Below are 144179 nucleotides of genomic sequence, written 5' to 3' on the forward strand. Positions count from 1 at the left end.
ATAAGAAGCCATCACAAACCCAGCCATTAAGATGCAACCAAAGCTACCTTCCAGCAAGGCTATCATCCCATTCTTCCTGCAAGCTTGTGGGAGTGGAAGAGGATGATCATTAAATGGTATGTTGAACAAGACTACAAGGCCAGATCAGTCTGCCAAAACCAGTCCTCTAGCAAAGGGAGCATGATAGAGACCCAAAGCATTAAAATTGCATGTGTTCCTGGGATTCTCTCTTCATTGATCTGTATTATTGCCTTGGAAGGAAAGGATCAATCATTTCATACAATGAAACCCTGTGCTGTTGCTGTGGCCTTTCTGTGAGGCCCATTACAAGTATACTCTTTGTTCCTCTTTATGGCCCATTATGCACGGCCGCCGAAACGGCGATTTCGGGTCACATGGAAAACGCGGAGGGGGAAGACGCGAAGCACACCGGTTATGCACGGGACGGGGCGCAACGGCGGCAAAACCCAGAGTATCTGATTATGCACGCGGCGATCCCGGCGCCGCTTCTGGTTGCGCCCCGGTCACCCGGAAGCTGCGATTTCTTCCGCGTTTCGCTAATGCGGCTTTTTTGGCGGCATGCACTGAAGCTGCGGACGGTTGCAGCCGGCACCGTGCGTTATCAGTGATTTTGGTCGCCGCCATTCCACCCCAAATGTGCGTTAATCCCCCCCGTGCATAATGGGTCTATGTGAGCATTCCTCAGAACCGGTTATGTTTCTGTCCATTTCACTGGTTGTCACACTACTGTTAAAAAAAGAAAAGGCCTGTATAGTGTGCATGTCAACAACATCTCCTTTTACTTAGAAAAAATAAAGAGGCACAGAATAATCAGCATAGCAGATGCTCTTAAAATGCACTGCTCCTTTGCAATGTAATCTATGATACATCTAAGATTCATAGCTCTGTTGTAGCAGTAAATCTCATTACAGATTTTCTTCTCAGCAGCAACAACTATGTTTAACTCTTATCATTCGAAAGCCCTTCAAAGACTGGCTCCCACAGCTCTCTCCCAGTATGCTGCTCCTCTGGTTAAAATCTACTTCTGGTGCCATCATGTGGGTCAGTCAAGACAGATTCTGCTCAGGCCAGACACCGGGGGGGGGGGTGGAGAGAAACTTTCAGGCTGTGGGATGGCCTTCATAACTGCTGTCAGGAAGGCTCCCATTTTGTTGTTATTCCAGAAAGTATGTAAAACAAAACTATTTAGTTTGGCCTTTCCAGAAGCTGGCTAATGATTTGAAGCCTGGAGTATGAGGTTTACTGAGATTATCCAGGTTTGGGCTTCTAATGTTTTGATGGTATTTATTTGTTATTCCATAAATTGATTTTAATTGTTGTCTATATAAAAAAGAAAGTTGTCCAAAAGTGCCATAAATAAATATATAATCTGTTTTGCAAACCATGAGACACCACCTAGGAAACTTCTTTATAGAATAAGATTTTAATTCAGTTAAGACTTTGATGTCTATCCTATTTCTATCCTGCTTTTCAGATTTACCTCTCCCAAAGCAGCTGACATTAATAAAGGGAGACAGGCCCTGCTCACAGAACTGCAAACAAAAATGAAAAAGAACAGTAATGAAGGGAAAAGGTAAGGGAGGGTGATCAACCTGACAGAATATATATCCATTTTGGGCCAGACTGATCTTCCGCTGAAGACATTAGTGGACTCTCCCTCTGCCCTGATTCCTCTGGCTGGTGACAGAAGCCTGTCTGTCTGTTTCTCCTCTTTATTCCAGTACATGGGGCAATTGGCCATTGGAGACTGGCAACAGTTGCCATGTTGGAGTGCCCTCCCTCTCCTCCCACTGCTTCTTCACTGGCCTCCAACTGGGGCCAGGCTGACTGGTCCTTTCCTTGTCATAGTGTTCTTCCTGAGAGGAACCTTTCAGTTGTCCTTGGTCTTCTGGTTGGTGACAGATCTCAGAATCTCCTTTCTGTAACCTCGGGGTAATCGATGGTGTATCTTCATCCAGTCTTGAACTAGATCCATGACCATTTCTTCATCCAAGGGTAGTTTGAAAAGGGAGGGATCTAACAAACTCTTATGTTCCCATTCAATAAATGGTGGTTCTCATGATTTCATGGATGACCTAAGCCAGTAGATTCCCTCTATATCTCCAGGCTTAGTACAGACTGAGCCTTAGAGATGAGTCTTTGCTCAGATGAAAGAGAATGTAATATGACCCACCATCCTCAATCCATTCTCAATAGATGAAGATGAAATCATAGGCGGTATGCAAAGATACATCGTAGATACCAACAAGATGGAGCAAGCTGCAGCAATGGCAAAAGTGTAGGTAGGGTAATAAGCCGTTTAAATGAGTTCTTCCCATGTGAGTCAGCCAGCAAAGTGTGTGGCAAATGGTAATGCAGATTGTGGGAGGAAACATATCCCAGTTAGCCAATCTTATTTAGGGCTATTAGTCATATTGTAGGACTGTTTACTTATACCCCACCCCTGAAAAAAAAACATTCTAGTCCTGCAGCTCATTATGTACACAGGTATTGCAATGAAAACATGGAGCTCCAGACCACTCAGGTCTAATTTTCTAGGACATTTCAGTACCAGGCAAATATCCCATCATCAGGAGCCTAGCAACTGGAAGGAAGGGGGAAAGGGAAAAGATATGCCTGCTTGGATACTGCCACATGCCTTGCTGGAGAGGAAAAAGATATGCCTGTTGGTGTATTGATACAAAGTGCATAGATCTCTCAAAAGAATATATGAATTCCCTTGTCTCATACTGGAAGCCTGCCCAAATTATTCTGTGAATATGACTGTACCATTTGTGCACTGGAGTTCCATTTGTGCATTGGAGCATCTGCAAATAAAATAAACTGCGGGACTAGAGTGATGGCTATCAATAGGAAATGCAAATGGCCAATCCAAACTTGTTTGTTTGTTTAGTGCATTTTTATCTCTCCCTTTCCCCACATTGCTCAGGGTGGGTCTCCCTTCCCCAACAACTCAGTGGGATAGGCAGAGAGAAAAGGTCACTCAGTAAGTTTCATGGCAACTGGAGCTGCCAGCTCCAGGTTGGAAAATTCCTGGAGTTTTTGTGATGATGTCTGAGGAGGAGAGAGTTTAGGGAGAGGAGGGGGAGGCCTCAAGTGAATATTATGTCATAGAATATTATGCCCTTCAAAGCAGTCATCTTCTCAGGGAGGGGCAGATTTCTGTCACCTGCAGTTCAGTTGTAATTCTGAGATGCCTCCAGGTCCCACCTGGATGTTGGCAACCCTAATCACAGCTGATAAATTGAATCCTGGTTTCACCAGTCCTAGTCCAATGCTCTATTACACCACACTGTATACGGAGGGATGTAAATAGCTAAGTGGAATCTCTAGTGATACTAATGTTTGTTGACGTGATTCTTGAAATCTTAATAAAGCTAACTGATCTGATTAAGGGTCCCAGAGAGCTGGGAAACTTACATACTGCTGTGTGTTTTAGATTTTTCTGTGAAACAATGTGGCTGCCTTCTGCCTCTACCTGAAACATGGCGGAATGAATGGAGAATGAATTACTCATGCCCAATATTTGATCAGTTATTCCCTTCGTAATTACCCATAGATTACTCTTTTCTAGATCCATGCATCCCGGAGCTCCCTAATATCTTCAACCCCTATTCAGTCAAAAGTCCTGAGAGACACCATGTAATCAGACATGTGTAGTCGAAGTCCACCTCTTGAGCAACCTGCCAGCTCCCTGTGACAAAGTGTCACCTGCTGCAATCCAGGTTTTATTCTGCATCTCTTGGGGGTGGTAGAAGAAGAAGAAGAAGAGTTGGTTCTTATATGCCGCTTTTTTCTACCTGAAGGAGTCTCAAAGCGGCTTACAGTCACCTTCCCTTTCCTCTCCCCACAACAGACACCCTGTGAGGTGGGTGAGGCTGAGAGAGCCCTGATATCACTGCTCGTTCAGAACAGCTTTATCAGTGCTGTGGCGAGGCCAAGGTCACCCAGCTGGTTGCATGTGGGGGAGTACAGACCCGCACTCCTAATCATTACACCGCACTGGCTGTCATGTACCCAGACCCAAATGGATAACTGTAACCATAACTGTAGATTCCACGTAAGAGACTGCATCACAAAGCAGCTCCATCCAGTAACCCAACCAAGCTTTTCTTTGGGAAGGTTCACATTATAGGATCAAACAACGTATGAATCTAGCAACATATGAATCTTTCCCACCTGCCTCTCTTGACCTCTCTCTGCAAATCCCTGCCACCCTCTGCCTCTCCTCTCCAGCTTTTCTCACCAGATTTTGATTTCCTGAGTCCTCTATTTAACCTCTCTGCCTCCCTTGGAGCTCCGCTCAGCAGAACTCCAGTTCCATGCTTTGCCATCCTATTCTAGACCAACAACCTCCCTCTGTTCCAGCTGGGGTCATCTTAGAACTCATGGAGAGGATCCATTTCCAGAATAGCCATGGAAGACCACATCTAGTTTAATGGGGTGGCTTCCACTAGAATTGTGTGGTTTCCATCTGTGTGGTGTATTAGTATTAGAATATTCCCCAGTCTCAGTATATTTTATTGCATTGCCTTTCATCTGTTCTCTTTCATTGCTTTTTAAATTGGCTGTGCATTTTCAATAAAGATCAAATCTAGTTCAACCCAAGAGTCCTGTCTTCCTCTCTGTATCCTCCTCACATTGCACCTTAAATAACATACCCCAGATTATATCTGTGTATATACAGAATTTTATCCCTTGCCATAAATATAGAGGTATGTGCACAAAGTTCATATATGTCCCTATGTAACATTATGCCCTAAGCATTTGAGCATTTCTGGTTTACATAAATATTTAGGACATGACAATGGGCAACCACCAAGAGAACTCATCTTTCCCTACTTGCATGTGACCTTCAGATGACTGTCAAAAGCCAGTCTTTTTTGATGGACTTTTGGCTTAAATTAAGACGATTGTTATAAAGATGCTAAATTGATGCTGGTTTTCGGTTTCTAGAAACCTGCTGGTAATTTAGCTGTTTTCTTCTTTATCTCTTACCAGTTGGTTATATTTGATCACTTTAATTGTGTGAACTGTTGTTTACAGACACAATGCAATGTGTGTGTGTGCATGTTAATTTTGTACATGGTTATTTCTTCTAGGGCAGACCAGCACCCCTCCAGATGCAAGCTGTCGCAACTACCATTTCCATATACAAGAGACATTCTTGTATATGCTCCTTGTTGTCAAGAATGTTCCACACATTTCATCTTGCCTGACCTGCACCAGATCCCGTTCCTATATCTAGGTTTCGCTGGTAATTTTCAAACCACAGCATGTCAACATGTGCTTTCCATCAGCACCATCTCTTTCCTAATGCCTCATGACTCTTGTAATTTCCACAGCTAATATATAAATGCCTATTGTTCAACCTTGTTCTAACCTCACTTCCTGTTTACCCCTTTCTCCAAGTGAGGACTGTTATTTTGCACTGATAGTCTCTGTTCCTGCAGAACACTGATTGGGCTCACCCTTTCTGATTTGCAGCTGTTTTCTTACCACATTCTAAGAGAAGCTCTAGAAAGGCAGTTCAAAACTGACAAGCAAGAGGCAAAAATATTGTTTGGATTAATTGCAATAGTGATGCCGATACATTTTTGAGAGAAATAAAATTCTACCCCCAAATGCATGGTTCTGAATGATGCTTCATTTGGTATTATAGCTTTCCACCAATCTGCACACTGATAAAAATTGCACTGCATAAATCTCTAGGAAGATAAACTACCGATCTGGCAACTCATTTAACGCGTCAATGCTTGATCAGCTATGCTACATTCCTCCAGTTTTAGCACCCACCGTCCAAATATTGGTGACACTGAAATCTGGAAGGTTGCTTCGACTTTGTTTAATTTTCATGAAGGCAATGGGAAGAGGGACAATGTATTCATGAGGGCTCTTATTACACCATGGTGTATGAACACAAATGCAATTTAACGTCTTGGCTGTAGAACACAGCACAGTGAAGCATAAATAGGGCAGATTGCATGATAGGGAGTGGAGGCAGCTGGTCAACATGGTGAAAGCAGAGTCACTAACAGGGCATGATTGTATAGGGATAACAGAACACTGACAGTCGCAAAATAATGCATACGATGCCAAGGTAAACTCTGAGAAAATATTCCCTGTTCTCCGCAGGTGAAATCAATCCGACTGATAAAATACTGCACATGACCAGATATAGTTATATCGCCTAACAAATATTTAACAATTTAAAAAAATATATTAATAATTAATGAACTTCACCCGTTCAGGAAACCCTCACAGGGCTGTCAAGAAACTCCCAGGTTTCATGAAACCCCAGTTGAGAAAGCCTGCCCTAGTTGGTGCTATTTCTTGATGCCCTCCTCTGCCTTTACTATTCTTGGCCTCTTTGGCTCACACTGCCATACATCCAATTGCAATGATGACCAGTGTGATTTTGTTTACAGGCCTCCATAACATCCCTGCATCTGCATCCACACAATCACATTGAACATCACATAATTTACACATTCTCCCCATACTGTCAAGAGCCGTTGGCCGTTTGTATACGATTACAAAGGAGGTTTAAAACAAGCTGTTGGATAGTGATCCATCGCATTAAGAAAATTGACTAACTGGAGGACTTCCCACTGAGGAAAGTTGTTTTCCATTGAAAATGGATATTACCAGGATGCTGTTCTGGTAGAAGTCCAGACAAATAAAGAACAAGCAAAGAAGGAATACACAAGAAGAGACTGCTCTCATTTTTGATTGCATAAGCTTTATGGTTTGCCTTAGGATAGGTTTCTTGTTTCGTTCTAGTATTCACTTTGAAACTGTCCTGTTTTGCTCTTTTTATATTTTCCCTGTTTGGGAAATGATTGCTAAGAAAATTCTAGTTTCCTTAAACAGAAGTTAGGAAATTTGTGTTGGAATAGTACTATCTGTGTTCCTATCTACTTCCCCACTGCTCAACCTGTATATTGTACGCTGTTTGTTACGAAAAGGACTATGAACCTCTAGTACTCTTTCTTCATAAAGGGACTGACGTTGTAAATTATTATACCCTGTAAATTCCGACTGCTTGGTGAACAATGCATATTCTATCTACGAAGGCTAATATCACTGTAGTAGTTACTCAGCTCAGGCATCTCTGAAAATGCTTTGTCCCATCTTTTGTTATCCAGTCCAATACTGTGGGAAGTACACCTGGCACATATCCTGATGAAAGCAGCATGGGCAATAAGTACGGGCACATTTTGAAGTCCTGGGTAGCACATGGTGTGCCTTTCAGTGAAGTGAGCACCATCTTAAAACCTCTCTTTTCAGCTGTGACACACCACACCAAATCTGGGATATTTTACATTGATTCCCACAGTGTTATTTCTGCCCCCCCCCAGGATGTTTCAAAGGCATAATAAAGCTCAAAGTTTCAACAAAAAGGTGTTATTGCAGGAATGTGGTCAGTGCCCATGCACTCCTTGCTGTTACTTGTGATATATTTGTACACTTGGTAAATAAATATACAATCCTAAACAGACTTCAAGAGCCAGATTGGTATAGTGGTTAAGAATGGTGGTCTCTAATCTGCTAAAGTGGATTTGATTCCTCCACACATGCAGCCAACTGGGTGACCTTGGGCTAGTCACAGTTCTGTTAGGGCTGTTCTCACAGAGCAGTTCTGTCAGAGTTCTCTCAGCTTCACCTACCTCACAAGGTGTCTGCTTTGGGGAGAGGAAGAGAAAGGTGTTTGTAAGCCACTTTGGGATTCGCTCAGATAGTGAAAAGTGGGGTATAAAAAGACAGCTGTTGTTGTTGTCCAGAAGTATGCAAGTTTGGTCTGGTTTGCTCCACCAATGAATTGTTACAAAAATAAGGCTCCAGGGAACCAGTTCAGTCTGTCCTGGAAAGTCCCACTGTTCACAGAAGTGAGGGGTGCATATAATGTGGAAGACTAATACTGGTTTGGATCCAGATTTTTTCATTCATAATTCTCCTGCTTATTCCATCCCACACCCACATAACTTTTGTCCATGTTCCTCGGCTGAGCCATCTTGGTAGGTTGGACCCATCCTCTGGGGAGAGGAATGGGAAGGCGACTGTAAGCTGCTTTGAGCCTCCTTCGGGTAGAGAAAAGCGTCATATAAGAACCAACTCTTCTTCTTCTTCTTCTCTTTTTCACCAGTAGGAAAATGGGTGGATCTGACCTGCTTTTTTGCTTATGTTACCAAAACTCTAAAGAACATAACTAAGGTATAATTTCACTAAGGGTTTGAAGACCAAGTCGTATGAAGAAAAGTTGAGGGAGCCTGGTCTGTTTAGCCCGGAGAGGAGTCAACTAAGAGGTGATATGATAGCCATCTTCAAGTATTTAAAAGGCTGCCATGTAGAGCAGTAGTCCCCAATCCCCAGTCCCGGGACCCCAACGCCCGGTCTGTGGATCAGTCGGTACCGGGCTGCGGCTCCTCCTTGTCCTCCTCCCCGGCTGCTGCCTCGGGGACTGCCCTGCCACTCTACTGCTGGCTCACCTTGGGTGCTCTCCAGTGGCTGCCATGGCTGGGGCTCCCCCTCGGCGTGGCATCGTGCAGCTGCTGCTGGCAGCGCCCCCCAGTGGGTGGAAGGAAGTCAGGGGTGCCGGCAGGAAAGTAAGTAGAGCAGGGGCTCAGGCGGCAACGTCCCTCCCCCTGGCCTCAGTAAAATTGTCAACCGTTGACTGGTCCCCAGTGATAAAAAGGTTGGGGACCACTGATATAGAGGATGGAGCAATGTTGTTTTTTGTTGACTCAGAGGGTCGGACTAGAAACAATGGGTAGAAATTAATTCAGAAGAAGTTTTGGTTAAACATCTGGAAGACGTTCCAAGTGGTTCCTCAGTGGAACAGGCTTCCTCGGGATGTGGTGGGTTCTCCTTCCTTGGAGGTTTTTAAGCAGAGGCTAAATAGCCATATGACAGAAATGCTGATTCTGTGAACTTAGGCAGTGGCTGGGTAGAAGAGATTGTGTCCATGTTTGGCTCTTGTGGCCCTTTCTTGCATGCCCAGGGAATTTTCCTCCAGACCAGACAGATCAGGGATTCAGGGGGGAGGGGACTTGGGGGGCATCATCAGGGCATGAAATTGGAATTACTATGGGTGGGCAGATAGTTGTGAGTTCTTGTATTGTGCAGGGGGTTGGACTAGATAACCCCGGAGGTCCTGTCCAACTGTATGATTCTATGATTTTAAAGCCATATTAGAGGTGTTATCAAGGAGTCAAGAATGACTTATTGGAGCCAAATGGCAAAGGCTGCAAAGACTTTGAACTAAGAAAGCACAGGCTACTTTGTACTGAATTAGCCCCTGGCCCATCAAGGTCAGTATTGTTGACTCAGACTGGCAGCTGCTGGCAGCTCTCAGGCAGCGGTCTTTCATATTACCTACTACCTAGTCCTGTCATATGGATATGCTGTGGATTAAACCTGGGACTCTGTGCATGTCAAGCGGATGCTCTAGCACTGAGCCACAGTCCTACCTCATCCTCTAGGTAAAAGCCACTCTCAATGATGATGCTTTGCTAATTAAAACTCTATTATTTAAAAGTTAATGGGGTTCTAGTTTTTAGACTTTACAGGCAACCAGACGTAATGTGCTTTATGCTCATTCTACCTGAATGTCACCCACATTTTTTATAGCTTTTTCCTAAACACTCTTGATTTGTATGCATTTCATGGCCGGAGTACAGCAATCAACATTCAGTGCCATTTTCCTGAAATTGGTTTTCTTAATGTCAGCAATATTTTTCTTGTTGATTCCATCGGTGCATTCCTTCTCAAGCACTTGAAATCTCCTACTATTCCAATCACTAGAACAGTGATGCTTTCCAGACGTATACCCACATTCATGCTGCAGCCGTCTGTTCATTACTATTTTTTACTATATTTTCCCCAGATTAGTTGGGTGGAATGCCACTTGACTGGCCTGCACAGTTTTAACAGGAAGATTGCCAGTCAGATGCACTTTATTTCAAACAAATCAACCCCAGTGGAAAAGCTGAGGGTATTGCTAAAATGGAAAGCCTGAGAGCATATTCCCCATGTTCCTTAGCTGATGAGTTTAATAATCTCTGACTCATTCTTATTTTTTTCACCTTTCTTTGGTTCAAAAGGAACATTCAAATAAATGTATTTGATGTCAGTAACTGCTAACAGCCCACTTTCTCAGATATTACCCATAATCCAGAAGACACATAGACAATTTTTTTCAAAATAACCTTCATTACGATGTATTTACCTTACATTTATCTGTGCTATCCTATTTATCAAATTATTTCTATAACAAACTATGCTTTCATTGAAATGGTTGCTAAGCTATCAGGAACATACAAGTCTGCTTTACATCAAGTTAGTAATTTAGTCCATCTAACTCAGCTTGGTGTAGTGGTAAAGAGCAGTGGCCTCTCATCTGGAGAACTGGGATTGATTCCCTCCTCCTCCTCCTCCACATGTAGGCAGCTGTATGACCTTGGGCTAGTCACAGACCTGTTGCAGCTATTCTCACAGAGCAGTTCTCTTAGGGCTCCCTCAGCTCCACCTACCTCACAGGGTATTTGTTGTGGGGACAGGAAGGGAAGGCAATTGTAAGCCACTTTGAGACTTCTTCAGGTAATTAAAAGTTGGTTATAAAAACCAATTCTTATTCAATATGGTCAATTGTGACTGGAGAAAACTTTCTAGTGCTTTCTAAGCAACTGTTACTTTCAAACTTTTAAATGAACCTTTGGGGAGGGTGGTATATAAGTGTGTAAAAGTAAAAGTAAAATGAATAGTTGAAAACTGACCTAGAAAGAATCTGGGACTATTGGTATGCAAAGCATATATTCCGTAACTGAAGACATGTCTTATACTGAAGTGAAACCTCAAGTTCAATATTGTTTACTATGACTGGTAGTGGCTCTCTAGGGCAGGGGTGGTCAAACTGTGGCCCTCCAGATATCCATGGAATACAATTACCATGAGCCCCTGCCATTTTAGTCCATGGACATCTGGAGGGCCACAGTTTGACCACCCCTGCTCTAGGATCTCAGGTTTTTTACACCACTTACTACCCAATGCTTTTTAAACTGGAGGTGCTGTGAGATGAAACTTGGAACTTCTGCATGCAAATCACATGCTCGGCCCTGAGCTAAAGCCCCTCCCCTGAGACTTCCTCTGTTAAAGTGCTTTCTTCACCAGCTTTTAGAACAAGGACATTTGTCTTGAAGACACGCAATGTAGACCAATAAATGATGAGGACTGTACTGATTGAGGCCTGCAAAGATAGATCATTGTAGACCCTCACATCTGCTGGAACCCTAACTGGTAATCTGGACTTTTAAGGTAAAGGTAAAGGTATCCCCTGTGCAAGCACCGAGTCATGTCTGACCCTTGGGGTGACGCCCTCTAGCGTTTTCATGGCAGACTCAATACGGGGTGGTTTGCCAGTGCCTTCCCCAGTCATGACCGTTTACCCCCCAGCAAGCTGGGTACTCATTTTACCGACCTCGGAAGGATGGAAGGCTGAGTCAACCTTGAGCCGGCTGCTGGGATTGAACTCCCAGCCTTATGGGCAAAGCTTTCAGACGGCTGCCTTACCACTCTGCGCCACAAGAGGCTCTTAATCTGGACTTTTAGATATATTTAAAAGAAGAGTTGGTTTTTTTTATATGCTTTTCTTAACCCCAAGGAGTCTCAAAGAGGCTTGGCTACTAGTGCCAGCTACAATGATCCATGCAATAGCCACCTCCATAACTGATTTCTGGAACACGCTCTACGCGGGCCTGCCCTTGACCTTGACCCAGAAATTACAGCTGGTACAGAATGCAGCTGCTAGGGTCCTCACAGGAACATCTTGGAGGGTTCATATCCAGCCTGTGCTGAGACAGCTGCATTGGTTGCCAGTTGTGGTCCGGATTAGGTTCAAGATCTTGGTGTTGACTTTCAAGGCCCTTCACAGTCTGGGACCCACATATGTGAGGAACTGTCTTCTGCCCTATGCCCCTTGCAAGGCCTTGAGCTCTGCAGGCACCAACTTGTTGATTGTTCCTGGCCTCAGGGATGTTTGCCTGGCCTCAACCAGGGCCAGGGCCTTTTTGGTCCTGGCCCCCACCTGGTGGAATGAGCTCCTGGAGGAACTGCAGGCCCTCCGAGAGCTTTCCGCCTTCTATAGGGCTTGCAAAATGGAGCTCTTCCGCCAGGTCTATGGTCGGGGCCTGTGCTAGAGCAGATAGTATTGGTCCCCCTTGGCATTGGCACCTGAACATGTTGGTGTTGAACATCTTGGTTCCCTCTCGTACTGCCCTTATAAGGGCCTTCATGTTTTAAGGAGGTCAATGGCTTTTCTTGCTATCTGTTGGGATTTTTGTCACATTGTATAAATCTGGAGTTTAATGGGTTTTATTGTCTGGATTGTTTTGTGCATTACAATACAATCATAGAATAATAGAATAACAGAGTTGGAAGGGACCTCATGGGTCATCTAGTCCAACCCCCAGCACTGTGCAGGACACTCACATCCCTATCGCTCATCCACTGTAACCTGCCACCCCTTGAACCTTCGCAGAATCAGCATGTCAGATGGCTATCTAGCCTCTGTTTAAAAATTTCCAAAGATGGAGAACCTACCACCTCCTGAGGAAGCCTGTTCCACTGAGAAACATCTCTGTCAGGAACTTCTTCCAGATATCTAGATGGATTTCTTTTTCATTAATTTCATCCCATTGGTTTTGGTCCATCCCTTTGGGGCAAAAGAGAACAACTCTGCTCCATCTTCTATATGGCTGCCTTTTAAATACTTGAAGATTGTTGAAGACGATTACAATACAATACAATACAATACAATACAATACAATACAAAAGCAAGCCAGCCAGCTACTGGTCATCCCATGGGATGTGTAGTCTAATCATGTACTAGGAACTCCAGCAGTGCACTGGGTTGCTGTGTTACTTTTCTGACAGTGGGATATTTTGGCTGTTATTTTCCTTGACTGTGCAATATATTTTTGTATGAATATCTTAAATAATGAAGCAAGATCTAACCAATCTGCAACTGGTAGGGACAAAATATGAATACACCAAACAAACAAATGAAATTCAAAGAAAATGGAAATAATATTGTGTACTGGGAAATAAGCCTGTGAAAACAACCAGGCTCTACTGAATTGTTTAAATAAAATGGGAGCCTTATGCCATAAGGCTTCTGGTTGTTTTTGCGGCAACAAACTGACATGGCTCTTCCTCCTTTAGAGACAAAGACTACACATAGATGTACCAGAGCGCAAAAACAGTGATAAGTTTGCCTTAAACAAGGTGAGCTCTGCTTCTCCCTGTCTTTCCTACTCATACCAATGACCAAAAGATGTTAATTGATTCCAAGCAGCATAAGTAGCATCCACTTGTGTGTTTCTTTGTTAAACTGATTTATGAGTTATTTCTTTTTCCAAAAAATGTATAGCCCTTAAATGCTTTCATTGCATATCAGTTGTACTTCCTTTTGTAGATTCCTAGTGTTGAATGATGATGCATCTCGCTGCTAGGGGGGAGGGGGCCTCCTTAGAGATTTACAAACACAGACAGACAACAGGGAGGGTCCAGGTTTTGTAAACAATGGGAATTCTCAAAGAAAAGCATCCATGGGTGAGGGGTTATATCCCCCTTCATCCGTGAGATCCTCAATAATTGATGGAGAGGTCTGTTTTTAAAACCATTGCATAAAGTCAAAGGGAACCAAACCCAGCACGCTTCCCATTGTCTTACCTCACTCCAGCCTTCTGGTATCAGAGCCAAGTTGGAAAAAAATGCTAAAATCAGTGAATTATAGGAAGGTAAGATGTGGTAAGCATATATACTACTTTAAAAATAGCATCACACAAGCTTGAGGAGGCAGGACATGGGCATGATCCCTAGTCCAGAAAAATTCTAGCTGGCAGTACAATAGTAGGGAAATAGTTCAGTGCAGAAATCCAGTACACTCCACCTCAGAAACTGTCTTGGTAAACCCAGAACTATCAACACAGTGAACATTAAAAAAAAACAAATGCTTGTACAGTGCACACATTAATGATATTGTATCATGCTATCACCATATGGTTCACTGTCTATAAAAACAAAGTGTTATGTTTTTGTCCTCTCCTACTTTCAAATGCAGTATATATTTGCTGACCACCCATCTATTTTTATTTTCAGAAAGCCCCTGCAAGAGCATGAATGGCTTAAGGTCATTCCAAAATGGGAATGGTCATGTGAATCTGGGTCTTGCCATCTAAGACCAATGTTGCCATGGCTGTCTTGCTGTGTCCTTTTACTTGGCATGCCTAACAATTCATTACGGGTCAATCCAGTCCTGCCATATTCACATCCTTGGTTGGGAACTGAAATAGATTCTGAAAGGGGAAGCTCTAGAGAAGGCTTTCTCAACCAGGATTTTGTGAAACCTTGGGGTTTCTTGATGGCTCTGGAAGGATTTCCCAAATGGATGGGAGTTAATTAATTTTTATATTTTTAAAAAATGTGTTAAACATTTATTGGGTGATATGAAAGCAGGGACTATGAATATGTTATATTGGATCCTATAAGTTTTCAAGAGCTTAAGCAGATTGATTTTGCCTTCCCTCTTTTTTTTTCCTATTCTCAAAACATCATGCTTCCTAGGCATACTCAGTCCTTATTAAATCCAAATCCTTATCAGCCCCACCTACCTCACAAGGTGTCTTTTGTGGGAAAAGGAAGGTTAGCCACTGTGAGACTTCTTAGGGTAGGGGAAAATGGGATATAGAAAACAACTCTTCAAATACTTACTAGTTTTTATTTGTGATTAATTTGTCACATTATTTTCTGCTTACATGAGGAAGGTCCCTAGTGTGTAGAAACTCTATTTTGTCTGTGGGTAGTTGAAGGTTACCTCTCTATATACTGAGGTAAATTACCCCCCTACACTGAGGTAAATTTTCCCTCCAAAATGAAGCTCACTGTCCCTCCCAATCACTGTTTGAGCTCTTTGGCCTTATTCAACCCTGGGAGCTTCCTTATACAACCCCTTCATCAGAATGACACTGAGGCATTTTTATTAATAAATAAAAGATTTTATTTTCAAAGAGGGAAAGGGGGGTTTGAAGAAGGAATCAAGTTTCTTTATACAAATCAGTAGTTTACAGCTTCAAGTTCTTAGTTATTGGTTTTTCAGTTGTTCATAGCCTTTTCTGACAGATGTTAAGGTTTCGTTTATACTGAGGGGTTTCTTTACTGTATTTATCTCAAACATGTTTATTTTTCTTGTCTCTTTGTCATTTGGAGTTCACCTGAACCCACCGGTTCTTAGAAAGTGAACGCTTTCTACCTTCCTGAATGAACCAGTAGTCTACCACCTTTTGAAGTGACTAGAACTCTACCTCACAGACATGTATCTTAGGAAATATACCCCTGATTTCCCCTTACAACTAGCAGGGTGCTCCATCTCTTCCTTCAAAGGATTCTCCTGTGGTTTAATTTGAATAAACACTTGACTACCCAAATTCTATCTGCCAAATTACTGTCCTAGCTAACCAGACACTGTGTGGATTAGCTCTCAAGAGAAAACTGTACTCTCGCACTAGAGTGTTTTCTCAGAGGAGTTTATCAGCTAAGAATCAGAATCAGACTGCTCTCTGAGCAGTCTCTGACTGAACTCTCAATCAGACTGACTTCCCTCCAGCCCTGAAGCCAGTATATCAACTCCCACCTAGCTATTGCTGGCCAGTCACAGGACTTGGAGCAGCCTTTAGCCCTCCCTTTTTTTTTTCTTTTCTTTTTTTTTTTGCCTATTGAGGATTTTTAACCCTTCACTAACCATAATCTAGAGCCTCTTGTGGCGCAGAGTGGTAAGGCAGCCACCTGTAAGCTTTGCCCACGAGGTTGGGAGTTCGATCCCAGCAGCCGGCTCAAGGTTGACTATGCAGGACACTCACAACCCTATCGCTCATCCATTGTAACCTGCCACCCCCTTAAGCCTTCACAGAATCAGACTCTCCGTCAGATGGCTCTCCAGCCTCTGTTTAAAAATTTCCAAAGATGGAAAACCCACCACTTCCCGAGGAAGCTTGTTCCACTGAGAAACTGCTCTACCTGTCTGGAACTTCTTCTGGATGTTGAGACAGAATTTCTTTTGAATTAATTTCATCCCATTGGTTCTGATCCGTCCCTCTGGGGCAAGAGAGAACAACTCTGCTCCATCCTTTATATGGCACCCTTTTAAATACTTGAAGATGGTTATGAGATCCCCTCTCATTCGTCTCCTCTCCAGGCTAAACAGATCAAGCTCCCCCAACCTTTCTTCATACATCTTGGTCTCCAAACCCCTCACCATCTTTGTTGATCTTCTCTGGACACATTCCAGTTTGTCTACATCACTCTTCAACTGGGGTGCCCAAAACTGAACACAGTACTCCAAGTGAGGCCGAACCAGAGCAAAGTGGTACCATCACCTCCCATGATCTGGACACGTTTGATACAGCCCAAAATCCCATTCGCCTTTTTATCCACCGAGTCACACTGCTGACTCATGTTCAATGTGTAATCTACTAAGACTCCTAGATCCTTTTCACACTTGCTACTGCCAAGACAAGTCTCCCCCATCCTATATTGGTGTATTTGGTTTTTCCTACCTAAATGCAGAAGTTTACATTTGTCCCTATTGAATTGTATTCAGTTTAGCCCACTTCTCGAGCCTATCAAGATCATCCTGTATTCTGATTCTGTCTTCGGTTGTGTTTGCTACCCCTCCCAGTTTAGTATCGTCTGCAAATTTAATAAGTACCCCCTCTAATCGCTCATCCAAATCATTTATAAATATGTTGAACAACACATGCCCCAGGACAGCTCCTTTGGGTACTCCACTTGTCACTCTTCTCCAAGAGGATGCTGAACCATTAACAAGTACCCTTTGGTTACAATCTGTCAACCAGTTATCGATCTACCTGACAGAATAAGGATCCATATCGCATTTTACCAACTTGTCAACAAAAATATTATGTGGAACCTTATCAAAAGCTTTACTGAAATCCAGATAAACTATGTCCACAGCATTCGCCTGATCCAGCAAAGTAGTCACTTTCTCGAAAAAAGAGATGATGATGATGATTATTATTATTATTTATTTCCCGCCACTCCCAAATGGCTCGTGGCGGGTTACAGTGTCTTAAAGCCCCATTAAAACTCCCATTAAAAGACTTTAAAATGTCACAGCATGGCGGCACAATAATAAGATCCCCTTCCTACCCCCTTCCTAAAAAAAGGTTGGTCTGACATGATTTGTTCTTGCGAAACCCGTGCTGAGTCTTAGAAATCACAGCTCTCTGTTCCAGCTGCTCGAGGACTGACTGTTTGATGATTTGTTCCAAAATTTTGCGAGCTACAGATGTCAAACTGACAGGTAACTATCAACTGGAGAAGTTGATAGTTACCTGGATCCTCTTTTTTCCCTTTCTTGAAGATGGGGATAACTTTTGCCCACCTCCAATCATCTGGCACCTCTTGTTCTCCAAGAAGTGTCAAAAAAACTGAAAGAGGTTCAGAGATTACATCTGCAAGTTCTTTTAGTACTCTTGGATGCAATCCATCTGTCCCAGAAGACTTTGTTACATTTAAAGCAACTAGGTGTTTGTGGCCTGCCCCAACAGTGATCCTAGGGCACCATTCACGTCTCCCCTATTGTGTTACGTTTTCCCCCCCACATTGAGCGCTATTTCCCTCACAAGATAAGACTGAGGAGAAATAGGAATTAAGCAGTTCAGCCCTCTCTTCATCATCTATTATAATTTCGCTTTCTTTTTCTTGCAGTGATCCTATGGTGTCCCTATTCTTTTTCTTACTTGAAATATAACTAAAGAAGCCTTTTTGTTATGTTTAGCACTTCTTGCTAGCCTAAGCTCATATTGAGCTTTAGCTTTTCTAACCCTGTCCCTACAATTATTGGTTATTTGTTTATATATATATTGTCCTTGGTATTAAGGCCTTCCTTCCATTTCCTAAATGACTCTTTTTTATTCCTCAAATCATTTGACAGCTGTTTATGGAGCCACCTTGGCTTCCTTAGGCTTTTCCCATCTTTCCTTCCAAGGGAATTGTTTGTGATTGGGACATCAGTATTTCACTTTTAAGAAACTCCCAGCCCTCTTGGACTCCCATCTCTTTAAGTCATTCTGACCATGGGATTCTACCCAACATACCTTTAAGTTTGTTAAAATTTGCTTTCCTGAAGTCCAGTCTATACGTCCAACTATGTAAAGGTTTTCTCTTTCCCACAACTGAAAATTCCAAAAGCACATGATCACTACTACCAAGTGTGCCCACTACTTCCACCTCATCTACCAGTTCTTCCCTATTGATGAGAATCAAGTCTAAAATAGCAGAGCCCCTGGTTCCTCTCTCTACTTTCTGGGAAATGAAGCTGTTGGAAAGACAAGTTAAGATTTTAACGGAGTTTTTATTTTTAGCAGAGTTGGTTGTCTAACAGATATCTGGATAATTGAAGTCAACCATGACCACTGTTTCCCTCCTCTTTGAAAATTGTGTAATTTGGTCTAGCAGTATCTCATTCAAGTCCTCTGACTGGCTTGGTGGTCTATAGCAGACCCCCACAATAATACCATTCTCATTTCCTACTCCTTTTACATTTACCTAAATACACTGAACTTTAAGTTACCTGTATTTCTTCACAAGTATAAAGATTCTTAACATATATTGCTACACCTCCCCCCTTCTTTTCTTGTCTGTCCCTTCTGAATAGATTGTACTCCTTGATTCTAGTATTCCAGTTGCGAGTATTATCCCACCAAGTTTCTGTGATTCCTATTAGGTCATAGCCCCCTTCCTCTATTAGGACTACTAGTTCCTCCTGCTTGTTTCCCATACTCTGTGCATTGGTATAGAGCAGGGGTAGTCAAACTGCAGCCTTCCAGATGTACATGGACTACAATTCCCACAAGCCCCTGCAAATGCTGGCTCATGGGAATTGTACTAAACCAAAAAAGGAACAAAACCTAACCTTAACAGGTAGGAACTCAAAAGTTAAGCTGAACAATAAAAATAATGTAAAACTTGTTAATTATTTATTGCACAATTAAAAACAGAATAAAAACTTCTTAAAAACTATACCGAACTAACAGCACATAGAACCAAGGTCCAAACGCGTTTCGACCCTTCCAGGTCTTCCTCAGTGGTCAAGATTATGATAATACACTCTATATAGAAATATACCTATATAGAACTCTCTATAATGTGTAGCTGAATGGTTCAGTGGGATCTGTAATGTGTAAATTTTATCCTTTTTGGAGACCAATTCCTATGTTATGTCCCTAAAGTCACCACTCTTCGCTATCATTAAGTTCTGTACTCAGAGTGTAATCTCATGTGCGTCAGAAAAAGCTTTTATCCGAAAAGGATAAAATTTACACATTACAGATCCCACTGAACCATTCAGCTACACATTATTTTTAGTGTTCAGCTCAACTTTTGAGTTCCTCCCTCATGGGAATTGTACTCCATGGACATCTGGAGGGCCGCAGTTCAACTATCCCTGGTATAGAGCCATCGTAATCCATTTCTTGTGTGCCCTATGATTTTGGTTTTTGAACTTCTTTGCAAGTTGGTAGTTCCCTGCTTATGTGCCATTCCCTGTAGATTTGCACTCTTCTCATCTTGAGTTAGAGCCTCTTGTGGCGCAGAGTGGTAAGGCAGCCGCCTGAAAGCTTTGCCCACGAGGCTGGGAGTTCAATCCCAGCAGCCAGCTCAAGGTTGACTCAGCCTTCCATCCTTCCGAGGTCGGTAAAATGAGTACCCAGCTTGCTGGGGGGTAAACAGTAATGACTGGGGAAGGCACTGGCAAACCACCCCGTATTGAGTCTGCCATGAAAACGCTAGAGGGCATCACCCCAAGGGTCAGACACGACTCGGTGCTTGCACAGGGGATACCTTTTTACATCTTGAGTTCTTACCAAAACACCAAGTTAAGAATTTACGTCTTGCTCCCCTTTTGGATCTAGCTTAAAGCCCTCTTCACCAAGTTTGCAATGGTTCTCCCAAAAATACTTTTTCCATCCCTTGATAGGTGCACACCATCTCCTGATAGTAGCCCCTCATACTGATATCTTAGACCATGAAGGCAAATATAAAGGCAAAAGTGGCCGTGGTCCTTGGGATGCAACTCCTTCATCTGTGACCTCGTTTTGGATACTAACTGTTGAAAACCAGTAAATGCACTACGCGTCTTCAGTAAGTCACAGGTAAGTGTCCCCTACTGATGCAGCCTTCTCCACTGATTCCCCCACCCCGAATTAAAACAAATAGCTGTCTCTAGATACATAATAAATTTCTTCTGTCTCAGAAACCAGGTCAAGCCCTTCTGGAAACGAGTTCCAAAAAACCAGCACAATGCCAGCTTTCTATAAAAATATTCCGCCCTCCCCGGTTCATTCAGATTAAATCTAGTTTAATATTTTAAACCCTTTTTTTAAAAAATCAAATCTTCCCCAGGTCCCCCTTGGAGTCAATTAAGAAGGCTGCATGAAATACCAAGGAATCAGGTATCACTTGTGAGAAAGCAGCTAGGGATGTGGGATTCCATTACATGGGATGCATTTGTACCATTTTAGCTTGCACAGATGGAAATATAGTTCAATGTTTCAACATCATTTGACTTTCACATGTTAAAATATTGATAAGTGCTGCGCAGGATAATGCCCCTATGGTTTGAAGTAGTAACTGGAGCATGATGTTTATTGAAGTGAGATACAGCAAAAGCCTTTAACGAGCATTTAAAAACACTGGGAATGTCGCAAGGCTGGCTTAGCCTTGTTTTTCTGACTGTCCTAAGCGATGCTGTTTTTCTGAATTGAGGGGAGGGGGGAGAGGCAGTCATCAAAATGGATATTGGGTGACTTATTAACTTTGGGATCTGAGAAGCCAATAAGGGGGAGGAAGTTTTGCATAAAATCTGTAACCACTGCGGCAGAAATGTTGAATAGGTAAGCTCAACAGAGGGGAAACAGTGAGATAAGCATGAATAGGCTATATGAAAGCCACCTTACTAAATATTTATGGGGTTCTTATGCTGAAACAGGAGCACTTGGAAACTTACGGGGGGGGGGGGAACCTTCATCACCTAGATTGTTCAAAGCAATCTGGTTTTGCATACTGCCCAATGCCCTTGCTTCGTTTTTGGTGAAGAATGAAGCCTTATATGCTATTTCGATTCCTCGGGAAAAGATAATCTGAAACATGAAGTCTTTTAAAAAGAAGAAATATTGTTTGGCTTGCATATTTCAAAGAGAGAGAATACTGGAAACATTGTCCAAAAATTTATACAGGAACGTTAAGACTAGCACTGATTCAGAATTCATCACTCTAATTGGAAGCCTCCAGTTTTAAGACAGATGCAATCTGATGCCACTGAAATTGCAACTTCCTTTTATCATTTCTTTGGTATGTTTTTCTTCAGGTGGCATGTGCTTTGAAATACCAAGATGAGGGGGCTGGATTGCAGGAATATTTGCAGGAGGATGTTTTGGAGAACCGCAGAAACAGAGGGAAATATCAGGGAACCAAGCAGACTTAGAAGATGCTACAAATATACTTTGTTTGTCTCCCCATTTTTCCGAGCACACAGCCTCCCAGCTAACATAACAGACAATGTACCAACTAGGGATGTGTAGTTTGGATTCAGAAATTTTCAGAAGCTCCAAAAAATTCCAAAACAATTTTGTACTTCTGGATGTTCAGAATAGTTTCTGATATTTGGAGTCCCATAGAGTAGCGATCCCCAACTTGTGGGCCGCCGACCACATGAGGTCCTTCGACTAATTGGAGGTGGGCCCCAAAGGATGCCTTCTCCCCCCCCCCAGACCTTTACTTCATCCCCCCCCCAGCCCTTTACAACACACTTCATTGTTGTGGCGTGTCTGTATCTTATTTTGAAGGGATGTTTAAACATTACCATAGCAATCAGAGAGCATTAGGGCCATGGTTGAGAGTAGAGGAGTAAACTACCCCCCCACCAGGCCTCAGTAAAAGGCGTTGAGTGGTCCCCGGTGATAAGGTTGGGGACCACTGCCATAGAGAAAACAGGTTGGCCTGCTTGCAAGTGTAGAAAAAGCCAAACCTATTCCTCAGAAAACTTGGTCTGATTTCTTGCAAAAAGATGCAAAAACAGTCCCCAGACAGCCTGGTCCCATGGGGGGGGGGGGGAAAGGGAGCTCAGTGCACCCTGACTAGTGTTACCACACTCTTGCCAAGGGAGGAACAAAAGGGGTGAGGGCAGATCTTGTGAGTGGTATCTTGCTGTACCTATGAAACTCTGAATCAGGCACAGATACCAGAAGATACTTTCAAACTGGTCCTTTCCAACTAAAAAGTGGGCATAGCTGTTTATATAAGGCCCCTTGTGCTGCCATCCCTTTGCATATCAAAAAAGTCATCTCTGTGTCTCTACATTTGAGTCCCTTGTTACCCTTCAGTGTGTATTAAGAATAAAATTGGTTGATTAGATTGTAGATTAATAGGGAAATGGTATGTTAAATTCTGGGACCTTTGGAATATGTCAAGCATAAGTTAGATAGGTATGCAGGTAGGTAGCTGGGTAGGTAGGCAAGCAGGCAAGCAGACAGACAGGCAGACAAATTATGATGAGTGGATGTACTACTGTAGCAAAGTCAGATATTGTTGTGTTTTTGGGGTACAGTCTGCCAGGAATCTGAATGACAAAGGCCATGGCCTTTTCAATCCTGGACCCTGCCTTGTGGAATGAGCTTCCGGAAGAGCTGTGGGCCCAGTCAGAGCTGACTCCATTCTGCAGGGCCCACAAAAGAGCTCTTCTACCAGGCATTTGGTTGGGTCCAATGAACCCCTGCAACAATAACATCTAGAACATTACCTGGTCTCCCCTCTTGAAACCTGAAGTTTGACATTCAAACTCTAAAACTGAAATTAGGACTACACCGACAGTACTGTAGACCAACATAGGCCATCAGTTGTTTTGATTGTCTTAATAGGTTTTAATGCTAAGTTTAATGTTGAAGTTGTTTTCCATTTAAAATGAATTAACTGTTGTTTATAATGGAAAGTTGGAAACTGCCCTGAGTCGGCCAAGCTAGGAGGATGGTAGATAAACTGCACAAATAAACATAAATAAATAAACTGATAGGAAGGATCCCAGACAGTAACACAGAAAGTATGGCAGCCAGTTAGCTTGAAGAAAAGTAGCACAAACAATGATGGGGAGAGGGGTGCAGTCTGCCCTGGGCAGTCTTCCCCTGCTTGAGGAAGGCTCTTGAAGGGGGATCTTCAAGCCAGTGTCATGCTATGTCCAGCCCAAAATACAGCTCTGGCTGTAGCCACTAGGGGTGCAAGGGAGTCCCAGCACAGCAGAAAGCACTCTAGGATCAGCTAGATTTCCCTATCTCCAAGACTGAAGCAAACTTCCTTATCAACAACTGAGCCAACATGCCGATTGTTGCTGCAGTAATTGCCAGCCTGCAGGACATTTTCTTTAATATTATCATCCCTATCCTGTTTGGTGACAGAATGTATTTAAGAGTAGTACAGTGTCAAACCTTTGTTAATATTATGAAAAGAAGGAACTGGGTTTGCTGGGCACTGCCCACTGCACTAGTTCTACTGGGCTTCCACCCCCTCTTCCTTAGACTGTGATTATGTGCTTGACATCCAGTGGCATTGCCACTATGGAACTGGGTTTGCTGGGCACTGGTTGTGGTGGGCTTCCAAACCACCACCAGCAGCACCCTTGTTTTGACTGTGATTCTGCGCTTGCCATTAGCTGGCATTACCACAATGGCATTGGGTTTTCTGGGCACTCTGTAACACCACTGGTACTGTGAGGTACTGTATATATTGTGCTAGTTCTTCTGGTCCTGCAAAAATGCCCCCAAGTTCAGTTTCTGCTGCAGAGATTATCTGGTTTGACTTTGGAAATTATGGGGGATGGGGACACCTTCTGAGCAGGGGGGTGCCTGCTCAGAATAGGAGAGGGGTGATGGATTTTTAGGGGGGTTTTCTGCCATCAAGTCACAGCTGACCCTGTAAGGTGGTCCTGTACGGTTTTCAAAGCAAGAGACATTCAGTGCTGCTTTGCTATTGCCTGCCTCAACACTGGCCTTGCTTTGCTTCTGAAACCTGATGAGATGAGGGTCTACCCTGGGTCTACCCAGGTCAGGGCTCGGTATGTGACTGACCCAAAATCAGCCAGCAAGCTTCCATAACACAAATGGGGACTTGAACCTGGATTTCCCAGATCCTAGTCCAGCACGTTAAGCACTGCCCCATGCTGGATCTTGTGATGGGACAGTGTGTTGGGATTTGCTTTTCTTTTTACTGCCATGATTATATAAATGAAGTTAAATGAAATAATTTTTCACTGTCTGCATTTCTTTTCTAAACATTGAAACAAAAAGTGGTCCAGTGAACCAAACCTTGTTCTGCTGTTTCAGACCAACATGGTTACTCGCTTGAATCTATATTATGGCCATTATTATTCATAATATTTCATGATTTTTACTGGAAATAATTGTGTCATATAAAGGAGAGACCCTGATCTAGATAGCCACAGCCTAGCATCTTGTCTGATCTCAGAAGCTAAGCAGGGTCAATGCAAAGAAGAAGAAGAAGAAGAGTTGGTTCTTATATGCCGCTTTTCCCTACCCGAAGGAGGCTCAAAGCGGCTTACAGTCGCCTTCCCATTCCTCTCCCCACAACAGACACCCTGTGGGGTGGGTGAGGCTGAGAGAGCCCTGATATCACTGCTTGGTCAGAACAGTTTTATCAGTGCCCTGGAGAGCCCAAGGTCACCCAGCTGGTTGCATGTGGGGGAGTGCAGAATCGAACCTGGCATGCCATATTAGAAGTCCGCACTCCTAACCACTACACCAAACTGGCTCTCAGGCAGGCAATGGCAAAACACCTCCAAAAATCTCTTGCCTTGAAAACCCAATGAGGTTACCATAAGTCAGCTATGCTTTGACAGCAAAAAAAAAAAAATTAAGGAGAAATATTTTTTTAATCCACCCAAGCACCAAATAGGCTAGGTTTGCCACTGAGCACAAGGAACAGGCAGATTGACAAGGCAACAGTACTTGGCGGTTTAAGGAGGGCAAGGCATCTGGGTGGCCAGGATGTAGCAGAATTTGCCTGGAAAATAAGTTTTGAAGAGCAACAGGCACGCAGGAGAGTGTTGTTGTTGTTGTTATTATTTGCATAGGGCAGGCACTGGGAGAAGAGAGAAAGGCCATATCCCACCCCATATCCTAGAATGCTTCACACATGTATCTAATCATAGCTGATACTGTTTTCAGGCAGTCAAGAAAGCCCAGAGCCTGTCTCCCCCATCCCTCTGAAAAACACTGTGCCTCTTTTAGGAAAATGTAATCTGCTTGATAAAAGTGAAACCAACAGAAGCAGAGACTGCAATAACAAAAGGGGAAAAATTAAAGAAAATAATGGGGCTTTAATCAGCTGTTTAGATTAGGAATGTATATTATTGTCATACTAATTACAATCATTATAAAGCAACCAGTTGTAGTTATTGTAATTCATACCAAAAGAAATGCAAAGGTATAGTTCCCAACGGGAGAGAAGGTGAAATGGAGCTATGGAGGTCTACCTCCCCGGGGCTTTGTCAAAGAAGAGGGAATTAAAAGAACAATGAGAGGCTGCAGGGTGCTGAGAGAGGGGGAGGCAGGTCCTGGTGCTGTAACCAGAGTGACAATACCCAGTTCCTTGCAGAACAGCCATGTTTTCCTGCAACAAATAGCTTTGGGGCAACTGATATGTTCACCTAGGTCTGGCAAGATCTTCATTTATCAGGAACGAGAGAAAGAAGGACGGCAAGAAGGTCCACCCCATTTCTTTTCTTAAACGGACTTTAGTGTTATAATGAAGCCAACATGGTAAAACATGGGGACTTTGTATAATAAATCGCCTGACCTTGTCGCCTTTTTGTTTTGTGATATATTGCTGGGTGCAGCCCACTTTTGTTATTTATCCTTTTGATACCATCAGCCACATCATTCTTCTGGATTACCTTTTGGATTTGGGGGTGGGAGGCTGTATTCTGCAGTGGTTTTCATCCTGCCTCCAAGATAGGTTTTAGGGTATGGCCCTGGAGGACTGCTGCCTGGTCTCTTGACCTCTGGCCACAAACTTTCACAAATAGTTTCTCCATGCTTTTCAACATCTACATCAAGCTGCTGGGAGACTCCATCTGGAGAAATGGACTGAGTGGTCACCGATATGCAAGTGATCTTCAGTTCTATTGTGCACTTCCAGGGAGGCTTTTTAGGGAAGGATAACGGGCTAACAAGCTGGTGAGGGGAAGGCTGACTCAGGCACTGGGATATCTCCTGTTCTGGATGGGATTGCACTCCTGCTAAAGGAGCAGCTTCCAAGGTGAGGGTGCTGCTGGACTTGGGCCTCCTGTTGAATTAATACATGACAGAGGTGGTGTGGGGCTTTTCCTGGCCCCTCCGCGAGGTTCACCCTTCTCAGCCGTGGCGTCCCCTCTTCTTCCGACCAAGAACCACAAAGTCTGCTGGATTTTCCAAACACCGTCTTTTATTCTCTCCTCCCCGTGCACTCGCAACGACCTTTTCTCTCATCCACACCAACCACCACCCCGGTGTATTCCCCACCTTATATTTCCCGCCTTGGACCCCGCCCCCCTACATAACCCGTCTTGCCGCCGCCGCCCTTCCGTCCTAGTCGCTCGTCGGCGTCCGGAAGTTACTTTCGACTTTCAGGTAAGCGTTTCTTTCTAGGTTCCAGCGCCGGCGACTTCTCGGGCGGGCCCTTCCTCCGGGTGAGCGAGTAGGGAGGTGCCACTGATCACAACTCCCTTTTCCCCCGCCCCCTTCCCAGGCTGGCCGGGCACTCAACGCGAGGACCGGTTTGGCTGCTATAAGTCCCTGGCGCTTAGCATCCTCATTCCAGGTTTGAAGTCCGGGCGCCTCTCTACAGCCTCCCTCCCCGCGTTCGTATCCGTTGGTCCCTAACTCTCCATCCTCGCCCGGACATACTTCCCCCCTTAAGTCCATCCTCGTCTCTGGGGGCTCTTCGAATAATCGAGACAAAAAATCAGCATTGGTCCCCAAGCGGCCTGGGCGATGGACTACCTGAAAGGAAAAAGGGGAGAGGGCCATATACCACCTCAAGACCCGCGTGTTATTGTCTTTGGCCTTATCCATCCACTTGAGGGGTTCGTGATCCGTCACCAGGATAAAGGGATGATCTGTCAGATAGAACTTCAATGACCCAACGGCCCAGAATATCGCTAAAGCCTCTCTCTCAATGGTAGAGTATCGGGCTTCCGCAGGGGTGAGCTTACGGCTTAGAAACCATATAGGTTTCTCTACCCCATCCTGTTCTTGAGCCAGCACAGCCCCTATACCTGAGCCGGATGCATCCGTTTGCACGACAAACGGCTTGTGAAAATCGGGATTGTGGAGTACTGGACCTTTTGATAAACATCCACACAAATCTCGGAAAGCCCGTTCTCGGTCTGTATTCCACACGACCCTATTAGGTTGAGTCTTAGCCAGGGTATCTGTCAAGGGTGCCGCTCTACTAGAGAACCGGGGAATAAACCTCTGATAATACCCCACAAACCCTAGAAATTGTCGCATCTGTCGTTTGGTTTTTGGCTGTTCATACTGTTCTAACCTGGCTATTTTCTCCGGTAGGGGTTTTACCTGCCCATTCCCGACTATAAAACCTAAATACTTGAGCTGTCTGAAGCCAAGCTTGCTTTTACTTGGATTTACTACCAGTCCCGCCTGACTCAATGCTTGAAAAACGGCTTCCAAATGTTTTATATGACTTGCCCAATCAACACTACATATTATTATATCATCTATGTACGCAAAAGCAAACGCAGCACACTCTCTTAAAGCTACATCTACCAATCTCTGAAACGTGGCAGCCGCTCCGTGTAAACCAAAAGGCATTACGGTGAATTGATATAATCCCCGGGGAGTGGCAAATGCCGTTTTTTCTCTATCCTCCCGGCGGAGAGGCACCTGCCAGTAACCCTTAGTCAGGTCGAGTGCCGATATAATCCGGGCCCCTCCCAATTGATTTACTAAATGCTCAGCACGGGGCATGGGATAAGCGTCAAACTGCGCTTTTAAATTAACGGCCCTGAAGTCCACGCAGAAGCGGGTCGACCCATCCGGTTTTGGGACTAACACAATAGGACTCCTCCAGGCACTACTAGAAGGCTCTATCACCCCGAGAGATAACATTTCCTCAACTTCTTTCTGAACTGTGGGCCACTTTTTGAAAGGAATAGGCCTCCACAAAGTCCATTCCAATCCTTTCGAATGGGGTGTCAATGACGGGCAAGGGTTGTAAGGGAGCCTTTGAGGGTCCCCGTCCTGTCGTGCGTTGACAGGCTTCACAAGATTTACAGTATTCTAATACATCCTGGGCCACATTAGGCCAGAAAAACTTCCTCAAAATTCGGGTTAGGGTAGCTTTACTTCCCTGGTGCCCCGCCCACGGGTGATCATGTGCAGTTTCCAGTACCTCTCTACGATAACCGGATGGTACCAACACCTGCTTTATGATAACCCCCTTATCCTTCTGACACCTGAACCAAACCCCGCCTTCTTTAACCACCTGTGGCCATCGCCCTGGTTTGGTGCTCCACCGGCCATTTACCAAACTGTGCGAAATCCATGGGGTTAGCTTCAGGCTTTCTCTCCATCACGGACCCGGTGGACGACGCGTCGGAGCTCTCGTCCTCTGAGCTGCTCGGCGCTCCGGTCAGTGGGATAGTTTTCTCGGTGCGATACCTCTCGGGGGGGTTCCACCCCGCAGGGATTGGGAGCGTCGGAAGGGGTTTCGTATGGGTCCGGGCAGTGCCCGCATTCTCCACCACTGTGGGGCTTTTCCTGGCCCCTCCGCGAGGTTCACCCTTCTCAGCCGTGGCGTCCCCTCTTCTTCCGACCAAGAACCACAAAGTCTGCTGGATTTTCCAAACACCGTCTTTTATTCTCTCCTCCCCGTGCACTCGCAACGACCTTTTCTCTCATCCACACCAACCACCACCCCGGTGTATTCCCCACCTTATATTTCCCGCCTTGGACCCCGCCCCCCTACATAACCCGTCTTGCCGCCGCCGCCCTTCCGTCCTAGTCGCTCGTCGGCGTCCGGAAGTTACTTTCGACTTTCAGGTAAGCGTTTCTTTCTAGGTTCCAGCGCCGGCGACTTCTCGGGCGGGCCCTTCCTCCGGGTGAGCGAGTAGGGAGGTGCCACTGATCACAACTCCCTTTTCCCCCGCCCCCTTCCCAGGCTGGCCGGGCACTCAACGCGAGGACCGGTTTGGCTGCTATAAGTCCCTGGCGCTTAGCATCCTCATTCCAGGTTTGAAGTCCGGGCGCCTCTCTACAGCCTCCCTCCCCGCGTTCGTATCCGTTGGTCCCTAACTCTCCATCCTCGCCCGGACAGGTGGCCAGATGTGCCTTGGATTGGCTTTAGCCGGTGAGCCAGCTGTGACCCTTGTGGGTCAGAAAGATCATGCCACTGCAGTGCGTTCCTTGATCACATCTAGGTTAGCTGACTGCAGGGTGCTACATGTGGATCTGCCCTTGTAAGTCATCTGGTACAGAACGCTGAGACCAGAATGTTGGTACAGAATGCTGAGACCAGAATGTTGATTGGAGTGGGTCATAGGGACCATATCATTCAAGTCTTGCTCCATCTACACTAGTTGCTCTGCGCGACTGCCGGGGGCTCCCTTGGGCGGCGGCCTGATGCGTCGGAGGCGCTTTGCGCCTCCGACGCGCCAGGCCAGCAGCAAAGGGAGCAACTGCGAGCCACGCTGCGCGCGGCTCGCAGTTGCTGGGGCTGCGCACCTGCCTATTGGTCCCTCCGATTGTCTGTCCGGAGGAAGGGTCCAATCCAGACCCTTCCTCATCACGGACACATCCCGCCTTAGAACCCGTTAGCCTTTTATTTAGTCCGTGGCGCCCGCGGCGCCACGGGTGGTTTAAAGATATTGTTTTCATGTTGGAATGTTAGAACGTTTTGATGGCTGCCACCTTGGGAACTAAATCTGACTGGGAACATGGCATAGAAAATATTTCAATAAATGAATTCATTAAATATTAGTGAGAGATCACCAGCTTGGGATGGGAGATTTCTGCCTAACAAAGGGAAGGGTCTCCCTCCCTCAGCATCATGGCTCAGATTTAGGAGTCTTTAGGAGAACGCACTATGGATCTCCTGTGTCTCATCTCATGCCCTCAAGTGGCCTGTTGCTATCTATAAGCCATTGTCACAATTCACCTTTACCTGCATCAGAGACACTATGGTTTAGTAGATCATGAGACTGCAACATATCTCTGCTTCAGGTGAGAACCAGTGTGATGTGGTGGTTAAAGAGCAGTGAACTCTAATCTGGAGAACTGGATTTGATTCCTCAGTCCTCCACATGCAGCCAGCTGGGTGACCTTGGGCTGGTCACAGTTCCCTTAGAGCTGTTCTTACATAGCAGCTCTTAGAGCTCTCTCAGCCCCACCTACCTCATGGGGTGTCTGTTGTGGGGAAAGGAAGGGAAAGGTGTTTCTAAGGCACTTTGGGACTCCTTTGGGTAGTGAAAAGTCTTCTCCTCACTCCACAGATTCCAAGAAAAGGACGCCCCATGCTGTGACCCCGGAGAAGGCAGATGGAAATGTCATCTTTGGCAACTTCCCCATTGTGGATGTAATGTATAGTTCTACTCATATCTAAGGCCAGAGAAGTGGAAATACTGAAAGTGAAAGCAAGAGCCTTTTTCTTCTAAGCCATTTGAAATGCTTGAAATCCTTTGTACACCTATGTCAGACATACCAGCAAAAAGCTGACTTTGAGCTCCCCAGACTGTAGTGTCCTACATCAACCAGATGGAAAGTTACCCCCCCCCCCCAAAAAAAACCCAACACAACAATTACCTGGCTTCAGATGAGCTGAGCTGGTTGTCTTTTGCTACGTCCTGAACACCTGTTCCAAAGAGATGTCAGCGGTTTTACTCTGGGACAAGTGTCTTGTTGAAGACTGCATGCTTTGCAACTTAAGTTTGTTTTCAAGGCGACCAGAAACTAGGCTTGTATTTCAAAGGCACATCTCCATTTTTTTTAAAAAAGTAAGAATAAGCAAGTAATTTCTGGATGGGTAGCACACACCACCCAGCTATCTATTCAGCCCATGAGCAACAGGGAATTAATTAAAAGCACCCTGCAAAAATAATCTGTTCATGGGTTCGTGTTTTTGGAAAGCACAAGTAAATGCAGCAGTCAGGAGGCACTCAGAATGGCCATGTGTCCCAGCAGGCTTCCGTAGGTCATGTTCATAAAGCACCAAATAAATCCTATTGATTGGGCAGGGAGAGATGTTCAACTCACCTTCTGTATAATATTCTCTGTGTAGCCACCCTTTGGTAGAGCCAGAGGATGCCTGACACTGGGATTCAACAGCTAACCGCACAAGCCAAGGGGCCAGTGCCTGGTGAAATGGGACTGCTTCTGCTCACAGGATTTCCTCGGCCCCACTTCTTGGACACTTCTGATGGAGAACCAGATTACAAGGAACTCCCCTCCAGGCTTCTGCTTTGCAGCAGCATCCAGTCATTGCTGCCCGCCTACTGCAAATGCAAAAACAAAAAGGGATCCAAAACCCAACCTAAACAGAAGTCAGGAACCCAAAAGTTGAGCTGCAAAACAATATTAAAAAATCATAAAAAGTATATATTAAACAAAGTGCACCAATAATATATTAAAAACAAAGTAAAAATAACACATCTAACAGCACATGACAGAACAAACCACAGGGGTATTCTTCAGTGGTCAATATATTGTTTGAAATGTATAAGAACAAAATCTAAAGGCTTGCTGGGTGGCAAGGAAAAATCCTGAAAAAATGAATGTTTAAGACATGTTAGGATGAGCATGTAATTTTAAGGAAAGTCTAATTTAATATATTTAGTCTCAAGTGGGTAGCCATGTTGGTTTGAAGCAGCAAAACAAAACCAGAGTCCAGTAGCTCCTTTAAGACCAACAAAGATATATTCAAGGTGTGAGATTTCGAGTGCAAGCACTCTTCCTCAGAGATACTCTGATGAAGAATGCTTGCACTTGAAAGCTCACGCCTTGAATAAATCTTTGCTAGTCTTAAATGTGCCACTGGACTCTGTTTTTGTTTTGTTTTAATATATTTATTTATTTTATATATTTGATTTTCGTAAACATGGTGGTAACTTACTGTTTGGTGTAGATCCAACTAGTGTTTCTAAAGTAACTGGTTTGGAGCCCACCTTCTAAAATATGTATTATCTGAGGCCACCACTCTGTAAAGAAAATGGAAATAGAATTATACAATACAAAAATTAAAAATGCCCATATTTCAAACAGAATATCTCCATACATACCTCAGCTTTTGCTCATGTAGGTAGAGACATCTGGTGCTAAATGCAACATTACATTAAGAGATGGTTTTCAAGTAGGAGAGGGACTGATAACGTCTTGCTATTGATATATATCCCAAGTGGGGTCTCTACAAGGACTTAAGGGCACCTCTCCTTTCCCCCTCCCTATTCCCTCTTTCCTTTCCCTGAAAGCTCCATGGCCTCTCTCCTTTCCTTCCTTCCTTCCTTCCTTCCTTCCTTCCTTCCTTCCTTCCTTCCTTCCTTCCTTCCTTCCTTCCTTCCTTCCTTCCTTCCCTCCACCAGCCAGCCTACCTAAACCCTCCCCTGCCCCTGGGACAATTATATCCCAGTTATGCAATGCCAGCCACCTGGCTTTGCCAGAGACTGGGATTTCAGGAGCAGATTACTGAAGGAGTCATGCATGCAATGCCTTGCTGTACCTGTGGTTGCCCATTCACTTCAGGTGTGGAGCTGATCTACTCATGGAACTCACTTCAACTGGTGGAACATTTCAGCATGGAATACTGGGTTTCCATAATCTCCACATTCGGGGGTGACATAGAACATGTTGGGTGTTCTAAGAACCTGCCCACATGTGATCTTTGAGCAACCATTGGTCACTATTATTTGCCTTATGATGACTCGTTCGCACCTGCAAGTCGCTTTCAGAGGCTGTCCCTGTCCAGCAATGGACATGCTTGCATGAACCAGCAGGAGACCTATCCAAGCCCTGAAGAGAGCCTCTTTTTTATTCATAATGGGGAGGAAAGAATGGAAGAGCCCATCATGTTGGCCTCAAAGCCAATAGAGAACATGCATTATAAAAACACAGATTTTAATAAGGACAAAATAGGAACTCCTTTGAAGTGCTGGTTGATCGCTTGGGCATTTGGTTCAGGATCCCTGTCTTGTATCCAACCAGTTTCCTTTATTTCTACTGCCCAGACTTGGTGACATCCACCCTCCCGCATCAAGTAAATTTCTCATTTCAAATAATAATGAAGAGAAGAAGAAGAAGAGTTGGTTCTTATATGATGCTTTTCCCTACCCGAAGGAGGCTCAAAGCGGCTTACAGTCGCCTTCCCTTTCCCCTCCCCACAACAGACACCCTGTGGGGTGGGTGAGGCTGAGAGAGCCCTGATATCACTGCTCGGTCAGAACAGTTTTATTAGTGCCGTGACGAGCCCAAGGTCACCCAGCTGGTTGCATGTGGAGGAGCGCAGACTCTAACCCAGCGTGCCAGATTAGAAGTCCGCACTCCTAACCACTACACCAAACTGGCTCTCTGGTCAAAACTCAAATGATAGCCTTCTATACAGCATGCTTGGAACTGGAATTCTGGCATGCTTTGTCAGGGTTTTAAGTCAAGCTATGGAGGGTGCTCTTGCCACAAGAAATGTCCCATGCCTATTATGTTTGTGTTTTCTTGGCTTGCAACCAACCACTTCCTCTGCCCTGCATCTGACCAAGGAGAAGTAGCCCTGGAGTGAATGAGTGACTTGTGTCTTAAAGTTGCTACTGGACTCTGATTTTATTGTGCTACTTCAGACCATCACGGCTACCCATTTGAATCATGCTATTTAGGGTATCTTGGGACACTGAGTAGGTGAGCTGCCACAAACCTCCACATGAACCAGAGGCACCAGTGTGGTGGGGAGTTTCAGAAACACCAAATTCAGACTGCTTATTGTTTGACCAGTAGATGGCAGCAAAAACACGCAGAACGCGGTTTCCGGGACCACGGTTTGCAAAGCGAGAAAGGGCGCTGCATTCCCTAGATCCAATATTTACTCTTCCCTGTTTGGAGAAGGGAAAGTATAGATGGCAATTAGAAGGTAATGCAATCGCGCAGGATAAACAAAGGGTCGGGATAACTGTGGAACTGCCGGATGACCCTGGACGGTTATAATATGTTAGCATCTTAAATAGTTTTAGCAACAGCGGACTGACTTTTCCGTTAAAGGAGGGAACCGAAGGAGGGAAGGGGCCAAGGCATCGCTCTTCCGGAGACATTTGTTGACGCTCATTTTTGTGCCGCATGCAAACATGAAACTCTTCCCCTGATCCTTGACAACGAAAAGGAAGCCACTCCCCTTTGAATCAAAGGAGCCCCATAGCGGCTTGACTTGGAATGTGAACGATACCAAACTCCCTTCCAAACTTGCGCCCTGCAAACCATTCCGCAGGGGGGGGGGAGTATGCCCACTATAGGTAGAGCGGCGAGAACAAGTCTCAAATGGCAGAAGCTGCAGTCCTCCGCCCCCTCCTCTGGGAGAAGTCCCACGGAGAGCGGTAGGAGTTTAACTCCCAGCACAGGAGACCACTACTAACCATGCGAGAAGATTATTAGCAGTGGAACAACAACTCTGGAAATTTCAAAACTCTTTCTTGGGGGGGGGGAGGGGTTCCTTTCCCCCCAAAGTCTGGCAGTCCTGTCCCAAGGACAGGGGCTAGGGCATGTTAGCGGGCAAAACATGCTAGAGATGATCCTCACACACACACGCCCCTCCCAAGCTCCGGTGTTTCCGGGGATTTCGCCTCTTCGGGTCATTCAGCCGCTTCCACGATGGTGACGCCAAGAGGCGCGACCTCCATCTTACTGAATGGACCAAACGGACCCCTTGGTGGGTGACTGGCTGCGGCTGGCCCTCGGGGACTGCTCTGGGGAAAGTGGGGCTGTTGAGGGCAGGGGGCGGGTGGTGTGGCCTGGCGCATTCGCCCCTGCAAACCCTCCTCTAGCACAGAGCCGGTCCGCGGAGGAGGCTGCCGGTGCGACATTCCCCCGTCCAATCTGACAGCTCTGTCTGCCGAGAGACGGGCGGCAGAGCCTCTTTCCGCGGTGGCGGCGGCACTTCTTTTGGACTCTTATTGACATATAAATATAAATATTTTGCCAAGCCGGGTCCGGCTGGGGAGCTCTGGTAGAAACGACCTTGGCATAATCCCTCCGTGGCGTTTCTCTGCGCGGCCACAAGGAAGGAAGGAAGGAAGGAAGGAAGGAAGGAAGGAAGGAAGGAAGGAAGGAAGGAAGGAAGGAAGGAAGGAAGGAAGGAAGGAAATTGTCCATTATACTCAAGTAACCATTGTAAATGGATATTCTCTGTAGCTATGATGACAGTTCTAGTCTAGGATGTGCTCTCCGTGGCTGCATTCCTGATCCCTGCCTTCCTGCCTGCCTGCCTGCCTGCCTGGCGGGACAGAGAAAGCTCCGGAACGTGCTTTGGGCATGAGAGCGCTAGACCCAGTGTCTCCAACGCCTTTCATTCACACAGGACACGCGAGGACAGCGTGCAGGAACGTTTGGAGGAGGAAAGTGAAGGGGCGGCAGAAAGAAGCAACTCTTCAGAGCCAGTTGGATGGAGTGGCGAAAGAGCGGCAGACTCTAATCTGGAGAACTGGGTTTGATCCCCCGTTCCTCCACAGGCAGGTAGTTGGGTGACCTTGGGCTAGTCACAGTCCTGTACGAAGCTGTGCTTGCAGCTCTCTCGGCCCGGGGTCCCTCTTAAGGGAGGTGCTTGTCAGTTGCCTGAGTATAAAAAACCCGCCCTTCCTCTTGTTGATCTTCTCTTTCCAGTCCATTGGTTCCCAGAGGAGCGAGCTGATCTCACTGCCTGCCTTGGGAGGGAGGGGGTGTCCTGAGGACCAGAGGAGCAGTGGACATGCCCCCCCAGCTGCCTTCTGGAGGGTCAGAGGTTCCGAACAATGACCCATCATGGAAGGTCAGCATTGCCTCCTCGGACTGGCAGCGGTTTTCCAGGGTCTCCAGCTGCGCTCTTTCCTCCCCCTGGCTAGCGATTTTTTAAAACAAAACCGGGGGTACCGGGGTCTAAACCTGGGGGTTTTCTGAACCCCGCACAGATGCTCCAGCACACTCCGCCTCGGCCCTCCCCCACAAGCAGGCGCAGATCAGTAGGGAGGGGGTGTCGTTCACAAAAGACAAAAGATCGAAACCATGCAAACCCCTAGCAGGCTCCTTTCCTTTTGTCCTGTTCCCCATCCATCTTGAGGAAGAAAAGGGAGGGAAACCATCACCGGCCGGCCTTTGAGAGCCTGCCCTTCCGGAGAGCCTGGTCTCTCTCTGCAGCTGGAGGGGAGATGGGTCGCTATTATTCAGGGTTGGTTAGTTGGCGCCCTCTTTTTAATTTAGCTGTGATCCCCAAGCTACTTAATCCGTGGAGCTCATTCGTGTTCTTTAGAACGGTGTCGTTTCCCAGCACCTCGAGTTCCCCCGGGCCTCCGTAGGCTTCGCCCCATCCCAGTCATCCATGCAGCACAGTCTCGGATCGAGACCTCCAGACTGGCACAGGCTAGAAGCCAGGGAGTCTGCAGGGCAGCGCGTCCATCCCCCCCCAAGCCCCCACCCGCCGAGACAAACTTTCGTGGCCAACTGAGAAAGAACGGGCTCAGAGATCGAGAGCAAATCTCTGAGCTGGGGCGGGACAGAACTCTAACCGGAGAATAAGGATGGATTGGCTAGTTCCCGAACACTGACCCGAACAATGCGCCATCTATCCAGTTTCTGCTCTCTAGTTTCTACCCGGAGCAGAAATCTACCCGGAGCAGAAACTCGGACTTGGGTGGGAATCGCCTCTCTGCCCTCCATCCAGCCGAGAACGACAAACTGGGTGCCTTCTTGCTTTCTGGAAAGACTAAAAGAGCCGTCTACAATGGGGTGAGGGTCTTGCCTTGAGGCTTCGGAGACGCCCCTCGGGGCTTGCTCCAATGGGGGCCCTTAACGCTGAATCCAGCATCCAAAAGCCCCCGGGGCACTGCCAGGAGTTGGCGATTCGCCCCTTCACCTTGCCTGCACCTTGCCTTCAGCTCCTTCTCTAAGGAGTCAGTGCTGCAGGTGTTGGGGGAGGGAGGGTTGGGCGACTGTCGCCATTGGGCAAGAAGATCCACTGCCGCTCAGAACAATGGACTTCCAAAACTTGTTCACACGTTCGTTTTTTGCTTCGCCCCTCCCTGCAGTTCCCAGCGGAGCCACAACTGGTAGCTTGAGTGTCGGGGCGGCTCTCTGATGCCCAACGAGCTCCTCCATGGGGCAGTCCGCCAGCCACCCAGGCGCGCGGTTGAGTTTAAGAGCGGCCGTCAATTCGCTTCGGGTCAGGGAGAGGGTAGTTACGCCGGAGTCAGTCCAGAGACTTCAGAAGGAGCCTCAGTCCCTGAGCCGGATCCTCAACTATTGTACTGCTCGGTCAAGTACTCTTTCGATGGCCCTTGCCATGTGCTGCATTTTGGAGGTGACCGTACCAGCGTGTCGCCTCCTCTGCCTGACCAGCTCACGATTCCCAAACTGACCCCCCCTTTTTTTCATATTCTTGTGAGAAATGAAGAGTCACACCAGCCAACAACGGGATGACCCCAAAAGCTACAGATCGAGATGGGGAGTCGGTCCGGTTAGGCTGCCTGGAGCAGCAGAAAAGAGCCAAGAGTCCGGCAGGTGCCTGCAAGACCTTCGTGGCCGGAGACTCCCCAAAGAGCCGCTCCTGCCACAAATGTGGTGAGTCTTGCAGGGGCTGCCGGACTGCCGCTCTTGTCTCCTGCCAATGCAACCAAAGGCTACAGGAAACCTCTGGCCACCCTTGAGCTGTCTCTCTTTCGCAGAGCATGTGGAGAGAGGGGGGGGGAACAAACAGCCAAAAACCCGGGGATCCATGATCACCGAAACGAACAATGAATAAATGTCCTCTTTCTTTTCCGGTCTTTTGCTTCGGTCCTAAGTCAGTTTCCCAGAAACCCACCAGGCTTGGGAGCCAGGTGCCTGTGGAAGAAAGGAAAGCAGATCGGAGGGGTTAAACGTCTGTGCGTCCCTCCTGTTTGAATAAAAAGCAGACCGGCAGAGGCTCATGATTGAGGTCCATACTGTTATCTCCTCCGCCGCCGCCGCCGCCTCCTCCTCCCTCCCTCTCCCTCCCTCCCTCTCTGTATCCCTCTAGCTCTCAAGTCTCCAGAAGTTGGTGCCCTGGAAAGAAACGGAGGGAGCGAAGGGAAGGGATCAAGTCTATTTCTTTCTAAAATTGTTTGCGAAAGCTCAGGAAGGGAAAGTGAACTGAATCATGTAATCGATAGCAGACAAGAACGGGACCGGATTCCTTTCCCGGTGCCTGCAGCCCTAAACTCCCGAACTGGGGAAGCAGTCCTAAAGACTTCCAAAACAATAGGGCTGGGGGGCTCCCTGGTGCCTTTCTCTTCAGGCGTCATTCGACAGCGGGCTTTCGTCTCCACACGTCTCCCGAAGCAAACCTGGACGAGAGTGCTTGGCAGACGGTGGCTTCCTCGGCAGAGCCTCTGAGGAGGCGCCACCCTGCTCCCTGCTCCGGAGTCAGACCCCGGCGTCGCTCCAGCCATGCTGCTCTTTCTTGGCTCCAGGGGAGGGGGGCGTGGCTGTCTCCCCGCTGCTCGCTCAGCCTCAGCCCCCTCCTCCCAATGGCCTCCCGGCAGCCTGACATCTGCCGCCTCCGCCGTCCGCACTTGGCTGGCAAACTGGCAGCATCCGCTCCCTCCCGGCGCCTTTTGTTCCGCCAGCAAGGGAGCGGGTGGGAAGACTCCGGATTGGGGGGAGGGGAGGGTCACTGGAGGGGGGCCTCCAGGAGAAAGGCAGGATCTGGAGAGCCAAGCCTAAGGGCGGATTCGAAGGGGGGTGGACGGAGAAGGCTGCAGGGAATTGGGACCGTGAAGATGCGGGGAGGGACTTTTGGGGTGGTCCAGTACAACTCTTCCTCTGCCCGGACATGCCCTGCCCCATGCGCGCGCGCACACACACCATACACACATAGTCATTAATAATATTTGGCATTTATACCATGCTTTGGAGAGCTCTAAGCACTTCAGAAATATTATTTTGTGCTTGATATCTTGGGGAAGGCGAGATTTGCACCAGGGTCTGTTCCGAAGGCTGAAAAGAGCTCTGGCCGTGAGGCCAAGATAATGAAGAAGCAGGGAAGCTTGGGTGTGAGTACTGGAGAAAAGACACTCTGCACGTGCTCCGAGGCCTTTTGTCCCTGGGCTCTGGCATGACGAGTCTTGGCTCTTGCTGATGTCCGCCCCGGAAGCTCTATGGTGTGCAAACAATGGAGGAAAAACGCGGGTGGGGGGCTGCTTTCGCTCAGGAGACAATGGGCGCTTCCTGGGGAGAGAAGGGGCAGGGAGGCGAGTGGGACATCTGCTCCAAGGGCTCCTTGCGAGCAGAGGCTCCGCTCCGAGGCTTTCCTGCCTGGGCAGGGTGCAGGAAGCAGGGGACGGAGAGCGATGCTTGCTTTCCTGCTTGCTGGAAGGGGAGTTGCCGGGGCTGGAGCTTGCGAAGCACCGTGAGACCCTCCCTCCAAGCCCCAACTGGCCCTGACGGGAAGAGAAAAGCATTCGGGCCTCCTCGGAAGACCTGTCACCAAGATTCCACGCGGGGCCACGGCTCTGGGAACGAATTCCCGACCTTAACTCTGTGTGAGCAAGAAGAAGAGAGCTGGGTTTTTTGTACCGTGCTTTTCTCTACCCGAAGCGGCTTACAATCGACTTCCCTTCCTCTCCCCACTCTAGTAGGTAGGTGGGATTGGAAGCGTTCTAACAGAACTGCTTTGGTTGCTGTGAGAACAGTCCTAAGATAACTGTGACTAGCTCAAGCTCACCCAGCTGGCTGCATGTGGAGAAGCGGGGAGTCAAACCTGGTCCTCCTAGTATCTCCTGCAGACTCTGAAACCGTCCCTTGGACCGAGTGTTAAGTAAGTTCTGCTTTTGCTCCCACGCTAGACCGGACGCGCCTTCTTCTTGATGATCCCCGCCCAGAAGAAACTCAGTGGTCCCCTCTTCTCAAGAGGGCTCTTTTGCAGCCTGCAGCAGGGCTCGGGGCTCGAGGTGGGGCGGAGGTTTTCCTGTCTTTCGAGGGGGGGGGAGGGTGCTGCTCATTCTCGTGGGAACGCGCTTGGGGGCCGGCTTCCCTCTGGCGAAATGGAAACCCCTTGGCTATTCCCGGGTCGGGGACAAGGGGGTGGGGAGGCAGTGCAACTTCCGCGAGCGCGACCCGAAGGAACCCCTCCAAACATCGGCCAGCAGGGGTCGGTGCAGAAGGCAAAGTGGATTGACAGGATGAGCCGTGAAAGGGAGGGGGGGATGGATGGCAGAGCATCCTGTTTTGCTTCCTTCCCGCACCTTCCAGGTCCTTCCTGCCAAACTTCTCCCCGTTTGGAAAGATCTAGCTGTTCAGGCTCCAGGGCGTGAATGAAACTGCGGTCTTCATACCGACGAGCAAAAGCCGCTGAGCTTTGAAGTGCGCAGGAAACCCTGACGGGAACTCACCAGCCGGGGGTCTTCTGCCTGCTTCCTCCCTGCAGAAGGCTGCCCAGAGGGCCTGGATCGCTGTTAGGCCCGCATCTTGCCCGGAGACCACCAGTGCTCACCGGCTTGGCTTCCGAAAACCGCTCTCGGGGTGCTCTGTAGTTCACTGGCTGTTCGGAGGCCCCTTTCTCTTGGGAAGGGAACCCATGTGGTCAGGGGGAGGGGGAGGGGGAGGGGGAGGGGGGAGGGTCACGGTTCCACCTGGGGTGGACTCGATGTCAGTGCTCTCCTCGGGGAGGAGGAAATCTGAGGCCCTCCTGACGCTCCTGGAAGCAAATCCACCCTGAAATACCTTTGCATTCCAAGAGCATCCTTTAACCTGGTGTGTGTTCCCCACCAGTCAAGGATCCCTGAAGTCGATGGCGTTAAGCACCCCTAAATAGGGAAAGCCAACCCGATGAGGTGTTAATGTGGATTAAAACGTGCTAGTAACACTGCCTAGGTGAAAGTTCCTCTTGGAGATCTTGACCTTAACCCCGTGTAAATGAGAAGAAACCAGAGCCTTGCCTCAGCCTCTCACCCAAACCAGAAGACAAATTTAAGAGTTTCCCCCTCTGGCCCTCAGTTAAATCCGGTTTCTTGTATGTGTTTCTGTTGGGACTGTGTGTGCAAGCAAATTCAGAACTCAGCAGGTGTGTGTAAGTTGGTTTGCAAGTTGGTTACCTTGTCATGTGACAGAACGATAGAAATGGAACAAGGGGCGGATGGCGGAGGTCCTTGCTCCAGATCTACTGATGTGGAGTTAATCGCAGATGGGTTAATCTGAGTTCCAGATTTGCTAATCCGAAGCAGTAAAAATGGAACCAGAGTCCAGAGGCATTTTAAAGGCTAGCTAAATCAGGTTTTGTTAATAGTCATTTAAATTGTGTTTCGTTCCTTACAGTCGTGAACTGTTCTACTAAACCAAGGAAAAGAAAGAAATTGATCTAGTCTCAAGGAAGGGGGGGATGGGTGGACTCCGTCCTGAGTTCAGGAGATGACCTAGGTCAAATCGCTCTCTCTCTCAGCCTCAGCTCTCAGTTGCAATGCAGGGATTGGTTTTAGAGGAGTTCAAAATGTGTGGAGAGGATGTCTGTGAAGAACTCTGGCATCTATAGATGAGTGTGGTTTTTCTTCCTCTTCTGTTGCCATAATATGCATTCAGGTAGATGAGTGCATTTGTCTGAAACAATAGGACGCACCCCACTCGTGGCCTTTGCTTTGAAGTCCAGCTAATAGAAAAGCCTTCTCCTCCCAGATATTGTGTTAAAGGCCCCTTGCCTTCCCCCCCCCCCCAATCAGGCATCAGTGGGGCTCCTTCCACCCCAACTCCCTTATGTCTACTGGGAACTAGATATATCCTTGCTCCACAGCTGGTTGATGTGAGGTAGTGGCCTCAGAATAGAACCAGAATAGGCTGAGAGCTCTGATGAGCACAGTTGTTTTCTACCTTTCCTCCTTCTGGTATGGCTCACTTCCTTGAGCCACCTGCATCAATTTGTTCTGCCACCCACCCCACCTCTGGCCACCGCTGTGGTAAAATTGGGTTTCTCTGTTGTGAGCTGGTATAAAAGAGATCCTAAATCAAGGGGCTTAGACTAGATGGCCTTGAGATGCCTTCTCAGTCCTCCTTGCTAGGCACATCGCCTACAGCTGGCCTACAACTATAGGCCTCTTCCCCGTAGGAGCTCCCTCCAGCTGCTGGAGCCCCTCCCCGCTCCAGGACTACCTCCGACGTCATCACGTAGGGCCAGCGGCAGGACGCCGCACTGCGCCCCCAGGTCTTCTTCGGAGCCACTGTCAGAGCCGGCCTCTCTCCGCAGCTCCAGGACCTCCGGGCGGGGGTCACTCAGCCGCAGCACCCCCACCACTCGAAAGAGACGCCAAGCCACAATGGCAGGCACCTCAGAGCCCGCGAAGAACCCCTCTTGGGCGGCCGCCCCTGCTGCCTTCTGCCCTTCACTCTGACCTTCCCAGAGGCAGGGGCCGGATCCTGGCACTGCCCCCCCCCCCACCGTGGCCGGGCGCTCGTCCTGGCTCGGCGCGGCCGGTGTTTTCTTCCTGGCGCGAGGAGAGCGGGGAGGGGTGGCAAGCCCCAGGGCATCCACTACGCTTTACTGCAGCCTCTCGCCTCTCGCCCTCTGCTCAGGGTCTCTGAGAAAGTCTTCCGGACACCATCTCCAGACGGGAGCCAGAGCCCTTCCGGAAGCTGGGAGAGCCAAGCGGTCACATGAAGTGGCAGCTCCCCTTCCCTCCCACCCTCCCAGTATGGATGGAACCATTTTAGGGGGGGCAGAAGCCAAGAACCCACCCGGAGCTACCCAGTAGTCACCAAAAGACGCTCTCCTGGGCGGAAACCCTACGGAGCAGACCCCAGTACGACCCTGGTCTTGCTCTACACGTGATGTTTTTCTGAGTTCAACATGTCATGCTCGGACTGCAGCAGAGTGTTGAATCCCACAGAGCTCCTGGGGAACTTGGGTCAGTCACCCTCTATCTGCAACTACCTCATGGAGTTGTTGTGAAAAGAAAACGGAGGAGGGACTAGAGCCCTGTAGGCCTCCTTTCTGGGGGGACCCCATCTACCCAACATATTAAAAACGGGAGAGAGGCACAAAGGCCACCTCCAGAATGTCTGATGATGCAGAGGGAATCGGTCTAAGGTTGAAATCGCGATCACTGAAGCTGAGCATATTCAAAGGCAGCGTACCTTCGTGTTGCCAGTTCTAGACAATGGACAGCTCTGCTCCCAGCATCCAAAAGTAACAGACAGGTCCCAAACTTGAAAATAAAAAGCTGGGATATTCTGATCAAGCGGGAACGTCCTTACCCACTTATTTGTAAACTGCTATGGCGGTGGGGAATTTCCATATCCTGAAGAAGGAGGACCATTTTTAATAACCCTTCTTTCCCCTACTTGAAGAAGTCCCAAAGGGGCTTACAAATACCTTTCCCTTCCTCTCCCCTGTGAGGGAGATGGGGCTGAGAGAGCTCTGCGAGAACTGTGACTGGCCTAAGGTCACTAGCTAACGACATGTGGAGGAGGAGTGCAGCGTCAAACCTGGTTCTCGAGATGAGAGGCCACCACTCTGAACCGCTCCTCCTCCTCAAGCCACGGGACAGTTCACAGACAAAGGTGGGTGAATGCCATGCTGAAGGTCCAGAAGAACAAGCGTCAGTAAGACGCTCCAAGATATCGCGCGTGGACACAGCGGAAGGTGCCGGACGCCGTAGAGCTTCAGCTCAGCAGGCCCGGGACTGGCCAGGGCATCGTGGGAACCCTGCGCCTCCGAAGGAAGAAGGATGGGCAGGAGGGCAAGGAGAACACACGACTCCCCTGCGTCCCAGTGGCCTCATGCCTCGGAGGAGTGCAATGGAAGGGCGGAAGCAAAGATGCCTCTACGAAGGGCAGCATGCTCCGCGAGAGGGGGCAGTACATTGTCCAAGCATTTATTATGTTTAATAAGCGGTTAATATACTTGATAATGGCCATGTGATCAGAGCTTTCTTTTCTTGTTTAAGGCGAATGTGTTCGTGCTTTCGGGAAGCGAATGGGAAAAACCCAGACTTTCCTTGCGCTCACCTGAACTCTTCTGGCGTCCAGGCAGGATGCCCTAACACACCCGGGCACTTGCAGCTCTCCCCCACACAGGATCCCCGGGGCCATTCCGCAACGGGATCCATGTAGCAAATTGTTTGCTGAACGAAAAATCGCCATTTTAAATAGTGGAATTTGTCGTTATGCATACCTGCCTTTATAGTGGAATCCAGTTGCGTCCGCTTTTCCTGCTCCGGATGGTCATAACCCCACCCCACAACTCTGGGAGGGAGGGAGGGAGGGAGGTTAGCCACCAAAGGATTCCCGCAGGATTCATGGCAGGCTTTGCCATAGTCCACTGAATAATGTGTACTACTCACATCATGGTGTGCTCTCACCCACAGGTGGGCAGACACCTCTGTGATACTAAATCGGGAGAGCCCGTGGTCACCTTTGGAATTCCAGTGGGCATATGGCGAGCACAATCCCCAAATGCCTGCCCCAACTAACCCACAGTCGCCCACTGAAGAGGTTTTTCCCGCGGCGGCAGCTGCTGCAAAATCCACACAGACCATCCAAGGTTGGAGGCTCGCTAGAAGCCTTGCGGGGCAAAAGACCCACCCGGACCTGCCAGCCTTTAAAAGAAAGGGCACCACCTCTAGTCCATGCTGCCTACGTGGACAGCCTGCCCGGTCCCTCATGGGGAAGCCCCGCCTTAGCCAGGGAAGCTGCCTGATGACCGACCAACCATCCCTTCTGCCTGCCAGGGCACTGGCACTAGCAAGCCGCTCCCCCCACTCAGCCCGCGGGTCAGGCACCCCGCTCTGATGGCCTGGGTGGGTGCCGTCGGGGCCGCTCTCCAATTGCTTTCCTGTGGGGAGGAGAAAACATACGGTAAGTTATGAGATCCCAGCCCTCTGGGCGCAGCGTCATAGGGGCACTTTTGAACTATTGCAGGGCCAGGCACCCTCGACGGCTCTGACCCGGGAAGGCATTCCTGATCCTGACCGGCTCTTCCTTTCTCGCCCCTCAAATGCTCGACGTTGGCATGGCCCAGCTGAACTGGGGACCTGTCCCGCCTTGGAAGCGCCCGTGACGTCACGGCAGGAGAGTCCCACCTGCGACTCCTTGACCCCGGGGACGCTGATTCACACGGGCCAGTCACACCGTCACGTGTCCTCCTCCTCCACCACCACTCCTCCGCGTGTGGTCAGTGCCGGAGATCCTGCCGGCCGAGAGGACGAGAGACCCGGGAGCTGGAGAGGAGGCCAGAGGGGGCGCATGACGCCCTCTCCCAGGTGGCCCCGCATGCGCTGGAGTTTGTGTGAACTTAGCAGTCCGTCGCCGCCGAGAAGGGCTGGAAGAGCGTGAGGGAAACATCCCCGCCTGGCTGCGGTTCTGCCGCTCTCTCCCCCCCCCCTCCCGGCTGGTAATCCAGCGTTTGCATGCAGAGCGCAGCGCCATCCCTCTAGGCCGCCTCGCCAAGGCCGCGCGTCAACGCTCTAATTAGCGACGTGTTCCATCATTAAGGAGCCCTGCTGAGAATTTCTATTTAATAATGGGCGGAAATTAGTTATGAAGGTAAATACTCGTCGGCAAATCCAACATCGCAACGCGGCAATGCTCTGGAAGGCCTCCAGCCGGCCGGCAGCCGCTCCTGGAGGAACCCGCCCGCGGCTCCCACCCCAAGCGGAGCAGTTGGAGTGGAGACGCAGCACTTCGCCCCCCAGGCCCAGGCCCGGGCCCAGATCCAAACAACTCCAGCTGCCCGGAGGGACAAGGGCAGCGGGGATGGGTGCGTGGGATTGGGCAAGCCCTGAAAGGGGCTGCTGTGGCAAATATTTAATAATCAACTCGCCGGGAGGTGGGGAGTTTCAAGGTCATGCAGGCAATGAAAGCGAGCTGGTGAAGGTGGGAGGCCAGGAGTGTGTGTGTGTGTGGGGGGGGCTCCTAGCCTTGCGAGCAGGAGAGGCTGGGATCCTATCTCTTCCAATCCAAACTCCCTGGGCTCAAGCCCTAGAATCGGTTCCATTCCTTGGGCATACGCAGAGTACAATCCATCGAAGGGAAACAGAAGGACTGCTCAAGAGGCAGGCCACACCATCTGGCCCAGGGAAGATACACTGAGCAGTCCGGCCCCAGAGCATTCATTACCCACGCCCCACATGTGCGTTTCTCCGATGCTCCAGCTTCACAGCTTCGTCACTCTTGTGGCACTGAGAGGCCCCTGGTGATCGGAGACCCTGGGCTGCACAGGTGATGCCACTTGCGTACAAATCAGACTCGGCTCACAACCGCAACTGCATTGTGAAATGGGGGGAAAGATGCCCTTGTTGGGCTTCGGAGTCCCTGACCTGGTCAGCCTGGAGTCTGGCGTGTGCCACTGTCACCTGCGGGTGGAGGCTGACTGAATGGCATCCTGCATCATCCCAATGGGAAATGCCATCCATGTAGAAAACTAGCATTTCAAGGAGATGAGTAGGCCAATACAGTCCCCCGGGCACTTCATCATCTGGGTGATACAGCCAGGGGACAAGCTGATTCAATAGGACCTAGCACCAAATGTCCCCCTCCTAATTTCACAGGCTTGGGGAGAGATTTCCAACCTTGAGGTATCTGAAAGAAAGGAGGGTACAGATGTAATAGGGAAAAATACAACTGACCCCAGGTGAGATGCATGTCAACACATTCGGGGACAAGTGAATGACTATAGTCAACCAGGAAAAGATCAAGGCAGGAGGACAATCAAAATCCAAAGGGCATGACCCTTAAATTATTGGGACAGACCTTGATCTCAAGGCAGGCAAGAGAGCTATTTGCTTATCTGATTTACCTCACAGGACTGTTGTTAAGGCTCAGTGGAGGTGAAGAGAGCCAGACACACCCGAGGCTCTGAGTTCCTTGGCAGCAACCTAACAAGAAGTTTGGAGAGGTGGGCCAACACGAAATTAGGGGGGCAATGATATCATCCACCAGCTGCCCCTCGGCAAGAATGCCTTGTGATTCTGACTCCCCCCACCCCCATTGGTTCCCTTGGATTTCTACCAGTGTGGAATGCGAAGAAGAGCTGGGGTTTTGTATCCCTCTTACCTACTTGGAGTCTCACAGTGGCTTACAATCGCCTTCCCTTTCTCTCCCCACAAATGGCACCCTGGGAAGTACATGAGGCTGAGAGAGTCCTAACAGAACTGATATGTAAGAACAGCTCGAAGGCAATGGTTACTGGCTCAAGGTCACCCAGCTGGCTGCATGTGGAGGAGTGGGGAATCAAAACTGGTTCTCCAGATTAGAGGCCACTACCCCCAAGCATTACTAAGAACATGGCAAGCACCTGGCTGGATTAAGATTCCCGCAGAGTTGCTTCCGGGGGTTCACCGGAAGTCATTCCCTAGCTCATAATATTAGGTGGTGCATTGCCTCTGAGCATGCAGGTTCTATATCTCTCTCCCTCATAGCAAATGGGGCTTGTGAGACTGGCCCGACCAGCCTGCTTCCGTCTGAGCTGGCTCAGGGTCCTGAACTCCCTTCCAGTGTCTTGTTGGAGGGCGAGCGGCCAGCGGGATCTCAGTGGCAGAGCGCCGGCTTTTCTCCTCTACCACTTCGGGATCACGCCCCGGCAGGGCCAGGTGCAAAGTCTCCCGCTCTGCTTCCCCGCACACTGTGGAAATTGGGCTCCTTCCCCCGACCTTCAGCCCTTCCCTTCGAGCAAGGGGCTGCTGCGTGAAAGGCGAAGAGAGGAAAAACCGACCAGCCCGCGGTTGGGAAAGGGAGCTGGTCACCTCCTCCGAAGCCCTTCGCCGAGGATATTCAAAATAACAGCTGAGAAGCAGCAAACGAGACAGTTGAGGGGGGGGCTGATGAGGTAGGGGTGGGGAGGGGGCAACTTTCTGCAGCATCTCCCTAAACGTCTAAGCGCTTCTCTTTCTCCTGCACCAACCTTTCATGTTTAATGAATGAATCTGCATTGCAGCTTCTCTTGCTCTCTCGCTCCCCCCCCCCCTTTCTCAGGCCGGCGAGTTTTAAATCTGCAGGCATCATAGAAAGAGGCCGTGATCCCATCTGCCTCCGATTCCAAATTAAAGTTCAAACGGCCGGCTTACATGCTGCTGATCCTGTATCATAGCCTCTCGCGACCCTTCAATTACTATTTAATAGAATTACTGTTTTAAATCCCAATAGTCTTAAAGAATGTGCGTGCGTGTGTGTGTGTGTGTTTATCACGCAGGCTGGAGAGAGGCACCTTCCAGGCTATTGAGCCGTCGTAGTGTTGACCCAGTTTTGATTCTCAAAAGCACCTTTGGAGTTCAAACAAGATGCGAGTCCAGAGAGACCTTTTAAAATCTGAAGAGGAGGAGGCCCGAGAGGGACAGGTGCGGGTGACGGTCACGGCCCACTTCTGGGGGGGGTGTCCCTGATGTGCCAGAAAGAGGCAGTTGGTTTGCAGCCCTTCACCCCACCCCCCACGCCTGCTTGCTGCCCAGATGAACCACCCATGTCCGGAAGGTGGCAGTCAAGCCAGCCGGCCGGCCAAGCCAAAAAGCTGGTGGAGGCACGGCTTTCAACGGAATTCCAGTCGGCCGAAACACAAAAAGAGTCGCCCGCAGCCCTCTCTGGGTCTTGCGAACGGGAGCTCGTCTTCCCTGCTCGGAACCTCCCCAGGCCCATTTCCCTGCAAAGGCCTGGGCTAGGGAGAGGAAGGGGAGAGGGCTCCTCTGTAAGACCCTTTTTATGGAAGGAATTGCTAAAGAACATCTTGCAGAGGTTGTTCGGTGGCAGGTGAGACGTGGGGGGTGGGGGTGGGGGGCGCAGGAAGTATTCATGTGTATGTTGAGTCGGAAGTCTCACGGTCTTCTTCTGCCTTTGAAAGAGGATGTATGTTCGCAGCCGAGTGGCATTTCTGACTATTCTTCAGGAAAGAGATCTGAAATGACAAGCCGGAATCACTTCCCTCCCTCTTCCAGAGCGATGAGGCTTCCTTGCCGCATCCCGGCCTCCTTCCCATCTGCTGCTGAGACCCTGGCAGGGCCTGGGGTACCACCGGCAAGCCCCCTTTCTCCCAAGTACCCGAGATGCCGCCTCTCCTAAATACATCCGGGCTCTCAATGTAATGCCCTTGACAGCTCGGTCTGGGAGTTCATATCCTGCCCTCCCATTTCTGCCTCTCTATTAGAACAGCTATCTGGGACGCCTGTGCCTGTTCTCGATGGATCCTGCCTTCTCCCTGGCTCTCCTAGAGCCGCCAACTTTCCTAGCTGGCCTTCCTGCAAAACTAGTGTGTCTGTGTGTGGGGGGGGGGGGGGGGGAGCCAGGCTTTGTTCCTCCGGTGCGACTCTGTGTGCCTAGATGTGAGCCTCACTGTTTGCATGTGCATGGCCAGGCCGAGTGGCGGTGTCAGAAGTTCAGAGGTTTGTGTGGTGTGTTTCTGTGCAGCTTGAGGGTCTGCGTTTAATCGGTTTGGAACTTCAGTATCATGTGTGTGCGATGGGCCTGTGGGGGCAGGGGGGTAATGGGGGTGCTGGATGTGCTGGTGGAACAAGGGGGAGGAGAGAAGAGCGATCCCGCCTTGGGAGCTCGTGCCCGTGCGCGCTCCCCAGCACTGGCGGCAGCCGTGGCCTGTCCTTCCCCGCGCTCTGAATCCGGGCCAGTGCAGCGCTGTGTGTGGAGCTCAATGAGTCCCTGCATGACTAAACACGAATAGAAAAGTTGTGCTCAGCTAACCGAGGAAATGAGAGCTCTGCCAGGGCACCAACGTCCCCGCTTCTTTTCACCACCGGCCGGGGCTCTAACCTCCTCGAGTGATGCTGAAGTCAGACGGGGCCAAGCGGCCAAGAGAGGCGCCCCTTTCGCAAAAGCCAGCTGTAATTGATCACGCCGCAGAAGTCAGGGAGGATCGAAAACTGATCCCGACCAGGAAAAGCCCCCCTCCCCAGTCAGTGGCGCACAAAGGACAGCAGCGTCGCTGAGCAGAACGAAAGGGGGAAGGAGGGGCTTCCAGGTGACTTTCTCGCCGGCCAGACAAAGGGCCTTGTGCGCAGCCCTGGAGGGCTGGGGCGGGAGGGGGGATGCGCCTGTGTGCACAAGGACATCTCCACACACCTGGCCTGATCTCCCGGCACAAACATCCGGCTCTCCAGAGGCACACACTTATAGCCCACTGAAATCCGAGGTAAAGCTCCTATTGGCTTGAGTGAGCATGTATTCCAGCCACAGGCCGAGAAAAAGGAGCAGGCGAGCGAGGGGGGGGCGAGGGTCGGTGGCCCCGGAAGGAATTCCTCTCCTGCACGCAGTCTGTACTTGCTTGATGACCCTATCTTCTCTGCCATTGCCTCCCATCTGTCTCTGGTCTATTTTTAAGCACCCAATGTAGCCTTGTGGGCACAGGGTGAAACGCTTAGTCCAAATCGATGTTTCGGTTTGGATTGTAATAACGAAAGAGACCCGCTTCGTCATAACGTGCCACCCCACCCCACGGGAGCACTCGAGAGCAAAAGTTGAAGAATGCAACCCATTGCCTCACCCACTCCTCTTGGGGAGCCCCCGTCGGCTCCAGTCCAGTGCATTAGAGCCCAGTGGCGAGGGACTCACAAGCAGCATGATCGGAAGCAGTGCGAACTGTTAGATTCCTCCGTTTAAATTCAAATACAGCTGTTTTCAGGAAGAAAGTGCAGGCAGCCTCGTTGAGTCGGGCCTAAAGTTTAAACCTTTACCCGAAACCTTCGCGCCTAAACAACTGACTTGACCTCCACCGGCTAAGGCTTGTCCGCCTTGGCTCTCTTCCGGCCCCGAGCAGAATTACAAGCGGCAGGGCACGGATTGTCCCCATTTCAAGGAGCCCCCTATAGGATCCTTCCCATTTAGCGCCCCCTGTTGCCCCCTCCAGGTCTTGTCAGCTGCGCGCCTTGTCTGCCATCTGGCCTCCCGGGTCCCAGTGCTTTTCTTTTTGCCTATTGATCAACGCACTTCAGCTTCCGAGTAATTTCATCTTAATCAACAGGACAGCTTGTCCCGGATAATAAACTAATACAAGAGAAGGGGAATTGTCGATAGCGATCAGTCAAAGCAAGGGAAAGAGGTAGCCCACCCCCTCCCCAATTTCAGTTTGGCCATTTTCGATAGGCCCTATCTTCACAGGGCAGATGGCTGTGGGGTGGGAGGAGGGAAGAAGGCTTAAATGCAGATTTTCATAGATTTACACCTCAATCAACCATTCAGGTTTCTAATGCAAATCCTAAAGCAAGTTCGAGTGGGGAGGGGTCAGCAATGGCCAGAGAAAAATCCGGAGCTTTAGCTTTGTTACTTGAGCTTTTTAAACAAAACCAAACAACCCAAATGTTTCAGCCAGCTATAGTGGTGCAACTCGGGAGCAAATGTCTCGAGGGCTGGGTCTGCGGACTAGCGGCTTTGCCACCCAAACAAACTGCCTAGCAACCCATGGCTAAATGCATTTACCTGGAAGTAAATCCCATTGATTTTGAGAGCAGTCGCATTCATGCATGGCAGCAAACTACCCCTGATAACACAGGAATAAAGTCAGGGGTGGCTTGCAATAATCCTGTCTTGGATCGCGGACCCTAAAAGACCAATATAGAGTTGGGCCCTGGGGCTGATCGTCAAGACCAAAGCCAACCAGTCCAACCAACAAGGGAGAAGTCCTCCTCTGAAGCCTCCTGAAAAGTGGTGGGTATGTTTTAGCGCTGGTTAAAACCTGTGTGCCGCAGGATTTGGTTTTAATTATTATTTTCAAGCCAGGCCGTTTACACCGGGAAAGGAAAGCGTTGCTAACTAGGGCAGGAACTCCTGGCTGTAATGGAACTGGTTTCTGCTTGCCCTGCCCACAACACCAAGGGAAGTCCAAAGACCCGGCAGCTGCTCCGTAAAGTTACGATAAAGTTATGCTCAACACATCTGGTTAGAAGAGTTCTTGGCTGCGGAGGCCAGAGGGCAGAATGCAAACGGGTTTCATTCCCCTTGACCTCGACAGACCCTGAGTCAAAACGCATCCAGGCTTTGGGGGGGGAGATTTTTAGGGCCAGCTTGCAGATATTGTCCGGATCGCAGAAGGCACCTTCAGGCTCCACAGTCTGAGTCGGAGCAGCAAATGAACTCTTCCGCACCGGAAAATGACGGCAAGGTCCTAAAATCTCCTGCAAGCAACCAGTGGACAAAGGAAACGCTCACAATAAATTTAAAAAGAACTGCCTAAACTGGATAAAACACACCCCTCTTTCTCCCCAAAGGACTCTCAGCCCCCAGGAGGAGTGGTCTTTCTGTTTGTTTGTTTTTTGCAAGTACTGGAAATCCAGTATCTGCTGGTAGGATCTTGGCCTCATCCTGAAAATGACCCCCCCCCCCAGTGCTGAGATGCCAAAATTAGCGACTGGGCTTTACTTTTGGGAAAGAAAAAGGTGCGGGGGGGGGGGATAATCTGTAACCTATTTGAATGATTCTTTTTCCAGCTAACACATTTCATAGGGACTACGTTGGGGGGGGGGAGCACAACTGCTTTATACCGCAGTGGATCTAATTCGAAGCTGAACGAAGCAGAAGTCACTTGTGAATCGCCCCCTGCCCGGTAATACCGAATAGAGTTTTCTTTCATCTGGAGCCGACATCACTTGCGCCCCGGCCCAAATCTCAGGTAAAGGAAAGCCATGCCGCTTCTGCCTCAGGGCCCTGAATGGGGCTGCCACTCCGGGCACGCTTGTCTGCGGGGAGAGGACGCGCACAGTCTGCTGCTGCAGATCCGCAAACGCTCCTGGGCAGAGTTGTGGGCAACAATTTGGATCTGAGCCGATTCCTGGGGCTGGGATTTGGGGCGAGGGGGGGGGAAGGGGTGTCTTGCCGATCTCTGCTGTGGATTCAAAAACCGATCAGAAGTGATTTGATGATGGCCGCCAAAGATAGCTGGACAAGACTCTGCTGAACGGCTTCAGCCATAACCGAGACACTCTGTCCTGGGTTGGGTCGCTAGAGATGGGAAGCGCACCTGAAGAAGAGCGAGACGCATAAAACTCTCGCGCCCTCCCCATAAATGCCTGCTGTTTGCAATCCCAGAAGGCCAGGTCAAACCTCCCTCATGTATTTATCGCCACGGAAACGCACAGGCTAGGGCAAATTGTTCCCTAGCAGAGTCTATGACAGTCCCCACAAGCTAATTTCTTAGTCCAAATAAGTGGATGTCTTTTTGCGCGCGCACTTTCTCCCTTCAGCCTCTCCCTTCCAAGAGGAAGGTCCGGGTAAATATACCAGCACGATCCAGATCCAAGTGAAGCGCTTTCAAGCCAGCTTCTATTCTCTTCTATTGAGGACTGTAGGGCGAGGAGGTCGCCTAGACTTACTCCTGAGTAAGCGTGTCTAGGATTACGGCTTTCTTCCCCTAGGATCTGGGTGCCGGAGGCAAACTACTCTGAGTGCCCTTTTGACCAAAGCGAAGGCCACAGTCCCATTGGCCAAGTCTCTCTTGTTTTGCTTCTCCCCAGTCTCTCCAGCCCCCTCCTCCCTCCAAGAATATCTCCTGTCCTTTGGCAACCAACCACCTGAGGGGAGGGGAAATCCCACACGACTTTGGAAATGGTCAAGAAAAATTCCAGGCACGTTTCTGTCTAATCCCAATCAAAGTTTCAAAATTGTATTTTCAAGTAAAAACAAGTTTAGAATTCACCTCTTCTTCCCTCACGCTTGATTAACCTGCCGGCGGGCCAGGCAAAAAACCCCAAACAACCCACCACCCCTTTCCCCATGTGCCAAAGGTGACGCGGGACCACCGGTCTCAGGCCGAAGAATGGCTCCTTTCAGCGCATTAGCGCAGCTCCTTCAGACTGGAGGGGAGGAGCCCAAAACTGATGAGGCCAGAAGGAATCGTTGAGGGGGCAGCGGTGGTGTGTGTGTGGGTGTGTGGGTGTGTGTGTGTGAGAGAGAGAGAGAGAGAGAGAGAGAGAGAGAGAGAGAGAGAGAGAGAGAGAGAGAGAGAGAGATGTTTGCATTTAAAGCTACAGACAAAAAAAAAAACAGTTTCTGGGGGAAGTCAACAGAATGACTCAAAGGGCTCTGTGGGCACCCCAGATTCCGGGGCCGAGAGAGGGAGCCTCATCCAGGGACTGCTGCTGGGAGCTCCATTTCCTTTAATGGGGGTTTAGAAGCAGAATTGACCAGTGCAACCCCCCCCCCCAACAAAAGAGACTCAGAGCTGTGCGTAGGGGTATGTATAGAGGGGGAGGGGGTCCCTTTCTATCTCATGCCCATTGGACATTCTTCTGCGACCCAGGTTTCTTCCCTGCTCACAGGCCTACACACAGCGGCCTGGGATCCGCTGGTGGCCAGGAGCCTTTCTCTCCCTCCACCCATCAACTATCATGCCCCAGGTTGGGGGGGGGGGTGCGGACATCCTTCTTTTGACCCCACTTAGCGCACACGCACACCCTACCGAAAATACTGATATAAAATAATGCATCACAGGTCTCGAGTCTTGCAGTCTGGCACAGTGATCTTCACACACACACACACACACACACACTAAGTGGGAGGTCTCGCCCCCCTAGATTTCCGCAGCATTGACTTCCTTTGCACAGCGAATGCGCTTTCAGGCATATTTCTGGGACTCATCCACAGCCCACAAAACCGCAGAACTTGAGTGTCCACCGAGTGAGGCTCTCCTACCTACACCAAGGTAGTCCTACTGCAATTAAGGGGTGGGAACTTGTTCCGAAGGGCGCCGATTCTTTCTGACCAGAGCCTTCGAGGTCAAAGCGGTTACCCTGGCTTCCATGCAAGAGCTTCGGCTTAACTGGCTTCTGGATCCGGAAGCCCTCAATGCACACAAAGTACTGAACGGCCAAAGGAAGCAAAATATTCAACAGGAGTTTTTGTAAAAAACAAACAAACAAACAAACAAAAAACACCAACCAATCTCAATTTCTCTGTCCACGAAGGTGAAAAGAAAGGAAGCCGGGAAGGGATCAGCATGTCTTTACAGCAGACGAAAAACACCAGGGTCAATAAATAGATAAGAAAATGGAATACTGTATTTGATTTTTTTTAGAAAGTTTGTACATATAGATAAACACGCAGTAAAGGAAACAGTGGTATAAGCGTCCTACGTGGAGTTTAAGAAGAAACCCCAAAAGCTGCTATTTAAATACTCAAAAATGCTTTTTGCATAAGATAACTACAGTGGCACCCTACGCTTCATGTCGCCTATCACTTGGGGTCCCTTTCGGAAACCTAGTCCGTCACCTCTTGACAGCTAGGTCTGTGCAAGGAACTCCAGCCAGGGGGGATGTTGTTTTAGAAAAGAGAGGGAAGGGTTGGGGGTGGGGGGAGAGGAGGCCAGGGGAGGAGGGGAGGGGAGACAGAAAGAGAGAGAGAGAGAGAGAGAGAGGACCAGAGAAGAGAAGAGCAAATGTCATATACAAGCATTTTCTACACATATATTACAAACTGGGAGAATGGCCGCATCATCATTAAGATATACATAATTCATATAAAATTTTGAAATAAAAATAAAAATCTGTTACAGTCATTAACTATTCTTTTTTCCACATTTATAACCAGTACCCACACAGGCAGTGACAGAAGTGTAGAAAAAAAGGTGCTTACGAAGAAATGATTGTCTGTTGAACAAAAGCATAAAAAATTAAAACAACCACCACAGAGGGAGGAAGAGGAGGGGGGGAATTGCATCTAGTTTAAGCCACCGTTTGGACTTGGGGTGGGGGATGATAAAGAAAGACAGACTGATAAAAACCCAACCAACCAACCAAAAAAAAAAGGCGATAAACATGGGATATTTCCCTCTTCAAAGAGTTCCTTTAAAATTTTTAGAATGCCTTTTCCCCCTCCATATTTTTTACAGATTCTAGTGGCATTTTCCTATATTTCCTCCACCTCCTAGTTGTTCTTCCTTACTGTTCATTTATTATAGAGAATATTATACCCCAACCCACCCCCAGCCCAGATACAAATGAACCATCGTCATGCAAAACGAGTGAGATGCAGTCCATGGGAAAGCGCAAACAATGAACTCCAAAGGAAGAGAGACAGAGAGAGACAGAGAGACAGAGAGACAGAGAGAGAGAGAGAGAGAGAGAGAGAGCTCAATCGTGTTTTTTCTCCTATAAAGAATACAAATGTCACCTTTTCTTTCTTTCTTTCTTTCTTTCTTTCTTTCTTTCTTTCTTTCTTTCTTTCTTTCTTTCTTTCTTTCTTTCTTTCTTTCGAATAATAGTAATAATAACCGGGCGATATCGTTGTTGCTGTTCTTGTTCGGTTCCCCGCTGCAGCATCAACGTCTTGTCCCAAGTATGGTTTTTTTTTCTCCTTTAAGTTCCTTTTCCACGTGGATTTTTGTTTGTTTCTTATTTCTTTTGATTGCTAAGTAAGGTTTGCATTTTAATGTTTTTCAAAACCTTTGCAACGTCTGCTTAGTTCCCGCCCCCTCCTGTGTCTAGCCGTGTTCTGAAAGCGGCTTCCTTGGGGGGGGGGGGGTCTCGGAGGGGTCGGGCAGGCGGTGCAGGCTGGCCGGGGCCAGGGCCAGTGAGGGAGTGGGGGAGAGGCGGGCGAGGGGCGCCGCACCGGAGTTCGCCTGGTTCTGCCCGGCGCTCCCAGGGCCCGCAAGCCTGGCCGACATCATACATCACATTCTGAGTCGCTGGAGGTGACCGAGAGGATGGACGTGCCCGTCTCAGCCCTTTCCGTCAGGCTGGAGACGCTGGTGGTGGGGCTGGCCGCCGTGGACGGAGATTCGGCCGAGCTGTGGGTCGGGCAGCCGGGCTCCGACAAGGACCGCATGCCGCTCTGTCCGATGGCCTGGTGCTGGAGCCTGCAGGACGCGGGGAGACAAACCGAGAGCACAAAGCCTCGCTCAGAAGCGCAGCCGCCGCACAGAGCGCTTCACAGCCCCTGCGCCGGCCCGGACACCCACCCCAACGCGGCCCACCCCAGAACAGCCATCCGGAGCCCGCCGTGGCGGCCAGCTGGGCAGCCCTCATCTTTCTTCAGTGCCCACGGCACCGGCCAGCCCGGCTCCAGGGGCCACCTAAAAGGAACATCCAGGGGTCTCTCCCTCCCCCCCTCCCTTCATGTCTCCGGAGCGGCCCGCTGGCCTTGCGAGCTCGCTGGTCACGGCAACATCAAACCAGCCACCGCTTCTCCCCCACCCCACCCTCACCCGCACCACAAGTGTTTCAAGCCGAAGAGAGTGAAAAGAGAAAGTAAACTGCACTTTGGGGCGGGGTGCCTATGGACAAACATTCTGTAATTTAAAAGTGGATGTGGGGAGACCCACCTATGCATGCATGCACAAACACAGGGCGGGAGGGAATCGGCATAGGAAAGCCGCCGCTGTGTCGGCTAGCCCCCCACCCCACCCCGCCCTCCGGTGAAAGGGCAGAAAGACAGGCCGGGTTTGCAGGGAAGGTTTTGGGGTCCTTCTGCCTTTGCTTGCTGGGTCGGCCGGCCGGCTGCTGGGCCACGCTCTGGGCACCAGCCCTATCCCCACCCCCTGCTCCGAGAGAGTCCAGGAGGATCCGCGATGCCCGCGGAGAGCCACAAAGCATCAGCGAGGGCAACGTCCCTCCAATTCCAGCCATAAATCAATAGAGTATTTTAAAAGGGGGGAGGACAGAAAGTTTGGGGGAGGATCGGGAAGGGCGACGTTTTCCAAGCCCTTGGCTTGTCCAGTTTATCTCCCTCCCACCCAATCTCCGCTCTGTATTTTCAGGTTTGTTGTGGTTGAAGCCGATGGCTGCCAAGCCAATGGCTTTCGGAGAGCCCGGCAAATACAGACAAAGAAAGGCCGGCCGCAGCCTCTTAGAATCGTCAACAACTAAGCAGGTTCCTCCAGGGACAAAGGATACAAAATAACTCGACCCAACTAAAATGAGCTCTGATCTAGAGACCATGGTCGACAGGAGTTTTTTTGCGACGTTGTCCTGCATTCAGTCAGGGGATTCGACTCTGAGCCAGACGGATGGAGAGGTCCCACAGCGGTCCACATTAGAGGGTGGATGGCGGTTCCCCCCCCCCTCACACACACACACACACACACACAACCTCCTCCAAAAAAACTTCGATTCAGACGTGTGCAAGAAAAAGAAAATTCCAAGCCCTTTATAAAAAGCAACTCTGGGCAACTTCCCCGGTTATTTTTTTATTATATTTCCTCCCTTTGCTGTGATGTTTTTGTATTTTTTGAGAATATATATATATATATATATTTTTCCCCAAGTGCTTCTGGATTTAACAGTATTTTAAAAGGATTCCCCTTGGTAGTTTTGAGAGCCACCGGGGTGCCGACTTTCCCCTAGCTGACTCACAACCCCCCCCCCCACCACCACCACCACTGATTTGCTCCTTGCCCGCTATAGTTGGGAGCACTGGGGTCTGTTTTGTGTTTAAATATTTTATTGTTCTCTCTTTTGGAATTCAGATTAAACTTTCCACAATAAAGAGGAATGGAGAAGGGGGGAGAGTTAATGGAAAATCGTGTTTCTTCTGAATCATTATGCTTATTTTCAAAGGGTGAAGTAGGGACACATAAAAATACGCTTTAAAGAATTGTTTTAAAGAATTAAAAGTGTTGTTTTCTGGAGCAATTTAAACACGCACAAACAGTGTTTTGTGAGTGCATCACACGATCAAAGCCCAGCTACATAGGTCCACATGGTATTCCCACCCGCATGTGGATTTTATATTTTTACATAAATTAAATAGGCCTCAACTCGGATTTGGAATGAGGGGCTAGTTTTATTCATTTTTATTGCTTTTCTTTGAGATTACATTTGCCTGTCTGGTTTTCTCGCTTTCTTTTGCCAATGCATTTGTTTGCTTTTTATAATTAATATGTAAGAGCAATGGCAGAACAAATCCCCCCACAAAAGCAGGACGCTTTGCACAAGGATATTTGTTTAGACTCTTTAGTGTGCAAAGCTGTGGCGGAGGACAGACACAGAGAGAAAAGTTCCTAGTTGCCAAATCCAGGTTTCATGGCCAAATTTATTCTTCTAATCCCCCCCTCCCAACCTACCCCACAGCAATTTGCTGTTTGCTATGAAGACGGCTTTCTTCTTTTTTGCCTGCCCCTGAAAAAAGAAGGGGTGCTCAGGGGAGGAGGCATTTGCAAAGGCGAGAAAGCGGCGCCCTAAACATCACAGCCAGGCGGAGAGCCGAGTGGAACCGGCGAGGCAGAATTTTCTGCATGCTTCTGTGCTGCAGAGAGGCTGCAGGTCCGCACGTGTGCAGAACCGGCCCATGTCTTTTGCAGGCCGTGTGAAAATGACCGGGGACTTTGGAGAGCAAAGGCAAGTAGGGGTGGGGAGAGATGAACGGGCAAGGGCGCGGTGTGGTGGGGAGGGAGAACTGCTTCTGGCCCAATCGGCAGGAGCCCCCCTCGGCTTGGGGGAGCCCGTCCTCCCGGGGCTAAGGCGCTTGTTGACCAGTCCTCCAGGCGGATCAGGTGAATTTGGGGGCCTCCTCCTGAACCCCCAGTCAGCCTGGGAAAGGAGGCGGCCCCGGTGGCCCCAGCAGAGAGCTGTCCAGTCCAGCCGGTTAGGCCGACCCCCCACCATTTCCCGAACCCCCCCCCTCCACCTCGGCCCGGGAGCTGCCACTGACCTGTTCTTGGCCGCCGCTGCCCGATCCCGCTGCCGCCGGTTCTTGAACCAGTTTCCCACTTGCGTGGGGGTGAGCCCGGTGGCCTGGGCCAGTTCCCTTTTCTTGCTGGGGTTGGGGTAGGGGTCCTGGAGGTACCACTCCCGCAGGAGGCTGCGAGTCCGCTCCTTGAAGCAGTGCGTCTTCTGCTCGCCGTCCCAGATGGTCCGCGGCAGGGGAAACTTCTTGCGGACGCGGTACTTGTCGACCGGCCCCAAGGGGCGTCCGCGCAGCTTCTCGGCTTCCTGGTAGTGCGCCTCTAGCCACATGGCCTGCAGCTTGCCGTGCGACTCCTTGGTGAACTTGTGGTTCTCCAGGATGTGGTAAAGGTCACGGAAGTTGCCCGTGTGGAAGGCCACCACCGCCCGGGCACGCAGGATGGACTCGTGCTTGTTGATGGCCTCGCACGCCCCGGGGGCCACCGGCAGCGACCACAAGAACCGGCCCAGCCGCTCGATGTCGCCCGTCTCTTCCAGCGTCTCGCAGACGCTGGCCACCTGCTCCGGCGAGAAGTTGAGGGTGGGCAGCTGGAACATGGACAGCTCTTCCGGGGCCCCTCGTGAGGCGCCGCCACCGCCACCCCCGGCCGATCCGGCGCTGCACCCAGTGGCGGCACTGCTGCCCCCGCCGCCGCCGCCGCCGCTGCCCCCGCTGCCGCCGCCGCCACCTCCAGCTCCGGCGCTGCTGCCCCCGCTGGCCAGGAGCAGCGAGCGGTGGTGGTGGTGCGGGTCACTGGGGAAGTTTGGCAGGAAGAAATGGGTGGGATAAAGCTCTAGCGGGGACCGGAACACCATGGGACCCAGCCTGGCGGACGGGGGTGGCGGGCCGGCCAGAGACGGGCAAGAGGCGGGCTCAAGGCGCCGAGTGAGCCGGCCAGCAGGCAGGAGGAGCCCAGCGAGGAGGGATAGAAGCGGCGGCGGCGGCAGCCCGGAGAGCAGAGCAAGAGGGGAGGGACAGGGGGCTCTCGCACCCCGCGCGCATCCACACCCGCACCCGCGCCCGCAGCCACATAGAGACCCTCATCCAAACCCGCAGCCGCGCGCGCGCACTCTCACCCGCCCGCCACCTTTCACACGCTCACGCACACACCCGCGCACACACGCTTGCTCACACGCCCGCCCTGCCGCATGCAGAGGCGCGCTCGCTCGCTCCTTCGCTCGCCCGCTCGCTCCCACCAGCCACACGCCTCCCTGCAGACTCGCCGCCGCCGCCGAGGCAAGCAGATTCAGGGATTCGGCCGCGATCGCCCTAATGACAACAGCCTCATAATAGCTCCCCTAAATCCACAGTGAGTGCAGCTCCGAAGCATTTTGTTTCGCTTTTCTATTGGCCTGCCGGGTGTCGTTGTGGCGTCGCCATGGCAGCGCCCTGCCAATCACTGTCAGCCCTGCCAATCATCAGGGACTACGTAAGAAAAAGGGCTCTTACCACGGCGCCCAAAGGCGGAGGGGAGGGGAAACGGGGAGGAGGAAGGCAGGGAGGGAGGGGGAGGGAAGGAGCAGGAGGGAGGGGAAGGGCAGCAGGGGGAGGCCTGAGTGTGTGTGCGCGCACGCCAGTTTGTGTGTGTGCATGTGTGTGTGTGTTAATCTTTGCAACTCCTAATCTTAGCACTTCCACTTCTCTGTCTCCCCCCCCCAAAAAAAACTCCCTCCCTTCCAAACAAACGATCAGGAAAATGCGCAAGGCAGTGCGCATTTCTTTGGCTTGACCAGGATGTCCCTGTAGAAGGGAAGAGCCCGCTTGCAACCATCAAATCAGCCCAAGTGCAAAGGGAAGTGCGGAGGAGGAGGAAAAAGAAGACAATGACGGGGTGGCCCAGCCGGGACTCCGCCGGGCGAAAAGGCTCCTTGCAGAGCTCTGTGGCACACGCCTTGTAGGTAGTTGCGCTTCGTCCTGCCTATCGGAACCCTCTGAGTGCCGCGAAGCCCAAGGAGCTCATTAGGCCCATCCTCAGACCGCTGACCCTGCCAGGAGCAGCCTGGAAATCCAGCGCATGCTGGGGCGGAGGGGTCGAGGCAGAGGGAGGGGAAACCCGGCCCTTCCCCGCTCCCCTTCTCCCTGCCGGAGCTGCACACAAGGGACCGCTAGAGGTAACTTCCGTGCCAACTTTGCAAAAGTGTCGCTTGGATCGTCTTTCAATCCGTCGCCAAGTCCTCCGACGCTGGGGTGGGGGGGTATTTTGTAACCTCCCCGTCTTATCAGACAGAGCTCTTCTCCAGCCACTCATCACCCCTGCAGAGGGCCGCAACCCCCCCCCTGGATGCCTCCCCCCCCAGATTTCACGGACCTCCTTCGGGCTCCTGGTCCCCGCCCGGCTCTCAGCCCCAGTTTTAAAATCTGCGGAGCGGCAGTACAAATATGCCTCCGCCTTAGAAACCATTGTTCGGAGCGGAGAAGCCCATTGCTGAGCGGCTACCTCCTCATTGTCAGCTGAAAGGGCCTCCCTCGGCTGCCGGCCGCCTGGCTTTATCCTTAGGTGTGTTGTTTTTAAGGAGATTTTAATCGGCATCTTGAGCTGCTGACTCCTTTGTTCCGTTGCTGCAGCTCTGGAAGTGTGATTTACAGAGATTTGTACGGGTCATGGCTGTCTTTCCAGCCTTACTGTGTATATTTAGACAGGACTTTGGTTGGCGTTAAAAACTGTATGTTTTGAATGGGTTCACACACAGTAGCAAACAATGCGGACATTGTCGAGGCATGTAGAACGTGTATTGAAACGCAGCATCCAGACTTCTCCTAATCTGCCCTCAATAAAGCTGAAATAATTATCCTAAGCCGCCTTTCTAGAAGAAGAAAAAAAATCACTGAGGAATTCAAAACTCCCCCCCCCCAAAGAATCTATGCTCTGCATTCCAATGCAGATCTAGAAGGGCGAGGGAAGGGGGGGGTGGAGACATCAGTGGGAGGGAAGGGGGAAATAGAAACAAGATATACAATTAAAATGGGGGGGGGAGAATAACATCCCGTGACGTGGCCTATTGGAGGTATGATCATCCCCATCTTTCGGAAAGCTGCGGTGGGCGATAGAGGAAGAGCAGCCTTGAGCCGGACTCCCAAACTGGCCAGGCGCTTTCCACAGAGCAGCCCCAATGAAATAAATGCCAAGTGGCAGATGAATAGGTCCAACTGGAGGAGCTACTGGACTGGAAGATCCTGGCCGGATTAGGTATTCATCACTTCTCCACCAAAGTGTCAGCAGGGGAGTGCTACCTTGGCTGTCGCCTTCCCCTGAGAACAAGGCACCCTGCCTAATTTTTAGCAAGGGGCCTCAACACTTTGGGGTCGGCCGGGACCTAAGAGAGGAGTGAAAGGGGCTGAGGTGAAGAGAGGATTCTTCCCGCCGCCCCTCCCTGCACGGTCCCAGTTTAGATCTCGAACCTGGGGATGAGTCAACCGTGGTGGTCGAGCACAGGTAGGATTCAGGGCAGCCCAGAGCACTGATTCCCAGAGCTCTCCTCCCTCGCAGGGCGAGGACTGCAGCCACAGGCCGCAAGGAGAATGCCATTCTTGGGCGCAGGGAAATGGGGTGGCTGGAGCATAGTTCCCTCTGTTTTTCTTTCTTAGAATAAAAGAGAAATTAGTGGACCTTCCTTCCTTCCTTCCTTCCTTCCTTCCTAATCTGGGCTCACACTCACTCCAAAAAAACTTTTGCAGGATTACATTCTAAGAGCTCCGTTCTAAATGTATTTACTTCTGTGCACTGGTGGGTCTTCCTTCCCAATGAGCAAAGCTCTTTCGCCACTGGACACTAATCCATGGTGCTCAGTTTTCCTTTATTTTGGAGGGTGACCCCCGGAAGCCTAAACATCTCATAGCAGGAAGGCTACACAGGTGGCCTTGGCTCCTAGTGAAAACGGTGAAGAGGACCAGGGCAGAGTGGCATCTCTCTCACACACACACACGGCCCGTAGACATGGCAAGCAGAGGCTGGCTCGGAAGCCTTTCCAAGGCACAAATTCGATGTATTCGCCTTCCAGCAGCGCGCCTTCACTGGCCCGCTAGCCGAGGGGGGCACTGATAGATCTCCCCCCCTCCAAGATGCGCCTCTGACGGGGTAGGTTTGGCCTCCTGAAGTCCTTGCTAGATATCTTTGCACCCAGGAGGTTGTGGTTTCCGCTGCTAGAGACACACCCTGTCTGGCTGCTCCTGAAGATGGACTGATCCTTAACTAAGCTGACCTCGAGCTCTTTCCAGGGGCCCTCTCTGGCCCTCTTTCCTGCCTGGAGGGGCCCCGCTTGGACTTGTCCTCTTCCCAAAGGGGCAGGCCGGCGACGATCTGAGAACGTCTGGAGGCCACGGCCTGGTGGCTCTGCCTAGGGTAACCAAGAGAAACTTGGGGCATTGTTCGTGGGCTGGGCTGGGGGGTGGGGGCCGGCCAAAGTTGCTCAGGTTGTGCCTAGCAGGGCGACTGAGCTGTCCCTCGCTTCTCTAAGCCTGTTAGAGACACATTCTCATGTCCTTAAATGTACAAGCAGATAATTGTTGGAGCTCTAGCTTTGTGCAAAGGAGGCCAGGGTGTAAATGCCGTTTAATGACTGCAGCTGCTGGCTGAAAACTGTCAATGGAATTGGCTAATGCAGAGGCCCCGGAAAAAGGGCGCTTCCCCCCCCTGTGTGTGTGTGTGGTGTGTGTGTGTGTGTGTGTTTTTTTTTTTTTTTTTGCAAGTGAGCTGCAGAGACTGAGCGCTGCTGGAGCCGAAGAGGGAGCTGGAGAGGGGGAGAGAGAGAGAAAGACCGACAGGCGGACGGACGGCAAGAAAGGGAAGAAGCAGAGGAAGAAAAGAGAGCGGTGGGGGGCGGGGGAGAGAAGCCGGGATCGCAGCAGCCAAACCAGACGCTCTTCATCCAGGCCACGGAAAGCAAAGACCTTCTGCTCTTGGGAAAATCCTTTCCGGATCCTGTAAGTTTCCCCCCCTGCCCAATTATTATTCGGCGCAGCCACCTCTTGCAAGGAATGTGCCTGTAGTTTGTTCAAAGTTGTTGATTTCTGCTTAGGCTTGGTTGTGATTGATACAAACAAACTGCCACCCCTCCCCCGGTTTACCACACCTCCCAGACTCGGAGGCGGAAGAGCCCCAGGAACACAGAGAGAGCACTCCGCTTCCTTCAAGCCCCGGGGAGGGGAGGGGAGGAGAGGGGAGAGGGCGAGGGGGTCCCAGAGTCTTTGCGAGCGGCTCTCTTCACCTCCTGGAGTTCCCGGATGGCCCCCTGCGCTTGAGCCTGCTTGGCGTGGCCCGGGCAATCGATGGCGTTTCCGGCCAAAGAAAGGGTTCAGGAGCCCTTGCGCCACTTCCCATCTGCGCCGCACTTCGTAGGAATTGGGTGGACCTCTGCTTCTGGGGTCCCATCTTCTGACCTTCGCAAAAGGGAGGGGTGGAGGGACGTGTTGCAGATGAAGATGGGAAAGGCAATGGTTTCCAAAAGTCTACTGCCTGCCTCCGAAGTCAGTCCCATTGAATTCAATGGGGCAGCCTGGCCAAGGAGCCCCCAGATTTCCCCCAGGTGGGTCGGGGAAGACGCTCCTCTGCCCCTTTGCCCGAAAGTAAATGCAATTTGAGTCAGTGGGGCTTAGGCTAGGGAGAAATCTCCAAGTGCCCGCCAGCGGCTCAGCGTTCGAGATGGAGGTTCCCTGTTTAGTTGCTTGTTTGTTATTGACGCTCCCGGTTCATCCATCCCTGTCCCCCCGGCCCCATCCCAACTCGGTCCTGAACGATCCAGTCGGTGGGTCTACTTGAGACTTCCTCCCACCGCACCCCCACTTTTCAAGTCAGAGGGTGCTGGGCTGCCGCTTCAAGGGTATTGAATCTTAGTGGAATTGGAAAGGGCACTTGGGGGGGGGGGGGGGAGAAGGGAGACAAGAAATCGCCCATCTACACAGGACTGTCTTTTACTGCAGGGCTTTAACGGAGTTCTTGAGTTGCACCCCCCCCCCCCCGCTCCCTTCTCAACAGAACGTAGATCCTCGATAGGACCCATCAGGCCGCTGCGATTTAAAAACACGGAGCTAAAAAGGAAGGCGACTTTAGGAGCTGAACAGGTTTCCAGCTTGAAATGGGTGGAACGAGGAGGTTAAGTTTCTAAGGGGGCCTAAGACTCAGGTGAAAACTTTTTTAAAAGTCCCTTGTGGGGGAGAGGGAAGCCCCCAGATATTTACAAGGGAATGGAATGTTTTTGCTTAGGGAAGGAGCGAGAATATAACAAAGACGAATCTAGGTATGCAACCAAAGTATTCTGTAAGCAGTTTTTGGGGTGTGTGGGAAGTTTGTGTTTTCGGAAGAGTTTTCCACTTCTGGCTCCCCTTCTCAGGTTTGAAACCGAATCTTTTAGCAGGTTCGGAGCCCTCTTCTGCTCCAAATAAACAGTACCTTCGGTAACTTGTCCTGAGCACAGAGCCATCCAATTGAAACCCATTCATTATAATGGAACTAGAATTGCAAGCCAATGTGTTTGCTTTGTTAAGATTCTGGCCCATTTATGGCCCTGAACTCTAGGTTTGGCTTTGGCTTTTCTATGAGGGGTGGGGGTAGATTACCACATCGAGAGAAATGGCCCCCGATGACCCGAAGCAAATGTGCTTTAACAGAATTCCCACTCCTTTCAGAAGGCTGCGCTGGGAAGTCCGCTCTCTTTTACTTCAGGCATTTTCTTGGAAGCAAATGCTGTTGGTTTCGGTGAGAACGCGCAGCCTTGATCCTTGGCAACTCACGTGGAGTTCAAAAGGGCTACCCCGAATTACACAGGAGACTTGATGGCGATATTCACTTGGCAATAAGTTCAGCTTTGTTCAGTGGGGCTGGTTCCTAGGTAAATGTTCGTAAAATCGCAGAAGACTCCACACTGGGACCCCAATTCAGAGTTAGGCACTCTTTTGTGTTTCCATGGAACTTAACACAGTCCTGCTGGGTACGTACTTGGAGGCACTGGAGTAAATGTGGACACTTATATGATGCAGAGATGGTCTGTACCCCTGAGCATAGTGAGGTGTACTTCCGAGTAAACATAAATAGTATCCGGCTAGACTTTTGCACTGGGTTGTGGCTGATGAGTTGAAGATCAGAACGTAGTCGAACCCTAAGCCTGGTTACTCAAAAGTAAGCCCCACTCCCTTCCTGGCAAATCCTCTTCTAACTATTGCCTGACCTTTGGAATTGTATGTGCCTAATCTGGTACAAGTGCGTGTATATATTAAGCCATACATGGGAACTTTAGAAACAGAGTGGTTTAAAATGACGAATAATGGGGACCTTTAGATGAGACCAAGAAAGGAAAGGAGGGGGGAGGGTTTAAGGGTATATAAATTCAGACACACTTCCATGGTAGTAATTTCTACTTGGCCCATAGGGTCTCCTTCTGAATAAATATGCCACGGAATCGGTGCGCACAGATGGGTGGAAGGGAGGTCTTGAATTAAGAGTGTGCTTTTGCAATGATAAATAATAGAAATCCGCTGGGGCGGCTGAGCGGAGTCCTGGAACAGCACAGTGTTCTGCCACTTTAGTGGGAGTAGCACGTTGATGGTGCCGAGAGGGTCTGTATCTGCTGGCTGCGCTGACTGACGCATCATTTTGTCCGTCGGGATGGATGTTTTTTAAAAGGCAGTGGATGAGGGAGTCGAAGTGTTTTGGCCTTCCTGCCCACGGTTCGTGGGCCTATAAATCAAACCCCAGAAAAGAGAAGGAAAGTGAGGGTGACAAAAAGAAAGAAAGGAAAGGAGAAAAGGAAAGGAAAAAGGGATCACTGGGAGGGGGAAACTGTTTTCGTATTTTCTCAGACAGGGGAAAAAGTTAAGTGTACACCATTGTTCCAACTTTTCTGTTTTATTTCACATTTCCTGGTGTGCAGTGGTGGTGGTGGGGAACAGAATATCTTATCAGTCTCTGGTGGTGACCCTCATTAGGGGGGCATCCAACGAAAGCCCCGCCGTTGGAAGAAAGCTGCCCAATCAGGGCGATTGCACGCCTTGTTAGAGATGGTTAATGAAGCTTCGCCAGCGCCTCGAAGAAAGGCACCCTCAATGCCGATCTACCTTGTGTCAACTCGTTACTTCTAATGAATTGCATCAAAATCCTGCTCTGAATGGGAAGAGGGGGGGAGCCCGCCGGCTCCCACCCACCCACCCTCGGGTTGCTGCTGCTTCCCCATTTATCCCACAGCCCTCCCCTTCACTGTTTCTCCAGCACAGGATCTGGCCACGAGGGCTTGCTGGGTCCTCGCTCCACATCCCAGGGTAACCTACGGACCCAATGAGTCCCGGGACTGGGTTCCATGGTTTGGCGCGGGACTGGCGACCTGCGTGGGAATGGACCTGCGCCGGAATGGGCTCAGACCTTAAGCCCCACTGCCTTCCACCAGACTTACGCGAGAATACGTGTGCCTCGGTCGCAAGGATGGACCGCGGCAGGGCCAATAGTGGTGGGGACAGGGCCATGTCGAGAGGGCCGGCAAGCTGGGGGCAGGCGGGGGGAGGCGGAGAGGCAGTGGCCCCATTCCATCCGGGCGCCCCGGCACTCTGCCAGGCGACTCCGTCGGTGCTCGAGTCCCTCTGGAGCCTTCGGGTTTACTCCGAGGGGCGGGAGCGTCGGTCTTTCCAAGCAGCCGAGGCGCACGAGAGAGCGGCTTCGCAGCTATCAGGGTTACGTTTTTGCTGCTTGCCTTCTGATTTCATGGCCTCCCCTCCCTCTGGGCCGGCACTTTAAAATCAATTAGTATTTTTTTCTATTCTGGAGGTAAATTATTCAAACAAATGTTTGGAAAGACCCCGAGGGAGAATTTGGCCGCGACAAAAGGTTTGATTAGCCCCATTTCCTCCCCCTTCTCCTCCCCCTTCTCCCTCGCGCCCCCTCCCGCCAATACTCCCCCCTCCCCAAAAGCCACAAAGGCTGGGAGTTCCGAGGCACTAGAAACAGGACAGCCTCAATTAACCAAGAGTCACCGGCTTCCTCCGCCTGGAGGGAGCCCAAATTGGGGAGCTTCCCTGCTTTTGCATCTTGATGGCCCCGGGATTGCAGACAGCAAACAAACCAACCAACAAAGCGCCTCCCCGTCCAGATCAGGCCAACAGCAAGTGGCAACGTTGGGGGCGCGATCTAAACAACAGCGAGCCCTAAATGCTGATTATCGCATGCACCGATCCGCATCCATTATCTGCCCTCCACACGGTCTATATATTGATTTCCAGATCCGCGTTTCATGCCGGTGAAAAAGCGGCAGTCAGAGGCAGAACTGTCTGCAGCTCACGCGGTCGAAGGCTGGGCGGGGGTTGGGGGTGCGGGGTAGGAGTGGGTGTCGAGCCTTTGTCAGGAAAGCTCCCATGCAGGAGAGGAAAGAGCCAGGGGGAAGAAAGTGGCTGCTTCTCCAGCCAAGGCGGGCAGAATTCACATTTCTTCAAGGTGATCAAGAGGGCCGGCCAGCAGTGGGCTCCAGAGGTCCCCAATGGTGTCTCCCTCCAACCTCCACATGTGCAGCCCCGAGTCCTGCTCAGTGTCACTGGCCTGTAGGCACTCTGTTTCCCCAGGAAGAAGAATCCGGCCAGGTGCAGTTCAGCCCCCCCACCCCACCCCACCAGAAATACCAAGAGATGCAGAGTTAGAATCTGAGTTCTGAGTTACTGTAGTCCTCAACTCTGCGGACCTGTGGGGGTATGATCTGTATGTATCAGAGAAAGAGAGAGATTCTATAATGCAGTTTTGCACTTTAGCTAAAAACAAGGGATCATGGAAAGGGTGATGAAGGGAACCAGGCAAGAGAAAGCTACTTTTAAAACATGTCCAAGAGCACAGCATTTGGTTTCTTTCCTTTCAATGGCCGGCCCCCGCAAGCTATTTGCTCTGGAATTGAGGGGGACTCCTCTCAAAGATTTCACAGAAGCTGCTCGGGAATACAGTGTGTGGGAAGAAGAAAACCCAGCCTACGTGGATGATATGCCCGCGCACTCTTCCATCCATTCACCAGCATTTCACTGCCTGTATGAATTGTTTGAAAAGCCCCTTAGCAGTGTGATGAAGGCCCAGATTATCCCTTCTTCTGTTTCCGTGTAGTTACTCGGCATAGCCAAGTTATGAGAGTCAAAATTAAGATCTGGGGGGGGGGGGACCCTTCCAACTTGCCGTAGTCATGCAAGCCTCTGAGGCTTCAGTGGCTCTCCGTCGTCCTGTTTGTTAAAACTCCAGTCGTAGCCCACTGAAGCAGAAATATCAACGCCCAGTACAGGCGAGGGAACCAAGCAGGCTGAAGAGTGCGGAGAATCGCGCAGCCAGCCCCCTCTCCAGCCGACGGTATGTCAGCAAGTGCAAATGTCTTCTTCCCATCTCTGCCTGGAAGCCGAGAAGATGTTGAAAGGCATTTTAAAAGAATCTTTAGAAGCATGGGGCACGACCCAGCCAGAGTTAAGCACTTTTAATTCCCATTGATTTCAATGAGAGAGAATTAAATGCTTGCTTAATTCTTCCATTGAAGTCAATGGGAATTAAAGGTACGTGATTTGGCCAGGGCTTCCGTGATTCTTTATTGCTTATTCTTATCACCCCTAGCCTGGCTGAGGAGGGAAGGAGGAAAGGAGAGCCACACTTAATCAATGGTTTATTATTATTATTATTATTATTATTATTATTATTATTATTATTATTATTATTATTATTATTATTATTATTATTATTATTATTAATTTACAAGTGTCCGGGTCTCTTTAAGGATGGCCCAGGTGAAACAATTTCTTACAGAATAAAATGGGCAGCTCTCTTATGTAAATTTAACATTCACCAGACCACCTCCCTACCTCACCCCCAGTTTGGCGGATCATCCCCGTCGGGGATTACTAGGGAACTTCCCTTACTCAAGACTAAGCAAATATTTGACGTCATCGCCAAATAAGCAATCAGATTGTCTTTGTCAATTTCTGCTAAAGGAAAATAAACATTAATTAAACACCAAGAAAACTTCTGGAGTGAAGATGCTGGCCTGCCCACACTCCCACTGGTTGAAGCCAGTTCCGGTTTAATCAATAGGACTTTGTTCAAAGTAAATGTGCTCACGGGCGACCATATCGCTGCATTGACATACATTGCATGCGCTACAACCACGACAATCTAGTATGTGTCTTTGTTAAACAGAATGGCACGTCATCTTGACTATAGAAAGGGTTTGTGTATTTATGAATGGTATAGAGGATTGGTTTATGTGAATGAATGTACACTGTCTCCCAGTCAGGGAGAGATCCTTACATAAATTCACATAGTCCCTATGCTAATACAAACACCGTGTATCAGTTACTCCTATCTCTCTCTCTCTCTTTCTCTCTCTGTGTATAAGAGAGGGGGAGGGAGAGAAAGGGAGGGAGAGAGAGAGAGAGAGAGAGAGAGAGAGAGAGAGAGAGAGAGAGAGAGAGAGAGAGAGACTTAGCTATAGTTTCCCAATACTGTTTAGCTGACACAAGAGGATTTCAACGAACTCACGTAACCATTGCTTGTTACGGTACTGACTTGGGAGAAATGTGCTGCAGACTGACTGTGGATCCGGAGCTGATTGTAGCTGTTTCACATGCCAGGCAGCCTATTGCACAGGAATAATGGCGTCCAACTGAATTGTGTAATAGGGCCCAAGTGCCACCGTGCCATGCTCAAGCTACAAGTACTCTTACAGATGTGAGCCATTCTTGAACTCCATGAGGGTACACTGTCTAATATTGAACGCACTTCTGCTTTAGGATGCTTAGGGCTGATCCTGCGTAGAGCAGGGGGTTGGACTAGATGGCCTGTATGGCCCCTTCCTATTCTACGATTCTATGAAGAGTTACGATTGCCATTGTACTTATACATTTTTGTCATCTAATAAAATAATGGGGGGAGAGAAGATAATCTGGAAAGAAAGAAAGAAAGAAAGAAAGAAAGAAAGAAAGAAAGAAAGAAAGAAAGAAAGCTCCTCTGTGTTCCCTTTCAGGCAGGGAAGGGAAAGGTGCCTAAAAGTGGAGAAGGTGCAGCCGCCAGTCCTGTCGGGATTCGCCGCGCAGGCTGAGGCAGGCAGGCAGGAAGTGAGGTGCGGCGGGTGGGCGGGGGTGGGGTGGGGACGGTTTTCTGGAACACAGACCAGCATCAACCGAGCCTCTGATTTCCTTATAAATTCGTGGCATCGGACGAGCCAGATTGCGAGATCCGGTGTTGGTGCATTCAGGGAAGAAATCCCGCCCCTGCGGTGGCTTTTCCTCCCGGCCAGCCAAATGGCCCCGCCATGCTGCTGAGGCCGGACTGGACCGGAGGCCCCCTTCGGGCAGGCCAATCTCTCCGCCTCCTGCTCGGCGCACTCTCCCCGCCCCTCACGGGGGCTTTTGTGGCGCCCCGGTCTCAATGCTCGGCGCGCGAAACATTTTGAAGGCCGGTGTCAGCGGGCTGACAAACGGAGGGGCATGAAAGGCCAGGCAGGCGAGGATGCTCTTGACTTCTTAGCGGTCGCCGAGAAAAGGAGCCGGAGCCGCTTAATATGAGGGGCTCAGTCAATGTGGAGCACAAAGCTGGGGAACAAAACCCGGGCCGGGAGGAAGGAGAGGGGAAAGTTGCGCTCAGCACGCGCAGGCCGCGCCAGCCGTTTGATTGAGCGCTGAATGGGAGGAAGGGTGCCCAGCCGCAGCCGCCCGGGGCACGACACCCCCCCATGCCCCCCAATCCCCAGCAGCCTCAAGGGCCTCCCAAGATCCAGGGGAAGTTGTTCCTCTCCGACCCACGCTTCTTCCCTCCATACCAAATGCAGGAGGGATGAGAAGTGTGTGGTGTGTAGTGGGTGTGTGTCTTTTCGGAGAGACCTGCATTGTGGGAGGGATTTCGGAGATCCCGATCTCCCGAGTTTCCAGCTGCCCTTCTCCCAAAGACTATTTACACCTATTGGGAGGCTCAAGCTACAGATTTCACTGTGTGCATTGGGGGGGGGGGAATGGGTGCTCGCAGCCAGGTGGATCTCTCAGCTTACACTTACTAGAGACGTCTGTGAGAAACATTCGGTAACTTGCCAGTATCAGATCCACAGCGGAATCTCATGCATGTTTACTCAGAGGCAAGTCCCACTTAGTTGGATGGGACTGTCTAGGAGGTACATGAAGAGCTGTGCCAACTCCTCTTCCAGAGGGCTTAGTCCCAGTGACCTCAGCGGGGCTTCGAATGGCACACTTCCCCTTCCCCTTCCCACCAGTTGGCAGGCAGATAACAGCCCGAGACAACCCTAGGGGCACTTTGGGCCCAATCCGGCCAGAATGAATTTCTCTTTGTCTTATTGTTTCCCTGGGTACGGCTGAAGTTCATGCTTCGCTCTCCACTGTTCTCTGTTTGACAAAAAAGTTATTCACTTTGGCTGGACCTTTACTAAGGTGCAAAGTCTCTTTGAACTTGTTAGGGCTTGTTACTACCAAAAAACAAAGAAAACAGGAGTGAGAATTATCGGTCTTTCAGGTTTTCTGTAAAAAGTGTATACTCAATTTCCGCCCCCCCCCGCCCCGCTGTCTGTGAGAGAGCGAGAGATACAGAAAGCTGTTGCAAGTAAGCGCAGTTCACTGGGTTTCATTCAGTGCCTTTTAATTTCACACAAGCTGCGGAGGATCCGGGCGGTGTCATATCCATCATCTTGGAGGTGAAGGAACCTAACCGTGGACTACACTATCATTGAGCCGCATTATCCCTAGATAAGGCCAGGTAGATTGGGTGATAGAGTGACATCCCCCCCCCCCCCGCAAGCCTCAACCCACTTAATTCCCAAGCAGATCTATTGGGCTTAATGAGACCGCAACAGGGGAAAGAAGCGCGGCTCAGCCAACGGGTCTGAAGCCCGGTTCATTTTGGTGGGCGAGGGAAGCACCTGCTGAAATCTGGCTCGCTGAACTCAGAGGGGCTTTGAAACGGCTGGCGTCACACTGGATCATGCCCTTCACTGGCAGAGCAGGAAAGCCGTCCAAGGCAAACCCCCCCCCCAAAAAAAAAGCCTAGCAGCTGTCGCAGTAGACGCACTGAGAGACAGGTTTGCATACCTAACTGGAAGGCCTGCTTACCAATGGGGTGGCCCGAATCTCTGGGTGTATTGGATACCTGCCTGTGCTGGAGGATGTGAAGCGGTAAAGAGACCTAACTAAGGCAGCCCATGTCCCGTTTGCCTCCTGTGAATGTGGGCTAAGAGGCTGATCTGTGCTAGAATTGCAGAGCAGAGAAACTAGAAGAAGAAGGTTCTTGTACCCTGCTTTTAAAGGAGTCTCAGTGGCTTACAATCGCCTTCCCTTCCTATGCCCACACCAGACACCTGTGAAGTAGGTGTGGCTGAGAGAGCTCTGAGAGAACGGACTGACCCAAGGTCACTTAGCATGTGGAGAAGGAGTGGGGAATCAAACCCAGTTCTCCAGATTTGAGACCAAGCTGTAGGCATGTATCTGCCCCTATTTAACCCCCCCCCCCCATTTACTGAGTGTGTACAGGGGCGTGCACACACACACACACAAGTTGAGGCCCTAACCGTCTTTCAACGCAGGGATGCTTGGGCCCCGGATGGAGATGTTCTGTGTCTTGCTTCTACAAATACACCCGTAGACTACGTGAATGCCATAGCCGTTCAGGTAGCTTTTTAGTAAACGTAAAATTGGATTCTGGAAGTACAGCTGTGTCGATTTTGTACACAGAGAAGGCCGTATTATTTTTTTGTGGAATCACACCAGACTAGAAATCAGAAATCGATAACCTGGAGAAGACAGCATGCCATCGAGCGCTTTTAATGGACTGGGGAAGCGATCCTAAAGCAGCGCAGCGCGTCGTGCCGGCGAAGGCGGCTAGCGCGGGAGGGCATTTGTGTGGCAGGGTGGAAGGGCAGAAGAATCACGCGCCTTGGAAGCCTGGCTGTATAGAGAAGGGACCGCTTGGTGACTTGGCTGGGTGAGGACAGGCTGGAGATGCCGGCGACGCTGAATCCCTACAGCCCAGGGAACTCCCCGCTGCCTGGCACTCTGGGGCTGGCAGGCTGGTTCGAATTTACTCCCCCCCCCCCAGTGCCCCACTCCCGACTTCGAAGGGGGCCCCCAGTTCCAGGATTCATCAGCTTAGGGAAGAATTTTGGGTCTGCTTTGACAATTCACAGGAGGGGAGCTGGGGAAGACCCTGGCCACGATCCAGCTCAAGGGAAGTATGCTTCAGTCCGTCCCCAGAACGGAACAGAAGCGCTTACTGAGCAGCTCTCCCCTGGAACTGATGGGGAATGAAAAGTCGATTCCTGGTAAGTGGCCAGGAGGAGGGGGACTGTGGGAACTTCGAGAGCCAGCGTGGTGGGGTGGTCGAGAGCGGCGGCCTCTAGTCCTGGGCTTGATTCCTCACTCCTCCGCATCCAGCCAGTTGGGTGACCTGGGACCAGTCACAGTTCTCTCAGAGCTCTCTCAGCACTCAGCCTCACCGACCTCACTGAGGACGTCTGTTGTGAGGAAAGAGAAGGGAATTGTCGGCCGATTTGTTAGACTCCTTCGGGTAGAGAAAAGCGGGGTCCAAAATCCCGAGCTCCTTCTGAGTTCAGGTTCTCCACCAGGTCCATGACGTACATTCCAGCCAGCAAGAGTCCACCCGGGAGGAGTTACCTTCTAGAGGGCCCTGCTACTGATCATCTTCGGTGATCTCGCAGCCCAGGTCAACACACAGAAGGGGCACCAGGACGCATGCGTCCGCCACCCAGTTTCTGGGCTCAGCTCTACGCCTCTCGCCTGAGGCCTTGAAGGCCAGCTACAGCACGGAGACAGCTGCCTTCAGGTTCGTTGGGCTGAAGGAGACCTCCATTGCAACGGCGCCTACTCGTGTGGGAGTCAGTCTCTCTCATTCACGAGCACACAGAGCTTCGGATCCTGCCCATTTAGTGCTTACTAAACGACAACCTGCAACTATTTCACTTTCACACCGAGTTCTGATAGTTGTCATTGCTACAGGCAGGGTCCAAGTTCCAGAGTACAAGAATATGTAACATTTAAATCCATTTATACCCTCCTCTTAGACATCGGATTTAAGTTCCGCTGATTATAGCTGAACTTGCTTCCAGCTGGGCCTCTGAACGGTTCAGTCTTAGAGTTCACACCACTCTGAATCCATCCATCGAAGAAAAATGGCCTTAATATCAGCGAGTTAGAAAGTCAGACAGGCCAGGGAAAACACTTCGAAGGATCCAAGGCTTTTAAGGGCGGACTCTAATGCCTTATAGCAGGGGTAGTGAAACTGCAGCCCTCCAGATGTCCATGGACTACAATTCCCATGAGCCCCTGCCAGCATTCACCTCTGTCCTATAGTTTCCAACCAGATCTACTTTCACGGAAAGAAGGGTGGGGTTGGGGATCCTGTTGCATTCGGTGGTCAGTGGCGCTGAGTGAGGCTGGGCTTTAGCATGATCTTTAGCATGATTGGGAAGGATCCATGGACACCAGTAGCTCAGATAAGGGATCCCAGGAGGGTCTGTCTGACAAACCACTTGTACCAACCCTGGAAAGAAATGCAGGCAAGGAGAGCAAGCAAATAACTAAGCCCATCAGCACATTGGATTGAACACAGTAAACCACGCTTTCTTTAGGAATAAACTCCGCTGAATTGAGTGGACGCTTTCTTTTATTTATAGGATTGGGCTGCCTGTCTGTAAGATGCTCCGGAGGTTGGAAGGGATGTCGTGTTAATCACCACAAACTATTCTGGAAGAGTGCTGGTCTTAAGGCTGAGGTGTCCCCAGGGCTGCTAAGTAGAAATAAGCGCCCATTGTTGGTTAGAGGCAGACTCAAAACAACAGATGAAAGCATTGCATCCCAGAATGGCTGCTGCCCGGGCCGGGAAGTGTTATGGACTAGATCGCCACCGCCCACACATTGATCGCTTCACAGTAAGGGCAGGGCCACGCCCAGGAAGCGACATCTCTTGTTGGGGAGGGGTTTATGGCCCCCCATGGACAGAAGTCAGCGGTCCATCTAGACCAGTGCTGGCCATGTTCTCACAGGCAGTGTCTCTCCTTTTAGGAGGCATTCGACCAAAGGCCTTCTTCGATAGCTGATCCCAGATTTTAACCACCTGGGCAGTTCCAAGCCACCCCTCCCCCCGTTTCTTTTACCCCTTGAGGCTATAGTAAGGAGGTGGCTAAACAATTCCTAGCTCGAGCTGAGCTCGAATTCTACTCAATTTAGGTCCCGAACTTTCAGCTGTAGATCAATATGTATTTGGGGAGAGAAAGGGGGAGATCAGGATGCCTATCCAGCTAACATATTTGAAAGGCAGATATGCTATGCTCTGTCGGTGTCTTTCGGGAATAGGCTTTATCCATCGATACTGTATTTGCCTTAGTATGCATAATAGAGAGAGAGCGTGATATTTGTTCCTGAGGCAGTCATTTAATACCCGTCCCACTCTGCAACATAATGCATACTGTGTCTACCCTTTCTATATATGGATTGTGTTAATTCTATAGGACGGTGGAATAAGACTGCAATGTATACATATTATATTAATACAGCGTTAAGATGATGTTCTAGTCATACCTCCGCACATTTGATTATATTGAAGCACAGAAGCAAGTCCCTGTCCCAAAGAACTTACAGTCTCAGGCGGGTGGGAAAAGAAGGGTGGAAGAGTGGAATGGAGGGGGAGAGGGGGGGAAGAGCAAATGCAGCCATAAGCATTTCGACGTGCTTTCAACAGGCGGATGAGGGCTAGGGGTTTAACCAACGTGGGGGACGTGGCTTTGGTATATGGGGAAGTGGCGCAGGGCAAACAGTAGAATAGGGGGAGTCTATATTTATCCGTCTTTATATTGGGCGATCACTAGATCTTCCCGTATACTGTAGATTACCTAACAATACCTTAGAGAGAACCCATCCTCTGCCCCCTACCCCATCTATTGCGTCATTCTCCCACAGAGACCGCCCGGTGTGGGAGTGCGTAGCAGCGCGCAGTCCTGATCCAAGGGCTGCATTTGCTTGCTCTTTATCCACAGCCATTCGTAGTAGGCATTGGGTGGGTGGGTGGGTGGGGATCGCTTGGGTGAGGATTCGGTAGTTCAAGCCAGGCTTTCGCCACCGCCGCACTGCATTCTTCGCATGGCCTGATCCAGAGCAGAGATGGGTTGGAAGGACCCCTCCAGTAAGCGAGACAAGAGTTCATTCGTCGGTCCGTTCCTGGATCTCTCGCCATCTTCTCCAGGGCCCGATCCTGGAACCTTAGGCCCATGTTGAGTGAACGGGAGCCCACCTCCCAGGGAGTAAGTCCCATGGAAGCCGTTGGGACTAGTGGCATCTCTTGGGCTGGCCTTCCTGAGCGGGATCCACAGCGTCTGGGCTACCTCCTGCAGCCTCCTGGACTTCTCCCCTCCACCCCACTTTCCCTTCCTCCTTCATCCAGAATGCAGCTTCTGAAAGTCAGCTGGGAAGGGTCATCGGTGGGCTTCCCCCTCCCGGAAGAGTTTGCTACCTAGACAGCTCTTGCTACACAATATTAACCAACAGGATAATGGCCAAAGCCGGCCCAGGCGCTGAACCTGTTATTCACGAGTGAGCAGCGTCTGTCGAAGGCAATTCTCGTCTCTTTGCCCTCTTTGGATAGAGCGCAATCCACGGGGAGAAGGAAGTCGGGGGGGGGGGGGAGGCCCTCCGTTCTTCCTGGGGAGGGGGGGCTAGTGCGGGCCTTGACAGATCTAATGCGGACACCCTTGAAGGCCTGCAGGTCAGAAGAGAAAGGCCAGAGGCCGGGGGTCCGAAGGCGCAGGTCCTCGGGGTTCATGGCCAATGGGAAGTGGCCCCGGTGCCCTTTCTCCTGCCGACAGGTGTTGCCGCGCCCGGCTGAGGTTTATGCAGCCTTTTCTCTGGCCGCCCTTTGGAAAAGGGCCCCCCCCCCGCCACAAATCTGACGTGCCCCTCTGGGCGCGGGTTCTTTTGCCGAGGTAACTCTACGGCACCGAGTGGAATTTCTCTTGAAATCCAGGGGATTTGCTTGGCCACTGATGGAGAGGCAGGACTGGAAGGGAGTGGGGCTGCCACCCAGGCTCCTGCTCAGGCCCGAGAAAACCAACCGCTTGTCCAAGAGGACATGAGCAGACGCGAACTTCAGACTTTACAGGAGGTTCCCCTGGCATTCACCCCCACCCAGGAAACCACAGTGGGCTGGTGCATTCCCTTGCAGAGACACGCGCCACCCTCAACACATCCTTTGGGGGAAGCGCTGCTCAGTGGGGCGGGAAGGCAGTTCTTAGCCGCGACCGGATTACAGCAGGACCATTCTGGGGATTCAGGAGGCCCACCTTCTCGCTATCCACCTGCCTGGGAAGACCCCTGCTGAAATTCCCATCATAAGGCTTCTACTTGGAGGTAAACTCCGGTGCAATGACTGGGAATTAACTTGGAAATAGATGTGAAGATCGAGATGGAATTCTTGCAAACTCCCCCAAACACTTTAATTCCCCCCCCTTTGCCCAGATTCTGAACGCCAAGCCCTTTTAGATACTCCCCCACCCTTTGATGGTTAAACCCTTGCGGGGCACAAATTAACTTCTGAAGAGGCATTAAGGGGAGCTAGGTCTGATGTCTGTTTACACAAGGAGTAATCGGTGGGGCTCACATCCAAGTAAATGCCCACATGATTGCAGCAGAGACGTGCTTTGGTTAGATCAGTTCCACTAGCTTCAGAATGCATTTATCTTTTTAGTCACTTTCTAAATCCAGCAGTTGGTTACTTCCAAAGATTACTCTGAGTTTTACATTTGCAAAGCGAGTCCCATTGGGAGGAAATTGGCGGGATTTGCCTTCAGTCAAAGTGCTCTTACCTGGGATAGGAATGAAACAACCAAGCGACTTCCAGTTGTCTGATCCAGCTGTGCACCATATGTTGCACACAAGCAATTTACAGACTGTCCTTTAATCCGATTTAAGGCCATTGAAGACAAATCCTCCTGCTTAACTGGCTTGTGGATCTGGTTGCTCCCTTTGCACGCTTGTCTAGATTGTCCACTCTTGCACGCCCTTGACTTTGATTGCCCTCTGGGGACCTCAACACGATCCTGTGTTTAGATAAAAGGGATAATTTCTTTGCTTTATAGAGCTGCATATATTGCCTTTATTTACCTTTCTTAAGGCACAGGTGTAGAACTAATGTTTTCTTCTCATTTACCTGCCTGTTTATTCTAGTATCCTTACTTCGAAGAAGCAGTGTGCTTTTGCGGCTGGATTTTCCTGTGCAATTTCCTGTCAAAACCGGAACATCTAAAGTACATTGAAAGTGCATTATCCAAGGGATGGGAGGTCAGAAGAGCCGTATTAGAGTAGGTTAAGGGATCATCTAATTCAGCATCTGCTTTTTTTACAGTGGCCAATTACATGCCCTGGGCAATCCCCATGGAAGGCACAGAACACGGCCCTCCCTCCGCGGCTCCTGGCCCCTGACATCTATCACTGTAAGCCCTATCTGTAGACGCTTTCCCTTCTAAAAGCCACTTAAGATGTCCATCTTGTAGCAAGGTCCAGCACACCTAGTGCGTTGTGTGCCAAGCATGTCTTATCTACCTTCTCCATAAGATTCAGTTTCCCGGTCATCTTTTTTTTGCCATTCTCTAATTCCCCCCCCCCCCTCACACTACACAGCTTTTCTCTTCCGTCCCATTGCTCAGTTGGGGGTGTCGGCTGAAAGCCGGGGGGACATTTCCAAGCAAGTCTGGGCTAAAGCAGCCATGCTTCCTTTTCCATGCCGAGCTTGTATTTTGATACACAAAGGGAAATGAATGGACTCGATGGTACCTCTTGCTGGGTCAGCTAGCGGCTGAACCAAACACAGCTCCATAGCGACTTTCCCCAAGACAAGCTACTGATGGATCAGATAATAAATATGATACTGAGACAGGTTACCAGCTTTTAGACGTGGAATTTGAAAGGGTGCAACCGGCTGCATGGTTGTTAAAAACAGGGGCCACGATCCAGCCAAGCTTCAAGCATGACATTAAGGAATAAATCCCATGGAAGTCCATGGGACTTGAGTTCAGCGTAAACCTGCTTACCATTACGCCGGGCATGTTTTATTTGGAGAGATTTGCGCTTAACTCTCCCACTGAAACCAATGAGATTCAAAGGGTTTCCCTTAGGCTGGGCCGAGCCCAGATTCTTATTGAAATTACGGAGTCGTCGCGACTTGGGTGTTTAGGCTCCCAGATGTGCAAACAGGGACTCTGAAACGGTAAACCAACCCATCTTGGAATGTAAATACGGTGCTCGCATATATTCTTTCCCTAACAGGTAATTTTTTTGATAATTAGAAATATTTTCTAAGCTTTTTTACAAAGCACCTCCCTATTTTGCTTGCAACCTCTTCCCTCTCTTGGCAGTTTCAAGTGAATTCTTTTGAGGACTTTTGGAGGGGCGGGGGGGGGGCAGACGGAATGAACATTCAGAGAATCTAGAGTCAGGGTGAATTTAACTAGAAATGTGAAGTTGCAGGTTCTACTTTCTGCAGGTGAATCCCCCCCCCCCCCCGACACCCGGACAGAGTCAAAGCGCGGCTGGGTTTTCTTTCACAGGCCAAAGGGCTGAAAGAAAGCTGCTTCTCTCCTCACCCCCACCCCACTCCCACTCCCACCCCCACCCCCGCCCCCGCCCCCGCTTCTCCTTCATGCATTTGACTTGCTCTCTCTATGGAGTATGGGCAACAGCTGGTACTTTAGGGGAAAGTTTTTTAAAAATACGAAAAGGGATTAAGGCCAGGAAACAGACACAAAAGAGCTAGTTTTCGCAGAGATGGGCTCCCTGAAAAGAAAGGAGCCCTTTTCTCAAATACCTTCCTTAAGCCATATTACAGAGGACTTGCCGCATGTTACCAGCCACTGACCTCAAGCTAAGGTTAGCTAAATTCCGGGGGAGGGGAGGGTTGAGAGTAAGATGTTCGTGGATCGCAGGGAAAAGGCTCACTTCTTCATCAAAGTCGTGTGATTTTGGTCCCTCAGTGACAGGTGTGTGTAGTCAAGCAGAGAGAAATGAGCCATAACAGAAAAAGTCTTCTACTGAATTTATTTGCCAAGGACATGCCGCTTGTTTAATGGTGAGAGGAGTCTCTGGGGCGTTTGGGGGGGGGGGACCTGGCGATCTGGCTGATTGCTGGCTCCTCTCGGAGCATCCAGAGGCGATATTGGCCTTCTAACTTCCGGCGGGAGTCTCATGTACAAGACTCTTCCTTGCAAATCCCAGAAAACCGCGAGATCCCCAGGCAATGTGCAGCCCGATACCATGTCTGTGCTCGCTAGCAAGAGGAGCCCCCTCTCCGTTGAAACGCTTGAGATCTCCTCCCGAGGAAATATGCAAAGAACCAGGCAAGGAGGCCTGCTACCTGTGTGGCAGGGCATAGGATTGTGGCCAAACAGTACTTGTGGAGCTGAGGCGGACTGGAAGTGGCTTTGCTCCGACTCTAAGCATCAAAGCAAGAGCTAAAGGGCTCTGAGAGTCAACATCTCAACAACGCCCCTGTAAGGTAGGTCAGTACTATTATGCCTATGGCGTAGAAAAAGGGAGGACCGGTGCTATGCCAGAGAGAAAGAGAGAGGCCCACCAAAGGCCACCTTGTGATTTCAGGGCGGAGGAGCAGCCAGTTCTCCGCATCCTGGCCCAGAGAACCCAAGACTCGCAGTGTTCAGGCAAAGGGGGGTGGGGGTAGAGAGAGACATGTCATGTTTTCCTAACCAAATTTTGTGAGCAGGCTGCTATCGTGTTTATATGTTGGTCCTGCCACGTGGCTTGTTCACACCTGAACTTTTTAAAACCCACAATACTTCCAAGATATAAAGCTTTACAGAGACCATTGTAGAAAGAAGAGAATGGACACCCCCCCCCCTTTCCATTCTGCCTTGTTTCTCCAAGCTCTGTGCAAAGTTTGGAAATTCCCCTCCCTGCAGTTTCGGAGGGTGGTTGGTCTAAGGAGAACTCCCTTCTCTCCTGCTCAGCCTGCCCCCTCAGATAAGATCAGCAATGGCTTCAGGAAGGCCACGATGCAGCAAGGACACCCCCCCCCCAATCCTCTCCGGGTCTGCTCCACAGTCCCCGACTGTCCAACCGGGGCGGCATTTACGTCCGAGTCAACCTGCCTAGTGGGTTTGTGCTGCGAAATGCCCTGTGGCGCCTATGCTAGCAAGAGACGCAGAGAAGCTGTGGAACCAAAAGGCTTGCCCCCCCCCCCGGGATTTCCCACTGGGCCTTTCTTGGGGAGGGGGAGGGGCAGCCGTTCGGGGAGGAGAAGGCTCGTTCCCAAACCCTCCCAGAGGAGACCAGGCCGCGCCTTCGGAAGCCAGTCCTACTGCTTTCCGTGGGGCTCGGCAAACCTTTGAAGCAACGCCCTCCCGGGGACCGGCGGCTTCAATTCTTCGCCACCGACTTAGTCCCCGATCCCGCGCATGCTTAAGTGGACGGAAAAGCCCCTTCAGTGCGCCAGATCCATGTGCCCGGCGGCTTTGCAACCAGAGTTAATCTCTAGCAAGAAAGCCGGAGGTGCATTTGCTGGGACTTGACTGCCTGGTAAGCGTGTCCAGGGTTGCCCCACCTCCCCGCCCTCCAAGCATTTCCGTGTCTCCTTTGGCACTCTGGGGCCCACCAAATTAATCGCAGGCACCGAGACAGATGTCAAAATGTCTTGAAAATGTGTACAGGGCATCATTGAGAAGGTGGGTGGTGGTGGGAGGGGGCGCATTATCTGATTGTATCATGAAAGATGGATGAGGAACAGCTGTTGACAAGAGGCACCTCCCGTGGTGGTGACGCCCAGAACGAGGGCACAGGGCACCGGGTAGACTCTGGAACTGCACCCTGCTTATCTTCCTCTTGCCTCCTCCGCAGCCTCACAATTCGCCTTCCCTTTCCTCTCCCCACAACAGACACCCTGTGAGGTGGGTGAGGCTGAGAGAGCCCTGATATCACTACTCGGTCAGAACAGCTTTCTCAGGGCTGTGGCGAGCCCAAGGTCACCCAGCTGGTTGCATGCGGGGGAGTGTGGAATCAAACCCGGCTAGCCAGATTAGAAGTCCACACTCCTCATCACTACTACACTAAGCTGGGTCTCCTCGCTCTCCGCCAGAGCTACCTCACAAGGGCATTGTGACAGGTGGTGGCTGGGGAATTCTGCACATTGAGTGATACAGACCGAATATACGGAGGAAGAGGGCGCTGGGAACAAAGGCGCTAGCTCCAATCCACTTCCACGTGTCACCGAAGCTGCGGAAGGAGCCACTGTTCATGAATCCCGGGCAACTGGACTCCCAGCAAGCCCCGATTGAGTGCAGTGGCTCCATTTCTAGGGAGGGTTCATAGGGCGGGTTGGATACAGAATGGCAGGCCTGCTGCCTTACTGACCCGCAAGCAAATAAAGGATGGTTCGAGGCCTCTAATTAAGAGAAGCCTCTATGGCATATAATAATAATAATAATAATAATAATAATAATAATAATAATAATAATAATAATAATAATAATAATAATAATAATAAACACCCCAAATCATCATGCTTTGCTATGTAGTTTCCTCAACCCGACATCAGTTCGGGCTTCCATTTGCCAACTTGGGTTTTAGTTCAATTCTGGCGTTGTCCTTGGTCAGTGCGGATGGTCCGCGGCCAGGTTTTCTCCTCGCTGCTGCCAATGACTCGCTGCCTGGCTTTGGTCATCCTTCCCCTTCCTCAACCCGTACCGGCCATGGCTTTTCTCCAAATGAGGGGGGGGGGGAGCCACGAGAACCACCGCTCTCATGCGATTCACCCATGAGAAACGCAACGAGAAAGCCAGTGGTCAAATCCCGAAGCCATTCTTTCCCAGTCCAGCCATCAGGAGGCGATTAGACGCTGATTCCCCTGCAAATGTTTTTAGATCAGGAATTCAATTCCTGCACAGCTCCCCCACTTGCTCGTGAGCTCTCCCCTCCTCTCACTGTCTTTGCAAGAGGGACGCCACCTTATAATTTGTTTTTACCCACCCTTGCAGTGTCCAGCATGCAGGACTGGACTTTTTACCTGACAGACTTCTGCACGCCATATCGCCTGGGGGGTGGGAGAAATAACGCAGGGAGGTTGTCAGGACCCACGTGCATCTGGGTATGGGAAATGGCAACTGGGGGAACAGAATAGCTGTCTAGGAAAATGCTCATCATCCTGATCGCTCGTGGACCGGCTGGCCGGTATGGGCTCCTCGATGGGGAGTGACATGGTCGCCCTGTGCAAGGATCTTCATTGCTAAAGTCGGGGGCCGCAGAAGACCCCATTCATTCATTCATATGGAAGCGGCTGCCTGCGGGTGGAAGAGTGGCGATCTTCTGATTTGGGACCCACATCCCACCCGCCTCTGGTGAGAAGGGCGGCCGCGGCGACGGGATGGGGACAGGCAGGCAGCTCCCACCTCATCTGGCAGTCCGTCCATCTGGCTCGGTGCTCTTCCCACGGGCCCACTGCGGCCGGCCGGGGCTCCCTGGAAGGTGGCCCGAGCAGCGCCAGCCCCCCTGAGTGCATGGACAGCGAAGGCCGTCTCTCTGACTACCGCGGGCCTGCCGAGGAGGAGGCCTCCCCGGAGCCCCGGTCGGGCATGGTTTGGGTGGGGCTCCTGCCAGGGGAGGCCGAGGCCGCGGCCCTTGTGCCCCGCGGTCCTTGGCCAGGCCCGGGCTGTGGTGTCCACGGAGAGGTCGCCGGTTCAGCGGAGGGTTAGGCGCCTCCTCCGCGAGGCCCTCTTTTGTCTGCTCCCGGGTTCCTTCCTTCCTCCCTTCCTTCCCGGCAGCGGAAGTGCCCGGCTTTCTTCTGCGGCCTGCCGCTCTCAGGCGAGGCGGCCGTGTTTGTTTTTCCAGGCTCCCCCGACGGCCCAGCGGAGGAAAACAAGGCCGCACTTGGTGCGTCACCCAGCCGCCCAGCTCCAGACCGCGGCCTGGCTGGGGAGGGAGCCAAAGGCGAAGTTTCCCCCGGCCAAGCCTGCGTGGGGAGCCGCCCAAGTTCATCTAAAAGTAGCCCTTGGAAGAGGGAAGTCGGCCGAGTTCATGACCAAGCCAGGGCCCCCACTCGCTCACTCGCTCGCCGCCCCCCCCCCCAGCCTGGCTCAAGGCGGCCTTTCTTTAGCTCAGGGTCAGCCCTCCTCCCGCGGCCGTCGGAAGGCCAGGAGGGCAGGCCGAGCCACATCAAACGCCCGGCGGGCCAGCGCCCCGGGAGAACAAGCCAGAGAGCCCCTCTGCTCTCCCCTCCCTCCAGCTCCGGATGCCTGGCTGGGGAAGAGGCTCGGGGGGCCGAAGGGTTCCACCCATTTTTCAAGACTTTTCTCCCGTTAGGGTCATTTGTTAAAGAGACGTGTGTGTGTGTGTGTGTGTGTGTGTGTGTGTGTGTGTAGGGGGGTTGTTACAATGCAGTCCCCAGAGCTCCTCCTGATGGCAAATCCCACTGAATCAGGCCCAGTAGGATGCTGAGCAGAAGTGGAGATTGCTCTCTGCACCAACCTGACTTGGGATCTCCTGTCGCCTCGCCCCCCCCCCCCCGCAATATTTGCTTTTCATGGGGAGAAGGGAGAAAAAGGATAAGTCTTGTGGGGCCTTGGTGATTTCTGGCTAAATGCTAACATACCAGCATTAGCTGCCACCCCCCAGATTCCTTGTCGATTTTGCTGCAACAAATCAACACCACCAACTGCTGGGACCTGCTTTACAGGCTTGTTGTTCCAGAATTGCTTTGAATCCTGTACCAGCTGTAGACACCCTTTGTCTTCTTTTGCCTTTTAAAGAAGGAAGGTTACTATTGTTTTGAAGATATTTTTCCCCCTCTACATTTTGTCCCCCCCCCACTTAACAGTAGGCATTTATGTATGTTTTCCTTCCCTATTCCTACAGGCACCCCTTTCCATTAGCAGGCAATAGCTGATGCTTTAATCAGATTTTGCTTCTTACATTTTTGGTTTGTTGCCTATTCACCAGTATGGGGATTATTACAGAAGTGATTCAGGATTGAAGGTTAGGGTGGTATGTGGCTGAACATCTTGTCTACAGACTGCCATGCCTCTCTCTCTCTCTCTCTCTCTCTCTCTCTCTCTCTCTCTCTCTCTCTCTCTCTCTCTCTGTAGGGGGTGGGGGGAAGAAAATGAGGTGGGCTAGGTTATCCTCCCATCTGAGCAAACTTGGTGCATTGGTTAAGAGTGATAGCCTCTTGTCTGGAGAACAGGGTTTGATTCCCCACTCCTCCACCTACAGCCAGCTGGGTGACTTTGGGCCAGTTACAGTTCTCTCAGAGCTCTCAGTCTCACCTACATCACAGGGTGTGTGCTGTGGGGAGAAGAAGGGAAGGCGATTGTATGCCACTTTGAGACTCCTTTGGGTAGTAAAAAAGGGGTATACAAAAACAGCTCTTTTCTTCATCCAACAGAAAAGTCTATGACTTTGCTTACAAATCCCAAGAAGATCCTGGCAACATAATGCTCTGGCAGTTTAGTCTTAAGTATGACTGCCATCTGTTTGTCTTTAAATGCCTGCTTAAGTATACCTGGCTCATGCTCACTGAAGTCTAGATTAGCGATCCCCAACCTGTGGGCCGCAGACCACATGTGGTCCTTTGACTAACTGGAGGTGGGCCGTGAAGGACGCCTTCCCTCCCCTCACCAGCCCTTTACTTCATCCATGATCTGGCAGGTGCACATGGGACTATCTCGTTGCAGAGAAACAAGCTCAGGGTTCCCATTCATTTGTCATTGTCATGAGTTAAAATTTCCATGAAAATAAAATGTTCCTTATGTTCATTGTTGTGGCGCGTCTATATCTTATTTTGAAGGGATGTTTAAACATTACCATAGCGACCAAAGTCAGAGAGCGTTAGGGCAGTGGGCCTTAGTAAAATTGTCAAGCGTTGAGTGGTCCCCAGTGATAAAAAGGTTGGGGACCACTGGTCTAGATGGTGCTCTAATGCGTTGGGCCTTCCTGTTACTATGCACTTGGGAGAGGGCACTACTGGAGCCAGGTGGTGCAATGCACCATGCAATGCTTATGGCGCAATGCACAAAGGGGGAAGGTGCATATTCCTCCCATATTGATATGTATGTGAACTGCTGGGATTTCTTAACAGTGAGATCCTATGCAGAGTTAATCGAGTCTAAACCTATTGAATTCTATAATTTGTTTACTTCATTTATACCCTACTTTTTCTCCCAGTGAAGATCCAAAGTGGCATATAACATTTTCCCCTCCATTTTATCCTCCCAACAACTCTGTGAAGTAGCTTAAATTGAAAGTATGACTGGACCAACATAATCCAGCAGCTTCCACGGCAGAATGGGGATTTAAACCTAGGTTTCCAGATCCTAGTCTAACACTTTAACCACTAGCTAATACTGAAGTCACTCTGCATATGATTGCATTAACTGTCTCTGAGATTTGTGAGCTGTATATTATTCTGGAGTTAAGAACATAACCAAACTTTTCTCTCTTTACTTTTTGAGGTGACAATTACTTGTTGTTGTCAACCATCCAGTCAAATCCAACTCTTGATGATTCCATGGTCCTATAAAACTGCATTTTGGTTTTGCCCCACAAATGAATATCAAAATATTGTGAAAAGTTTATTTTAAGCTACATAGTAGCACATAGGCAGGTGGTAACAGTGCAAGACCAATTCCTTCCACTGTCATTCCCCCTAGTAGTATGGGAACCCTTTTTTCTATGGTGCATTTGATGACTGAATAGTTGCCCCACCTGATGTTTCATTTGTTTTAGGATTATGCAGATTTATTTATTTATTCATTCAGTTTATATACCACCCCTCACTATGCCATCTTGAGGTGTCGTGAGTTTATTTTGTGTCTTCAACCTCTCAAGAGCACTGTGGAACTCCTATGGTGTACTGGCTGGGACCGGAAACCGGCAGACCTGAGTACAAACCCTCTGCTAGGGGTGAACCTAGGCCAGTCATTGTCTCTCAGTCTAGCTGCCTCACGAAGTGGTTGCAACAACAAAAACGCAGAAAAGTCAAATGGTCCAGACACTCCTTAGAGAAAGGGTGGGTTGAAAATCCAAGCAATAAATTACTATTGAACATTATGTGACTTTAATAATTACTAGCGTTACTAAACACTTATGCTAAAACTCTGCCGAAATTATTGACAATGCATATAGGGCGAGAATGTGAGTTCCAGAGCATCACATCTCCCCAGTGCACCAACCATAAAATACAAGACTGTGCCTTAGTGCAGTTACTGTGACCAAAATCGCACACAAGCAAACAGGAAATTTCATTCTGTTTAAGGAGGCTCCCTCTGAAATCAAAAGAAAATAACCAGTTCATAGCTAAGGATGTGGGCATATTTGGATGGCGGGGTGGGGGTGTTTGCACTTGTCTCTCACACACAGGTGTTCCAAACCTTTCTTGCAGCATTGTGACATTAGATAAGTGCAGGCCCGGCATAATTTTATCTACTTTCACTGTGCCCTCTGCGACATCATTGGGACAGATTTGCCTGTCAGGAAGATAACACGACAGCACATAATATTTCAAGAACCCTTTAACAGAAGCAATCGAGATCCTTGTTTTCCTGCTATGGAAGTTTGCAGCAGCTTTGCCCACTGTAAAGAAAACAGGTCTTTAGAAATGCTTAACATCCCCTGTACACACACACACACACACACACACATGCTCCTTATAAGCACTGGAAGCCTGGCTTTAGCCAACTCCTGCACAACATACACTGGATGTATCTGAGTTATTACTGACATTTCCCCCCTTGCACCTAATCCCTCATGCCTTTTATTATAATCCTACACATTACAGTTAATCTGTAACGATACCGCTTCAGAGGGACCTGTTGCTCACAGTGATGGTAATTTGTAACCTTGGTAACAATTTTAAATAATGAATCTAACAATAATGTCTACTGTATTTCTACAGTAGGAGGAGCCTAAGGATTATGGTTTCTGCAAGAGAATGAATTTAAGAAAATGTTAAGGGCGGCTTCAGCATTCTGACTAGCTAGGGTTTCGTTCTTTTGATTTTTAAGATTGCCAGCGGATTAAGGTGTTTGAGTTGTTTGGCTGGCTCCCTTGGAGCAGATTAATTGGTTAGGGAAATGAAATTTGTTTGTTAGATTAATTAAGTTTTTAAAAGCATAATAGAAGTTAATAAACTAAATTCATTAGGCAATATAGGAAGTGTATTAAAATAAATAGTGGCAGCTTACTTCCCCTCCCGTGCATTCCCACTGCTGGCAACATGACCCCCCTTCTTCACGCCCCTCCTCCCCCAACTCTTGGCACTACACCCAGCCCAACAGCCAAATATCCTGCCGTGGGGCAACACAAGGAGAGGAGGTCTCTGCCCTTCCAGAAGGGGAAGGTCTATTCCTATTCAAAACAATATCGGGAAATCATGCTAACACAGAAAGATGGTTTGGTGAAGGTGTTGCTGGATGTAAACAATGGGTCTGAGAGAGGATATAATGCTGAATAATGTCCACAGGGTGCAATAATTTCCCACCCCAACAGTGTTTAGTGCTGCAGACGTTAGCCAGTGTGGAGAAAAGGAGCCTTTGGGTTGGGGGGGATGGGACACTTGACTTCAGTACCTTTTCCTAGCATTGCCAGAAGGCATGCTGCCTACCAGGATGTCCCCCTGCACAAATGCAGCTGAAATGAAAAAGAGCCATGCATAGCTGTGCCCTTCCACGGCTCCTGCTCACTTCCATATGCCCTCAGAAGGACGACTTCCCAGCAGATGGCTGCCCAGAAGTGACAGCACTGAACATTTCTGCCAGGAAATATTCCAGCAACAACTGGCTAGGATCAGTGTATTGTCCAAATTTAGTCCGCCCCCTCTATCCTGCGCAGAACTTTTGCAGTGCCTCCTCCTGGCTTCAGTGGACAGTTGCTCCTAGAAGAAAATATAGGCCGTCTGCTCATATGCATAAAGAGTGTTCAAAGAGGATGGAAGCAGGCATACTTCTCTGAGGAACTCCTCCCCAATACTGTTCGCTCTCCATCATGTGAATGCGGTCTTTGTTTATCTTTACAAAGCTTTCCCGTTATTTCCATCGGTGGCAACATTTGCAAACACCTGAGAAGAATGCCATCCACTTGCATGGTTTGAGGAATATTTGCAAATGCATTATTGTCCCAGGTTCCCTCCCTAAGTATATTTTACCTTTACTTGGGAAATATCCCAGGCTAAGTACTACTTAGAAGCCCTGATGAATAGTGGCAACACCGAATGTACCATTAGTCCTTCTGCATGAGCTTTCTCCATTATTAAAGCTAACAAAAAATTGCTCACAAGCTGAAAGCCAAATTAAACGTAATTGCTTTTATTTATCTATTGCTTTTATATCATTAAAATATTTTTAGTTACATTTTATAAAACAGCATCCACTCTGATTATTACCTGCCATATCTGTTGAGCCACTTCCTGTGTATTCACTGCCACAACATTAACGATTAAGAAGGGCGGAGTGGGGGGGGAGGAGTGTGTTTTATACATTGTATCTGTCAAGATATGTTACACTTCCTATTAATGAAAATTATTCTTGTTGAAGAAGCTATGAAGCATATCTTTCACAAGCACTTTATTAATAATCAATAGTTGTCAAAAAATTAGAAATGCGCAGATTTAAGATGCAAAGAAGAATTAGAAAAGCCAAGGAAACTGAACAACCAAATTGAGGCAGGACTATTTCTTCCCCTTTTTGAAAAAAATAAAACGAATTTACAGGGTGGAAAAAATGAGCTATTAAGCTTCTTTAAAAGATGGCTTTGTTGGTTTAATTATACTGTAGTTATTTTATAAATATGTTTCAAAGGAAGCTTGCCATATTGAATGTCAATGAGGCCTCAAAAGAAATGACATACAAAAACCAATGCATACCAAATACAAACCAAAGGAACCTGTTAATGGGAAAGATTTCTAGTTAGCTAGCATTACAATATTTGACCATGAAAGCCAAATATACACAGCCTAATTTTGTCTTCCTCACCCACTATTGAAACGCAGTTTGCTTCTTGGTCAGAAAAGACAAACATGCGCAACAAGTCACCGACAAACCATACAGTCCTTGTCATCCACCATGTTCTTAGGGCGCAGTATACACATCAAGAGCTCCATCACACATGGAAACTCTCATTCATTTCCACAAGGGTGCAATCCATTCATGCAAAGGAAGGACTGCATTGGTTGGTTTCCTGTCACTGAGACAAATCAGGAAGACATTTCAGGCATGGCATGCTTTGGAATTCTCATGCTCTGAGGAAAAGGGTGTATCGCTGCACATGCCTTTTCATCATTATTGGATAACAGCAACAAGCAAGCTCATATATACATACATTGTGTCCATACAATTCATGATATGTTATTACATCTTGAAAGAAGAAGAGCGGGTTTTTATACCCTGCTTTCCACTACCCAAAGTGGTTTGCAAACACCTTTCCCTTCCTTTTTCCACAACAGATACCCATGTGAACTGCTCTGCAATAAGAGCCCTAACAGAACTGTGACTAGCTCATGGTCACCCAGCTAGCAGCATGTGGACAAGGGTGGAATCATGTACAGTTCTCCAGATTAGATTCTCTTAAGCACTAAACCCCGCTGGCTTTTAAAACTTAAAAGTGTACAATATGTTTAAATTGTTAACCCCATTTCAATTTAATTAGCATTCCACCTCCCCAATACTAACCTAGCTATATCCAATGAAGGTCAATTTTCCCTAAAAATATCTGTTTGGTGTGCACAATACTGCCCCAAAGTTTCTCTTTCCTTCCTAAGGTACATGGACAAGGTATGTGCATCTCTTCATATGGGACCAATAACACGCCCAGGCTGTTGGGGATTTGGAAATGGTGCAGAGGGGAAGCCCCTCATGTCTGCACAACATCAGAAAGGGGTCCTTGCAATGCTCCAGCTCAATGGAGGCTTGCCGCTTTTGGCCTGTTGTAAGCCCCCCATGGCATCTATGACATGCAACATCTACCTTGGCTCTGCATTCCAGTAGTTTCAGTAAGAGGAACTCAGCCATTGGAAACTACAAGACTTAACTGTGGCTGGGTTGTACCTATCATAATAGTCTCTTACAGCTGTTCTCGCAGAACAGTTCTCTTAGAGCTCTCTCAGCCCCACCTATCTTGATGCTGAGCCAAAATGTCAGGTCCTTTTCATTGCGCCATGAAAAGTATTTTCTGCTTTCTAGGTTTTCCACACAGACGCTAGATCCAATCTCTCATCTTTGATGTCTGAGCTCCTTCACTGTCCCTCTTCCCTTTATAGCCAGTTGGAGCCCCCAGTCTGCTTTTGCTTTAGTAAATGCTTCTAAAAAGCTTATTTTCCCCTAAGTGTGTTGAGGTCATAATGGAGCCAACGAGATTTGGCTAAATGATAGCATCACTGAGGTATTTGTAAGCTGGCAGGTAATACCTGTTCTGAATAGCTTAATTTGCTCTCAGTTACATCATCACTTAGAGAAAGCTGATTGGCCGCACAGGGTTCTTCAAGGAGGGCCAGCTGAAGAAGAAAGGAAAAGGACAGCACCAGAAGCAGCAGCCAGTTAGGCCTACAAACAGCTTATTGCCTTGAAAACAAAATCACATGTCAGAATTTGAGGAGAACGTTTTTTATATCCCACTTTTCACTATCCAAGGGAATCCCAAAGTGGTTTAACTGGCAACACTAAGGGCCATTCCGCACTCGTTCAAAATTGCACAATGGTTGCAAATTGAAATCGCTACTAATTTGCTGTTATGCACAACGTCATTGACAATCTGCCACACTCCTGAAACTGATCCGCAAAAAGCGCTTCGTTGTAGCGCTTTCAGGGAAATCCCAAAAAGTGGATTCACCCTCCAGAAAGCGGGACAAAGCTCGGCAATATCGCTTCCTGGCTAGCGATTTTTGCCGAGACCGGAAACCTGTGGGAAACTATAGAAACACAACTGGATTCCACTACAAAGGCAGGTATGCATAACGATGAATTCCACTATTTTAAATGGCGTTTTTTCATTCTGAAACCAATTTGCTACATAGATCCTGGTGCGGAATGGCCCCAAGAACTGACTCCAGCACCTTCTACATGCAAAGAATGTGCTCCTCCATAGCCCCTTACATTCCCTCAAATGACTGGTACAACAGAATGGTAAATAATGCAGAATGTAGCCTTGAAAACAAAATCACATGGCAATAATGATTTTGTTGTATTGCAACTCATTCTTTAATATTTAGTTCACTAAGTAGCATGGAATTGTTTCCCCTCTAGCCCTCTTCCCCTCCCCCACTAAGCCTGTGTGGTAGTGTGAGGTTGAGAGACCCACAGTGTCCCCAGATCACCTTGTGACATTCATGGGCAAGCAAGAATTTGAACCAATGCCTCCCTAGTTGAGAGCTAGCTTGGTTTAGTCATTAAGAGCAACAGATTTCAGTCTGGAGAACCAGTGAGATTCCCCAATCCTCCACATATAGCCAGCTAGGTGACCTTGGGCTAGTCACAGTTCTCTTAGAGATCTCTCAGCCCCACTCACCTCACAGGGTGTCTATTGTGGGGAGAGGAAGGGAAAGGTATTTGTAAGTCACTATGAGACTTTTTCAAGTAGTGAAAAGTGGAATATTAAAAAACAGCTCATCTTCTACTTCTAGTCCAATGCTGTAGAGTAAATAGACTCTTTTTTGTGTATGTGTTGCCATTTTTGTTGAGTTTTGAACAGGTATGTGGGGGGTTGACAAAGTATCACTGGTCCTAAGGAAAATATTTTGTTCTTTACTTATATCCCACCACTCCCACAAGGACTGGTGGCGGCTAACAAAATAAAACCCCAATAAAATAAATAACAATTTCAATCAAACTAGCCAATCAACTAAAAATCATCCATTCATTCGGCGGCCAAAACCCCATAATAATCATTATTTAAAAACCTCAGGGTGGACAGAGGGGCTGATCTCTCACTTTAATTCACCCTTAATAGCCCCAATAGGGCTTAATGGCAAGGGGAGGGGTCCAGATCTTCTTCTGCGCGCCGGCCTCAACCATAGATCTATACTATGTTTTTAGGCCCTTTACTTAGCAATAAGAAGCTACTCATATGAGTACCTGGGCATGTGGAAACCACAGGTCAAACTTTCACGTGTTGTCTTGCAGATGGCTGAACGTGTGCTTTTAAAGCCATGTGCAGAATGAATCATTTCATGTTTGGGAGTGCTGGAAAAATTGTGCTTTTCAGGACTTGTAGGAAACAAAATCCTGTTAGCTTGTGGTGGACACACATAGCAAGCTTGACATGAGCCAAGGGCCATCACATTGTAACTTTTTCAAGTGCTTTTTACATGGCCATTACACTGCGTAAATATGTGAACAGACTACATGTAATTCACTTAGGACAACTCTTCGTAATTCAAAAGTAATCTTGAGTCTTGTTAAAACTTTGCAGCACCTTAAATATCTTTAAGGTCTAGTATAAACACAATTTTCGATTCTGATTTTATAGCTACAAAGGTTGTTTTTCTTTCCCTCCTGTTCTTAAGGCTAACCTTTGATGTTACATGTCACCCCACTATCCTGTTATATAAAGAAAGAACCATTTATAGATGGTCAACAACATGAGGGCATACTCATGTTGAGAACGCAAGAATTGGTGTGGCATAGCAGCCAAGAGTGTAAGCAATCAGGCACAAAGTTTCAGGATTAATCTTCCCCTCGGTTATAGGCTCATAACATTCTGCAGGCTTCTGTTTTCTTTCTCTCATCACCCACTTTCCAATTTGAAGTTAGTAATACTGGACAATCTGACATGGTTTTTATAGGGATTACTGTGCATGAAGCACTGTGAACACTTTAAATGTGCGATATTAAACACAAGAACTACAATAATATATTGCCTGTTAGAAAGTATAACTTTTATGAGATGTTCTTTTGTTTTTTTTTGTTTTATTTTGCCTTAGGTCACACCATCTAGAAGGCTAAAGGAGTTGATGATCAATGAAGTTACCTGTCAGGGAACCATGGGATGAAAAGAGGAAACATCTAACTCTCTTCTGCTGGGGTGCTATGGGTGCAATCTTTATCTCATTATCAATGGCAAACAATGATTTTAATGTTTCACCATGGCACTCATAGAACGTTAAAAGTTCTATGTACATAAGGAGGACTTTTAAAACCTGATCACAGACTTTTTCATATGGAAATTACGGTCAAACACAGAGGTGGGGTAATCTAACACCTCCAACCAGTAGATGGTGCTATACTATGTTCTTACTGCTATTATTTGTCTCCTATGCAATCATGCCGCTGTTCTCTTTTGAGACCTGTCTGGAAGTTCAGCCATGTTCATGCTACCGACATAAATTGATTTAATAAACATTATTTCTTCAGCCAAGGATTATAATAGTGTGAACAAATGCAATGGAGGAAATATGTCAAGCCTACAATTCATAGCTTTCCCCTTTGTTCTTTGATTCCTTTCTGGTCTTTTATTGCAAGGATATGGTACATGAGAAGGTGATTAGAATGAAAAGCTTCATCTATCAAGTTTAACAACTTCTCCGGTGTAACTTCTAAGTGTGCTCATTGCCTATTCATGTGGAAGTGAGCACGCCCAGCTCATTCTGCCTGGTTTTGCTACTCTTCTTTGTTGGTTCACAAGGCTCTTATGGTAGCTGCAAATGGCTTCTCAAGTGACATTTGCTGACATTCAGGGGAGTATATTTATCAGCTTTCTTCAGCTCACCTCTATACATGCAATCCATTTTATTTGTGTTCTTCATAGCTACCTTCTTTTTTCTGTCCATGCCCTGAAAATGATAAATGGCGAGATGGCAAATTTCCCTAGCTGCAGTAAAATGTCACCATGAAAGGGGGGGGGGGGATCTTTAATGGACTAAGTGTAGCATTTCAGGTTGTAACTTGTCAAGGTGCTGGGAAATTCTAGAGTTTCTCCTTAATCCACAGTTCTTTGGAACCACACTAGTATAGGCAGAGAGTCTAATTATAAGTTACACCAGTCAGAGCTGGACAAGCATAAACCAAGTGGAAAACATTTCACGGCTGCTAATTTTATATCTCACTTCTCTGTATTCTCAGCACTCTGCTACTTCTTTCCCCAACATTACACATGCCCAGTGTGTTTACCCGTGTTCTAATTATATGTGTGGATATAATTTATTTGATTCTTAATTACTTTGCTTATAATTATCACGGAACCTGCCTCCTTTGCTTTTGTTAATTATTGTTATTCTTACCTCTAACCATTGTGCCTAGAGGCCTTCCCGCAAACTGGGGGCCTGCTAGTCTAGTTCAAATGCAGAATCAGGCATGGTTCCCTTCCCAGAAGACCTGATGATACAAATGGTTTAAAAAGATAGGGAAGATTTTTATTATCCATTCCATGAAGACACTATTTTATTTATTTATTGTATTTATATAGACCCTATGCCTCAAGATAGTTCATTTGTATAGGACACATTCATCTAACTGAGGCCTCTGATGGGATTAAATACCTTATGAATGTTCAAAATAGCTCACTGGGCGATCTTGGGCCAGTCACACATTCTCAGCAGAACCTACCTCATTGGATGGTTGTGAGGATAAAAACGGAGGAGAGGAGAGTGATGTAAAAAAGAATGATGAAGAAAGGCAGGGCACAATTGAAGCAAATCATCAATCAACGAAATAGTTTACAACCTGGTTTATTCTCCCAACATACCTGGGAAGGAGAAGAGCAATGGTCTTGTTTTACAGACAAGGAAATGAGGTAGGGATTGTCTCCCGTATGCAGTTTCAGGACATCCTTAGGCTGATTTTGTAGACAGGGTTGCAAAAGACAAATATACAATTCTGACCATGTAGGGATTTCAGGCATTATCTCAGATGCAATTAAAAATGGCTTTTTGGTAGATCCCAGTCAGCTGAAACAAAAAGTAGACAAACGAACAATCTTTTTCCAAATATTATTATTTTCATATTTACCAAGATATTTTGGAATTAAAATTGGGCTCTATGTTAGCATTTTAAGATTGTTTCTACCACCATGGCTATATCAAATATTCATATCAGTGTCATGCCTTCTGTGACATTCCTGTCCCAGGTGTGTTTTTTCTTCTTGAGGGGAAATTAGGGCAGTAGGATGGGTGATGCTTCCTATTAAATTTACCCTTGTATTTTTAACCTGCACGAAAGTAGAGGCAAGAAAGGGAAGTGTCCTTTCACTGGTTTGATAGATCACAGGGCAATATTGACACCGCCAAACTTATGTTCCTAATATAAACAAGGGTTTGTTTACTACTACCACTGAATACATTCTAAATTGTGAGCCAGGGATTAGAAGACTGGCAAATAAAAAGGAGGGGAATTAGAAGGGGGACAGATAAGTGAAAGCATATCATGAAAGCAATAGAGCAAAATGCATGGAAAAGAGGAATGGTGGTTTTATTTTCTACAGCCCACTAGCAGGACCAGCCCTCTGCAAGATTTGACTAAGAAGACAAAACGATGGAGCTGAGAGGAAGGAAATGAAGAAGGAAATAGATTGCTGGGGGGAAAAACAATCACCTTATTAGGAGGCTGTATCCTGACAATAACTGTATCAGCCATGAATTGTGCTTGTTGGTCTTGCCTTGCTCCAGTGCTGGTTTGATTGATGATTAGCAGGATCTGACAAGCAAGGGTTTTCCTCGGCCTTGGCCTCATAGTAAACCCTGCAGCAAGGCCCCACCAACAGAGTAAGACCAATTCTTATTTACTGTGATCTGCCTTCCCTGTGCCTCTATTGGCTGCAGTGCAGAACTTCATAAGCAGAAGAATAGATGAAATTCTGAATGTAGCATGACATTGGCTTTTGGGATCCTCCAGGTGACTTGGGCCCTGGAACCCCTCCCCCCTTGACACTGGTGTTCAGTAGGTTAGCAAAAAAAACTTTGAATAGTTTCCGTTCAGTGCGAGTTTGCACTGAGGTTCGGCTATCCAGTGTTTGCTGGTCCATCATTCCCCTTTCAGCTGCTTTCTCACCTTAGAGGAAACCAATAAACTATCAATCATAAAGGAGGGAAATCTGATGGGAGACACAACTCAGCTTTTTGTACTTAAGGCACTTTAAGTGTTCTGATTGCCTATTTTGTCTCTCCCATTTGCTATGTTTTCCTTGACAAAGTCAAGTCCTGGGACTTTGATCCCGCCACTTAAATGCTACAAAGTGCAAAAAGACTCAACTATCGCTGAGAAGAAACAACTGTTTGGGGGTAAGTTGATGGGTCTGTTTCCCCCTGAGCAATTATTTTGTTGATGCTGTTGGAATGTGGAAATGAAAAGCATGTTACATGTGTAGTGTTTTCCCCATAGGCTTTTTAAAAAGTGGCTGCGAGTCGCTTTATTTGATTTCTCCATTAAGCAGCTGCCCCTCAGATGCTTTTGCTGACTAGGAAGGTCAAAGAATCTTCTACAGTCCTGAATTACCCTGTTTATACGCAACATACAATAGACTGAAATAAGATAAAAATCCAGGGGTGTGTGGAGGGGAGGAATTAACCTGGGGCAAGAGACCTTGCAAAACCTTGTGAAGAACTTGCAATTCACTTATTAAAATCTCCGGTCTTAGAAGTGCAGATTGGTCTTTTGATACATGGAAAGGGGCTGCTGAGGTATTTTGCAAATGATGGGCTCTATCTATCAAATTTGTTTTTTAAAAAAATCTTGCTGCTTCTCATTCCTTCCTTCCAGACAGGAGCAGAAGTAGTCTTGTTAGTATGCATTAATAGCAAGATGCTGGTTGACGGAAATCCTGTCAGATTTACTAAGTCCACCTTAGCATGCAGAACTGTGTCCAGAAAATGTTGGGGAGAGGGGAGAATATCTGTATTTTATCTAAACCTTCCACAGATTTGAGAACTGACACTTTATTCTAAGACAGCATTTCCAAACTGACACATGCTGATGGGTTTCCTAGTGGCCCACCTCTTTCTTCCCCAAACAAAGAACTAATCCTTCATGTCACAGAGCAGGAAGTCTTCAAAAAACCCGAGGAGGCATCAAGCTTTGGGCCTGCGAGAAACAGAAGGTACCAAGCCCAGTACTCCCATGTTTGCCATTTTGCATTTGAACTCACCACCCTTTCTCAAAATTTAAAAAGGACCCGCATGCTCAACAAGGTTGGAGATCCCTGTTCTAAGAGGGCACTATTACAAAACTATTACAAAAGCACAAGGTCATACCTTTTAGTTTAAACAATTGACATGAAGGCATCAAAGATCACCCCCAAGTTCCTGGCCACTGGCACAGGTGTAAGTTGCACCCTGTCCAGGCTGGGGAGACTACATCAAATGCAGCCAACAGATCTAACAGTATGAGGATGGCTGAACTGCCCTGATCCAGTTGGCACTGGAGATCATCCATCAGAGCTACGAGTACGATCTCCATCCCATGGCCAGGATGGAAGTTAGAGTGGTATGGGTCCAGGGCCAAAGTTTCTTCCAAAAACGCCATGGTCTGGTCTGCAGCAGCCATGTCAACTACCTTCCCCAGGAACACAAGATAAGAAACCGGATGGTAGCTGGCTGGGTCCTGCAGATCCAGTGATATTTTTTTCAGCAGAGGACAAACCACTGCCACCTTAAGCCCTTCGGGGAACTTGCCCGATGATAGGGAGTGGTTCACAATCTCCCTCAAAGTGCCTCCTATCTGCTGATCACCCGATTTGAGTAACTATGATAGACAGGGATCTAAGAGGCATGTGGTCACCTTCGCTGAACCAAGCAATTTGTCTACTTCAGTTAAAGGGAACCTATGGAGCCTCATAAGAGCCTCTTGTGGTAAGGCAGCCGTCTGAAAGCTTTGCCCATGAGGCTGGGAGTTCAATCCCAGCAGCCAGCTCAATGTTGACTCAGCCTTCCATCCTTCCGAGGTCAGTAAAATGAGTACCCACCTTGCTGCTGGGGGGTAAACGATAATGACTGGGGAAGGCACTGGCAAACCACCCCGTATTGAGTCTGCCATGAAAACGCTAGAGGGCGTCACCCCAAGGGTCAGACATGACTCGGTGCTTGCACAGGGGATACCTTTACCTTTACCTTATGGAGCCTCATGGTGAGGATGCACCAACTTGGAACTTACCAGCTGGTGTTCTTTATTTATTTATATTTATTTGATGTTTATACTGTCCTCTTGGTAAACCAGCATAGGGCAGCATAGAACATTCTAATTACTAACTCATTAAAACAGCACAATAACTAGGAGCAGCATCAATACAGTTTCTAAGGCATTCAGTACTCAAGGTCCATTTCCAGGTCAAGATGTTTTCATAGGTGTGTCATTTATAAATTTCATAACTCTAGTACCCGGCATTACATTTTATGGCACACATGGCCCAACCCAACAAAGTAATTTTTGTGTTAGATCTGGTCTTTGTAACAAACAAGTTCAATATCTCTGGGTTAGTTCAACAAGAACCTGGGGCAACCGGGTGTAGTTTGCACAGGGCTTCTTACCAACACCCAGATCGACTAAATCCCTGCAATCTACACTGAATTTTATTTCCATTTTGATTTTCCCTCTGCAACATGCAAGATTGATTCGTGGTGACTCTACCTTTTCCCCACGATATCCTGGAGTGTATATAAGCCTCGATATTTCAAAAACCTCCATAAGTAAATGTGCAGATTCATGCTTTTTTCGAATTAACTCACTGCTCTGTGCCTTGGAGCAAAGCAGTCTTCCCTGATTGGCCAGGGCATCAAGACTTCCTGGTTTCCGGTTGCAAGGCTTGTGTTAAAGTGACTGCGCTCCAGAAGCCCTAACTTCTCTCAGCAGAGATTTGCCTCTTGTTATTCCCCTCTCCTTTGCTGTCTCCAATCCTCTCCTCCCCCATTCAAGAAAAGAAAGAGACTCCTGCTGTGATTGGCACCCCTCCCCATTCTGAGCTTCTCTAATCAAGTGCAGAATACTTTCTGTTTCAATTGAGGGGGAATAGAGGAGGACCCGGGTTCAAATCAATCTGAATTCAGCAGGCTCCACAACGGAAAAAACAAAGTGCAGAATCAGCTCAGGTCTCTATTCCTCCATTGCCAAGGATTCTCATCAGGCGACGTAGGCCCCCTCATAATTCCTCTGATCTACTGACTTCACAAGGAGTCAGATTTTTCCTATATGAAAAGATCAGTATTATTTAACTGGCTTGACTCTTTCGATTCCAAGGTAATGGTCTTTCATGATCCTGGGATCTTCTGCATACAAAGCACGGGCTTCCTTCATTTATCCTACAAGTCATTTTTGAACCTTTCCTCAGGAATTAAAAGAAGCAGGAAGAGACTTAGAGAGGTTGGAATAAAGAAACAAAGGCCTCATTTTGTACATGTAGTCAGCGGCATGGTACTCTGGCATGGTAAATATTATCTTAACAATGTGGCATTGATATGGGGTGTGTGTGTGAAGAAGAACCTTGTGATTCTCAGGTTTGCCTCAGTATTTGATATGGTCACTTGTCCAATCCAAGTTTCATTGTACTTCTTTTGTTTCAGGTAAAGTTATCTTTCACAAATTTCATTTTTTTTCTTTTCCTGTATTTGTATGGCAAAAAGAGGACCTGCAGCATTCAAATATCTTTTGTATAATAATCCAAGGGTTAGTTGATTTATGTTACAAGTATTACCCTTTCATTGCATGCTCCAGTCACCTTGAAGACAATATAAAACCAAATGCTTTTGGACAAATAATGAAAACTGAATGTTTGAGAGGTTTGATCTCAAGAGGGGCCTATTGTGTCCCCAAGCTATACCACAATTTCTCATTACAAGTAGCTAAAGTTAAACTCAGTGGATGCCTGTGTACTCACTTCAGATCTGCTGGGATTCTCATAGACTCCCCAAACATCAGCTCATCATTATGACATCATTATGACAATTACAGTGGCAAATCAGTCATTTAAAAAAGGTTTTACTGTGATAAACATATATTACTTCAAACAAGAAGTTTTCAGGACAGGAGCCAATGTTAGGAATGGAGCTGACAACAATACAGACTCTTCCAGTTTACCTCCGAACTCTCTGCCTTGTTCTAACAGTGCAATTCTAAGTAGAATTATAACTTTTCTAAGACCATTGACTTCAGTGGTTTTAGAAGCTGGTGCTGTCTGAGTGGTTCTGGGGCTCTGGGCAAAAGTCCAATATGTGGTTGGTCCCAGATTCCCTGTCATCACACACTAGCTTCCCACCTCTGGTGAGGCCAAGGTAGGTACAAAACAAGGAAGGCTTACCCAGTGTCAATGATGTATAAAAGAAATACATATTGCTTAGTACAATAAACAACTGAATTAAATTCCAAAGATATTGTTTCTTTGTTTCTTCTTAAATTTATTTTATAGAAGATTGTCAGAATTAAAATATAATGTTTCAGTCAAATAGATACTAGTATATTCTTACAATCATTTTTCACTGTGACAATTTGAAATCCAGTTACAAAATATCTCCACAATTCCGTGCAGCATCGGACTCAAGTTCCTAAAAGAGCTATGGATAGGTCTGTTGACGGACCAGTTTGGGTTCAAACTAGGGGCAGTCCTGGCCTCATGAAGCTGGAACTTTCACCTGAAGATGGCTGCCTGAGATCTGGAATTAATGGCTGTTTCTGCATGTGGACAGCATGAACACTGGGTGGGATGGGTGTGATAGTGACAGCAGGAGCCTGTGCCTTCCCCCCCCCCCTTAGTGAGTGATTGCTGCCCCCAACTTGGAGCCCTGCATAGGTGCCCTCTTGCCCATTAGCTAAGCCTGCACCTCTACAGATTGAGGTGCACTGTTAGCCTCTCTCCTGATGGCTAATCCTGGCACAGCAGCCCTGGCAACCATTGGTACTTCGATGTCACAAAGATACTTGCCAACTTGCCTTGATGCATTGTACAGGTTGGGCAGATATAATATGAAACTGCTGCCTGATCGGTTTCATGCCACATGCGCTTATGGATGCACTCATGGCATGCTGGGAGGGCAGTATAGAAATCTTCTAATAAATAAATAAATACACCTGGGAGTGCTGCAAACATGTGAGTGGTACTTCAAATGGATTCTGAAACATTCTTATTTCATTTCCAAGCTTATGGCAATCAGTGAATCTGTTCTGAAATTCTACTTGCAATAGGTTCAGTGCTTTGATGTGTCTTTCAATATTGAATTGTGTAGATCCCCTACAACCTTAGATTCAATGTGTTCAGATGTGCTGTGATATTTTTTAAGAAAGCCAAATCAAAAATCCATTCAGGGTCAAAAAGTGCTTTCCCTTTCTCATTAAGAAAGCCATCAATTTAATTATGAAGACGGGAAAAATGTTTGAGGACTTTGCCTCTGTTAAGCCACCTGACTTCTAAATGGTACAATACACCCCAATATTTTGCATCTATCTCTGAGAGAAAATTTTGAAACTGATTATGAGCAAGGCCTGATTAAATTAATGCTGGATACAACAATACACATCATACTTTCCCACTGAAGAATCTTACTATACAAGGCTTGCTAATGGATGATGCATTGAAAGTGCATGGGAGGTTTACCGTTTAATTTAAATACCTGTTCATTGATTTTTGCAACTATACCAGTTTTACTTCCCACATATTTCTTGCATCAGTTGCGATGCTTTTCAATTTATCTCAAAGCAACATTTTCTACTGATTTACACACCTTCAAGAGTAAGTTTTTGGCAATCGTGGTGCCTTTCAAACTCTGCAGTGCACACAACTCTTCTATAATTCTGAAGTTGGAATCTATCCCCCTGATAGAAATTAGTAGCTGAGCAGTGTCTATAATGTCATTGCTCTCATCTGATGCCAAAGGAAAAAAAATCAGAACTTTGTGCCTGGTGATATATGCAGCTATTCTACTAGTTCTTCAACATGCCTGGTAACTGTAGATGCAAATAAACTGACACAATTAACAGAAGGCACATTTCCTCCATTACTTTAATCATGCACTTTTTAAACACATTCACCATCAGAGAATGATCTACCACTCTCAGGAATACATCTAGCAACATAACTGGCCCTCACAGTAGACAGGTTTTCTAAAACTATTTTGCTGCAAAAACTTAGATTTTTAAGAGAGTTTATCTTTTTCACTCGCGCCTCTCCTTGATTGAGTAGCTCGTGTGACAGGATTCAAAGTGCCCTTTTTAATATTGTGCTCCTTTAATACTGAGACAGTTTCAAGACATTTCAGGTTAAATGTTTTATCCTTGTTTAAAACAAAGAAGTTCTCAGTAGTCTATTTATTATTATTATTATTATTATTATTATTATTATTATTATTATTATTATTATTATTATTATTATTAGAAGAGTTGGTTCTAATATGCCGCTTTTCTCTACCTGAAGGAGGCTCAAAGCGGCTTACAGTCGCCCTCCCTTTCCTCTCCCCACAACAGACACCCTGTGAGGTGGGTGAAGCTGAGAGAGCCCTGATATCACTGCTCAGTCAGAACAGCTTTATCAGTGCCGTGGCGAGCCCAAGGTCACCCAGCTGGTTGCATGTGGTGGAGTGCAGAATCAAACCTGGCATGCCAGATTAGAAGTCCGCACTCCTAACCACTACACCAAACTGGCTCTATTATTAGATTTATTTCCCGCCACTCCCCGTAGGCTTGTGGCGGGTAACAATAGTCTTTGTCCCCATTAAAATACCCATTAAAAGACTTTAAAACAACATGGTGGAAAAAACACCCAGTATTCCCACCCCATTTGTCATTAAAGACATAGTGCTCATCTGCAATTGTTCATTTCTTTGAAACTACTTCCTTTTGCAGACATCTTACAGGGTTTTTAGCAGACCAGCAGTTCAATGTTATCCTTGAATAAATAAAAATATGAGTAGTATAATTGTAGGGGCCTAACTCCTCTCTTTCCTGTTAAATCCACCCTAGTCTAACTGCTATTGCCTGGGTATTTTCAATTCAACCATGGCAAAGAAGAGAATAGATTCCTGCCCCCCACCCCCCATCCAGTTCTCAAAAGCATGGGGATATATACACAAATTGGGAACAATTTTTAAAAATCGGATTGTGAATCTGGCCTACCAGATGGTAGAGTTGCAGTTCTAATTACATTAAATACAATGAGATTTATTTCTTAATAAACACAGTCCCTTGAAGTTTAAATATACACCTGCTAATGCATTTTAATTTTAATACGTTAAAAATTGGGGGCCTCCAAAAGAGGGCAAGTAGCCAGAAAGAGTGAATGAGGGCAGCTATCCACCTGGAACAGAGGATATGCCATTAAGTTGGCTTAAAATTCTATGCAGGGTACATATACACATCACTGCTTGCCAGCCAACCCTCAATCATAAGAAGTAAGATGGCAGCCAGAGGGAGGGGAACTTGGCTGGAGGAAGATGTGAGAAGGGGAATGCCATAAGCTTCTGTGCTAAGAGAGTACTCAAGGGGCCACTCACTGGCTCCTGCAATCACAGATTTATAAGAAGACTCTTAGCTGGAATAAGGAGGGGAGGAGAGGTAGAAGCAAGCAAGGCCAGAAGTGAGAGCAACCAGCTCTTATTGTGGAAGGACGAATGCTTTTGCTTGCAGCAACAGCCTCACCAGTAACTTTGGAAGCCACTTGTTTTAATGAGTGGAGCCTCTGGAAATGTTCAGTATGCAAAATACTTTGTATCCTTTTTTTGATAAAAATACCAGGCCTTTTCCTGCCTTTTTTTTTTTTTTTTTACAAAAGCAGACCTGACATTTCCTGAACCCATTCACACAGCAACTTTACCTTCCATATATACATACATAGCTTCAACATGGTAATTCATGGAGAGGGGGAGTTAAAAAGCTGAGTGGGATGGGTGCCTGAGCTTTCCTGACTAGCAAAGCACCTAGAATGGCCAAAATGCTATTATGGAGGATAAGAACAAGAGGGGGCTGACAGAAGGAACCATGGAGACCCAAACAATGTTGCTATTCTCTTTTTTGCAAGAAAGGGCCAGAATGAACAGCAGTAGATGGTGCCTCTTGAGGCAGGAAGAACAGTATGGGTCTGAGGGAAATTGCCCTGAGGGTGATAGCAAGGAGGTTAGAGGGCTGCACAGAAAGTGGCTGGGGACTCCTGTTATAGAGTTTCCTCCAAATAGATGTATTCAAAGGTCTCCATTGCATTCCCATTCATTTCAGTGCAGGAAGCCAATCTTTGCATACTGTGCAATGTTTGTATAGACTGGTTGCTTCCTCTGTAAGCAAGAACGAACCATTTGAAGATGTCAGGACTAAGGGTAAGTCAGCAGGGCAGGGGATGAAATTGTAATGGGAAAGCTGGTGGTGGGGGAGTTGTCAGCCAAACAGTGCCTTACTAAAATTGAAGGTTCTTAACTTACACCTGTCTGCAAATAACGACTTCCAGTCTAACAATGCATCCACTAATACCATTTGGTAGACATTTGTGGTAAGTGTACAGTGACCCTCAGGCAATCTAATCATGTATAGAGCATTTAAAGTTTTACTATATAGAGAGGAGGGGTTAGTGTTGACTCAGATGTATTTAGATCCTCCTGAAGATCTTGGTTTCTGGTAGTGAGACAAGTAAAATCAGTTGTAAATTGGTATGAGTTCTCATGCCATTTCTTGTTTTCTTACCCCAAATATTTTTTTTAAAAAATTAAACATGTTACTGTTATTTTCCCATCAATTGTACAATGTATAAATGGCATCAAAATGGTGCAGAGTAGCACAAAAGAAATAAATGAACCAGGAATCTCAGCAAGAAAAAAAGCTAAAACAAAACAAGCCATGAAAAGAAAACATCCAAAAAAGGTATCATGTATATTCTTAAATGTAAAGTTTTATCTGAATTCTGCATAACTCTCAGCTAAAAATCATGCCCTTGATGCCATCTGTAGGTTACCCAGAAGAAGATATCACCCATAAAATAAAAATGTAAGTTCTAGAAATGACACATTATAAAGGTGTAGAAAGGTCTGATGCCCTGGGGCATCCTTAAGTCACACTTCAGCAAGCTACAAAGTTTTCTTTGGCTAGCTATCACAGGGAGTTGTCTTCTACAACTGAGTAAGTTTGTGAACTCTTGCAAATGTGTAATTTGTCTTCCTTGCTTCTTTGCTCTTTGGAGCTTTCACCAAAAGACAATCCCTTCAATTTGAATTCACAAAAATTTAACCTATTAATTAATCTACGAGGTTCAAGGGATTTTCCCCATACCACAATGCTCCATTTTAAAGTTAGGGCACCTTCTTTTTGAGAGAGAGAGAGAGTTCAGGAATTGTTTCCTCATTGTCTCATGTGATGCATTTTTATCTGTCTTATTTCAGTGCAAGGTGCAACAGGAACATTGTTTTTCCCTCCCAAACATCCCACACCACTGCTAATTTGAGGTTACCGACAACGTGAAATTTATTAGAGGGTTCCCCCCCTTTAACTACCATTGTTACATCTTAAGAAGGAAAACCTAAAGGGGGAGAATTAAGATTATACACTTAGATGGTTGGGAGAAGATACCCAGAACACAGAAACACAGAGCTGAAAGGGACCCAGCCTCTTGCATAATGCAGAGAATTCACAGTCACCACCCTACTCTCCCAGTGATCCCCTGCTCTAGGACAAAAAGTTTCCAGGATCCCTGGGCCAAGCTGGCCTGGGGGAAAATCCCCCTCTCCCATGGCAAGTGGCATTATCCTGGGCATATAAGAAAGGTCTACAAGAGCTGAGCATTGGCTCTTCCTGGCTTCCCTCTCATGATCTGCCTAAATTCAGAGAATCTGCATTGCTGTCAGATAGCCATCTAGCCTCTGCTTAGAAACCTCCAAAAAGGAGAGCCTAGAACTTCCCAAGGAAGCCTGCTCCACTGAGGAACTGCCCTAGTGGTCAGGAAGTTCTGCCTGATGATAAGGGCCATTCCGCACTCATCCAAAATTGCACAATGGTTGCAAATTGAAATTGCTACTGATTTGCTGTTATGCACAACATAGTTGACAATCTGCAACACTACTGAAACCGATCCGCAAAAAGCGCTTCGTTGTAGCACTTTCAGGGAAATCCCAAAAAGTGGATTCACCCTCCGGAAAGCGCTACAATCTTGCAACCAATCTGCAACACTAGCGGGAAAGTTCTGTGCATTACCATTGTTGCGGTTTCTGCAAAGTCCCTCCCCCTGGCTCTCTCCTCTGATCTTCCGGCGAAGCGATCACCATTTTTTTTTCTCAGAGCGAGCGGAGATCAACGCACCGGTGAGCCTCCGTTTACCCAGCGAGGCTTCCCTGGCTGCAGTCCCTCCCCAGAGCTGTTTAAAGTCACCAAGCACCAAGCACGACACAGCCCTGTTTGCTGGTTTATTTTCCCTTTATTTTTCACTCTATTTTCGGCCAAAAATCGTGCCCATGCGGGGGGGGGTATTTTTTTTTCACTCGGGGGGAGCGTGGCAACGATGAAAGGGCAGCTCAAACACCACCTGCTAGCTAGATGGGTCTCTCCTTTGCAACGAATCAACACAGATTCGTTGCAACGTGTGTGTGTGTGTTTTTTTTTAAACCTTCCTTAAAGGGAAAGGAGCATGATAACGGCCGCCTATTGGCTGCTTGATGGCCAGGGGTGGGACAAAGCTCAGCAATATCGCTTCCTGGCTAGCGATTTTTGCCGAGACCGGAAACCTGTGGGAAACGATAGAAACGCAACTGGATTCCACTACAAAGGCAGGTATGCATAACGACGAATTCCACTATTTAAAATGGCGTTTTTTCGTTCCGCAACCAATTTGCTACATAGATCCTGGTGCGGAATGGCCCTTAGGGCCCTTAGACCCTTAAGTATTCCCTTCAAAATAGACACATTGAAGATGAAGAGTCTCTTTGCCTGTTTCAAAGATTTGCCTGTTGAGAAAATTACTCTGCAATAATCCATCTCCAGAAGTTTTTAGTCTCCTGGCTGATGAGGAAATAAAAACTTTTTTATTTAAAGGGTCAAGTGAAAACTTTAGATTCAAATGAGTAGCTGTGTTGGTCTGAAGTAGCACAATAAAATCAGAGTCCAGTAGCACCTTTAAGACCAACAAAGATTTATTCAAGGTGTAAGCTTTCGACTGCAAGCACCCTTCATCTGACTTAGGGTGCTTGCACTCGAAAGCTCATGCCTTGAATAAGTCTTTGTTAGTGAAAACTTTGTATAATAATAATCTTTAAGATAATTATTTGAAATCAATCTGACCAATCTTAAAATTAGTAAATATGCAAGAATGAGTCATCTCCACACTTGGCCTTGTTCTGTTTAGAACCAGAGGTTTTGATTTCCTTCCTTCCTTCCTTCCTTCCTTCCTTCCTTCCTTCCTTCCTTCCTTCCTTCCTTCCTTCCTTCCTTCCTTCCTTCCTTCCTTCGAATATTTAGAGAGATAAAAATCCCAACTATGAAATTTCAAGGGACATCCCAGTGACTCCAGTATAACACATGTCAACGTGAGAGTGGGATGGGTGGATTATATGCAGGGGACTGGAAAATAGCTGCCAGCAAACAGAAATGCAAACTCAAGCAACACAAAAATTCTCATGTGCTTTGCATTGTCAGTCACAACAATAATTGTCAGTCACATATCAGCAAAGTAATATCTAGAGTTTACTTGAGATTGACTTAGGGGGAAATGTAATCAGAATCTGGAAAGAGAAAATGATAAGGACAGACTTTTGTACAAATTGTTTGCCTCAGGTTAATGACTTTACGGGTATAGGCTTTCCCCTTATTTAAAAATACCTCCAAAGAAAAGCTTATACTTCACAAAATCAAAGTGCATATTGAATGTGTCACATGCGTAATCCAATCCTTCTCTGTAGTAAGGTAACCATCTGCTCTGAACATGATCTGTCTGCCATCTGAGCTGAAGAAAAGGATGGGTGGATTAAAGTTGTTATTAATAAGGAAGAAGAATTTGGGTACTACAGAGCTGTGGGGATAGGGAATTGTCGGCCATTTCCTGGCTGTTCCCTATCTGACGTTGTATTTTTTCTTCCTTCATTAGGTATTTCCATTCCTTTGTGCATGCTGGGTACCATTGATATAATAACAACAGACTTATTTTCAGTGTCTAGAGAAGTTTTAATTTTTAAAGAGCTAATTTTTAAAAAATCAACATTTGTCAGCCATTCATTACAGTATCCTTTGAAGATCTTAAGTGTGCATCATTTTCTGTTTTTTGCCCCCATTGCACTGAAAATCCTTCCTAGGGGCTGCACAATTTTTTTCACTCAGAAAATATTTTCCTTCAGCTTTCCCTGCATTAGTCTTCTATATCACACTCCAAGACTGGATTCAAATGAGTAACCATGTTGATCTGAAGTAGCACAATAAAATCAGAATCCAGTAGCTCCTTTAAGACCAACAAAGATTTATTCAAGGTATGAGCTTTCAAATGGGTCAGTTCTTAGTCTGACAAAGAGTGCTTGCACTCGAAAGCTCATGCCCTGAATAAATCTTTGTTGGTCTTAAAGGTGCTACTGGACTCTGATTTTATTGTACTCCAAGACTGGGGTTGCCAACCTCTAGGTAGGGCCTAGAGATCTTTCACTATTATAATTGATCTCCAAATGACAGTTCCCCTGGAGAAAATGGCTGCTTTGGAGGATGGTCTCTATGGCAGTGTACCCTAAACTCCACCCCGCAGATCTGCAGGTATTTCCATACCAGAGTTGGTAATCCTACCAAAAACACTTCTAAGGATTCCTTGCCTCTTCTCATGTCATCTGAATGTGTTGATCTGTTTCCATGCATTGCTGCAGCATTTTGTCCTACTACTCATTTCGGTTTGCTTACAGGTCTATTTGTTTATGGAGATAGATTGTTGGATAGGACGTCAGGCAAACCCCAGTTCTGTGTAATTTAATGACCCACATATCTTCAATGTGCTTAACTTTGATTCTTATTGGAAGGAGTCCTATGCACTGACTTTTCTCCTATCATAGCTGATGCTGTGTTTATTTATAAAACTTTATATCCTGCTGTTCCAGCAAGTGTTCAATGTGAGTTACAACTGTGAAAAAATTACAGTATATGTGAAGGATTAATGACTAGAAAGTTCATCAAAAATATTGTTCTAGGGAGAAATTTAACAAAAAAGGAAAAGCTATTTTTACAGCCCTTCTAGAAACAAAATAAAGAACGATTCATTAACCTCAGGTGGAAGTTGTTCCACAGTCTTGGAACCACCCTAGGAAAGGCCCAATTTTTAGAGATGATGATGATGATGATGATGATGATATTTTGTTTTTTGTCTGTCCTTCAGTTCCTCAGGGTGGGTAACAACATTCATTTAAAAATCATAGAGAAGTTTAAACACTATTCAATAAAGGCCCCCAAATAAAATCCCTAGAAAGGGGGGTTCGACATTGGGAGCTGGTCTTTCCATCTCTCTCTAGGGGGAGGCCAATTTTTTTTTTTTGTGGGTGTTATTTTGGGCCCTGATTGTAATAATTGAAGCAAGGCCTGATCTGAATCAGCAAGAAAGTTCTAGAAATAACAGGCTGAACTGAACTGCAGAGTTTTCGCAAGATCAATTGTTAAAATGGATAGGTTTTAGAAATACTTTGATAAAACCAACACATTTTAGGAGATCCTCACTTCAATGGGCAGAAGAATCAATTAAAATTTTAACAGTATTAAAAGTAAATGAAAAATTCCAGATTCTCTGTGAGGAATGAACTACAAAATCAAAATTGGTTTAACATATATGTTGAGCTTCAGGAATATCTGTTAGGCTAATTTTGTGACCCTTAAATGCAGTGCTGTCTTGTTCAAAGATTGTCATACTTTTATCAAGTGTAAATAATGCAGAATTTGGTTAGACCTGCACTTCTAAACATCTGAGGTTCTTTCAGAGTTCCGATAAATTAAAATAGCAGGGACTAATACTGTCTTCTAGCTGACCTGGAGGTGGCAAAACCCAACTGATTAGATGTGGCTAGTAACAACAGAGTCCAGTTCCTTTTGGAGGTGAGATGTTGAGGTTTGGGATACTCTAAGATAAATTACTTCCTATGGGCTCCCCTTCACACTTGGGTGCACACATGCACACACAGAAATACACACCCTTTAGCTGTCCCTCATTAAGACACTTGGCTTATTATGGTGTCTAACAACAATAAAATATAGAATTAAAAATTGCAGTTTCAGAAATAGAATTCAATGCAAAGAAACTGCATTGTTGATTTCCCAATGTTATAGATAATCCAAAAACAAAATCAAAAGGCCAAAATAATGAGTCTCTTATTAGGTATATTAGATATATTAATCATTCAACTTCATGGCAATCAGTTGCCAAGAAGTTGAATGATTAATATATCTAATATATCTAATAAGAGTGGCTGAGAAACTCATTGTTTCAGAAATAGAGCCAATCCACTTAAGATAGAAACCATAATACAGAACTGACTGGCCATTGCATCTAGCCAAACCTAAAAGCTTGCTAAAACAAAAATAAAGTTTGGTCTCCTGGAAGTCAACAAGGGAGGTGCCATTCAAGCCTCCCCTGGGAGGTATACAATAGCCTTGATGCTGTTGGAAGTTGTTGCCTTGTCTCATGCCTCTTACCTCAGACTGCAGGAGGAGAAGATTCCTTACTATAGAGTCAGAGAGAGAGAGAGGAACACTGACCACTCACCTTTCTGATCTCTCTGATGCTGTCATTTTAAGGGAGGCTTTCTCAACCCCAGTTTCATGAAATCCTGGGGTTTCTTGATGGCCCTCGAAGGTTTTCCTGAGTGGGTGGGTGTTAATTAATTTTTCAAAAACTGGCAGCCATCATGGCTATTTCAAAGTACTTTGTATGTGATTCTTGCATAAGTTCCTTGGCTTTCCTGAGAGCAATGGAAACACAATATTTAAAATAAGCAAAAACATGCAAATATCTGCAATTTGGCAGAATTTATAAAGGTTGAAGAAGTATTGGGGTCTGTGTGTACAGAATTTGGTTATACGTTGACAGCATGCAGCTCTGCTGTCACTAGCAAGACCAATTTTAATGTTAGGAGCTGCTCTGCTTGTTCAAAAACGTTGAGATTGTCCCTCCTCTGGAGCTCTGCTCCCATATTCATCAGGGGCAGTCAAGTATAAGGTGACCAAATTTTAACATTGGTAAAGGGGGACACCATTGACTGTTGGGGGGGGGGGTTCTTGATTAAAATTAGGTCTATATGGAGCAACAAAAAGTTTCATGGAACGCATAGAACGCAAAAATAGTATTGTAATAGTATTGTAATAGTATTGTAATATGAGAGCCTCTTGTGGCGCAGAGTGGTAAGGCAGCCGTCTGACAGCTTTGCCCATGAGCCTGGGAGTTCAATCCCAGCAGCCGGCTCAAGGTTGACTCAGCCTTCCATCCTTCCGAGGTCGGTAAAATGAGTACCCAGCTTGCTGGGGGGTAAACGGTAATGACTGGGGAAGGCACTGGCAAACCACTCTGTATTGAGTCTGCCAAGAAAACGCTAGAGGGCGTCACCCCAAGGGTCAGACATGACTCGGTGCTTGCACAGGGGATACCTTTACCTTTACTATATATATATATACATATACATACATACATATACATATACATATACATATACATATACATATACATATACATATACATATACATATATTTGCCAGGTACCCCCAGATGTCCCTCCAAAAGTGGGACAATTTGGTCACCTTAGTCAAGTACCAAAGGCCAATGTCTGTAAATCAGCAAAATAGGAGAAAGAGGTATGTGGCATCCATCAGGAATCCCAGATTTCATGTTCTCTTGTTTGCGTGTGAGTGTGGGGTATGTGTGTGGGGAGGAGCCAGTTTCATTGTGATAGGCATGGAGAACTTCACCTCTCTGGCAAAATCTATTGGTGATGACATAGACCATTGTTGTCACTTCATGGTAATTAATGGGGAATCATCCTATTAGCTAATACCGACATATGAATTAATGGCTAGTGAAGCCTCATTCTGTCTGAGGAGGATATTAATTGTGGCATGTTGGACACTAAAGAGAACAGGTGTTGATCTGCGTAGGTTCAGTGCAGCTCTCACTGTTGATAGTCTATAATTTCAGGCTCACTGGTAAGGATGGGCACAAACTGGGAAAACCTGTTTCTATTTAAGGACATTACGCTGCCAAACTGAACCATTTTGGGTTGTGCAGATGTGAGGGGGTGGCCCTCCTGGGACCTAGAGGGTTCAAAATTACAGGGCATCTCCAGATGATGGTCTACCTGATCACCAAGTTTGTTGAAGATTGCCCTTGGGGTGGTCTGAGTTATAGACCCAGGAAAATGCTTTTTGGGGAGATACCAGGTGTGGATTCTGGTGTTTATAGAACAGATCCTGTACAAGCTAGAGGCATCAAATGTGTCAAAAACCTCCCTGGGATGCTCCCTATGTGCTCTACACCAGGGGTAGTCAACCTGTGGTCCTCCAGATGTTTGTGGACTACAATTCCCATGAGCCCCTCCCAGTGTTTTCTGGCAGGGGCTCATGGGAATTGTAGCCCATCAACCACAGGTTGACTACCCCTGCTCTACACATTACAGGTACATTGGACTTTGGGGGGAGGGGTCTGTATTGCAGCCCTCCAAACAAGGTGCCCCCAGAAAGTACTTTTTTGGAAGTTGTCAGACATGGGTCTTGGAGTATATAGAACAGATGCTGCACAAGCTAGAGACATTAAACTTGCAGGCCCACCTTTACTCCTTAGGCAAGACAACTATAGGGAGGCAGACACAGATCACAAAGAAGCACGTCAGTAAGAGGGCTTCAAATGGAGAGCACTGGGCAGTAAAAACAAACTGATCACCTCAAAATAAAAAGCAGCTCAATGCATGTATGTGTGTGGGAATAAAATGGCAGAGAACTAAGTTTAAGCTTCCCCCACACACACACACACCAAAAAAAAGCAGCCTCCCCAATATCCACAGAGCAACCCGTCATCTTACTGCAACCCCAAGGTGGGTTTTTAAAAATAAAATGAAAAGGAAATTCTGCTAAACAAAAATGCTTGCCATGTGAAAGAGGAGTTCAGTCTTAATTTTAATGCTCTTTGCAGCAAACAAATGGACAACAAACAAATTTGCAACACAGAGGTAACCAGCAGGGCAAAGCAGGACCAGAGTAAGCTAGCTAAGCAATCCTGCCCCTAACCAGCAGCAAAGCTCTTTCGTGAGTACACCTTCTCCTTCCAAAACTACAACACTAACAAAGGGAACGTGCACTTGTCCTACACTTATATAGACCAGAGTCCCACTGTGACAAATGGAGACTCATTGGCAGGCAGCTTTTGAGGGTCTGGTAAAACCACCCCCACCATTTTCACATCAGAGCTTCTGGGTGGGTTTTGTTTTCTGAGCCATCCCGAGCTATGCCCAAAAGCTCAGAGATTTCTCTGAGAGCATATGCATGCAGAATGTCACCTCCAGAGCCCCAATCCATCCAGAATTAGGCACAATTTTTGGCTCATCACATGGTTGATGCTCATTCCCACCCACTGGGCAATGCTGCAGTAATGGAATCCAAAGAACGAGGCTGGCATCTTGTATCAACAGATACAACAGAAAGGAGCAAAAGGGAATGCTTATTTTTAAATGGAGCACTGAAAAGAACATGTTGGAAGGAGCCAGGCTGCACTTTTAGGCAATATAGATCTACTTTTCAGTAACTGTGCAGGAGTAGCCAAACTGTGGCTCTCCAGATGTCTGGAGAGCCTCAGTTTGGCCATCCCTGCTCTAGACAGTTACTGCCAGAGGCCAGAGTTTGTCCACTTCTTCTCTAGAGCAGGGGTAGTCAATCTGTGGTCCTCCAGATGTTCACGGACTACAATTCCTATGAGCCCCTGCTAGCGCTTTCTGGCAGGGGCTCATGGGAATTGTAGTCCATGAACATCTGGAGGACCACAGGTTGACTACCCCTGCTCTAGAGGACCAGAATACAAGTAAGAATACAAGTCACCTGAATGTCATTCTCACCAAAATGCCAATGAAATAGTTTTGAGCTACATTGGATTCCACTCTTGGGTTATGTGTCTCATTAAATTAAGCAAGCACTAAATTAGCCCTAACACCTTCTTTGGTTAACAATACAATCAGATAATGCAATGTGAAAGCACACTATTTTCCATTTGCTATGGAAGTTGAATTGAAACTTCCCTAATGCACAGTGCTCTGTCTATGCCTAATTAATCTCTTGTTGTTTGGGCAACACTCTGATTGTACTCCACTGTTTGTCATTCTATTTCTAACTTTGTTTGTCAGTTTGTTTGTGATGAGATAACACTGTTGAACATTGAGTTATCAGAATGAAATCTGGTAGACACATTCAGGTCACAATGATATATTTCAAGTTCAATATGCCAGTTCACCCCTGACACCCCCCCATGTGATCTAGTATCTCTGTTAAACATTGAGATATCAGGTTGGAATTCAGTCCACATGCTCTGGAGCTGGAGTCAATGATTTTTTTTTTAGGGGTGTGTGTGAAAATAGAGCAACTTTCATGGAAGAAGCCTGTCTTGTGTTTGAAGAAAAGAAAGATGTTGAATTCAAATTTAAGCATTGTACTCCAACAGGGAACATCTCCTTTCTACATCTGTTTTTCCTCTCGAGGAAAGGGGAAGTTCTTCAAAGGTTATTTTCAAAATATCAATAACAAATAATATTGTCTTCATTGATTGGTGTTTCCAACTCCTCTGCCTGAAATCCTTTCAACAGGCAATGCCAGGAACCAAATGGGAGGACCTCCTGAGCTTCCTTTGAAAATGCAGCCCTGCAGCTTTGAAGTTTTCCTGGATCTGATGCAGTTCTCCGGTGGTCACATACCTGGAGTACCCTCAGGCAATTTTGGTTGGTTCCCAAGTGTGCATGCACACAAAAGCTCACACCCTGAATAAATCTTTGTTGGTCTTCCAGGTGCCATTATACTCAAATTTTGTTGTACTACTTCAGACCAATATGGCTATCCACTTGAATCTGAGATTACTGTAAGTAACTGTTAAAATTACATTTACTTGAGTGTCAAAAATGACAGCTCTTCCATCCTCCACAGGGCACCCCTTCCCCAGTCTTCACCTCCCACCTGATAACCCTTCCCCACTAGTCACCCTTCCCCCAGAGGAAGGCATGTGACTCCTCTATGAAGTTTTCTTGTTGTTCTGCAACCAGTAGGAGAACCACAGTTGCAGTTCAAATGTACCAATGGGCACAGGGCCTGCTCTTTAAATGTGGGAGGGGACTCCATGCAGTCATGCAGCATGCTTTCTCTTGTTGCTGAACCTTTTGCGACATGGAGAACACCCCCATAAACACTCCCAATATGCTGGAAGAGCCAGTGGTGCTGAAACTGAGAGCAATGAAAAGGAGAACTATGATTCAGGATGTGGAACCCTTCATTGTTCACTAGACCAGATGGAGAAGAGCACAGGAGCCTGTGCCTAACAATCCTGACAGCACAGGTGATACGGAGACTGGCCCTATGCCTGCAAGAAGGGTGATGGTGCAAAAAACGGCATGTCTCATGTTTGTACTTTTGGGGGCATATTTGTGGGGCATGGAGTATAGGGCAAAAAACTAAAATAGTTACGACTCAGAGCCCACCAAGTAAGGAACCAGATGACAAACAGGAGTGCGGCTGTCCTGAAAGTACCTACCTACATAGCGTTGAACAATTGTTATGAACTGGGCTTCCTCACATCGGATTATGTCCCCACAAAAAAAGGGGGGGCTGGTCTGCAATGTGTGAGATAGATTGGGGGGGGAGCATTCACATGAGAGCCTGACATGGCCTGATGAGTTTTATGAACAATTTCTGAAGCATGTGGGTTCAAAATTGTGCACGAAATCCACAAGGTACATTATGGAGATTGCATGTTCCATTTGTTGTTTTACCATGAATGAGAACCATGTTGCCAGTATGGCCAAATAGGTAATGCCATCAGCTATTCTGACAGCCCCAGAACACATTAAGTACTCGGCTGCAGGGATGTGACAAGAGAATCCTGGATCTGGCTAAGGGTGTTATTAAAGACCGTGATTACAAGTCTTTTCAGTTTCACTGTGACAAGTGTAGATACAGAATTTAAAATTTCAATTATTGTAAAATGTACCAAAAGAGGAAGGCCATGTCAAATAAAATTCAAGATAATTAAACAATTTCAAACTATCAGCTTATTTTACTGTCTGACTCATGAGTTTCTTACCCATATTACCAATATATGTCCAATCCCTGTAGCTAGCAAAGGTCCTCCTGCTAGGGAAGAGAAAATACATGTTGCGGGGTATTAATTGCCAAGATCGTAACCTGTGTTTAGGGAGAGTCAAGATGCAGACCAACACTCAACAGAAATGAAGAGGGATAAGCTTCTTAAATAAGAAAATAAATGTATTAAATTAACAGAAAAGTTAAGTCTGGTAAATAAAAATAGAGGGGCTACAGAAAGGAAATATATGCACATATGAACTTCAAACACAGTTAAAAACCTTTAACAAGCTACTTGCTACTAAGGGAGAAGATAAAAGGGCAGAATTAAAGACATACAACCCTGCTTCCTGAAGACAGCTGGGCAGTTCTGGGGAAGCCCAGTAGAACAGGATGGAAAAGCAGAGAAGCCAGCCAGTTGGGGTAACAGGCTGGCATCCAAAACTTGCTAAAAATTGGATGGACTAAAAAATAATCTCTTATACATTTTTGTTGGCATTGCAGTGTGGGATTTCAATTATTGAAAGGCTGGCATTGTAGGGTGGGGTGGGTACCGGAAGCAGTTTGGGGGCTTGACAGCAACTCAAAGAAGGTACTGGACTTCTAGTGATTGCACAGTGACAGTTCTGTGGGCAGGTGAAGAGGGGTGAGACCATCCAGCCTGTGGGGCTAAAATTTGAGGTCCTCAGGATGGTGGCATGGAGCAAGGAGCACATGTGACAGGGGATCGGGTTGGTGGAGGGGGGCAGTCTGCCAAGGTGCAGGTGCTTGGGACACAAGGTGTGGGGCTTGGAATGCAGCGGCTCTGAGGAAGGCACTGAGCAAGTCTGGAGGAGCTGAAAATAACAGTGGCAGTTATGAGCCACAGGGTGGGGGTTGGGGGCTGCAGGGTGCCTGGAGGCTGTATTGAGTGCGTAGAGTTGCACAGCCACACCACCACAGGCTGCTGCAGGCACTGGCTCTCTCAAGAGTTTTCGATGTGAAAGCATCTTATGTGGCAGCCATAGGGGAAAAAATAAGGAGCGTTACTGTTTTCACATACATCTTATGCGGCAATCAGATTCTTGCAACTTTTTCTTCTTTTTTTCCATTATTGGTAAAAGTATCAAGGAGAAGTGTTCCTTTAAGAAGATAAGTAGATGGCTGAGGATTGTACAAGAGGGAGTTCAGCCTTAAGATAAGGAAGAAATGGCTGGGTTGGCTCATTGCCCAGTGGCTTGATTATTTGGGTTGTTATTAAAACCAGATTACCATGGAGCATATCGCTTGGGAAAAGGCCCTTCAGTTGACTCCTACCAGAATGTCGGGGACCCGCTTGCTAACTGAAAAAACAGGGTGCCCCTTTGAAGAAAACGTCACGCCAGGCCTGGTGAACGATACAACAGGAACAAGCTTTATTTCAGCAACGTGGAGTCCGCTGGTATGGAGTAAGAGCTTCCACCGAACTCCAGGTGGAAGCTCCCTTTTATACAAAACCCACCTCCTTAGGCTGTATTGCCCCACCCAGTACTTGCGGAGGGAACATGCTGATACAATCATGACTCATGCACATATGCGAGGTTTCCCGGGGTTCCTGATGGCCCATTTTCCTGGAACAAAGGGCCATCTCCGGGCCCTTGTCAAAAGGTGGAGGGGGACATTGAGGTTCTTTAGCGGCCATTGCCACCTCAACGATCGGGTGGGGCGCCCAGCTGCCGGCTTGCCTATGATCACCATGCCCTACCTCCGTGATCGCGGGCGCCTCTGATGGCGGGGTTCGGTCCGGTTCCCCAGCCACCAAGGACCGAACCACGACATTCTGCCCCCCCAAAGGTCCATTCTCCAACCCCCCGGGACGGCCAGGATACCGCTTGTGGAAACGTTCAGTGAGTCGGGGAGCAAGGACGTCCGCTGCCCAGACCCATTCCCGGTCCCCCAAAGCGAAGTCCTTCCATTCCACGAGGTACTGCAACTTCCCCCTGTGGAGTCTAGAGTCCAGGATATCCGCCACCTCGTGGTGCTCCCCCCCCGGCAGGACCTCGGGCGCTGGCGGGGAAAACACGGGGTGCCAAACGTCACCGTCCGGAGTTTTTTTTTGAAGGCTCACGTGAAAGACGGGATGGATGTGCCGGAGGTTCTTGGGGAGCTTGAGCTTGACCGAAACTTCGTTGATCGGGGCCAAGACCTCGAAAGGCCCCAAAAACCGAGGGCCTAGCTTCTTGCTGGGCAAATTCAACCGTAGGTTCCGGGTGGAAAGGTAAACTCGATCCCCCGGTCGGATCTCTTCAGCTGGTCGTCTCTTCCGGTCGGCGTCCTCTTTCTGCGCTGCCTTGACTTTGTGGAGCTGCTCCTGCAGCGACTTCCAGCAGCTCCCGGCACGCTTCCCCCACTCGCGAAGGTCGGCCGATTCCCGGGCGGGGACCTCTCCAAGCTCCGGGAAGTGTCTCAGGTCTGTCCCGTAGACGACGGCAAAAGGCGACATCTCCGTGCTGCTGTGGTCTGCGTTGTTGTACGCGAACTCGGCCAGGGGGAGCAGGGGCACCCAGGTGTCTTGATGATAGGAACCGAAACACCGCAAGTACTGCTCCAGTACTTGATTAACCCGCTCGGTCTGCCCGTCCGTCTGGGGGTGGTAAGCGGAGCTCAGCCCTTGCTCGATGTCTAACAGGCGCAGGAAAGCTTGCCAAAACCGGGACACGAATTGTGAGCCCCGATCGGAAATCACCTTGTCCGGCAGCCCGTGCAGTCGGAACACGTGATCCAGGAACATCCGAGCCAACTGTGAAGCACTGGGGACACTGGCGCAAGGAATGAAATGGGCCTGTTTGGAAAATAGATCTACCACCACCCAGATCACCGTTTTCCCCTTGCTGGGAGGCAAGTCTGTTATAAAGTCCATGGAGATCACTGACCACGGCCGGGTCGGGACCTCGAGCGGGTGCAGCAGACCTTTCGGCTTGCCAACCCCCGGCTTGCAGGTCAGGCAGACAGGACAACCACTGACGTAAGCTTTTGTGTCCCGCCGCAGACTGGGCCACCAAAACCGCCGCCGGGCCAACTTCCAGGATTTTACGAAACCAAAGTGCCCGGCGGTCTTAGCATCGTGGCAGAGGCTGAGGGCTTCCCGTCGTAGCCCTTCCGGGACGTAGACAGCCTCCCCCCTCCGCCAGAGACCGGAGTCCAAAATCAAAGAGTCCCGGAGCTCAGCCAGCTCCTCGTCTGTCCCGTAGGCTGCCACTAGGCGGTCTCGGAGCGGGGCGGTCGCCGGGTCGGGCTCCCATTCCTCCCTGGCCCGACGCCTAGTGACGACCCCCCGTCCCAGCTGCTCCTCACCAAACACGGACCTGGTGCAGGGAGCGTACCCCTCCCCATAATGCGGCAGACGGGAGAGGGCGTCCGCGAGGAAATTCTCTTTGCCGGGGATGTGACCAAGCTTGAAATTGTACCGCGAAAAGAACTCCGCCCACCTCATCTGTTTGGCGTTCAGGGATCGCGGTTGCCGGAGCGCCTCCAGATTCTTGTGATCTGTCCAGACCTCGAACGGCTCCTCTGTTTCCTCCAGCCAATGCCGCCATTTGGTGAGGGCGAACTTAATCGCAAACGCCTCCTTCTCCCAGGTAGACCAGTTCCGCTCCGTTTCGGCGAATTTTCGTGAGAGGTAGGCCGCCGGCCTCAGCTGTCCCGCCTTGTCTCGCTGCAGGAGAACCGCCCCGGCTGCTGCGTCGCTGGCGTCGACTTGTACCACCATCGGCTGGGTTGGGTCGACGTGCAGTAGCGTGGGCTCAGACGCGAAAGCTTGCTTGAGGGCCAGGAACGCTGCCTCCGATTTCTCATTCCAGCCGAGCGCTGCGCTGGGCCACGTGGCGCGAGGACCTCTCCCCTTGGTACCTAGCAAGTCCGTGAGGGGAGCCACTACGGAGGAGTATCTGGGGATGAAGCCTCTAAAAAAGTTAGCAAACCCCAGGAAGCTTTGTAGCTGTTTCCGGGTGCGGGGCCTTTCCCAGGCCAGCACCGCCTGCACCTTCTCGGGGTCCATAGCTATGCCCTGGGCTGAGATGCGGTAGCCCAAATAGTCCAGGGAGGGACGGTGGAATTCGCACTTAGCCAGCTTCACGTATAGGTGGTTTGCCAGCAGGCGCTTTAACACCTCCCTCACCAGGGTCACGTGCTCTTGGGGATCTTGGCTGTAGATCAGGACGTCATCCAAATAAACAACCACCCCCTGAAACAGAAGGTCCTGCAACACCTCATTAATTAGACTCATGAAAACCCCAGGTGCCCCGCTTAAACCGAACGGCATCACTTTAAATTCGAATTGTCCCAATTGACAGTTAAACGCTGTTTTCCACTCATCCCCCTCCCGGATGCGTACCCGGTAGTACGCCTCCCTTAGGTCCAGCTTAGTGAACAGAGTCCCTTTGCCCAGCCGGGCCAGCAAATCCGGGATCAGCGGGAGGGGGTAAGCGTTCCCCGCTGCGATGGCGTTGAGGCCCCGGTAGTCCTGGCACAGCCGTCGGGACCCATCCTTTTTCCGGACGAACAAGACTGGAGCTCCCATGGGACTGGAAGCGGGCCGGATGAAACCTCGGGCCAGATTTTTACCCAAAAACTCCCGAAGGTCCTTGAGCTCACCCTCACTCATCTTGTAGATGCGCCCTTTGGGTAGTACCGCCCCCTCTGGGATGTTGATAGCGCAGTCCGTGCGGCGGTGTGGGGGTAGCTCGTCCGCTTCCCGCTCGCTGAAAACGGCTGCGAGGTCTCGGTACTCTGGCGGGACCTCGGGCTCTGGTATCTCCTGCTGCGCCGCCGCCGCTCCCCTGGGACGCGCCGCCGTCCTCTTGTGGCTGGAATTCTCGTGGGGGACCCGATGCCGTGCACCCACCGTCAAGTCGAACTTCAGGGTCCCCGCCCGCCAGTCCACCACGGGGTTGTGTTCCTTCAGCCAATCCAGGCCCAACACCGCCCGATATCCCGCTACGGGGACCTGGATCAGCCACCGCAGCTCTTGGTGGTCCCCTATGTGGATGGCGATAGGACCCACCTCCTCCCCGAAAGGTCCCCCCTGAATCGGGCTGCCGTCCATCTGGACGAAAACCAGGGGAACCTTCCGAATGCGCTTCGGTAGCCCCAAAGCCCGGGCTATCTGGGGGTGGACCATGCTGTGGTCGCATCCAGAGTCCAAAAGAGCCTCCCCCACCCAACTTAGTCCGTTCTCCGGGTTCCGGAGCTCTAAAATTACCACGTTCGGAGGTCGCGCCTCATGCTGTAGGGGTTTTCCCTCGCACCGCGGGACCTGCTGCCCGGCGCCGTCTACAGCAGGTCCTGGCCGTTTCCCGTCGCCTGGGCGCTTCCCGGTTCGTTGCGGAGGTCCTCCGCCCGGCGTGCCTGCTGGGGGCGTGTCGCACCTCCCCCCTGGGAGGGCCCGCGGTCCTCCCCCCCTTGCCGTTGGCACGCTGCTGCGAAATGTCCTGACCCCCCGCATTTCAGGCACAGACCTTCCCGGCGTCTCCTTTCCCGCTCGGGGTTCGGGGGTCGTTTGGGGCGAGAGTTGTCGGGGCCCGGTCTCGGCGCCTCGGCTGACCCGCCTTTGGCCTCCCGGGGGGGTGCGGCGGCCCAACCCAGGCTGGCTTCCAGCTTGGCGACCACAAAACACCACCCCTCCAGTGTAGACAGATCTTCTTCCGTCCCCTTGATCACGGCCCATTCCCTGAGCTTCGGGTTAAGGCCCTCCCGGAAGTACTCGATTTGGGTCTCCTCGTTCCAGGAGAACACCTTGCCTGCTTCCCTCCGGAAAATGTCTATATAGTCCATAACCCCCCTAGTACCCTGTCGAAGTCCCTTGATCCGACTCTTTGCCTTGTCCTCAGCCTGGGGGTCCTGGAATCGTCGGCGGAGCGCGACCACGAAGTCCTGCAGGTCCCGAGTTGCCGGGTCGCCGCGCTCGGCCAACCCTAGGTACCACTGACCCGCCTTGCCCTGGAGACACGAGGCCACCCCCCAGACCAAGTCCTCGGAGTCCTCATACCGGTCTCCATACCTCCGGGCATGCGTCAGCGCGTGGAGGAGGAACTGCGGGAGGTCGTCCGGCGTCCCGTCGAAACGCGCCTTAAGCTCTGGGGGGGAACGTTTTGGAGAGTAGTCCGACCCTCTCCGGATCCGGGATTCTCGGCGTCCGCCGTCTCGTCCTGCTCCGCTCCACCGGCTACCAACTTGCCCAACGACGCCGTGCCGCTCCCTGCCTTGCACGTCGCTCCTGCGTTGGTCCGGCTCTCGCCGCCCCGTCGGCTCACCCGCTCCCCCGAGATCCTCTGCTGTCTCGCCTCTCCGCTGGCCGTCTCGCCTACTCGGGACTGAAAACTGCTCCGGGTCGGGGTCCGGGACCCGCTCACCAGTGCCGGGCTCGTCCTCGTCGCTGGAGACGTCCTCACTCGACGCGATCCCCTCCGCCGTTGTATTACCAGTCCCTCCGGGCCCGGCCCGAGCTTGCTCACGGGCTTCAGCTGCCTGCAAGCGCCTGGCCAAGTCCGCCATGGCCCGCCGCAGGTCCTCTAGGGATTCCTCAGGTCCTACCGGGCGAAGCGCCTGCCTCAGCTGGGTGTCCCAGGTTGGGGCCAACCCCCCAGACCTCGGCGCGCTCCCCGCCGTGCTTGGGAACCCCATGGCCCGGCGCCTTCCCTTGGCCGCCGCTGCCGAGGGTCTCGGGGTCCCGGACAGCTGCTCCTGGCCCCCCGATTTTCGGAGGAAATCTCCCGGGGACATTAAACTCATGTTCCCGGGTTTCGTGGGGGTCGAGACCGCCCCGTTGCTTGAAAACGCCATCTCTGGATCCGTCCCGATAAGCGCTCGGATGCGATGCCGACCCTGGAGTTCGGTGGGAAGCTCTTACGATGTCGGGGACCCGCTTGCTAACTGAAAAAACAGGGTGCCCCTTTGAAGAAAACGTCACGCCAGGCCTGGTGAACGATACAACAGGAACAAGCTTTATTTCAGCAACGTGGAGTCCGCTGGTATGGAGTAAGAGCTTCCACCGAACTCCAGGTGGAAGCTCCCTTTTATACAAAACCCACCTCCTTAGGCTGTATTGCCCCACCCAGTACTTGCGGAGGGAACATGCTGATACAATCATGACTCATGCACATATGCGAGGTTTCCCGGGGTTCCTGATGGCCCATTTTCCTGGAACAAAGGGCCATCTCCGGGCCCTTGTCAAAAGGTGGAGGGGGACATTGAGGTTCTTTAGCGGCCATTGCCACCTCAACGATCGGGTGGGGCGCCCAGCTGCCGGCTTGCCTATGATCACCATGCCCTACCTCCGTGATCGCGGGCGCCTCTGATGGCGGGGTTCGGTCCGGTTCCCCAGCCACCAAGGACCGAACCACGACACAGAAATATCTTTATCATTATTAACGGAGGAGTTGTTTTTGCATTCCTTTCATTCCATCAGGTGACTCACTGTCATGTAGATATTGGTTTCATCCGGACTACATTTTTCATTACTAGGCCCATGCTAAGATGTGCAATTGTACAGGCATCCAAAACAGAGGGAGCCCAGGTGAGGGAGACTTCTGTGGCATCATTAAACAAAGATCACATAGCATGTTCTCACTGTTGGCAGATTTCAGATATATGAAAAGGAGTGAAGCACCAGGTGTGCTTCCTAATCCTGCCCCCTTCTACCCAGCCACAGGACCTCTGTCCTGGAGGGGTTGAGTTTCAGGTGACTCTGCCTGAGCCATCCAGATGCTGCTTCCAAACAACTTACAAAAGTTTCCGGGAAGGAGTCCATATGGCCTTCCATAAGGATATAGAGCTGGGTATCATCTGCATACTGATGACAACCCAGCACAAAGCTGAGCCAGAGGGCTCATATAGATGTTGGAAAGCATGGGGGAGAGTTCTACCCCCAGTGACACCCCACAAGGGAGAGCAAAAGGGCCAGACAACTCTTTCTCTACTGGCCCCCTCTGTGTTTGGTTCTGGAGAAAGGAGATCACCCACTGTAAGGCTATCCCACTAATCCCCGCTCTGGTGAGGTGGTGGGCTAAAAACTCATGGTTGACCACATCAAATGCAGCCAACAGATCTAGAAGCATGAGGGTAACTGAACCGCCCCAATCCAGCCTGACTGGTATAGGCCAAGGGCCATTGTTTCCTCCAAGAATGCCAGAAATTGGTCTGCGGCAGCCCTCTCAACTACTTTCCCAGAAATGCAAGATGCGAAACCAGGTGGTAGCTGGCAGGGTCCTGTGGGTCCAGTGACTTTTTTTCAGAAGAGGTGAACCACTGCTTCATTCAGCCCTTCAGGGAATTCTCCAAATGTCAGGGAGACGTTGACAACATCCCTCAAAGGGCCTCCTTTCCATCAGTCACCTAATTTGAGCAGCCATGATGGATGGGGATCCAGGTGGCAAGTGGTCACCCTCACTGACCCCAACAACTTGTCTACTTTGGTTAGAGAGAGCCATCTGAAGCTATCAAACATCACCTCCCATGACAGCCATAGAGCTTCCAGTTCACATTCTGTATCAATCGTGGCAGGAAGGTCCTGGCTCGCCAATGCCTCACAGCTCAAATCCAATGTACTTCTATTTTGGTGCCCTTCCTCGAGGGTGGTGAGAGACAGAACTATCCTAAATAATTGCACCAAACAAGACCTAGTGGATGTGATTTTCATGGTGAAAAATCCCCATTTTGCCACCTTTACCACCATCTCAAATGCCTTCATAAGTGTGCGATAAGATGTTCCTCCTGCTTCATCATGAGTTTTCTGCCACATTTGCTCTAGCCATCTCACTTCCTTCTTTCTCATGTGAAGCTCCTGGGTATACCATGGAGCCTGCTTGAGGCGAGAGGGTGCCAAGGGTGATCTTTTCAATGGCAGCCATTAGGTGGGACTGCCAGTCCTCCACCAAAGCTGTCAATGAGTCACCAGAGGGAGCAGGGTCCATCAGTCTCCACAACTGGGCCAAAATACACTCAGCACCCAAACAGGGAGGGTGTGGTATCCTCAGCCAGGCCTTCAAGGCATGGTGGTCTTACAATGGGATGAGATTACTCGCCATCAGGTCTACCTCTACCCATGCACCAAAGATCAGATCAAGGGCATAGCCAGCCTGATGGGTGGGGCAGGCAACACATTGCGAGAACCTCAATGTCACCATGGCCAATATCAGGTCCAAGCCAAGTTTTGGGGATGGTGAATCTGCATGGACATTGATGTCACCCAGGATTATAAGCCTGGGAGACTTCAGCCCCCAGTAAGAGTGGTTCTGGAGACAGCCTGGTTTTATTTCTACTCATCTTTCCAAATGTGCCCTGAACTCTTCTATTGTTGGTCTACTGGCAGTGTTGACAACTGGAAAGGTTGATCTGCAGAAAACTAGCAAAGCTTTTATACAATCTGGACATTACTATTAATGTTTGCAGAGCTGCTCTTAAAAGACGTGGGAGCAGAGGCCTGTAGAAAAGTTAGCAATACTGTATGCAAAAGATACCTTGAGAAAGATACCTTGAAAAAGAGCTGAAAAGTTTAATTAATACATTAATATTTTGATTTTGGAAGAACATATTTTACTTCTTTTTCTCTGCAAGGGAGGGAGGGAGAGCAGAAGACCAGGTGACGAACCTCCATTTCATCCTTCCCTACTGAGCTCTTCTCCTACCTCCTTCTCCTTCCCAGTTTCTTTCCCCCTCCCACCCTCTCCTGGCCTCCATGCCCATGTTGTTCTGAGGGCAGCAGTGGTCCTTGTATGTCTGGGCTGCAGTAGCTTGCTCCATTGCCCACCTTCCCCTACCTGGCATCCACCTAGATACTTCTTTGCCACAAATGCCTCCCCCCACCATCTGGCCTCTTCCCCCGCAAGCTCCTTGACTGCCTCTCTTGGGATCTGTGTCCACCCAGCTCATGAGACAATTGCAGCTTCTTGCCTGCTTGAGCCCACAGAGACTGACCCCATTTCCTGGTCTGCCATCAGCCAGCCTGCTCCCAACTCCCTAAATGAGGAGGAAGAGGGCAGGTGCCTTCTTGTCTCCCTGGCCTGTTGGGAGGTGATGGTCAGGCTCCTTCTCCCCCTCCCCAGTTCAGACACAGCACCTTCAGAAATAACAGGGTTCATGACTCATCATGCAGCCAGGTCTGCATACTTGCCCAGCCCATAGTCCAGCCTTTCTCAACTTTTTTTTACCATTAAGAAACCACTGAACCATTCTTGAGGCTTCAACAAGCCCCAGAAGTGGTGTGATCCTGCAGAATATGGCTGGAAAACATAGGTGTGTATGTGCCCACCCAGGGCCCCTCTCCTTCCTACCCTCCATCATTGGCTATTTTGGAAAGGGTGGGTGGATTGACATGACCATATATGGTAATATCACCCAATAAATATTTAACATTTTTTTAAAATTAAGAATTAATTAACTCCCACCCAGGCCTGCCATCGTGCTTCGGGTCCCTGTATACCTGCCCCAAGTGGTTCTGAGCATGCCTAACCCAACCTACTTCCCCCCTTCCCCTGGCTGAGTAGAGTGAGCCAATGTATGAGCATCAGGACATAGGAGAGCCCCAGAATCTAGAAGAAGTGTTGGTTCGTATATGCAGCTTTTCTCTACCCGAAAGAGGCTCAAAGTAGCTTACATCCACCTTCCCTTTCCTCTTCCCACAACAGACACACTGTGAAGTGGGTGAGGCTGAGAGAGCCCTAATATCACTGCTCAGTCAGAACAGTTTTATCAGCGGCGTGGCAAGCCCAAGGTCACCCAGCTGGTTGCATGTGGGAAAGTGCAGAATCGAACCCGGCATGCCAGATTAGAAGTCCGCACTCCTAACCACTACACCAAACTGGCTAGGTGCCTGTACTCAGTACCAGGGTATACCATTATTTAAAAGAAATAATTAGCCACTGAAGTGTAGAGTGGTTTATATTGCCCCGTTTAATTTTTTTTTAAATAGCTGGAGTGACTTTTTGGAAATGTCAAAAAGGTAGCTAACCCATTGGTAAAAACATCTCTTTTCTGGCATTATCACATTTCTTTATGAAACAACAGATAAACTATCTTTCAGGGCCTGTTTTTCTCACCAAAATACAAGTCCTGTTTTTATCTCGAATAAAGAATTGTTGAGTAAGGTGATTTTTTCAGATGTTTGAAGAAAGAAAAATACTTTGAAATAATATATGCCAAAATGGTTTCAATATCTTCAAATATATTTAATTACATTCAGTTATTATCATAATCTCTTGTTTTTATAGCGGAAAGAATAAGGTACAACATTAATTATTGGATCAAAGAGCTTGGAACACTTATCCCAAAGTCTAATGATCCAAAGTCATTAGCTATCATTTCTGTTATCGTTTCTACAATTTAAATTAAAGAGAGAAAGAGTAAAACTGATTTTCTGGATGTCAGGTTTAAACTGGATAGACTTATTTTCATGTTGGTTTTTCTTTTATTGAGTATCTAGAGGTAATTCTCTAAGTTTGTGTCTACTGATATATGATGACTATCACTCTACATAATACCTCTGGTCCCCAAGGTGAGACTTACTAACATATTTATTTATTTATATGATCTGCGAAGTAGAGAATTTGCCAAGGTAATACCATGCTTTGTGCTGTCTCTGTAATATGTCTACTAGGGGTAAAGCCCATTGCATTCAGGAATACAACGGGCACTACATTAAGGGGGTGGAGTGGAAGAACTCTGCGGATGGCCTCTCCCTCCCCCCAGAACCTGGAAAGGCTGCAGGCTGGAGGCCCATGGGAAGGTTACTGACTGGCAGGGGCAGCTCTCATGTGGTTGGGGATCTGCAGCCTCAGAGCCTCGGAGAGAAGTGGAAGGAGGAGGGGGTGGTTAGGGGTGGGGGACAGAAGGTGATTGACTGGATGCTGGACAGACAGGCAAGCCTGTTGGAGGAGGAGGCACTCGGGTAGAACAGCAGTCCTGAGTGGGTGTTAAGTGCTGATTGGCATTTAAGCCATGAGATCAGCTCCTCCTCCAAGCCCTTACCAGAAATATTAAGTGAAACAGATTGTATTGTCATGTAAGTTTTATATGAATAAACAATGTATTATATATGAAGGATTTTATAGTCAGCCATAACAGTTCCATTTCATGGTTGAACTGAGAGCCAGCTTGGTGTAGTGGTTAGGAGTGCGGATTTCTAATCTGGTGAGCCGAGTTTGATTCCCCGCATCCACATGCAGCCAGCTGGGTGACCCTGGGCTCGCCACAGCACTGAGAAAGCTGTTCTGACCGAGCAGTAATATCAGGGCTCTCTCAGCCTCACCTATCTCACAGGGTGCCTGTTGTGGGGAGAGGAAAGGGAAGGCGACTGTAAGCTGCTTTGAGACTCCTTTGGGTAGAGAGAAGTGGCATATATGAACCAACTCTTCTTCTTCTTCTAATTCCAAGCAGATGTGTCTACTGAAGGCAATTCTTTTTAAAAAGCATATTGGGGGATGATTTTAAATGAGAAGCAGCATGTATGTAGGGGTACTTAACCTTCACTTTCCTCTATTTTTCCCCTTCAAATTGTTTCCTCCCTGCACAGTTGCTTTTCCTTTGAGGGATCCCAGAACTCTATGCCCAAGAAAAGGCAAACTATCACCCCAGCCTTTTGTAGGGGAAGGCAGAAGCCACACATAGACCGTTTACGCACTGGGAACCTCACTGCCCCAGCTCCCATGCAGGAGCTCAAATCGGGGGCAGATGAGGTGCACCAGGCCAAATGCTCCCCCATGTGGGGGCAGGAAGAGGTGGGGCAACCTGCCACGACTAAAACTCCAGTCTGCTGCCTGGCACGAAACCTCCAGTGCATAAATGGTCAGAGCAATGAAACAGTTTGTAAAGTGAGTTTTCCAATGTCTAACTGCGAGCCCACAACTTGACTTATTTCACATCTCTCATATAGCTAGGCTAAGATGGAGGTCCTTTGGCTGGGGCACTGTGCCCCAAGTGAGGGTCTGCAACTCTTGGTTCTTAACAACTTCAGTCACTGTCAAGAGCCTGGGTGTGATCCTGTACCCCACTCATTCAATGGAAGCCCAGGTCACAAATGCTGCCCACCAGACTTTCTACCATCTCCAACCGGTAACAGTTATGACCTACAAAGGTTGACTGTCTATATTATTGTTAAAATAATATTACTTTTATTGTGCACAATGTTTAAAAAACAACCTTAGGAATTAAAAACATATATCCAGCCCATAGTCTATTGCAAACCAATACATGCACTAATAAGGAAACACACCATTGAAAATTTTGGGCAGTCTTTGGTAGCAGGCCACTGACCGGGGGTTGACAACCCCTGGTATACGGCACTGGTCAGACCACACCTGGAGTACTGTGTGCAGTTCTGGAGGCCTCACCTCAAGAAGGACGTACATAAAATTGAAAGGGTACAGAGGAGAGCGACGAAGATGATCTGGGGCCAAGGGACCAAGCCCTATGAGGATAGGTTGAGGGACTTGGGAATTTTCAGCCTGGAGAAAAGGAGGTTGAGAGAGAACATGATAGCCCTCTTTAAGTATTTGAAAGGTTGTCACTTGGAGGAGGGCAGGATGCTGTTTCTGTTGGATGCAGAGGAAAGGACATGCAGTAATGGGTTTAAACTACAAGTACAACAAGATAGATATCAGGAAAAAAAATTTCACAGTCAGAGTAGTTCAGCAGTGGAATAGGCTGCCTAAGGAGGTGGTGAACTCCCCCTCACTGGCAATCTTCAAGCAAAGGTTGGATACACACTTTTCTTGGATGCTTTAGGATGGTTAGGGCTGATCCTGTGTTGAGCAGGGGAATTGGACAAGATGGCCTGTATGGCCCCTTCCAACTCTATGATTCTATGATTCTATGATTCTAATTTACTTTGATTTTAAATCCTATTGAAAGTTATATCATTCTTCTTTGTTCTAAGCAGAGTCTACCAATATACACATATATTGTATTATAATCATATGTATTATTGACAATTATAATAATAGCATCCTGGTAATGTTTATTGCCCCCTTCAAGGATCGCTGCCTTGTTGTGGCAAGGGGGCTTGCGTAGTTCAGTGAAGCTATGAGCTATGCCGTGCAGGGCCACCCAAGACGGACAGGTCATAGCTGAGAGCTCTGACAAAAGGTGATCCACTGGAGAAGGAAATGGCAAACCACTCCAGTATCTTTGCCATGAAAACCCAATGGACAAGTTCAAAAGGCAAAATGATATGACGCCGGAAGATGAGCCCCTCAGGTCGGAAGGTGTCCAATATGCTACTGGGGATGAGCAGACAGCTAGTACGAGTAGCGCCAGAATGAATGAAGCGACTGGGCCAAAGCCGAAAGGACACTCAGTTGTGGAAGTAACTGGTGGCGAAAAGACAGTCCGATGCTGTAAAGATTTTTATTCCATAGGATCCTGGAACGTCAGATCCATGAATCAAGGCAAGTTGGATGTGGTTAAACAAGAAATGACAAGACTGAACATCGACATTTTAGGAATCAGTGAACTCAAATAGACAGGAATGGGTGAATTTAATTCAGATGACCATCAGGTATACTACTGTGGACAAGAATCTCTCAGAAGAAATGGAGTAGCCTTCATAATCAATAAGAGAGTAGGAAAAGCAGTCTTGGGATACAATCCCCAAAATGACAGAATGATCTCAATTTGAATCCAAGGCAAACCATTCAACATCACAGTAATCCAGGTCTATACCCCAACCACTGCTGCTGAAGAGGATGAAGCCCTACAACACCTTCTAGAAGCAACACCAAGAAATGATGTGCTTATCATCATGGGGGATTGGAATGCTAAAGTAGGAAGCCAAAAGATAACCGGGATAACAGGCAAGTTTGGCCTTGGAGTACAAAATGAAGCAGGGCACAGGCTGATAGAATTTTGTCAAGAGAATACAATGGTCATAGCAAACATTCTTTTCCAACAACCCAAGAAACGACTCTACACATGGACATCACCAGACTGTCAACACAGAAATCAGATTGACTATGTGCTCTACAGCCAAAGATGGAGAAGTTCTATACAGTCAATAAAAACAAGACCAGGAGCTGATTGTGGTTCAGATCATCAGCTTCTTTGTGCAGAATTTAGGCTTAAATTGAAGAAAGTAGGGAAAAGCACTAGGCCACTCAGGTATGAACTAAATAATATCCCCGACGAATATACAGTAGAGGTGACAAATATATTTACGGAACTAGATCTGATAGACAGAGTGCCTGAAGAACTATGGATGATGGTTCGCAACATTGTACAAGAGGTAGCAACTAAAACCACCCCAAAGAAAAAGAAATGCAAGAAATCAAAATGGCTGTCTGAGGAAGCTTTACAAATAGCTAAGGAGAGAAGGGAAGTGAAAGGTAAGGGAGAAAGAGAAAGATACACCCAATTGAATGCAGAATTCCAGAGAAAAGCTAGAAGAGATAAGAATGCCTTCTTAAATGAACAGTGCAAACAAATAGAAGAAAACAATAGAATGGGGAGGACCAGAGATCTTTTCAAGAAAATTGGAGATATGAAGAGAACGTTTCATGCAAAGAGGGGTATGATAAGGGACCAAAATGGTAGGGACCTCACAGAAGCAGAAGAGATTTTAAAAGGTGGCAAAATTATACAGAAGAACTATACAAGAGCGAGCTTAACATCCCTGATAACCACAATAAGGTAGTTACTGACCTGGAGCCAGACATCTTGGAATGTGAAGTCAAATGGGCCTTAGGAAGTCTGAGCAACAATAAAGCTAGTGGTGGTGACAGCATTCCAGTTGAACTATTCAAAATCTTTAAAAACGATGCAGTAAAAGTGCTACACTCAGCATGCCAGCAAATTTGGAAAACTCAACAATGGCCACAGGATTTGAAAAGGTCTGTTTACATTCCAATTCCAAAAAAGGGCAATGCCAAAGAATGTTCAAACTACCACACCATTGCACTCATTTCTCATGCTAGCAAAATTATGCTCAAAATTTTACAAGCTAGGCTCCAGCAATATGTGGAACAAGAACTTCCAGAAGTACAGGCAGGATTTCGAAGAGGCAGAGGAACTAGAGATCAAATTCGAAGAGGCAGAGGAACTAGAGATCAAATAAGGATCCCTGGCCCTAAAGAAGTCCGTCTGGTCTCGACCAGGGCCAGAGCATTCTCTGTTCTGGCCCCTACCTGGTGGAACGAGCTCCCAGAAGAGATCAGGGCCCTGACGGAGCTTAAACAGTTCCGCAGGGCCTGCAAAAAGGAGCTCCTCCATCAGGCATTTGGCCGAGACCAGACGTAATCTACAGCGACCAAGGGCCCCTGCTCCCCCCACCCCCCCCTCAGAATTCAATCAATAAGCCACCCCCCTCAGAATCCCATCAACAAGCCCTGGACCTGTTTGTATCACAACTGTTTACTGTTATACTGTGTTGTGTTTGGTTACAATTGTTGGTTATTGATGTATATGTTTTACAGACTGTTTTATGTAAGGTTCTTTGTTATAATGTAAACCGCCCTGAGCCTCCAGGGAGGGCGGTATAGAAGTATGATGGATGGATGAATGAATGAATGAATGAATGAATGAATGAATGAATAAACAAACAAACAAACAAACAAACAAATAAATTGCCAACATACGCTGGATCATGGAGAAAGCTAGAGAGTACCAGAAGAATGTCTACTTCTGCTTCATTGACTATGCTAAAGCCTTTGATTGTGTGGAGCACAACAAATTGTGGCAAGTTCTTAAAGAGATGGGAATACCAGAGCATCTTATTTGTCTCTTGAGAAACTTATATGCAGGTCAAGAAGCAACAGTGAGAACTGAACATGGAATCACTGATTGGTTCAAAATTGAGAAAGGAGTTCGGCAAGGCTGTATACAGATTTTATTTTCCTGGGCTCCAAGATCACTGCAGATGGGAACTGCAGCAAAGAAATTTGCTCCTGGGGAGGAAAGCTATGGCAAATCAAGACAGCATCCTAAAAAACAGAGACATCACCTTGCCAACAAAAGTGCGTTTAGTCAAGGCTATGGTATTCCCAGTTGCAATGTATGGCTGTGAAAGTTGGACCATAAGGAAGGCCGAGCGTCACAGAATTGAGGCTTTTGAACTCTGGTGCTGGAGAAGACTCTTGCGAGTCCCTTGGACTGCAAGGCGAACAAAACGGTCAGTCCTAGAGGAGATCAGCCCTGACTGATCCTTAGAAGGCCAGATCCTGAAGATGAAACTCAAATACTTTGGCCACCTCATGAGAAGGAAGGACTCCCTGGAGAAGAGCCTAATGCTGGGAGTGATTGAGGGCAAAAGAAGAAGGGGACGACAGAGAATGAGGTGGCTGGATGGAGTAACTGAAGCAGTAGGTGCAAACTTAAATGGACTCCGGGGAATGGTAGAGGACAGGAAGGCCTGGAGGATCATTGTCCATGGGGTCACGATGGGTCGGACACGACTTTGCACCTAAGAACAACAATGTTTTTAATTCCTAAAGTTTTTTTTTAAATTGTGCACAATAAAAGTAATATATTTTCCAACAATAATACAGACGTTCAACTTTTGTAGGTCTTAACTTTTACCAGTTGTGTTTTTATGGTTCCATTTCTAATCCCCCCCCCCCTTTGTTATTTTCTTACCATCTCCATCAGGTATACCCGCTAGCACCCTACTTGTTGACATCTGATTTGGCCACTGGGATCCATGCTATGGTTACCTTGACTACTGCAACTTGCTTTATGCAGGGCTACTCTTGTGTCTGACTCAAAAACTTCAACTGATCCAAAATATTGCAGCCAGACTCCTTACAGGGACCAAGTGGAGAGCTCATATTCAACCAGTAATTTCCCAGTTGCATTGGCTCCGGATTGAAGACCAAATCCGATTCAAGGTCCTGGTTTAACCTTTAAAGACCTAAATAGTCTGGGACCTTCATATCCGTGGGACCACATTTTCCCTTACATCCCTTCAAGACAACTACCATAGAGCACACAGAATTTACTCAGGGTTCCCAGCCCCAGAGAAATGGAACTGGCCTCAATCAGAGCCAGGGCCTTTTCAGTCCTGGTGCTGGAGAACAGGGTCTTGCAGGACTTAAAACAGTTCCACAACGCCTGTAAAACAGACCTGTTCTGGGGGTGTTTATGGGGGTGTTCTGTGTTACATCCATGGGTTCAAAGGAAGCCAGAAACACTGGGAGTTCAATAATCTCTTTATTAGGATCTCAGCATAGTTGTGCAAGAGGCAAAACTGAACTGAGAACACAAATTTATATACACCCACAAACAATGAAGGTCCCACCAGCGCATGCTATAGGTCAGTTTCAGTTTAAACTGACCAGATCCTGAAACTAGGATCTAGCAGTGAATTGGTCAACTGCATTGCCTGCCTTGATCCTACCTTGAACCTCATTTGGTCCTAGGCAGAATCGTTAACAGCAGTACAAACACAACATTCTCCATGTTGCAAAAGGCCAAGCAGCAACAGAAAGTGTGCCACATTCTTACACAGAGTCCCCTCCCACATTTAAAGAGCACTGGTGCATTTGAACAACAACAGTGGCTCTCCTATTGACTGCAGAATGCCAAGATGAGTTCATAGATGGATGCCTTCCTCAGGGGGAAAGGAAGTCGGAGAAGTGTGGTCAGTGGGGAAGTGTGGCCAGTGGGAGAGGGGGAGGGAAGATGTCCCAATTGGTGGGTGGGGAGTGGGGGGAGGGATGTGTGGTAGGAGAAGGGGAGGGGTACTCAGTATGGGATGAGGAGTGGAGGAAGGGTGTGGGGAAGGGGGGAGCTGTCATTTTTGATAGAATGTACTTCCCTTATAGTACTAATGTAATTTGGTCTACAAATGTTTGCCTTTACAGAGTGCTTGGGAACTGCCATTGGTATAGACTACAGCAGCCAGACTGCTGGCTGGAAATAAGCCATCAGCAGAAAGTTGCCAGTTGGTTCACTGGACTCAGTGCAAAATGATGTCTATGGCTTTTAAAACCCTAGATGTTCTATCCCTGCAGTTTCTCAAGGGTAATCTTCTTCCATAGTAATCTGTCTAGGCACTTAGATTTCTAGAGGAGGGGTTACTGGGTTCTGCCCCTAGAATCTGAAGTACGGGAGGGGGCTGGCCATGAGGAGGCCTTCTCAGCAAGAGCACACCCTCAAGAGAAATTCTCACAGTACTCTCCCAACAGCATTTCAGTTGGCTGGTGAAGACCAACCTTTCTTCAAAGAGCCTTCAACTTATAATGGTTTTAATCTTTTCCCTCCCCCTGCTGAGTTATATGACCTTGCTGATGTTGGCTGATGCTAATGGATGCTTTTGTGTGCTTCATTGTGTTTCAATGTGTTGGAGTCTGCTACCCTTTGAAATTTTTTAGGGGGAATCATTTCAATATGTATGTACATATCTGCCTCCAAATTGCAATTGACATATGGCTAGCCCAGCAAAGGATGTTCAAAGCAAGTAAGAAGCAGAGATAGTTTGCTGTTTCCTTCCTCTGCAGTTTTCCTTGATGATACTGGGCTATACCATAACATTCTACATCCCAGATATATACTTAGATATGACCATAATGTGGATTTTATTGTTTTAAAATTTATTGTAACCTTCCTTGGAGATGGAAAAGTGGGCTATAAGTGCTCTTAATATGTACATTAAATATACAAAGCACAGACTCTCCCACTGAGTAAAGGCCCCTTCTAGGGCTCCTCTTTTCTCTTGCATTAGTTGGACTGTTCATCCACATACGATCCTCTGCCAATTAACTCACATAATCCATATTATACTGAGCTGCAAGCAGCGAGTATGAGTAAAGAAAATTGCATTACAGAAAAGAATGTGCACAGCCAGAGATTCATACAAGAAAATTATTCAAGCCATGTGTTATAGTACAGGAGAAAAATCCTGAGTCACTAACCAATTTGAATGGGAAGCAATTCCTGAATATACGCTCAACAGGGAGCTACAGCCAGTCACAGCTTCCTACATGTCGGGCTTATGCTGAAATAAAAAGTTGGTATTATTTTAAGGAGCCGCAAGACTTGATTTATTTTTGCTGCTGCAGCCTAACATGGCTACTCCTTTAGGAAAACATGGTATTCAAATGGCAGATTGTGACCTTACCTAAAGCTAGTGCTTCCCCCAGCATTTTGGGAAGAAGAGAAGGAGAGGTAGAGAATGAAGGGGAAAGAAAGATCACTTAGAGGAGTGGCGACAGCTCAGGGGTAGAAAATCTGCTTCACATGCAGGTGGACGGAAGGTCATTCCCTCCTTCACCTCATCCACCAACTCTTGCCTGTTGGTCAGTATTAAGTCCTGAATATTAAGTATTAAGTATTAAGTATTAAGGCTGAACCTCTTGTGGGTTCATCTACCATTTGATAAATGAAATTGTCAGCCAGGCAGGTCAGAAACTTGCATGACTGGGGACGCTTCACAGAGTTTATTTCCCAGCACACATCTGAGAAATTGAAGTCACCCATGATGACAAGGTCCTGCCACTTGGATATTTTCTCAAGCTGCTCACAAAGTGCAGCATCCACATCTTCTCGTTGGTCAGGCGGTCGGTAGCAGACACCAACCACCACACTGTTTGTTTTCCCCTCGCTTATTTTCACCCAGATGCTTTCCACTGTAGATATGCTCTCCTTCACTAGAATTTCCTGACAGGTAAGCCCTTTCCTCACATACAGTGCCACTCCTCCACCTCTTCGATCTATTCTGTTTTTTCTGAACAGTTCATATCCATCCACCATTACATTCCAGTCATGAGAATCATTCCACCAAGTTTCTGTAATGCCTACTAGATCATACCTTTCCATCAGCATGAGAAGTTCCAGCTTTTCCTTTTTATTGCCCATGCTTCGGCCGTTAGTATAAAGACATCTGAATCCTTTTACATTTGGTTCCCTATGAGCTGGCCTTGCCGGTTGGGCTGCCTCCGATCGTTTTCCTTCCATACACTCCCTATGTTGATCGTCTCCTTCCCCTAGTGGCTTTAGTTTAAAGCTCTCCTGATGAATCTCCCCAGGTTCCTGCCAAACACATTCTTCCCCAGTTTCGATAAGTGCAGTCCATCAGGTGCTAGTAGGCCTTCCTCAAGAAAGCCTATGCCATGGTCCCAGAAACCAAATCTCTCCTGCCGGCACCAACTACGCAGCCAGTGATTCTCCTCCATTATCTTCCTCTCCCGACGCATTCCTCTTCCCTTGACAGGCAAGATTGAAGAGAATACCACTTGTGCCCCCATTTGCTTGAGCTTCCTCCCCAGATCTTGATAGTCTTTTTTAATAGGAGCGATGGTATTCAGGGACATGTCATTCGTTCCCACATGGACCATCACAAATGGGTAGCGATCCGTAGATTTGAGGAGTTTGGGCAGCCGTTCTGAAACATCTTTAATTTTCGCCCCTGGCAAGCAACACACCTCTCGGGTTAGGAGGTCGGGCCCAGCCACATGGCGATCCATTCCTCTTAGCAGGGAGTCTCCAATTACCAGTACTCTCCTTTTTTTTCCTTCTCAACTCCATTTCCTTCTGTCCCCGTGGCCTCTTCACTTTGTCTTGGACTTTGTTTTGGGACCTCTTCCCTTGTTGACCCTTGCACCTCCTCTGCAAGGGCCTGAAATCTATTCTGGAGCTCCAAAGGCCCCGAGAACTGTCTCGCTCTTCGCCGTTGAGTCTTTTTCCGAACTGTCTGCAGAGGCTCCCTATTGTGGTCAATCTCCTTATCCTCTTCAGGACTAGTTGTATTGTCTTTATTCCGAGTTGCAGGGCTCTGGTCTATTAACTCCTCCCCTTCCTTACTTTGGGTCAGAGTAATAATTCTGTTTTCTAATCACCTAATCTTTTCCTCCAAAAGTCTTACCAGCTTACACTTGTGGCAACTGTAGTCCATCTTGTCTTCTGGGAGGAAGGCAATCATGTCACACTCACTGCAGATGATAGGATGAGTGTCCTGGAGGTCCATTGTAATGTCTAGGCAGTGCAAGTACTAGGGAAATATAATCTACTGATATAATCTACTGATTCTAATTGTTCGGCCAAGAGCCCCAGGCTAAGAGCCACAGGCCAAGAGCCCTTTGTCTCTCGCCCTTCGGCTCGCGCCTCTGGCGAGGAGCAGCCCTTTTTAATCCTCCCAACAATTACCCAGCAATCACCTCACCCAGGCAGCACAATAGCCTCACCTGGTCAGCAGCAACTCTCCCCAGTAGCTCTCTCCACGTGCTCTCAGTTGTCTGAGCTCTTAATAAAATGTTTTAACTGTTGATGTGGAGACCATGATGTACACTGCTTGAGCTGGTTCACTGGGCAGGGCAGTATATAAAATAGATGGATGGATGGATACCTTCCCCTTCACAAAGTATCTTGAGGACAAAAAACCCTCTTTATATGTATTCTTCCCATATGTCTGATGTCAAGAAATCAGAGGGTATATTTCATGGCCATGCAACAAGGGCTGCTAACTTTTAAACAGCTGTATGTTGCTTTCCCTTTATTAGTACTTTGATCTGCAGTCATTAGCAAAGACCAGATTTAATTCTATGCTGTAAAACATTTCAGATTCTAATTTCTGCAGATCAAACCTCTACTATGCACAGGAGCTGGCCATACCATTTTCCCTGCCCAGTTGGCCACCCTACTTTTACATACGGTAGATAGGCTAGGTTTGAATGGATTGGCCACAAGATGCAATAATATTAACAAATGGCCAAGAGAGATTGGTGTTCTAATTCAGGATTCTTGAATTGTAAAGGGCAAAGAACAACTAACGGGAGAGTTCTCTAGTGTGCCACCAGTGAAATATACCAGAGCACTTTGTTACTTCATCTGGATTATACACATCCCTTCATATGAGTTTATAAATAAAAGCAGTAAGGCATCCTGGGAGGATTTGTTATTAAGGGTTATGGGCCAATCCGGTCTATCATTGATGCCTGTACTCCTCTGATTGGTCGTCCACCCAGTGGCTGCCCAATCAGATTAGAACTCCTGCTCCTAAAGGTCTTCCCACAATTCTGCCACTTCTTTGTAGTCTCTGGCCCCTCAGACACCTTTCCTGAGGTGAGTGAGTTGCCAGCGATGCATAGGGACTCTTCATAGAATCATAGAATCATGGAAGGGGCCATACAGGCCATCTAGTCCAACCCCCGGCTCAATGCAGGATCAGCCCAAAGCATCCTAAAGCATCCTAAAGCATCCAAGAAAAGTGTGTATCCAACCTTTGCTTGAAGACTGCCAGTGAGGGGGAGCTCACCACCTCCTTAGGTAGCCTATTCCACTGCTGAACTACTCTTGACTGTGAAATTTTTTTTCCTGATATCTAGCCGATATCATTGTACTTGTACTTGTACTTAAACCTATGCCATCTTGTGATTTTGATGTGATACCCCTGTTGATACAGCCCAAAATGGCATTTGCCTTTTTTACCGCTGCATCACACTGCCTGCTCATGTTTAGTTTACAATCCACAAGTACCCCAAGGTCTCGTTCACACACAGTGTTACCTAGAAACGTATCCCCCATTCAGTAGGCATGCTTTTCATTTTTCTGACCCAGATGCAGAACTTTACACTTATCTTTATTAAATTGTATCTTGTTCTCATTTGCCCATTTTTCCATTGTGTTCAGATCTCATTGAACTCTGTCTCTATCTTCCGGAGTATTTGCCAGTCCTCCCAATTTGGTGTCATCTGCAAACTTGATGAGTAGTTCCTCCACCCCCTCATCTAGATCATTAATAAATATGTTAAAAAGTACTGGGCCAAGCACCGAGCCCTGACATACCCCGCTACTCACCTCCCTCCAGTCTGATGAAACACCATTGACAACAACTCTTTGAGTGCGGTTCTCTAACCAATTCCCTATCCAGCTAACTATCTGAAAATCCAGATTGCGGTCCTTCAACTTATCCATCAGAACATCATGGGGATCCTTATCAAAAGCTTTACTAAAATCCAAGTAAACGACATCAACCGAATTTCCACGATCCAGCAAACCTGTTACTTGGTCAAAAAAGGAAACCAGGTTGGTCTGACAGGCCCTGTTGGTGACAAATCCATGCTGACTTCTTTCAGCGATGGCTCCTGCCTACAGAGCTTAGGGAAGCCAGCCTGTGTCTTCTCTGAGGGGGATCACCCCCCCCCAACTGCCGCCTTATCCCTCTTATGGACCCTAGGACACACCAGCTACTAGGCCATCCCTCCCTCCCGCTTGACATGGAGGCTACCAAAACGTACCTCCACGCTACCTCCCTCCAACTCTGAGGCATGCCTGCAGGCCAAGAAAAATGCGATGGCCCCAACCTAAACCACAAACAGAAGGAAGGGCCAGGGGGGAATGCCAAAGAGAAGGGAGGATGACCTAGAATTACAGCTCCAGACTAAAGAGATCAGTTCCCCTAGAGAAAATGGATGTTTTGAAGGATGCACTCTCTGGTACTGTAATTGGGGATACCACTCTTCAGGTGGGACCTGGGGATCCCCTAGAATTACAGCTCCAGATTAAAAATATCAGTTCACCACCCCCCCACACACAAAACACCCCTTCACCCCCATGCCTTGCATGCAGGGCAACCCTCCCCTTCCTCTTACCACCACCAAGCTCTAGTACCCATTGTATTCCGGGATACAACGGGCTTTACCCCTAGATTATATAATTGTTTATCGGAATGTTTTAGACATAGTTGTCCCATTTTAAGGAAGATTCTTTTTTAAAAAACAAAGCTTTCAGCCCCACATTAGTTCTATAAATGTTGCAAACAAATCAGACCTACAGAAACCATTCCCTGGAAACTACACTCAACTTTAAAAGTTGTGCCCATTAACATTAAATGTGGAATAACCAGATCTTAAAGCATCTCAGGATTCAAAAATTGTAATTTGTACAGAAACTAAACCCGTGTGGAGTTGCTAAAATGTCCAATTCATTATTATTTTAAAAAAGATTAAAAAATAATTTCTGAACATTAAAGGGCAATCAAGCACCAAAGAAATTATTTAAACTTTCCATAGTTAAAAAAAAAAAAACCTACAGCCTAAAAATGCTGCATGGGTATTGATGTCTATTAAATATTTACTTTTCTCTCTAGCTCACACTAGAAAGAGTAATTTGTATTTGGCAGAAACTGGCTGCAATTACATTAGTCAATCCAAAAGCCCAACTTGCTCATGCAAAATGCAAACAAATTAGTTAAAATGGTTTAATTAGCAGACTGTAAAAATGC

General features: G+C 48.1%; 1 protein-coding gene and 1 long non-coding RNA gene across 2 annotated transcripts; one reads left to right on the plus strand and one right to left on the minus strand.

Moving 5' to 3' along the window:
• Nucleotides 1-55278: 55278 nt before the first annotated feature.
• On the minus strand, nt 55279-61216 carry SIX3 (SIX homeobox 3). Its single transcript, XM_077337279.1, has 2 exons — nt 59889-61216; nt 55279-57096 (listed from the first exon to the last, which is right to left on the minus strand). The coding sequence occupies exons 1-2, from the start codon at nt 60716-60718 to the stop codon at nt 56904-56906; spliced, it is 1023 nt and encodes a 340-aa protein (XP_077193394.1). The 5' UTR covers nt 60719-61216; the 3' UTR covers nt 55279-56903.
• A 2308-nt stretch (nt 61217-63524) lies between these two features.
• LOC143837456 (uncharacterized) lies at nt 63525-97059 on the plus strand. Its single transcript, XR_013230982.1, has 2 exons — nt 63525-64823; nt 95803-97059. It is a non-coding gene; the product is annotated as an uncharacterized LOC143837456 (long non-coding RNA).
• The last annotated feature ends 47120 nt before the right edge of the window (nt 97060-144179 follow it).

Source organism: Paroedura picta, chromosome 1 (genome assembly GCF_049243985.1).
Source record: "Paroedura picta isolate Pp20150507F chromosome 1, Ppicta_v3.0, whole genome shotgun sequence".
Lineage (NCBI taxonomy): Eukaryota > Metazoa > Chordata > Lepidosauria > Squamata > Gekkonidae > Paroedura > Paroedura picta.

What these genes read in the sequence shown, in the direction of transcription:
- SIX3 (XM_077337279.1), bottom strand. Translation starts at nt 60,718, where the DNA reads ATGGTGTTCCGGTCCCCGCTAGAGCTTTATCCCACCCATTTCTTCCTG. An exon ending in GCAGCGGCGGCCAAGAACAG is followed by an intron (nt 57,097 to 59,888) that starts GTCAGTGGCAGC and finishes CGCGTCCTGCAG; the next exon opens with GCTCCAGCACCAGGCCATCG.